General features: G+C 38.6%; 1 protein-coding gene across 3 annotated transcripts; it reads left to right on the top strand.

Annotated features, from left to right (window-relative positions):
• The first annotated feature begins 31,882 nt into the window (after positions 1–31,882).
• On the top strand, positions 31,883–123,308 carry ARMC3 (armadillo repeat containing 3). Of its 3 annotated transcripts, none has more exons than XM_036843616.1 (18): positions 35,007–35,054; positions 43,698–43,815; positions 50,580–50,705; positions 62,156–62,224; positions 62,470–62,645; positions 65,018–65,212; positions 67,429–67,612; positions 73,610–73,762; positions 73,864–73,969; positions 94,790–95,039; positions 99,073–99,209; positions 100,036–100,204; positions 102,614–102,714; positions 103,410–103,511; positions 103,936–104,031; positions 117,243–117,443; positions 119,266–119,428; positions 123,099–123,308. In XM_036843616.1, exons 1-18 carry the CDS (start codon positions 35,007–35,009, stop codon positions 123,306–123,308), a joined length of 2,604 nt encoding a protein of 867 aa, XP_036699511.1. The 3 variants fall into 3 exon arrangements, with proteins under 3 accessions (XP_036699512.1, XP_036699511.1, XP_036699510.1); XM_036843615.1 differs by having other exon boundaries at positions 103,915–104,031; XM_036843617.1 differs by lacking the exons at positions 102,614–102,714; positions 103,410–103,511; positions 103,936–104,031; ... (1 more) ...; positions 119,266–119,428; positions 123,099–123,308 and adding exons at positions 31,883–31,950; positions 100,316–100,471 and having other exon boundaries at positions 35,006–35,054.
• Positions 123,309–144,179: the final 20,871 nt, after the last annotated feature.

Genomic DNA, 144,179 nt, shown 5'->3' with positions numbered 1-144,179 from the left:
ATGTCCACCATGAGTCATTTACCAGCATAAACTGTTAGGTGTGGTTTGAGGGGTCACCATGAATAACAACACATTCCTATTACTTGGGACATTCCAAAGGTATAAACGTTAACTCCCAGGAGCAGGGACAAAGCCCAGACCTCTCTCTGAGTAAAGTTAATTCATCACTGTACCGCATCTTAGAACTGGCAGGTTGGTGCTCAGGATAGACAGGCTGCATTCTTTTCCTAACTGTATATAAGAGACCAAAGGCCAAGAATAAGCAAATTGGGGCTTAGGGAGATTTTAGTCTACAAATGCCATCAGCACACTTTATTTTGTCTTCAGCTGCTAAAACTTCATGGTATAGACAAGGAAGAATTAATATTACCAGATATACCCCCAAACAATGACTGCTATACTAAGGCTTAGTTAAACCAAAGGTTACAATAATTTTGGCTTACCTCTTTCTGGTTATTTATAGTTTACAAAGTGCTTTATATATCTTATCCTTGGATTGTTAGTCATACTGTAAAAAGAATATAAAAATTAATTCAAAAATTGAGTGACAGGACTGCCCTGGTGGCACAGTGGTTAAGAATCTGCCTGCCGATGCAGGGGACACGGGTTCGAGCCCGGGTCCGGAAAGATCCCGCATGCCACGGAGCAACCAAGCCCATGCATCACAACTACTGAGCCTGTGCTCTAGAGCCCACAAGCCACAACTACTGAGCCCATGTGCCACAACTACTGAAGCCCGGGTGCCTAGAGCCCGTGCTCTGCAACAAGAGAAGCCACTGCAATGAGAAGCCAACGCACCGCAGCGAAGAGTAGCCCCAGCACACCATAGCTCGAGAAAGCCCATGCACAGCAACGAAGACCCAACGCAGCCAAAAATAAATAAATTAATTAATTAATTTTTTAAAAAATTGAGTGACAATTAGCAGAGCAAAAAGATTATTCAACTTAATTAATTTAAGAATTAAGTTGTGCTAGAATTCATTTTTCTAACTCATTTTTCTAACAGTTGATGTGCTAATTTAGATTCCTCTAGGAAGTCTGTTATGTGGCAAACCTTTGTTAATATAGTTCAAGATATTTTGTTAATTTGAAAGTTCAGAATTTCATATGTGATAGTTTTTTGAGTTTTTTTCCCTCTAAAACCAAACTTGTGTTAGTGTGACATGAAAAAATTAAGATAAAGCAGATGATGAGGGGCTTTCCTGGTGGCACAGTGGTTAAGAATCCACCTGCCAAGGCAGGGGACACAGGTTCGATCCCTGGTCTGGGACTATCCCACATGCCGCGGAGCAAGTAAGCCCATGTGCCCCAACTACTGAGCCCGCATGCCACAACTACTGGAGTCCTCGTGCCTAAAGCCCACGAGAGAAAGCCCACGCACAGCAATGAGGACCCAATGCAGCCAAAAATAAATAAATAAATGAATTTATTAAAAAAGAAGCAGGTGATGAAATTTTTTTTGGAAGGAAGATGTTTGTCATTTAAGCAGAATATTTTCCCCCTTTCCCCTAAATAGGGAGAAATTCATGTCTCTTTTTGAGAATGTGTGAAAGTTCTTTACTTCTGATATAATATCAACCTACCTACCAGTAATTTTCAGATGCAGAAAGTTATGCCCTCACCCTTTTCTTTCAAATTTTCTATATTTAAACTTTTCACAAATTCATACTGACCAAACTAAGGAGGCTTAGCTATAATGATGATATTTTTCTAAATCTTTTGAAAAGTGGTTCCAGATACTTTATTTAGAAAAAAGCAACTAACTAAAGGATCTGGTCATGATAACAGACTGAGCTCACACCAAAGCCTTATTCTATGCCTCCCAAACCCTAGAAATAAGATAAAATAAATATAATAAACTAGTAAATCTATAACTATTCTAGAAGATAAGAATAGCAGTTGAAGACCAAAAACTATAAGGTTCTTCTAAAGTATGGAAAGCAGATAGGTCCAAAATTTTAAAACCACAGCTGGAAATTCAAGAAGAACTGCTATAAAAGACCATTTATGAATCGATAGATGTATTCCAGTGTATCCGTTAGGGAAGGAGAGAAACAGGACCAGTAGTGGAGATATCTACATCCCTATGTACAAAGAGATTTGTTACAGGGTTACCACTTGCTCAATTGTGGGAGCTAGTTAAGTGGTCTCTATGAAGCTATTGTCTCTGCATTTGATGCTGGAGCTTGAAGTCCACAGGGCAGGCAGTCACGTGGAAAGATTGTGAGCAGAACGGAACCCACAAACGCAAACTGGAGCTCCATAAGGACAGACTGAAACTTGTGCTCATTCTTGCTACTCCTGACATTGGTGTCATTGGTGCCATTGTGTCATAGAGCTAAACATGCAAACCTGAGTCAGGGGTCAGAGAAGTGGAAGGGTGATCCAGGGGAAGGGAGAAAAATTGCAGGCCTAGCTGCAATTGCTTTGTGCCTGTAAGATACATCCTCAGATGGGTAACAACATGTGAGCATCCTAACCAGAAACATACAAGAAAGGGAATTCTAGGAAATGTAGTCCAGCCTACTAGCCAAGGTTAGCACATGACAAAGCTGGAATGCAAGAAAAAAAAGAAAGAAAAGAAATCAGTGAAACAACTTATTAAAGCTAAATGTGCTAGAGACAGACAAATACTGTATGATTTCACTTATATGTGGAATCTAAAAACCAAAACAAATGAATAAACATAACAAAATGGAAACAGAGTTACAGATACAGAGAACAAACAGGCGGTTGCCAGAGAGGAGTCGGGGTGAGGGGGTGGCAGAATGAGAGAAATAGGTGAGGGAGATTCAGAGATACAAACTTCCAGTTATTGGTATGAAATGTACAGTGTGGGCAATATGGTCAATAATTATGTAATATTTTTGTACAGTGAGGGGTGGTAACTAGACTTATTGTGGTGATCATTTTAAAACATATAGAAATATCCAGTCACTATGTTGTGTAACAGGAACTAACACAGTGTTGTAGGTCAATTACACCTCAAAAACAAACAAAGAAGGTCATAGAAAAACAGATCAGGTTTGTGGTTACCAGAGGCCAGAAGTGGGGGGAGAGGAAATTGTATGAAGGTGGTCAAAATGTACAAACTTCCAGTTAAAAGATAAATAAGTACTAGGGCTGTAATGTACAACATGATAAATATAATTAACAATGTTGTATGCTATATATAAAAATTGTTGAGAGTAAGTCCTAAGAATTCTCATCACAAGGAAAATAATTTTTTTTCTATTTCTTTAATTTTGTATCTAAATGAGATGATGGATGTTTGCTAAACTTATTATGGTAATCATTTCATGATGTATGTAAGTCAAATCATTACACCATACACCTTAAACTTATATAGTGCTGTATGTCAATTATATCTCAATAAAACTGGAAGAGAAAACAAACAAACAAAAACTAAAATTCAACACTATTTTAGTTTCCTAAAATGTATTAGGAAAAATTGGGTAATGAAGGGAGATACAGAAAAAAAATACTAGGAAAAAAAAAAAAAAGGAAAAAAATACACTTAAATGTGTTGATTTTTTTTAAAAAAATGTAAAGCAAAATCAATAAAAATTACAAATAATATTTTAGAAGAACTCAATATATGAAACAGTAGGAGTGAGGCAGGAAGGAGTAGAGGGAAAGGAAAAAACAAAATGTTTCTGAGATTCTGCTGATTCAGCAAAAGATATAGCTATTGGCTAATTCTAACAACAATAAAAAAGTGACTTTAAGAATGCATTTTAAAATTATGGAAGCAAAAACAAAAAGGTGAAATAAAGACTTTCTCAGACAATCAAAAGCTTAGGAAATTTTTTTGCTTATAGAAACGCACTTTAAGAAATGCTAAAAACTGTTTTACTGATGGAAAGTGATACTAGATGGAAACTTAAATCTATGCAACTGAATAAAGAGTGCTGGAAAAGGTAAATATGTGGGTAAATATAAAATACTTATTTTTCATTTTAAAATATCATAAAAAGACAATTGACTGCTTAAGGCAAAAATAATAATACTTTATGGGTTTATAACATATATAGAAGTAAAATGCATAATAATAGCACAAAGCAAGGGAGACAGGGAATTAGTGTATATTGTTGTAAGGTTATTGTATTGTGCAGTGATACAATATTATTTGATGGTAGAATGTGATAAGTAAAGATGAATATTGCAAACTCTAGAACAACCCCTGGTACCCTCAAAAAACAAACAAATAACAAGCAATTCAAAGAGATATAGCTCCAATGAAAAGCCAGTAGAGAAGATACAATGGAATACTAAAAAAAAGTCAAAAGAATTAAGAAAAAAAGGGGGGAAAAAAAGAACATATGGGACAAATAAACAGCAAAGAGCAAGATGGCAGACTTAAATCCAACTATATCAGAAATTAAATTTAATGTAAGTGGCCTAAATATTCCAATTAAAAGACAAAGCCTTAGTGAAATAAGTCAAACAGAGAAAGGCAAATACTATATGATATCACTTATATATAGAATCTGAAAAATAATACAAATGAATGTATATACAAAACAGAAACAGATTCACAGACATGAAAAACAAACTTGTGGTTACCAAAGGGGAGAGGGAAGGGGGAGGGACAAATTAAGAGTATGGGATTAACAGGTACAAACTACTATACATAAAATAAACAACAAGGATTTACTGTATAGCACAGGGAATTATACCCATTATCTGTAATAACCTATAATGGAATATAACCTGCAAAAATACTGAGTCACTATGCTGTACACCTGAAACTAATACAATATTGTAAATCAACTATACTTCAATAAAAAAAGAAAAAGCCTGCCAGACAGGATAAAATGACGAAAGCCAACTACATGCATGTTAAAAGAGATGCATATTAAATAGAAAGACACTGAAATGTTGAATGTTAATGGATAGAAAAAGATAAATATAAACCATAACGAAAGAAAACTGACATGGCTACATTAATACTGTCTTCTGGCTTGGATAATTTCAGACAAAAAGTCTTTCTCTTTTTTATATTTGTCCCTCTGTATATAATGTGCCTTTTTTTTTACCTGTCTGCTTTTAGAATTTGCTCTTAATCATAGGCAATTTAATTATGCTAAGTCTTGAGGCATTTTTCTTTGTTTTTATCTTGATTAGGATTTGTTAAGATTCTTAGATCTGTGGATTTATACTTGACCTCAAATTCACAAAAATGGTTTGCCATTTTTCTGCTTTCCCTGTTCTTCTAGGACTCCAATTACACATATGTAAATGTGTCTCATAGATAATAAAGGATCTTTACTTATTTTTCCAACTACTTTTCTCTTCATGTTTCATATCAGAGTTTCTATTTGCTATGTCTTCAAGTTCACTGATCTTTTCTTCGGCAGAATCCAATCAGCTGTTAAGTCCACCTGGTGAATTTTTATTTCAGATTTTGTATTTTTCAGCACTAGAAGTTACATTTATATAGTTTCATTTCTCTCCTCATTATGTTTATGTATTCCTTTCATTCCTTGGCATATTTTTAATAGCAATTTTATAGTCCATTTCTACTAACATTATCATCATTCTGGTTCTGTTTTTATTAACTAATTTTTTCCTGCTGAATATGTCACATATTCTGCTTTTTTGCACAGCTGGTAATTTTTTTATTGGATGCTGGATGTTGTGAATATTATGTTGTTGAGTGTCTGAATTTTTAAAAAATTTTTCTTTAAAGAGTGTTGAATTTTGCTATGGCTGGTAGGCAAATTATTTGCAGATCAGCAGTTTGATCCTTTTGATGTTTATTTATAAGCTTTGTTAGGGTCGGCAGACAGTGGCCTTTACTCTAGGCTATTTTAGCACTATTACTAAGTTGCAACCTTTCTATGGTCTCTGCTGAATACTCCAGCTTTTCAATATGGTTTCTCCATTGTAGCTAATTAGAAAATAAAACATCTCTCAGCCCAGTGTGAGCTCTGGGAATTTTCCAGTTTACAGCTCATTTGCAAAGCCTTATGGAGTTCTGCCCTACACATGTGTAGCTTAGTATTCAGCCGAAACCTCAACAGACCCTTATGCAGATTTGTACATTTTTGGAGCTCTAACTCTGCACAGTTCCCTCTTCCCCAATATTTTGCCTTGTAAATTCCATTCACCTTGGCATTCCCAAACTCCAATCCCTGTCTCTTTAGCTCAGTGAGACCACTGTCATCTGCCTGCTGCCCCCTTACTGTACTACAATATGAAAGTACTTCTGGGCAGAAACCAATGGTGATCATCAGTTTCACTTTGTTTCATTTTTTCAAGTGTTACAGTCCTGACTGGTTTCCAATTTCCAAACACTGTTGTTTCAGATATTTTGTTCAGTTTTCTAGTTGTTTATGGCTAGTTCAGTACCAGGTATTCTGTCATGGCTGAAAGAAGAAAACCTCTACACTTTCTCTTGTTTGTATCATTGAACCAATGAATCACATGAAAAATTACCTACCTCTGTACTTTTTAGATACATGAGCCAATAAACTTCCTTTTTATTTTAAGACAGTATGAGTTGGATTTTTCTGTTGCCTACAACCAAAATTTGTATCCTAAGTGATACACTATATAAAGACTTGGATTCATAGCTAAAAAGTGAAATATTTATTTAGTATTTTATTATTTCTCCTACATTTTTTCCCAAATTGATCTTCAGCAATGCAAGCATTGTTCTAATTCAGTTCAGTTGCCTTCTGTTAACTACAAATTGGCACTTGACATTGGCATTTGCTATCTACCTCTACAAGGATTAAACCATGTCCTGCTGTAGCTGCTGACTTTCAACACCCGCTGAAAGGAATTCAGTGTGGAGAGCAGAGATGAGGCACTCTGTGCTCTGGGAAAAACTAGCAGAACAGGTCTTCAGATAGTTAGATAGTTTCAGAAGCCGATTTTATGAGCCCAATTCTTGTATCTCCTCATATCTAGAAAAGTACTAAAATCCTTCATGGTGACGTCTGTTCCGCATGACTAACAGTAACCTTCACAAGACTAGCAGAAACCTTCTGCAAAAAATATGTGCTTGATTGCATGTACTCTCCCTTCACCAAATTCACATATATACTGACCTTACCCCCTACCTCTGTGGAGCAGTTTCTCAGAGCTAGCTGAAATGCTGTCTCCCGGTCTATAGTCCTCATTTTACCCCAAATAAAACTTAACTCACAACTCTCATGGTGTGCTTTTTTTTTTTAAGTCCACACTTCTATACACATTCACTGAAATGTGTCTACATACATTGACCTAAATATAATTTGATGATATGCTAGATACCAAGAGTGTAAAGATAAAGTTACTGCTCTCAAGAAGCTGACAGTCTACTAAGGGGAGTTTACATATAAGCAAATAAGGACAATACAGTTTATTGTGGATTGAATTGTATCCCCTAAAATATGTAGAAGTCCTAACCTCTGATATCTGTGAATGTGAATTTAAGAATTTGGATAAAGGGTCTTTGCAGAGGTAATCAAATTAAAATGAGGTCATACTGAAATAGAGTAAGCCTTAATCCAAAGACTGCTTATCCTTATGAAAAGGAGGACATTTGGACACAGACACAAAGAGGAAAGCACCATGTGAAGACAGAAATGCAGAGACACGAGGGAAGAAGGCCACATGAAGACAGAGGTGGAGACTGGAGTGATTCATCTACAAGCCAAAGAATGCTAAGGATTGCCAGCAACCACCAGAAGCTAGGAAGAGACAAAGAAAGGATTGTCCTACAGAGCATTCAGGAAGAGCATGTTCCTGCCTACATCTTGATTTTGGACTTCTAGCTTCCAGAACTGTGAAAGAATAAATCTGTCTTGTTTTAAGCCACCCAGTTTGTGGTACTTTGTTATGGAAGCTCAAGGAGACTAATACAGTTTTATACACATAATGGTGGAAGCACATGGCAAAAATGTAGCACAGAGGAAGGAATAAAGCTTCTCCAGGACTCATAAGTGTTATGATGCATCTACTAAGTAGTGAGTAGAAGGACCAATTACTAGGCACCAATCCAAGCACTTTCCATCAGTCAGGAGAAGCCAGAAGGGAAGGGGAGGCAGAAAAATATTTCAAGAAATAATGGCCAAAATTTTTCCAAAATTGAGGAAAACCTTAAACTCACATATTCAAGATCATCAAATCTCAGGGGCTAAAAGCAAAAAGATTTCTCATGCACACAAAACTCACTGTGTTTCTGGGAGACCGTGCCAGGTACCTGTCATGAAGGTGATGGCTCTGCAGGATCTACCTCAGCTTTCCAGCCAATCACACCATCCTCAGGATGGCCCCTAGTTGGTGATAAGCACGGCAATGTATCAAGGGCCTAGTCATTTCCGCCAAATGCAGAACTCCTCTGAAGGGCAATCTTTGCTCCAGAGTTCTGTCCTGCGGTGGCAGAGACTCTGTCCCGTCTGCCCTGTGGTCTGACAGCTCCCCCTGCCCCCTCCTACTCCCTCCCCCTTTCCTTTGTAACTTCTATTTCACAATAAAACATTTACACTTCTGACTTCATTACCACAACTGCTTCCTGGAGAATCCAACCAGTGATCCTCCTCTTAACCCTCCACCCCACCATCAAGGGAGGAATTTGGAAATCAAAGTAAGACAAATGGAGAAAGGTAATTTTTCTGGTTTGACTCACAAAGAGATACTTCCTGCTAAACTGAGAGCACTTTTTAATGAAAACAGACCCAGGTAGAAGGCAAAAATTTTTTAGCATAATAAGAAGTATTATTGTGTAAGATACATGGCCTAAGTCATAGGAGGAATAGGCTGTCTGTGGTCTCAGAAGAATACTAATTCCTGATAGAGTCAGCGGAAGCCAGCTGCCATCTCTCACTGGGAAGAGAGGCCAAACTGTTTCTCCCAGCATCCAGGAGCCAGAGCCCCTTTTCCATTCTTTCAGAGCCAGGCCACAGCTGCACAGAGGAAAACCCATCCACACCCAAGCAAGGTCTGGGTTGGCCGATTTCTGCAAGCCACCCAAAAGCAGCTGGAGATGACACTCCTTATCTAGCAGGATTACCAACCTTCCCCCCAAACAGGCGATGTAAAGGGATCGTAGGCAGTAAAATCCCGACCAGCAGTGTAGTGGTACTGTGCTGCTCAAGGATGCTTACAGGAACATTCAGTGATGACATTTTTATTTTAAATTTTTACACAGGCTGCTTTTACCTCCATCCCAGTTTAGTGTGGTTTAATCTGGGAAGGGAGGCATGGCAATGTTAGGAAGGGGCCGTTTCTGTTCCTGATCACCTGGTAGGTCACTGTCTGAGACAACCTTGGTTTCTCTTAATGATCCCTCCCTCCTGAGGGTCGCAAGGGACACCCCGGTGGAATGAGAAAGTATTCCATCATACTGGTGATATGATGATCGGTCTGGGTGTAGAATTTCCTGGGTGCAAACTGATCTATTTTAATTTTATGAACCTCCGTAGTTGTCTTTTTTTATAAAGTGGTTTCCCAAAATGTACAGGATAAAACTCAAAATGCTTTGCATAAACTCTTTGGGCATAAGGTCTCTTCCTATATCCCAGCATCGTCTCCTGTCCCTTCTCATGGGCTGTCAGCTCATGTCATGATAACTTTCTTGCAGTGGGCAAAAGATATTTTGTTCATGTTATTTCCTCTCTCTGAAATAATATCCACCCCATTGTCTATCTGGCTAAAATGTAACCAATTCTAGAAATTCAGCTCCTTGGAGCCTGCCTGCACCTTCTTCCTTCTCTCCTGGACCTGGCGGTGTCCTGCCCTATTGCTTTTCTCTGATCCTTTTTATATCTAATCACTGAGACTGAGAACTATGAGTTATTGACGGAGTTTATATAAAAGACTAAGATTTTGTGGCCACTAATGAACTCTTCTTGTAAATACGGTACACCTATTTCTAAACCTGTTCATATCATTCAGACGAATTGAAGTAGAAAACATCTGTGAAATAACAATACTTTTAAAATATAATAACTTACTAAAATAAATCACTAGTACAAATATCCCAATTGCTGTATTCTTTAGTACATATTCCTGAAAAAGGGGGCCTTATAGTTAGTTCATGAAATATATGATGGGCCAAAATCTCAACAGAGGAGTGAGGTAGAAATTTAAGTAATCAAATACAGTTTTTCAATAGATTCTTCTTAGCAATCTCAAAATTTTGCTTCTGAAACTATTAGTCTAATTAAGAACTAACATTCTAGGGAATTCCCTGGCAGTCCAGTGGTTAGGACTTGGCGCTTTCACTGCCATGGCCCGGGTTCAATCCCTGGTTGGGGAACTAAGATCCCACAAGCCTCAAGGTGTGGCCAAAAAACCAAAAAAACAAAGAAAAAAAGAACAAAAATCCTAACATTCTAGTTCCACAGATGGAGTATGGGTAAAACACCAATAAGTTTCCCATCTCCTGAGACACAGCGGGGAAAAACAAGAATGGTCTTTGATAAGGTAGGGCGTTCATTCAGCATTAGAGTTTCTTACCACTTCTGATGGTAAGAGGGTAAGTGTCCACTGTCACTTAAGAGGGGGGATAGATTTGTTTCTGAAATGCCTAAGTTTCTAAGCAGCTAGATTCTTCTCCACTGGTTAGAGCAGGAGAACACTGGCATTGGTAGTCTCAACAGTAGTGGAATGGGCTGGCTGTGCATCCTGTCACCTCAGATTGTTCCTATAGGTAGGGACCATGAACTCTGGATACACCCATGGTTCTGTCAAGCCTAACAGGTCATCCTGGATGTGGGTTGCTCAGACATGTCACCTGTTATTCTTTTCTTTCTTTCTTTTTGCTTTAATTTTCCACTTAAAAATTATCATTAAATGGGTAATATAATCACGTTACACAAAAGGTATCAAATGTTATACCATGAAGAATAAGTCTCCTTCCCACCCTTGCTTTCTAGCCATCCAGTTCTCCCCCCAGATTCGAAAACTGTTCTCCCCTGCTTGTGTGTCTTCTAGAGTATTTTCGCCACAAATGGTAGCATAATATTCACACTGGAATGCACCCTGCTTTTTTACTTGATATCTTTTTGAGATTATTTCAAATCAATACATATATTTCATTCTTTTTAAAAACTGTATATTATTCCATCAGTAAATGAATTTCATTCCCTAGCAATTGCAAATGCTAGGATGAATATTCTCTCTTTCAGCTTTTATGAGGTATAATTGACAAATAAAATTATAATATAACATTAAAAGTGTACAATGTGATGATTTGATATATATATATATATTACAAAAGGATTCCCACCGAGTTAACTAACACATCCATCACTTCTCATATTTACCTTTTTCTTTTTCTTTTGGTGAGAATGCTCAAGTTCTACTCTCTTAGCAGATTTCAATTGTACAATACAGTATTATCAACTATAGTTGCCATGTTATACATTAGATCCTCAGACTTATTCATCTTATAGCTGTAAGTCTGTACTTTTTATCAACCTATCCCTATTTCCCCCACCTCCCAGCCCCTGGCAACCACTTTTCTACTGTCTATGAGTTTGACTTTTCAAAAATTATTCCACATATAAGTGACCATACAGTGTTTGTCTTTCTCTGTGTAGCTTATTTCACTTAGCATAATGCCCTCCAGGTTCATTCATGATGTGGCAAATGGAAGGATTTCCTTCTTTTTTTTTTTGGCCATGCCACGGGGCTTGTGGGAATCTTAGTTCCCCGACCAGGGATTGAACCTGGGCCCCAGCAGTGAAAGTGCTGACTCCTAACCACTGGACCGCCAGGGAATTCCCTCCTTTTTTTAAGGTTGAATAATTTTCCATTGTATAGATACCAAATCTTCTTTACCCATTTATCCATCGATGGATGCTTAGGTTGTTTCCATATATTGGCTATTATGAATAATGCTGCAATGAACATGGGAGTGCAGATAGCTCTTTGAGATAATGATTGCATTTCCTTTGCATATATACCCAGGAGTGGGATTGCTAGGTTATACGTTAGTTCTATTTTAAATTTCTTGAGGAACCTCCATACTGTTTTCCACAGTAGCTGTACTGGTTTACATTCCCATCAAGTGTCCAAAGGCTCCCATTTCTCCACATCCTCACCGGCATTTGTTAGCTCTTACTTTATTGATAATAGACATCCAAACAGGTGTGAGGTGATATCTCATTGTGGTTTAGATTTGCATTTCCCTGATTTTTAATGATTTTGAGCACCTTTTCATGTACGTACTAACAATTTGTATGTCTTCTTTGGAAAAATGTCTATTCAGGTATTTTGCTCATTTTTAAATTGAGGTGTTTTTTTTGCTATTGGGTTGTATGAACTCCTTAAATATTTTGATTATTAACCCCTTAATGTATATGTGGTTTACCAATATTTTCTCCCATTCCATAGGTTGTCTTTTCATTCGTTGATGGTTTCCTTTGTTGTACAGAAGCTTTCTGGTTTGATATAGTCTCACTTGTTTATTTTTGCTTTCGTTGCCTTTGCTTTTGGTGCCAAATCCAAAGAATTATTGCCAAGACCAACGTCAAGGAGCTTATCACCTAGGTTTTCTTCTGGGAGTTTCAGGTCATACATTCAAGTCTTTAGTCCATTTTGACTCAATTTTTGTGTATGGTGTATGGTATATCCAGTTTTCCTAACACCATTTATTGAAGAGACTATTCTTTCCTCATTGTATATTTTGCCACCTTTGTCAGAAATTAATTGACCATATATGCATGTGTTTATTTTTGGACTCTCCATTCTGTTTCATTGCCCTATTTCTCTGTTTTTATGCCAATACCATACTGGTTTGATTACTCTAACTTTGTAATATAGCTTGAAATCAGGAAGTGTGATGCCTTTAGCTTTGTTCTTTTTTCTCAAGGTTGCTTTGGCTATTTGGGGCCTTTTGTGGTTCCATAAGAATTTTAGAATTATTTTTTTCTATTTATGTAGAAAACACCACTGGAATTTTGATTGGGTTTGCACTGAATCTGTAGATTGCTTTGAGCAGTGTGGACATTTTAACAATACTATTTTTTCCAGTTCATGAAATGTCTTTCCATTTATTTGTGTCTTCTTCAATTTCTTTCATTTGTGGTTTATAGTTTTCAGTGTACAGAGCTTTCACCTCCTTGGTTAAATTTATTCCTAAGTATTTAATTCTTTTTGATGCTATAGTAAATGGAATTTTTCTTAATTTCTCTTTCTAATTGTTCATTGTTAGTGTGTAGAAACACAACTGATTTTTGTATATTGATTTTGTATCCTGCAACTTTACTGAATTTATTGTTCTAACAGTTTTTTTAGTGGAATCTTTAGAGTTTTCTACATATAATATCACATCATCTGCAAATAGAGACAGTTTTACTTTTTCCTTTCTGATTTGGATATCTTTTATTTCTTTTTTCTTCTTTTTCTTTTCTTTCTTTTTTTAAAAATTCCTAATTGCTCTGTCTACTAATGCACAACAATGCTCTATAAAGTAGCTTTGGCCATCAAATAGTTTTCTCAATAGTCATAATACTGGCAAATCCACATTCATAATTAAATATATACCTAAATATTTGCATCAGTTACATACCTTCCCCAAACACTAGAAGCTTTACTTGAGTCATAGGGCAAAATTGTCATCAAGTGTTTTTAAGACTGAAGAAATATATGGCAGCTGATTATTTTAGCAGATATGCATCATTTCCTTGACTTTGGCCCTTAATATGAGTTTTATCTTGATTGACACCAACTGGAGAACCATCTTAGAACCTTCAAATCATAAACTGCAGTACTCAGAACTAGTGGATAATAGAACTTCCCGTCTGAGCTGCCATTGTCCACTCTGGTGAATCAACTGAAAAAATTTTTTCTGTAGTTAGACGATAGAAATTGCAAATATTTCTAATAACCAAAACTGTAATATTCTTTAACAAAATTCTTTTGAATAAATATTTAACATACTACCTTTCTATTTGAATTAGTTTTCAGGTGCTGTAATTAGTATTGCCAAGCTTAGAATGATAGTTTTTGACTTGGATTATGTTCATTAAGATGCTCAAAAATGTGATGAACATAATCCAAAATTGCAAGGTTCACGTGAAATATAATGTGTATGGTGAACATTAATAGGTTCAAAGAAAAAAGACACTAGTGTTTAATTACTGTTAGAATTTAATGCTAAATAGTAAGACCAGTAGAGTAACAATGGTTTATGCTTACTTTCTCAAGTAGTATCCTGCGACTGCAATGAAAACAAACTGCTTAGTAAGTGGAATATACATAGAACTACATTTTCTGCAGAGGTAGTAATGTGTTTATAAGAGATAGAGACTAAATTTGAAGTGAAGAACTCATCTTATTTTGAATAGAGGAAAACAAAATCTCTCTATTTTGGTATTGTTTTCTTTTTGGATTTTATTTGAATATATTGTCTAATTTAATATGAAAAATTAAATTAGATTAATATGATAGAGAAAATTATTTGTATTTAAGAGTTTGTTTTGTTATTTAGTTTTTGTGTGAACTTGGTCTGTCTTCCATTAAATAAAGATTTCAGAATATTTTATCTCTCTTTAATTTTTCGATTCTTACGAAGGGGTCATATTTAAAATAAGCCCTACACCCTGAAATCAACTGCTCAGAGGATTATTATTATTATTGTTTTTAACATCTTTATTGGAATATAATTGCTTTACAATGGTGTGTTAGTTTCTGCTGTATCACAAAGCGAATCAGCTATATGAATACATATATCCCCATATCTCCTCCCTCTTGCATCTCCCTCCCACCCTCTCTATCCCACACCTCTAAGTGGTCACAAAGCACCGAGCTGATCTCCCTGTGCTGTGAGGCTGCTTCTCACTAGCTATCTATTTTACATTTGGTAGTGTATATATGCCCACGCCAGTCTCTCACTTCGTCCCAGCTTACCCTTCCCCCTCCCCATGTCCTCAAGTCCATTCTCTATGTTTGCATCTTTATTCCTGTCCTGCCCCTAGGTTCTCCAGAACCTTTTTTTAAAATTTAGATTCCATATATATGTGTTAGCATACAGTATTTGTTTTTCTCTTTGACTTACTTCATTCTGTATGACTGACTCTAGGTCCAACCACCTAAATACAAATAACTCAGTTTCATTTCTTTTTATGGCTGAGTAATGTTCCATTGTATATATGTGCCACATCTTCTCTATCCATTCATCTGTTGATGGACACTTAGGTTGTTTCCATGTTCCAGCTATTGTAAACAGAGCTGCAATGAACATTGTGGTACATGACTCTTTTTGAATTATGGTTTTCTCAGGGTATATGCCCAGTAGTGGGATTGCTGGGTCGTATGGTAGTTCTATCTGTAGTTTTTTAAGGAACCTCCATACTGTTCTCCATAGTGGCTGTATCAATTTACATTCCCACCCACAGTGCAAGAGGGTTCCCTTTTCTCCACACCCTCTCCGGCATTTATTGTTTGTACATTTTTTGATGATGGCCATTCTGACCAGTGTGAGGTGATACCTCATTGTAGTTTTGATTTGCATTTCTCTAATGATTAATGATGTTGAGCATTCTTTCATGTGTTTGCTGGCAATCTGTATATCTTCTTTGGAGAAAAGTCTATTTAGGTCTTCTGTCCATTTTTGGATTGGATTGTGTTTTTTTTTGATATTGAGCTGCATGAGCTGCTTGTAAATTTTGGAGATTAATCCTTTGTCAGTTGCTTCATTTGCAAATATTTTCTCCCATTCTGAGGGTTGTCTTTTCGTCTTGTTTATGGTTTCCTTTGCTGTGCAAAAGCTTTGAAGTTTCATTAGGTCCCATTTGTTTATTTTTGTTTTTATTTCCATTTCTCTAGGAGGTGGATCAAAAAGGATCTTGCTGTGATTTATGTCATAGAGTGTTCTGCCTATGCTTTCCTCTAAGAGTTTTATAGTGTCTGGCCTTACATTTAGGTCTTTAATCCATTTTGAGTTTATTTTTCTGTATGGTATTAGGGAGTATTCTAATTTCATTCTTTTACATGTAGCTGTCCAGTTTTCCCAGGGCCACTTTTTGAAGAGGCTGTCTTTTCTCTATTGTATATTCTTGCCTCTTTTATCAAAAAGAAGGTGACCATATGTGCCTGGGTTTATCTCTGGGCTTTCTATCCTGTTCCATTGATCTATATTTCAATTTTTGGGCCAGTACCATACTGTCTTGATTAATGTAGCTTTGTAGTATAGTTTGAAGTAAAGGAGCGTGATTCCTCCAGCTCTGTTTTTCTTTCTCAAGATTACTTTGGTTATTCGGGGTCTTTTCTGTTTCCATACAAATTGTGAAATTTTTTGTTCTAGTTCTGTGAAAAATGTCATTGGTAGTTTGATAGGGATTGCATTGAATCTGTAGATTGCTTTGGGTAGTACAGTCATTTTCACAGTGTTGATTCTTCCAATCCAGGAACATGGTATATCTCTCCATCTGTTTGTATCATCTTTAATTTCTTTCAGCAGTGTCTTATAGTTTTCTGCATACAGGTCTTTTGTCTCCTTAGGTGGGTTTATTCCTAGGTATTTTATTCTTTTTGTTGCAATGGTAAATGGGAGTGTTTTCTTAATTTCTCTTTCAGATTTTTCATCATTAGTGTATAGGAATGCAAGAGATTTCTATGCCTTAATTTTGTATCCTGCTACTTTACCAAATTCATTGATTAGCTCTAGTAGTTTTCTGGTAGCATCTTTAGGATTCTCTATGTATAGTATCATGTTTTCTGCAAACAGTGACAGTTTTACTTCTTCTTTTCCGATTTGGATTCCTTTTATTTCTTTTTCTTCTCTGATTGCTGTGGCTGAAACTTCCAAAACTATGTTGAATAATAGTGGTGAGAGTGGGCAGCCTTGTCTTGTTCCTGATCTTAGTGGAAATGGTTTCAGTTTTTCACCATTGAGAACGATGTTGATTGTGGGTTTGTAATATATTATGTTGAGGTAAGTTCCCTCTATGCCTACCTTCTGGAGGGTTTTTACCATAAATGGGTGTTGAATTTCGCCAAAAGCTTTTTCTGCATCTATTGAGATGATCATATGGTTTTTCTCCTTCAGTTTGTTAATATGGTGTATCACATTGATTGATTTGCATATATTGAAGAATACTTGCATTCCTGGGATAAACCCCACTTGATCATGGTGTATGATCCTTTTAATGTGCTGTTGGATTCTGTTTGCTAGTATTTTGTTGAGGATTTTTGCATCTATGTTCATCAGTGATATTGGCCTGTAGTTTTCTTTCTTTGTGACATCTTTGTCTCGTCTTGGTATCAGGGTGATGGTGGCCTCGTAGAATGAGTTTGGGAGTGTTCCTCCCTTTGCTATATTTTGGAAGAGTTTGAGAAGGATAGGTGTTAGCTCTTCTCTAAATGTTTGATAGAATTTGCCTGTGAAGCCATCTGGTCCTGGGCTTTTGTTGGAAGATTTTTAATCACAGTTTCAATTTCAGTGCTTGTGATTGGTCTGTTTATATTTTCTATTTCTTCCTGGTTCAGTCTCAGAAGGTTGTGCTTTTCTAAGAATTTGTCCATTTCTTCCAGGTTGTCCATTTTATTGGCATATAATTGCTTGTAGTAATCTCTCCTGATCCTTTGTATTTCTGCAGTGTCAGTTGTTACTTCTTTTTCATTCTAATTTTATTGATATTAGTCCTCTCTCTGTTTTTCTTGATGAGTCTGGCTAATGGTTTATCAATTTTGTTTATCTTCTCAAAGAACCTGCTTTTAGTTTTATTGATCTTTGTTATTGTTTTCTTTGTTTCTATTTCGTTTACTTCTGCTCTGATCTTTATGATTTCTTTCCTTCTGCTAACTTTGGGTTTTGTTTGTTCGTCTTTCTCAGTTCCTTTAGGGGTAAGGTTAGATTGTTTATTTGAGATGTTTCTTGTTTCTTGAGGTAGGATTGTATTGCTATAAACTTCCCTCTTAGAACTGCTTTTGCTGCATCCCATAGGTTTTGGGTCATCATGTTTTCATTGTCATTTGTTTCTAGGTATTTTTTGATTTCCTCTTTGATTTCTTCAGTGATCTCTTGGTTATTTAGTAGTGTATTGTTTAGCTTCCATGTGTTTGTATTTTTTACAAATTTTTTCCCATAATTGATGTCTAGTCTCAGAGTGTTGTGGATGGAAAAGATACTTGATATGATTTCAATATTCTTAAACTTACCAAGGCTTGATTTGTGACCCAAGATATGATCTATCCTGGAGAACGTTCCATGAGCACTTGAGAAGAAAGTGTATTCTGTTGTTTCTGGATGGAATGTCCTATAAATATCAGTTAAGTCCATCTTGCTTAATGTGTCATTTAAAGCTTCTGTTTTCTTATTTATTTTCATTTTGGATGATCTGTCCATTGGTGAAAGTGGGGTGTTAAAGTCCCCTACTACTATTTTGTTACTGTTGATTTCCCCTTTTATGGCTGTTAGCATTTGCCTTATGTATTGAGGTGCTCCTATGTTGGGTGCATAAATATTTACAATTATTATATCTTCTTCTTGGATTGATCCCTTTATCATTATGTAATATCCTTCTTTGTCTCTTGTGATAGTCTTTATTTTAAAGTCTATTCTGTCTGATATGAGAATTGCTACTACAGCTTTCTTTTGATTTCCATTTGCATGGAATATCTTATTCCATCCCCTCACTTTGTCTGTATGTGTCCCTAGGTCTGAAGTGGGTCTCTTGTAGGCAGCATATATACGGGTCTTGTTTTTGTATCCATTCAGCCAGTCTATATCTTTTGGTTGAAGCATTTAATGCATTTACATTTAAGGTAATTATCGATATGTACATTCCTATTACCATTTTCTTAATTGTTTTGGGTTTGTTATTGTATGTCTTTTCCTTCTCTTGTGTTTTCTGCCTAGAGAAGTTCCTTTAGCATGTGTTGTAAAGCTGGTTTGGTGGTGCTGAATTCTCTTAGCTTTTGCTTGTCTGTAAAGGTTTTAATTTATCTGTCAAATCTGAATGAGATCCTTGCTGAGTAGAGTAAACTTGGTTGTAGGTTTTCCCCTTTCATCACTTTAAATATGTCCTGCCACACTCTTCTGGTTTGCAGAGTTTCTGCTGAAAGATCAGCTGTTAACCTTATGGGGATACCCTTGTATATTATTTGTTGCTTTTCTCTTGCTGCTTTTAATATTTTTTCTTTGTATTTAATTTTTGATAGTTTGATTAATATGTGTCTTGGCATGTTTCTCCTTGGATTTATCCTTTATGGGACTCTCCGCACTTCCTGGACTTGATTGACTATTTCCTTTCCCATATTAGGGAAGTTTTCAACTATAATCTCTTCAAATATTTTCTCAGTCCCTTTCTTTTTCACTTCTTCTTCTGGGACCCCTATAATTTGAATGTTCATGCGTTTAATGTTATCCCAGAGGTCTCTGAGACTGTCTTCAATTCTTTTCATTCTTTTTTCTTTATTCTGCTCTGCGGTAGTTATTTCCACTATTTTATCTTCCAGGTCACTTATCTTTTCTTCTGCCTCAGTTATTCTGCTACTGATTCCTTCTAGAGAATTTTTAATTTCATTTATTGTGTTGTTCATCATTTTTTGTTTGCTCTTTAGTTCTTCTAGGTCCTTGTTAAACGTTTCTTGTATTTTCTCCATTCTATTTCCAAGATTTTGGATCATCTTTACTATCATTACTCTGAATTCTTTTTCAGGTAGACTGCCTATTTCCTCTTCATTTGTTTGGTCTGGTGGGTTTTTACCTAGCTCCTTCATCTGCTATGTATTTCTCTGTCTTCTCATTTTGCTTAACTTACTGTGTGTGGGGTCTCCTTTTCACAGGCTGTGGGTTTGTAGTTCCCATTGTTTTTGGTGTCTGCCCCCAGTGGCTAAGGTTGGTTCAGTGGGTTGTGTAGGCTTCCTGCTGGAGGGGACTGGTGTCTGTGTTCTGATGGATGAGGCTGGATCTTGTCTTTCTGGTGGGCAGGACCACATCCGGTGGTGTGTTTTGGGTTGTCTGTGAACTTATTATGATTTTAGGCAGGCTCTCTGCTAATGGGTGGGGTTGTGTTCCTTTCTTGCTAGTTGTTTGGCAAGGGGTGTCTAGCACTGGAGGTTGCTGGTCGTTGAGTGGAGCTGGGTCTTAGTGTTGAGATGGGGATCTCTGGGAGAGCTCTCACCGATTGTTATTACAAGGGGCTGGGAGGTCTCTGGTGGACCAATATCCTGAACTCAGCTCTCCCACCTCAGATGCTCAGGCCTGACACGTGGCCAGAGCACCAAGACTCTGTCGGCCACACGGCTCAGAAGAAAAGGGAGAAAGGAACAAAAAAAGAAAGAAAGAAAAGATAAATAAAAAAATTAAAGTTATTAAAATAAAATTTTTTTTTAATTATTAAAAAAACAAAAGTAGAGAGCAACGAAACCAATAAAAAATCCACCAATGATAACAGCTAAAAACTATACTAAAGAAAACAGACAGACGGAACCCTAGGACAAATGGTAAAAGCAAACGTATACAGACAAAGAAGCATACACATACACACTCACAAAAAGAGAAAAAGGAAAAATGAAATATATGTATATATATATTTAAAAAAAAGAAGAGAGAAACCAAATCAATAAAGAAATCTACCAATGATAATCAGCTCTAAATACTAAACTAAGGTAAACATATAAATCAGAATCTAGTCAGTCACATATAGCAAACCCCAAGTAAGTCTACAGTTGCTCCCAAAGTCCACTGCCTCAATTTTGGGATGATTCGTTGTCTATTCAGGTATTCCACAGGTGCAGGGTACATCAAGTTGATTGTGGAGATTTAATCTGCTGCTCCTGAGGCTGGTTGGAGAGATTTCCCTTTCTCTTCTTTGTTCGCACACCTCCTGGGGTTCAGCTTTGGATTTGGCCCCGCCTCTGCGTGTAGGTCACCCTCTGGCATCTGTCCTTCACCCAGACGGGAGGGGGTTAAAGGAGCGGCTGAATAGGGAGCTCTGGCTCACTCAGGCCAGGGGGAGGGAGGGGTACGGAGTGCAGGGCGAGCCTGCAGCAGCAGAGGCCAGCGTGACATTGCAACAGCCTGAGGCGCACCATGTGTTCTCCCGGGGAAGTTGTCCCTGGATCACGCGGGCTGCACAGGCTCCTAGGAGGGGAGGTGTGGATAGTGACCTGTGCTTGCACACAGGCTTCTTGGTGGCTGCAGCGGCAGCCTTATTGTTTCACGTCTGTCTCTGGTGTCCGCACTGATAGCCGCAGCTCGCGACCATCTCTGGAGCTGGTTTAGGCGTTGCTCTGAATCCCCTCTCCTCACGCACCCTGAAACAATGGTCTCTTGCCTGTTAGGCAGTTCCAGACTTTTTCCCGGATTCCCTCCCGGCTAGCTGTGGCACACTAGCCCCTTCAGGCTGTGTTCACGCAGCCAACCCCAGTCCTCTCCCTGGGATCCGACCTCCAAAGCCAGAGCCTCAGCTCCCAGCCCCCGCCTGCCCCGGCGGGTGAGCAGACAAGCCTCTCGGGCTGGTGAGTGCTGGTCGGCACCGATCCTCTGTGCGGGAATCTCTCCGCTTTGCCCTCTGCACCCGTTGCTGTGCTCTCCTCCGTTGCTCCAAAGCTTCCCCCCAACCGCCCACCCCCCGTCCCCTCCAATGAAGGGGCTTCCTAGTGTGTGAAAACTTTTCCTCCTTCACAGCTCCCTCCCCAAGGTGCAGGTCCTGTCCCTATTCTTTTGTCTCTGTTTTTCCTTTTTTCTTTTGCCCTACCCAGGTACGTGGGGAGTTTCTTGCCTTTTGGGAAGTCTGAGGTCTTCTGCCAGCGTTCAGTAGGTGTTCTGTAGGAGTTGTTCCACATGCAGAGGTATTTTTGATGTATTTGTGGGGAGGAAGGTGATCTCCATGTCTTACTCCTCTGCCATCTTGAAGGTCCTCCTCCAGAGGATTATTAACTCCTTCAAGGTGCCCTGAAGTTTGAGGTCTAGTCAAAATTAAAGATACACTTTAGGTGACTGACCTCTTGTGATTTAAAATTTTCATCAATTTACATAATTTCACGTATTAATATCATAGATTATACTCTACTTGAAGCTAAAAATTGTTTCTTTAAATATTTAATAATTAAGATTTTTTACTGGTAGATATATCTATCCATTATAAGTTTAAAAATACAAACAGTGGGGATCTTTCCCCTCTACTTATTCAAATAATAACTACAGTGGATTATTATGCACCTTCTTTTGCTTATTTTTTTCTGTTGTACAAGCACTTGGATCAAACTTTAATAATTTTAAGTATTTCCATTTATTTATTTATTTATTTATTTATTATGCACCTTCTTTTGCTTATTTTTTTCTGTTGTACAAGCACTTGGATCAAACTTTAATAATTTTAAGTATTTACATTTATTTATTTATTTATTTATTTTATAAATTTATTTATTTTATTTTTGGCTGTGTTGGGTCTTCGTTCCTGCATGCGGGCCTTTTCTAGTTGCAGCGAGCGGGGCTACTCTTTGTTGTGGTGCACAGGCTTCTCATTGCGGTGGCTTCTCTTGTTGCGGAGCAAGGGCTCTAGAGCACAGGCTCAGTAGTTGTGGTGCATGGGCTTAGTTGCTCTGCAACCTGTGGGACCTTCCCGGAACAGGGATCAAACCCGTGTCCCCTGCATTGGCAGGTGGATTCTTAACCACCACGCCACCAGGGAAGTCCTCCATTTATTTTTTAAACTTGTTTTATTTGGCATTTCTTAAAATAAGTGATGGAAAATATAACAACTTTGAAATGAAAGTCTGATGATTCTGCCCAAAATTAAACACAAAACTCCAATAGTCTGTGGAAATTAAACTTATTATACCTGAAATGATGCTGCTTTGGAACCAGATCCATGCAGGGTGGCCCACCCTTTTGAATAAGGAGGGCCTTCCAAATTCAGGCTCAAGAACCCTCCTTGGGTCAAGGTTATAGTCACCAACTGTCATTGGAAAAGCATGAGCTCAGACCTCCTTTTCTAGCAGTAATCATGTATCAGTCGTGATCCAGCTAAAATCTCTGGCCCAATTTGGTTAAGAAAGCCAAGGAGGGATCAGACCCAGCAGCCTGGCCTCAACAGTACCAGGTGCTATTGTATTACCTTACAACTCACCACAACAGGCCAAGACAAGAGCTCAGAGAACCCTCTCCTACTAATGCACTGGTTTTCTTGGGAAGTCCTCAAACCACATTATATTCAATATAGTTTATTCTGGTGAGTCTGACCTGGGTTGTATTTTAGATCAACCCACTTATTCTCAGTTCAAGGGATCCTTCCTTAAACAGACACAATTGTTCAACTTCTTTTTAAAAACAAGCTAAATGCCAGAAGCCAACTCGGGGAATGTCTTCATGTGCAGGGGTTACTCTGACAGCAGTTCCTACTCTGTATCCACAAGCATAGGTTACACATTCTGTGTAGAGGGCTGATCAGTGGTGGGGAAGTCATTCTGGGGCATCCTTCACAAAATGAGATGTTTATCTCAAATGGATAAGTTGTCTCAGACTTTCTGTAAGTGGGATGCATCCTATTTTTTCTCTTAAACCTCTAACCTGTAACAAACAGGAAGATTATCTCCATAGTGCAAATTATAGAAACTTGAGTTCAGAGTCCAAGAATGTAAAACCTAGACTAAGAACTAAATGACTACTACATATGGAACCAGTCCACTAAGTTAAGCTGATTTTAAAGGCCTGGAGTCAAGTACATGATGAGTAATGTTTACTTTGTAACTCTATCTTTCAGGCTTTTCAATGATCTTTTTTATGGTGTGGTTGTCTTTAGTGTGAGGGGATCTTATTTTTAGCAGTGGGAGCTTAGTCGTATTACCCTTTTGAATGGCCAGCAGGGCTCCCCACTGTTTCATGACCATTTGCAGAACAGTGTCAGTCTCTGGGGCCCTTCATTTTTTTCTCCCCTGGTACAACAAGACAAATGCACTGAAATTGTGCCAAGATTTCGCTTCAACCCTAGCAATGAGATAAAGAGGATTTACAGGCAAAGAAATCCCTTGAACAGCAGCCAAAAAAGCAGATAACTTTTAAATAACACAATGTGGTGGAAGAAACTGCCTTGTGGCAGTCTACAGTGGAGGAAAATAGCAACTATTTACAGTACATGTTGGCAAACTATCTGTTTAAGCTCTAGAAAAGGTGAAGGGTTACCATACTGTTTATGGGTTTCCTTACATCGCTAACACTGAATTGAATGTTACAAACAGAAGTCTTACATTTTTATTGTTTATCTTTAACCAAGTTCAATTGATTTACAACAATCAACCATCTGACTAATTCAATTTGAATGGAAATGAATTCAAATAATACATTAAAAGGAACATATTATGATAAATTACCTAATCTTATACAGAGGTACCCCCTTCACTTTAAGCGAATTTAGATTTATAAAGTAGATAAATAACATATAATTGCTTTCTTTTACTGAAGGGCTCTTTTCTTTTTTTATATAAAATGATTCACCCTCAGATTTCTCTAAATAGTGAACTCTCAATGTTCTTAAAGTATAATTAGATTGCAAAAATTCTTTTCAAAAACATATTTTCTGGAACATATCTATTGAATCAAATGAAGTTTGTTATGCTAAGACTCTCAAGTCGTTAACATGGGAGAGTTGATGGTGTTGTGAGGTTTAATTGTTTCCAAAACCACAGTACTTGTGGGTGGAGCATGACAGTGATAATACCTAAAGGCACTAATTTTTGTTGTTGTTGTTGTTTTTGTTTTTTCGTTTTGGCCATGCAGCTTAGTTTCCCCGACCAGGGATCAAACCTACCCTGGCAGTGAAAGCCCAAGTCCTAATTCTCAAGGCAGTATACATTATTATATTTCCTGTGATCTTTCCAATCTTGGACCATGTTCATTAACACACTCAAAATATTAGTTCATACTTTTTTTTTAATTAATTTATTTTATTTTTTATTTTTGGCTGTGTTGGGCTTCGTTGCTCCACGCGGGCTTTCTCTAGTTGCGGTGAGTGGGGGCTTCTCTTGTTGTGGAGCACGGTCTCTAAGCACACAAACTTCAGTAGTTGTGGCACTCGGGCTCAGTAGTTGTGGCTCACAGGCTCTAGAGTGCAGGCTCAGTAGTTGTGGCACAAGGGCTTAGTTGCTCCGCGGCACGTGGGATCTTCCCAGACCAGGGCTCGAACCCGTGTCCCCTGCATTGGCAGGCGGATTCTTAACCACTGTGCCACCAGGGAAGTCCTAGTTCATACATTTTTTTTTAAATTTTTATTTATTTATTTATTTATTTATGGCTGTGTTGGATCTTCGTTTCTGTGCGAGGGCTTTCTCTAGTTGTGACAAGCGGGGGCCACTCTTCATTGCTTCATCACGGTGCGCGGGCCTCTCACCATCGCGGCCTCTCCCGTTGTGGAGCACAGGCTCCAGACGCGCAGGCTCAGCAATTGTGGCTCCCGGGCCCATTTGCTCTGCGGCACGTGGGATCTTCCCAGACCAGGGCTCGAACCCATGTCCCCTGCATTGGCAGGCGGATTCTTAACCACTGCGCCACCAGTGAAGTCCTAGTTCATACATTTTTTAAGCCAACAAACCAACCTTCCAATTTTCAAAGTAAGAATTATCTATACCCACGCTTACAGCCAAAATTTCAATTCTTCTTTTGGCTCAGAAACTCTTGAGAAAATTTTTCATTGGTCATCCTCTTTGGTATGAACTGGCAGAGTGTTTTTTTAATCTTAACTTTTGCATAGAGCTGTAAACAGGTATGACTACAGTGGCTTGGATTCACCATTTTGAGACTATCATTTAATGTAGAATATGGATCTGTGGAAAATCTTTACACTAACATTTCTCTGTAATTAAAACATTGAGTTCTTTCACTGATAGGATTTTGGGAACAAACTATAGATGTAAACCCTTTAACCTACAATTAAACCATCAATACATACATTTAAGCAGTATTCCTAATACATCTTATTTGTTTCAAAATATTCTTTAAATATCTTACCTTAAGGTCTTTGCTTTGGTGCCTCTTTGCAGAATAAATAATGTCTTTTTTGAAGCATTACTCTTCAGGTTATGTAACTAGATCTATTAACTTGTCACACTTCATAATGTCTGTGGATTCATCAATCATTTGATTTAATTATCTTCTAGATTGGTGTTATCTTTATGGCACCTCACATGCCATAAATGCATCTACTTATGGTGCTATTCAAAAATGACATGTTTTCCTTGCCTGTGCCTTGCTGGTCCCAAACATAGACAATTTTCACAGAGGCTGTTAAACTGAACGATTCTGCAATTGTGCGTGTGTGACTTGGCTTTAGCTATGAAATTGAGCTTAATTTCGTAGAGGTATAACTATTTTCATAAAAGAATTTCATTTTTTATTTTGAGCTTGCAGATGCTTTAAGAAGTTTAAATCTTTCTCTCTTCAAGGTCTAAGCTGTGTGGAGTGGAGCTGGCCTGATTAGTTAGGCACTATTGCTTCACTTGATAACTTTTCCATGACAGCAACAACCAAAAAACAGGCTGAGGAGGAAAAGAATTAATGAAGAATGTAAATGCTAACTGGAGAAAATCCTCATTATTCTGCATGAAAGAGACTTAAACTTCCTGATTCCTTGGCTTTCTTGTTTGGCCGCTTCTGCAGTATTTTTCCCAAATTTTATTGAGATATAATTGACATAAGACATTGTATAAGTTTAAAGTGTACACTATGATGATTTGATACATGTAGGTATTATAAAATGATTACCACAATAAGGTTAGTTGATATATCCTTCACCTCATATAATTAACATTTTGTTGTTGTTGTTGTTATGATGAGACTATTAAAACTCCATTCTTATAGCAACTTTCAAGTATACAATACAGTATTGTTAACTATAATCACCATGCTATACTTTACATCCCTGGAACTTATTCATCTTATAATTGAAAGTTTATACCTTTTGATCAACATCTTCCCATTTTCCCAGACCCCTCAGCCCCTGGCAACATCATTCTATTCTGTTTCTATGAGTTCGATGCTTTTAGGTTCCTCATATAAAATGAGATTATATTGTATTTGTCTTTCTCTGTCTGACTTATTTCACTGAGCATAATGCCCTCAAAGTCCATCCATGTTGGCATAAATGGCAGGAGTCCCTACTTTTTTATGGCTGAATAATCTTCTATTGTACATAGATACACATTTTCTTTATCCATTCATCTGTCAGTGGACACAAGTTGTTTTCACTTCATAGTTATTGTGAATTATGCTCTGCAGTATTGTTTTGAAAGTCATCTCTGATATATCAGCCTAGAACCTGTTTCTCCAGCCTTTGCAACAATGCTATAAATCTCTAATTCCCTGCTAACTAGAATAGATTTTGTTGTCTGCAATGGGACTTCAAATGACACAGTAATTGAAATGAGAAGTGATTATTGATCTTAGAAGCTCAAAGATGTAAATCTGGGACTGGCTATTTGACCTGATTGAATTTGAAAACTGAAGATTTGCTTACTTTGAGAGGATGGCTTATTGGGAGTCACTTGTGGTCTCCTAAAAAGAAGTACCTATTGAAGAGTTCTGACAGAATAAGTGACTACTGCCATAGCACAGTGTGGTGGACAGAAGGGCTACAAGGGATGTGGGGAGGGTGAATTACTTCTAATTATATTTAGTCGTTCTGAGACAGGAAATGACAGTTTTAAGATCCCAGTAGAAGCCATGGCTAGAGAACCAGAGAGTGCCTATGACTGCCACACAATGATATTTTATCTGTTATAACCATAGTCTGGATCTGTAGATATCTGGTTTATAATGTGTGCTGAATTCAGAGCTTCACCAGGCTTCTGAGAAGGCCTAGAAGGAATGACCAACCCAGTAGCAATGAGCAACGCTAGTGTTTAGATTATGGTCTCTAAATTTCATTTTCCACTGTAATGAACCAGGTCCAAAAATATTTCCAAATTATATATATGATAAATGACCTGTATCCAGAATGTATAGCAAATTCTTGCAACTCAGTAATAAGACAAACAGCCCAATTAAAAGTAGGAAAAATATTTGAACAGATGCTTCACAAAAGAAGATGCAGAAATGGTTAACAAGCACAGAGAATCAGCTCATCATGATTAGTCATGAAGGAAATGTAAATTAAAACCAGAAGGAGATAGCACTACATACCCAATAGGAAGACTAAAATTAAAAGGCCTGACAATATCAAGTGTTGTAGGGCATATAAAGCAAATGGATGTCTGACTCATTGCTGATGGGAATGCAAATATAGTATAGTTCCTTTGGAAAACAGTTTGGCAAGTTCTCATAACATCAAACATACACATGGCATAAGATCCAGAAATTACACTCTTGGGTATTTTCCCAAGGAAGGAGAAACATATGTTCACACAAAAACCTGTGTATAACTGTTTAGAGCAGATTTATTTATAACAGTCCAAAACTGCAAAGAACCCAAATGTCCATCAACCAGTGAATGGATGTTGTACATCCATGGAGTGCAACACTACTCAGCAATAGAGAGAAACAAGCTATTGACACATGCAGCACCATGGACAAATCTCGAAAGTATTTGCAAAGTTTAAGAAGTCAGACTGAAAAGGTAGTGTATTGTGTGGTTCCATATATAAGATGTTCATAAAAATGCAAAATTAAAGGGAGAAAAAACGGATCAGTTGTTCTCATGGAAGTGGGATGGAGAGAGAGATCTGACTTCAAAGGGGCATGAAGGAAATTGAGATGATGGAAATGTTCTATATCTTAATTGTGGTAGTGGTCACACAACTGTAAACATTTGCCAAAACTCATCCAACTGTATAAATAGGCTCTCAAAAAAACAGACACGTGCAGTAAAGACTAAGTCTGTGGGGAAAAACAGAATCAAAACAGCAGTTTTAATTATTTCATGAAAACCCTTTACAATTTGTTATAACACTGTATTTTCAGGATGGGCTGGTATGATGTATTGGCTCAGAACATGACTGACAGTCAAGCTGACCTCAGCTCAACTCCTGGCTCTGCCATTTATCGATAGAGTGACCTTATGTCAATTACTTCATTTGTATCTTACAGGGTTATGGTTGGGGTTTAATGCTGCATTCTAACCACTTCATAATTGCCTGGCTCATAATAAGTATTCAATAAATATGAGTTATTTGAAGAATATTTAGAATCAGCCAAGGTGGGGAGACACACACATTAACAAATGAATTACAATATCATGTGAAAATAGCAGAAATAGAGCAGGTATAAGGTACAAAATGAGAAATGTTTATTATGTTTGGAGAATTAAGACTTTCTGGAGGAAATCATGACTAAAATAAATTTTGAAAGACAGACAGGTTTCAGGTTGATTAGGAGAGTTAAGGGCATAAAATGTCATGGTGTCCTTGAAGAATTATGAGCAGTTTGCTATTTTTTTTTTTTTGAGTGATTAGAGAAGTTATTGCAGTAGGGAGGAGTCAGCCAGAACAAGGTCTTGAATGCAAATTTAGGAATCTTATTGCATCTCATCATGTATGTGGTGGAGTGACTTGGGACCAGCGAGGAGAGAGACAAATTACAAAGATTACCTGGGTCATCCTGGAGAAGATGGACTGAAGCCAGGAGAAAGTCAGAGGATGGGAGACGTGTCAGAAGGCTTGTTTGATGAAATCAAGCAAAGGATGGTGACACTCTGTACCCAGGCTATGGGAATGGAAAAGTGAGAATAAATTCAAGAGAATCCAAATAACTGCATACGAGGGAGAATAAGTCTAGAATGACTGTCAGACTTCATGCTTGGGTATCTAGGTGGGTGGTGGTACCCCTTGATAAATAGAAAAATGTTTATATTGGGAAAATAATGAGTTTAGGTGGTAAACACCTGTGGACATCCAGGTGGAGCTTTCCGTAAAAAGAAGGATACATGATATAAAATACAGGTAACCAACAAGGACCTACTGCACAGGGAATTATACTCAATATTTTGTAATAACCTATAAGGGAAAAGAATCTGAAAAAGAATACATATATGTATGCATATATATATATATATATATATATATATATATATATATATATATATATATATATGACCCTCTTTGCTGTACACCTGAAAGTAACACAACATTGTAAATCAACTATACTTCAATTAAAAAAAAAAAAGGCTATATGAGCCTATAGCACAGTACTGGAGTCTGGTGGGGAGCTATGTATATGGCATTTGAAGTCACAAAAATAAGTAAAATCACCCTGAAAAAGCTATAATATAACAAGAGAACCAGGGACAGATCCTTGGGAAATATCAACATTTAAGGCTGTACAGAAAGGACCTTAAATAATGCTTATGAAACTAGGAGGATCAAGGAAACCCAGGAAGGTGTTTCAAGTATGAGGTATCATCAAGAGTGTTATTTGCAGCAGCGATGTCAAAAAAGATGAAGTCTAAGTAACAGACAATGGATTTGGGTAGTTGTAGTGGTAGGACCAAACCAGATCACTATGGTTTGAAGAGTGAATGTAGGTTAAAAATGTGGAAGTATCAAATGCAAGCTACTTTGGGGGAAATTCATGGTCAAGAAGAGAAAGAAAAACAGAATGATAGCTAGAAGGAGAGCTACAGGTTCAAAGGAGGCTTTTTGTTTTTTGTTTTTTGTATGAGGCAAATGAGAGACTTCACAGTATTCATATACTGAAGGGAAGAGAGAGAGAGGCTGAAGATACAGGAGTGTATTATTCAAGGTCCAATCAGGAGACGGAAATCACATGTTATTTGACCATACAAAATCTAATATAAAGAACTGTTAAATATGTATAAAGTTGTTTATCAGGTAATTGAAAAGGTAAGAAGAGGACATAAAGGGATAGGAAAGAAGCAATGGTAAGAAGCATCTAACACTCTTAGGACTGGGAGGCTAACGGAGACAGGTAGCAGATGGAGTTCAAAAAGCCTGAGGGGAATTCAGGAGAGGGAGAGATTTTTTGCTAAGATCAATCAAAGAGTATTTTATGAAGATGGCATTTGAGCTGGGCTTCATTATGCAGAAATGAAAGAATATTCCAGGAGTTGTGCAAGTTGCCCATGACCTCGCAAATGGTAGATGCTTAATAAATATTTGTTGAATAGATGAAATGATGAAGGAACAGAGTGAGCACAAATCTAAAGGAGAAAAGCATGGAAAAATTTGGGGGAACAGTAAGTTTGGCTGGGGCTTGTGTTTGGGACAGGGGTGGGCTGCACAGATAGAACGGGGGTGGGGGGCAGATGGCTTTGAAGAACAGGCTAACGAGCTTAGACTTTATTTTAGGAAGCCGCTCAAGTCTGAGTAGGGGAGTGACATGACTAGAGCAATAATTTCCGGAAGGTTGATCTGTGGTACCAAGAAAGCACTGGAAAGAGAAACCGAAACCATCACTTAGAAGGCAAAAAATGATGACCTGGATTGGGGTGACAGTAAAGATTTAAGAGAGGGAATAGACAGGGGACAAAAAGTGGAGGGCGGATTGATTTAAGCGCTGATTGGAGTTGGGGGTGGAGGGCGAAGAAGGGAAACTGAAGTTCCAGGCTATTGGGAGGAATGGCAGAAAGAGGAAACAGCTGTAAGAGGAGGAGGTTCTGAAGGGACATGATACGTTCTGTGGGGACAGACTGGACACCCTCGTGCCTGGAAAGTCAGCAATGCACGCACCTCAGAGTATGTGAAACCATAGCCAGTCCTCTGGCCAGCTGCTGAGGCGGCCCTGTCTCCCGATTTACACTTGTCACTAGGGCTGGCCCTCAACAACTGGAAGGAGAGGATTCCCAGTGTCTATCCTGCCCCGAAGCCCGGGACTCAGGAACAGAGGGCGCACACAGCTCCTCAGGTACCTACCTCTACTCACGAAGGGGAAAGGGGCGCCTCGGGAAGCCGAGCGCGCGCTTCCACGGCCGAGGCGCACGCGGGCGCGGATTGCGCAGGCGCGGCCCGCTGTCGCCTAGCAACCAGGCACAACAGTGGACTAGAGACGCGAGCTGGCTGCAGCCGGTGCAGCTGGCCAGGTCTGAGAAGCCGCTGCCCGGCGGGATCTCCCTGCAGGTAAAGGCGGGAGGGCGGCTGCACCGCTACCCCTGCGGTTTGAAGAGAGGCCCAGGGTAGAGGCCCCAGCAAACTTTGGGGAAGGAGATAGTGCCCCGCGTGTGGGGGGCATCTGGGGCAACTGAGGGAACACCTTCTAAGGACCTCTGGGTCCCTGCCTTACGCCCGCAGTGTTAGACTGTGGTTCCCGTGGATTTCATAAGCGTGCCGGCCGCCTCCTATCTAACAAATAGGGGACAAAACTGAGGCCCAGAGTGAGGATCTGAGGGTCTAAGATTCCGTTACTTGACTCTGAGCAACTCAAAAAGTGGGTCCCCAATTGCTCTAGCCCTTCTCCTCAACATAAATCTCGTTAGAAAATGTTTAAGATCGCATAGGCTGAAAATTCACAAAAAAGATCAATAAATTCGTGAAAAAATGTGACTCCTTTCCAGTAACCAAGAAGATGCATATTCAAAGCAGATTTGTTTTCATGTCCAATGCCGTGAAGTTCATACCTTTTCACCCAGTTATTTTACTACTAGGGATTTCTCCTAAAGAAACAGTTGCAGATGTAGATGAAAATTCTATTGTCTAAGGATGTTCATTTGCAACCTTGTCCATAATTCCAGAAAATTGGAAACAAATGCTCAACAACAGGGGACTGGCTAGATGGTGGATTTTAAAATATTATTTTAAATGACATGCTGATCCACTAATGATGATTGAAGCAATAAATGGAGAATGAGATTTCATGAACTTGTCCATTAGTTTAAGAATTTAGTAAGAAAATGGTCCCAGGAAGGGAAGTTGAGAATAGCAGATAGAAATCCAGGTAAGATGGTAAAATCACTATAGAAAATACACAAAACATGAGCTATATCCAAATAGTGCTGATCTCCCTGAACTTATTTCTGAGTGATTTTTTAAAAATTCCATATTCCCTTCCTTGTTTTCCAAATTCTCTGTAATGAAATGTTATACCTTTATAAGTGAACAGTAGACACAGAATTATACACTTAAAAATGGTTAAAATGGTAAATTTTATGTGATGTATATTTTAGCACAATAAAAAAAAATCAATGGGCAGGTGGTAAGACAGTCAAGGAAAACAAATTTAGTTTGCTTCAAAAAGTCAAAGAGATTTATTTTCTTAATTTGACGTCTCTGTAGCTTTAAAGGGAAATGAGTCTTTAAAGAATAAAATAAGGTAATTTAGTTGTATCACGTTGATTTTAAGTGAAATGTTTAACTTACAAATTAAAAAAAAACCTTAGGGTCATCTCTGGGGTTCACTGCCCCTGGACTATGTCAGCTGTGTATTTTCTCCCTTATTAAACTGTTATATCCAATATGGTAATAAAAAAAACAAACGAAATGCTTCCTACTTCACCATATTGCCGAGGACCAGTTCATCTCTGTAATCCTGTATGTTTAGGCTATTCCAGCCTCTGTATTTTTCAGTATGCAATTACTCAAAACCACTATCCTGAAATGGGAAAAATAAGTTCCTGAGTGAAAATCAGATGACTTCAAGTAACTTTCTACGGGTGTAATTTACTTGCTTCTTGAATGTTATTCATAAGGAATTCTTTTGTAAAGCAAAGGCTGCTATATCTTGGAATTGGTTATAAAGAGCTGTGAAATCTCTTTTTCCTAGAGAAATCATAGGTCAGATTTTCATCTGTCCAGAATAGTCTGTGTGTCTGCCTGAAACATTATAGGCACAAAGTCTAGGATCTCTGTGCTTTTCAAGTATCTGTGAAAGAAAGATATTTGGGATCTGAAAAAAAGCATTTGGTCTAAAATATGAAAAGAAAATTCAAAAATTAATATTAAGTGTTTTATTAATATTAAAATTACATTTGAAAACAATTTTCTTATTTTGCAAGAATTTCAGGTGTACAAACTGATGAGTCATTTCAAATGCAAAATTTCAAATCTTTTTTATGATGAAAATTATATTTAACAGGGGATGTGGGTGTATTTTAATGTTTTAACATATTAGGTATAGCATGAGGTAGTGCACAGCATAAGCTTGCCCAGGCCCTCAAGGGTCTTGAAATTTATGTGACTTGAAGTTAGGGACCTGGAATAGATGTCTTTCAGAAGTCACTATGAGTTTCTATGAACATGTGGCTTTTTAACTTATGTGATCAATTCTTGGAGTTGCTTTTGTCCCTTGGCAAACCATCTGAACTAACCCTGACATTGTAGATTCTCTCCAAAGATTTCCTACTTCCCAAAATTTTCTTGAGACTATAGTAATTCCCTTGAGACTAGAATATACCATCTGAGATTGCCCTAATACCAAACATAACCCCACAAACTCTCATTGGAGAAAACATGAAAGATTTCTAGGGTTATTTTAACAGTCACCAGCATCTTGGAAAGTTCTCTGTACCCAGGTGGAGTTAGTAACCCCAATTTCCCTAGAATACATCTTTTGAGATTCTCAATTACTTTTTTATTGAGCTATGGAATACATTAGAGAAAACATTTTTTTATCTGGGAAAATGACACATATGTTCACTTGGTCTTGGTAGATCTTGGATATCATTCAGAAAATAATTACCCCCAGGAACAACAGAGTTAATGATTTTTATAAATGTCAAATGCCCAGTATGTACCAGACACTGTTCTAGGTGCTTGGGATAGATCAGTGCAAGAAAGCAGACAAAAATCCCTCCCTTTGTGGCAGAACATTCCTGCAGATCTCAAAAGTAATTTAGATTTGGTCTCCCAAGCCCTACACAAGTGAGCTATAAGCATGGTAAACCATTACCTGTTATGTAAGTAAAATTGATGTCATTAATGTATTCTCCTTCTTTCCAAACTGGAAGCCAGGACTAATGCCCAACAATCTTATCAATAAGTTCCTTTAAAATTGTGACGTTTGGGATGTAGGTAACATATTTGTATATGTGCAATAATTTCTACATGTATTGCCCAGTTTCTTTTTAGGTAAAATTTAGAGGACGAAGTACATCTCCTCCTAGGAATGCAGGTAACTGAGAGATTTGTACATATACAATGTACAAATGACATTTTAACCATTTGTGGCATCTTTTTCCAGAATGGGTAAAAAGATAAAGAAGGAACCAGAGCCCCCTCCCAAGGATGTGGTAAGTTTCTGATTTGAATACTAGCAGCATGTTAACAACCAGTTTTAAAAATAAACTGTTGAAACAGTTTGGCATGTACCACTATATACATGAGTGCATGGTGGCAGAAGTCCAAAGTCTGACTAATGATAAGATTAGTCAGAGAAATCTAACATTATGTAAACAAACATTTACAACATTGTCATTACCTGATTAGCACAATTAGAGAGTAATTATTAGCTTTTCCAGTATGTGGATGGCATGTTTATAAGCCTAGTTAATGAACAAATAGTTTTGGTTTGTTCTTTCAAATACTTTAAATTTACATTTGCCAGTCTCTCATTAATGTTAATTATCCAAATGAATTTTAAAAAATGACTGGAAGTTATGCTATAGCTATTAAGTATGTATGTGAGGTTGTCTTAAGATGACTATTTGGATATTGGAAGTCCTGTATTTTCCAATTCTATGGAGAGAAAAATCTGTGTTCATCACCTTTTTCTCTTTCCAGTGCTTGAATAATGCATTCCCCACAACACAAAACCTTGTCTCTCCCTTTTAAAAGCAGGGTTCAACAATGTCCAATAGGTTGGTCATTTGGGACAAGGTGATCTTAGAAGTTGTAAAATAATTTAAAGTGATCATGGTAAATAAGCATGGATCATACAAAAATTTATTTCCATAGTGGTAGTGATTATAGAAGTAAACAATTAGAAGTAACAAAAATGTTTTATAATAAAAACTTAGTTAAATAAATTATTCCATTTTGATAAAATGATGTCACTGAATATTTGATAGCATGGGAATATGATCACAACATATGAATTAAAAAGCTATGACATAAAGAGAAAATAAATTGAGTTATTTGTAGTGAGGTGGATGGACCTAGAGTCTGTCATACAGAGTGAGGTAAGTCAGAAAGAGAATAACAAATACCGTATGCTAATGCACATATATGGAATCTAAAAAAATGGCACTGATGAACCTGGTGGCAGGGCAGGAATAAAGACGCAGACGTAGAGAACAGACTTGAGGACGTGGGGGGGAAGGGGAAGCTGGGACGAAGTGAGAGAGTAGCAGTGACATATATACACTACCAGATGTAAAATAGATAGCTAGTGGGAAGCTGCTGCATAGCACAGGGAGATCAGCTCGGTGCTTTGTGACCACCTAGAGGGGTGGGATAGGGAGGGAGGGAGGGCGACGCAAGAGGGAGGAGATATGGGAATATATGTATACATATAGCTGATTCACCTTTTTGTACAGCAGAAACTAACGCAACATTGTAAAGCAATTATCCTCCAATAAAGATGTAAAAAAAGAAAAAGAACCCATCTGAAAAAAATGGAAACTCACCAATTTTTGGTTTCTGCTATGCTTACTGGGATACTGAGTTAATCAGTTTATAAGAAACTACTATTCTTGAATTGTAGTTGTTCTACAGAAAGTGGAGATACAGAACCTATTCTAATTACAAAAAAAAAAAGCTATGATAAAAAATTAAAGCAGGGTTTTATTGTCTCTCTTTAAAGTTTATGAACTACTGATTATGTTAAAAATAGAAAATGTCCTCAATTTTCAATTTAAAAACTTATTTTGAAACAGACATTTGGTGTGGTTGTCTTCAAATAAAATGTGAATGAGAAAAAATTGTGTATAGTCAAAAGACTCGCAGGATTTTACTGTTTGAAAGAATCTGAGGTTAGTGCAGGAATCTTCCCGACAACACTGGAACACTGTGGTTACAAATATGACCTCTGTCCCAGCTCTGCCTCTCATAAACTGTTATTTTGGTGAAGTTGCCAAATTTGGCCAAGTTATTTCAGCTTTTTTTTTTAATCTCTTAAATGAGAATTGTCATGTCCAAGTCATTTTGGTGGTTCTATCGATTACAATGAGAGTACATGAAGTTCACAGTGCCTAGCACATAGAAAACACTCAGTAAATAAGACCTGTTGTCTTGTGAATCCTTTAGATTCTGCTACACACACACATCCCTATATAACTCCTGTATGATCCTTCAATGCAGCTGGAAACAGAGGCTACAGAAGACCTGTCTGTCCAGGTCTAGGAAAGCTTTGCAGAGAAGGTCACTGTGGTCTCCTGATACAGTTCATCAGTCCGGCTGCTCTCCTTTGGATATACTCCTAAAATGTTCTAAATTCTCTTAATTTTTCATTGCATCTTATTTGCATTACCCTTCTTTTTGCTGCAGAATAGCATTATTGACATCCTATTACTACCAGAAAGTGGAGTCACGCACACAGTACTTGACGACAAACACTTTCTGATTAAAATTAGAATTAAGGAACTATTAAACAATAGATACATTTGTCTAATACACGCTCCATAATTTTATAATGTCTTGCTGGTGTTGTCCTCTGTACTCCAGTCCTTGAGGAGCACAATCAAGGACTGAGAAACAATTCCAGTCCTCAAGTTAACAAAAATCTAGCTTTTGATTCCTTGGGTCACAGCAGTCTTGAGGGCAGCCAAAGGCATGTGTAACAGTGACCGTTGCTCTCTGACAATCCCGAGGATCCTTCCAACCTTCCCCTACTCTGATTTTATGTTAATAAAGCTGATAGAGTAGTATTAAAGTATCTAACTGCTGTTCTGTCTTATAAATTCTAATACTTCAAAACACTATAGCACAGTTTAAACTATCTGAACTTGGAATTTGTTCCGAGGTATACCTCTTCAAAGTCTGTGAAAGGTTTGTTGTACACGTTAGAAATAAAAACCAGATTTAAAAGAGGGATATATAACTGCTTGAGAAAATAACCTTTTCTGTGTCAAGTCATGGCAATTTGCCATATATATCTCCTAAAACATTGTTTCCAAAGATTTTTATTTTTTTAATTTTTTTTTAAATTGAGAGGTTTTTTATTTATTTATTTATTTATTTATTTATGGCTGTGTTGGGTCTTCGTTTCTGTGTGAGGGCTTTCTCTAGTTGCGGCGAGCGGGGGCCACTCTTCATCGCGGTGCGCGGGCCTCTCACTATCGCGGCCTCTCCTGTTGCGGAGCACAGGCTCCAGATGCGCAGGCTCAGTAATTGTGGCTCACGGGCCCAGTTGCTCCGTGGCATGTGGGATCTTCCCAGACCAGGGCTCGAACCCGTGTCCCCTGCATTGGCAGGCAGATTCTCAACCACTGCGCCACCAGGGAAGCCCAGATTTTTATTTTTATTAGTCTTTCATCTACTGGTTAAAATGCGTAACGGGGACAGAAAAAAAGAGTTAACGGGGACAAAAAAAAAGAGTGTTTGGTGATAAGGTTAAAACAAAATGCTCCCTTTGCTTTTGTTAGTATTCTCATTGTCAAAGCATACACTGATATGTGCATTTATGGTTTATTGCTCTCCATTTCTTCTCATAAAGGAGAACACTAGCTAAGAAGATGCCTGAATGGGGGGAAGATATGGCTTGAATAACCAACACAACTATATTATGCTTTCCCAAATCATTTCCAAGTCTGGCTGAAAGGTTGTTTGTGATGCTTTAACAAAAGGCAGACTTTTTCTGTGGACTGATTGCACGAAAGAATTATTAACAGAAACAACGTTAGTAGGCAATGTTTGGTATAAGGCATGATATTCGGTTACTGAGTATGGGCTCCAGGGTTATACTGTCAGAGTCTGAATCCTCACCTCATCACCCACCATCTGTGATCTGGGGCAAATCTCCTAACCTCGGTATTCCCCAATGAGGATGTAATCATGTCCACTGCATACCCACTCACAGCAGTGGGGCAAGGTTAGAGAAGTAAAAGATGCTTAGAACAGTGCCAGGCATTAGATAAGAACTTAGTAAATGTAATTATTAATGATGTAGTTGAGGGTGCTGTCCATCATTGTACAAAACTGTTGAAGTTTGCGTGAACTGTCCAAGGAGGCAGGGGTATCAGCTGTGAGAGCCCATCCGGCCACTGAAGTTCCCAGAGGCCTAGAGCACAGCCATCACGATTCATGGTCAGGTCTTCGAGTTTAAGAGCACAGAAATTTTATTCTCTTATGTTTCAGAGGCAGTTGAACTTTAGTGGGTAAATCCACAGTATTTAAACTCACAAGAGACTATGATTTGGCCTTGGAATCTTAGTGGTTAAGTATCAAGTCAACTGAACATTTATGTTAATGGGTCAACGCCTTCCTGTTAGGTGCATACAGGGAACCAAGCATGGTGGGTGTTGAACCAGAGGAACGGGCAATAGTGGAAACTGCTCCCTCACCTGGACAACCAAACCCAGTTCCCTGGATGAGTGGGATGTCCCCAGGGTCTTGTTTTTCTGGACCCTTTTCATCAGCCTCAGAACTCAACCTCTAACTCTGTCATAGACTGCCAAAACTGCCATAGACTTTTTTTCTAGGAATGAAGCCTCTTAGGGACTTTATTTTCCTATCTTTCTCCCTCATCACAGATGTATGTATAAATAACATACATATACAAAACTGTATAAATAAATATCGGCTTGCTCACCTTGCTCTAAAGATTTGCTATTTTGATTCAGGTTGTAAAGCAAATGAAAGGCCATTTTAGCGGTTTTCATTTTAACCTTTACCCTTTTGCAGATTTTAAGTGATGTCTAGAGAGTCTGTACTAAAAGTTCATGCTCGAGTGGTGCAGTCTACTTCCTTCTGTTTATCTGTCTCCCTTTTCCTGTGCAATTGGCTCCTCGTGATCGGAGACCACTGACTTGGTAAACACATTCCAACAGAAATCAAAAAAGCCTTTTATTTGCACTTACCGGCAGCATAAAAATCACTCAACTCTCATGATTTATCTCTTTTCACTGAGTTCAGCTTTATAATTGTATGTTCTTTTAGACTTGTGCTGTCTAATACAGTAGCCACTGGCCACATGTGGTTATTTACATTTAAAATAACTAAAATTGTATTAATTAAAATCAACAATAAAAAATAAAATGAAAAATTCAGTTCCTCAGTCTCATCAGTCACACTTCAAGTGCTCAGGAGCCACGTGGGGCTTCTGCCTGCCAGATTGGACAATGCAGGATCAGAACATTTCATCGTTGCAGTTCTGTTGGGCAGCCTTATCCTAAATAGTCTTATTTCCTTAACAGAGGTAGAAAAGCATCTCTACACGTATATGGCTTCTCTAATTGACTGGGTTTAAAACTCAAAGCTTAGCCAAAATGCTTCCCCTTTCCTTCATTCTCTTTGTAAATAATTTTGGTTCATCATTTATTCAGTACAGAGCACGAAATTATAATTTCACAACCAGCTTGTTGGTGACTGACTATGAGTTCTTCATGGGAAAGCAAATGGAATCTGTAATTACAGCACAGGATTATATATTTAGTCATGTGGCATTCTTTTATAGCTATCATTTTATTCTCGGCGCCCTTTTTAATGAAAAATTACTATAATGCCGCAGGCTCTGTAGGAGAAACACATGTCATTCCAAGTTTCTCCACTGTCTGCCAAACACTGGTATTTCTCCTCCTTTGACAGCTCTTACAGTGGTAACTCTCACGGTCTCAAACTTCCTCTTAAGCTTCTTGTACCCCCATCACCTTTTTCTTAAGGATGACCAGAAGATATGGCAAAATACCGAAGCATTTTCTGAACCACTGAAGGAGCATTAAAAGATATTTAAATGTATTTCCACCTACCCTGCTCCTTTGAGAATTGTAGCCATTCTGTGGAGATCACGACAAATCTATGCTTCAACATAGTTTACTCATTCACGTGCTCGTAAAATCAGCTTTAAAAATACTGAAATATCAGAGGTCTCTGAAGTGGAAGTTCTAAAATGGAAGGAAAGGTAACCAGCCAGGATGCTAGGGAAACTGACTTAAGTGGAAAAGGTGATCTAAGGCTTTGATTCTCAAGGGTTTGGTGGTGGGTCGGGGGCCTTACGAGGGTAGGATGGTGACTGTGGACTCTCTCCCTGTAGAATGCACACCAAAAGTTCTGCACACAATTTCAGAGAGACAAGCTGTCCCTGGAGGCCACTGATGGCTCCGTGAACCTCAGATTTGGAATCTTCTTTTCTGGCATCAACAGACAGTACAACAGTTAAGGCACTTCAAGGCCACATGTATAAAAAAAGAAGTTTCCAGAGGCACTTTAATATATTCCTTTATAGACATTATAAGGATTCCTTTATAGACATTATTGAGGATTTCCATATACTGGGTGTTGTTCTAGGTAGTGAAGATAGAGAAATAACATAATCTTTTGTCTGAAGAAAGTCATTCATTTACTGGACAAATATTGAGTACATACCATATGCAAGTATTCCTTTACATCCTGGGCATATAGATCAGGCCTCAAGGCAATTTACATTCTAGTGGGGCAAACAGTCAATTAACAAATAATGTAATTCAGGTAATGATAAGATCAATGAAATTTTACCTGAGTTTTGTTGAAAAAATCTAGAATTTTAATTCCAAATCATTATTAACTTTTTTTTCTTATTATGTCATTACTTCAGAAATCCCTTCTTAAGAATTACACTGTGATTCAGACCATCATTATCATCCAGTTTAAATATCAATTTATCAATTTATTGATCCACCACTACTGTGTTTATATTTTGTCCTCCCCAATCTTGGCTGAAGTATTTGCCAAGTAATTTGTTTACGTGTACAGTTGGTATACTTGTTGAGTTTGTGAATGCCTGAACATGTCTTTTTCACGTATGAATGATAACTTAGCAAGGTATAAATTTCTAGAGTCACAATCCTTTCCTCTGAACTTTGTTGATTATCCTCAATAGAGGGCTGGTGAAGGGAAGGTCTAGGTCACTTGCTGAGGCCTCATCTTTCCTTATTTTTCAGTAATATTTCTGCTTCCTATTTCATATTTTCTATTCAGTCAAACTCCTATTTTACGCACCATAAATGCAGCATTCATTCCCATTTTAAACCTTCCTGGTGTCATTTTCCCCATTTGAATATCCTTCCTCCTTATCTCAGCCTACCCCATTGTATCCATTCTTCAAATCGCATCTAAAATTCTACCACCACCGCGGACTTTTCTCCATTTATCCCAGTTCAAATTAACTCCCCCTTCCGCATCACAACATTTATCGTCTCTGTCATATGTTTTTGTACTTCATAGAATCCTAGAATTTTATATCTGGAAGAGATCTGAGAGATATAATCCAACTCCCTAATTTTTCAGATTAAAAAAGACGTGGTTAGTGAGCTAGTGATGACTCCAAGTGCTCTGGCATTCTGGGGCTACCCCTTAATGCCTATCTAAGATGTTTCTCAAGCCTCAATCACCGGGCACTTTTAGAAGTTCTTCCTTAAAATTTCCCTGGATTTCCAGGCCCTTATGCTCTCCTGGTCAGTGTTGCAGACAGCATCCTAGCCATTGCTCTAGGCTCTGCTAGAGGCCATTTTTTCCCACTGGTTCATGTCACTGGAACCCGTAAGTGCCGCAAGCCTGGTGCATATGGCAGACTTTTACTGAAGATTTGTCTCCCAAAAAGAATCTAAGAGGCTTGAGGCTTTGATAACTCTTTCAGCTTCTACTACAGAGCTAGACATGCACAAACAACAGCTTCAATTTGGATGTTAGATAATGCTGTCCTAAAATCCAACAGCCATTTTCCCTCCAAGAGGTATTTTTATCCCAGCCACGTCCTTTCGGGTCATTGCTTACTGCCATCTTCTCTGTTTTCACTCTTTTAACCTCACACAATTATATCTCCTTATTCAGAATAATCTATCTCTCCATCCTCTACCCAAAACTGGACATCAATTTTTGCTATATCTCAAAACACATTAAGATGTGCATTTAGAAAGGGCCAACACAAAGAACCAGGTAAAGCTTTGAAATTCAAATTTTTTTCCTTTAACATAAGCAGAACCTCCTCCTCCATGGTCTCTGGAAATGGAAGAAAAATAGTGTAATAATTTGTTTTCTCCTTGACCAAACAAAACCCAGGGGGGTCATGCATTTGTTATTGTTCATTTCAACTCCACATGAATTCTCAAGATCTCACAGCAAGATACAGGACTTCTTAGAGTCCTATACTTTTTCTTTATACTATATTACCTTTTCCCCTGTTCCAGATTTTATCCAGTTTTATATTTTGTGATATGCTGTTATCTTTTGCTTTTTAGTTGTTTCACATATGTAATTCCTGCTTTTCAAGAAAGGGTGTAGTGGTTAGAAAGCAAGTACTGATCACTGAGACTGTCAGGGCATCTAATACATACAGGTTCTCAAGGATTCTTGTGTATTGACTAAGAATTATACTAATATATGTTATTTAATGAGCATCTATTATGTGCCGGACAATGTGCTAAATAAGTGCTTTACATACATGATCTCTAATCCGCTCCTTAATCCTTTGCAATAGGTATTATTATACCCATTATTCAGAGAAGGAAACTGAAATTCTAACAGCGTAAGTAACTAGTTTGATTCCCCATGGCTAAAATGAGAGACTACACCTGCCGGATTCCAAAATACTTTGCTCTTCCCTCCATACTCCAGGAATTCCAAAGCCACCAATGTTGACAACCGTGATGGTTTTTAAATAAAAAATTTACAATGCACTTTGTGGGCAGTGACCACATCCTTTTTGTAAGATTATGTTCTCTTTAAGTTTCAAGACACCACTCATGTTTTATGTGCTTTTAAAGCTCGCATGTGGCTCTGATATTTTTCTCTTTGAATTTCAGTTTGATCCATTAACAATTGAAAGCAAAAAAGCAGCAACCGTGGTGTTAATGCTTAATTCTCCAGAAGAAGAAATTTTGGCTAAAGCATGTGAGGCCATTTATAGATTTGCTTTAAAAGGTTTGGATTTTTTTCAGTTTATCTTTCTAGTTCATTAGTTTCTTAAAAATATTTGCTACATAATGGGCACTTTTCTCCCCAGTCTTTGACTTACTTCCTGTCTGATGAATTCTTTCAGACAATCAGAATATCATTTAATGCATCACCTGAAAGTAATATATCTCCCTATGTGCCTAACCTAGTCTCAAGGAGCAATTTAGTCAATCGGTAGAATAGTCATTTTGAAGGCTTTATTGCAGTTTAAAAAACTGTAAATGTCACAGGAGCTGAAAGAGCTCCTAAGGATCAAAGCTGGAATAATTTGAGCAACAAAATAAACAAAGTATTAGATTTATAGCCCTATAATTTATATTAAAGAAGAAAATAAATATCCGTAAGTCTATACAAACAAATAAACGATTGAATAAGTAAATAAATGGGAGAGAAAAGACCAATCTCCAATGCAGAAGAATCCCAATTTATGCAGATACTCTGCCCTTGAGGAGGTGGGATGCAACTTCCTATTCTTTAGGGGCTGTGCATAGTGACATCTTTCCAAAGAGTGCAAGATGGACACAGGGGGAAAAGAGTAAGTTTGTAGCAGAGAAACCTGACAAACACTACCTCTGCCAGGTGATCAAAATCAACATCAACAGAGATAAGTCATTTGATAATAAGTGCCCTTGACATGACATAATGAAAATGGCACTTCTATGTTATTTTCCCCCAAACCTATAGCCCCAGTCTAAATATGATTTTTTTAAAAAATAAAACAAATTCCAATTCAGGGACATCCTCCAATTACCTAACCAGTACTCTCAAAACTGTCATAGCTATCAAAAACAAGGAAAGTCTGAGAAACTCTCATAGCCAACAGAAGCTAAGGACACACAATGACTAAATGTCATGGGGGACCTGGATAGGATGCTGGAACAGAAAAAGAAAAACTAACAGTAAGGAAATCCGAATAAACTGTGGAATTTCATTAGTAATAACATATCATTACTGGTTCATTAATTGCATCAAATGTCCCTACTAATGTAAAATGTAAAATGACAGGGAAACTGGGTGTGGGACACATGGGAAATATCTGTATTATCTTTGAAATTTTTCTGTAAAACTAAAACTGTTGTAAAATATAAAGTTTACTAAAATGTTGTAAATGTTACAAATTATATTCTATTGAAAGACTTGTTCATAGAGGATTTACAAACATAAGAGACAGTTACATTTTAGTTCATTCCAAGTGGTGATAAAATTAGACTTTTATTATACTATGTAACATTGAAATTGGAAATATTTGAAGAGTTCAGTGTAGCTTGGTATTTTTAACAAAACCTTCTTAAACTAAAATGGGAGCAATTTGATTTTAAAGAAATGGTACTTTAAAACATTGTTTGGGGGACTTATATGAGAGAACAACAAATCATTCAATTAGCAAATGGTAAAATACTGACCTAGCTAGTCATCACCATCACCTCACTCTAGTCTTCACTGGGAATTCTGATAAAAATCAGAGTGGTTCTGGAAGGTATGGTTCATGAGTAGATTGTGTAGAATACTGGGTCAAATTTCAGGGAGACATTGGATCATGCTTCTATAGCACAGAGTCATCGCATGTCATCTCTTTTTATATTGTAAGTTCGATGTTCAGTACTAGCAGTATTTTCTGAAATATTTTCTTAAGTTAAATGATGGGACTTTGCCTTCTTGCCAAGATGAAGTAAGGGGCCAGATTTACCCTCCTTACCAGAACAAGTAAGAAAACAGAAAAATATACGAAGTAAGAGTTGGCAACACACTGAATATCAGGCCATGAAGGACAGCAACCATTGAGAAACAGGAAACAAAGGAAATTAGCCCTCTGATTGCCCCAGCCTATTGATTTCAGAGAGTTTCCAGGCCATAGCCCAGGAAGGGGTAACCTGTGCAGAGCCTGGTGGACTCTCTGAGTTGAGACGATAGACCTGAAAATCCAGGAAGATGAAGGCAGCAAGTTTTCAGGAAAGAGTAACAGAGAGGAAAGAGTTGCACAGAGAGAGAACTCAGGAGTTCTGTAAAGGGTCCCACTCAAGTGTTCAGCTTGATCCACATGTATATGTGTGGGGACTACTTGAAGTCAGACAAAGCACCCAACAGGCTTAGAGGTAACAGTGCCTAGCGCTCACACAGGGTCAGAAGTAGTGCCTGTTCGCATCAGCCAGACTGCAAAACCTCAAGATTCATGGAGAACTGTGCAAGTACACAGAAGGGTCTTGCCTCAATAGTTAGAAATAATTAGGCCTAGACTGAGCCCTGTTCTAGTACTATCAAATAAATATTTTAAAAGCAAACCCGAAAGGATCAAACTTTCTCCAGATAACTGTGTCCCAGAACAAATTTCAAGGTAACAACAATATCCATTGCCCAACTAGGTAAAATTCACTATGTCTGGCACCCAGTTAAAAAATTACCAAGTGTGACAAAAAGCAGGAAAATACAATGCATAATGAGGATATAAATCAATTTGTAAATCAAAACTGACCCAATGTATGTGTAACTTGAGTCTCTGAATAAAGGAGTGAGGAACAGAATAAGTATTTGAAAAAATAATTGTTAAAATTTCCCCCAATTTGATGAAAACTCTAAGCCCCCAGATACAGGAAGCTTAAAGAAACTGAAGCACAATGAATATGAAGAAAACTACACCAAGGCACATTGTAATCAAATTTCTTGAAAAGACTGATAAAGAGAAAATCTTAAAAGCATCCAGAGGAAAAAAATGTTACATTCAGAGGAACAAAAATAAGGATGACAACAGATTTATTATCACAAATGATGCAAGCAAGAAGTCAGTGGAGCAATATCTTTAAACTGAATCAGTCTTCTGTGCACCTGAAACTAACACAACATTGTAAATCAACTATATTACAGTAAAAGTTAAAAAAATAAAAAAAGTACCGGAAAAAAAAAATAAAACTTTCAACCTAGATTTCTACACCCTTCAAAAATATCTTTCGAAAACATAAGTGAAATAAAGTCTTTTTCAAACATTCAAAAACTGAAATAGTTCATTGCAAGCAAAACCACACTACTAATTATATTAACTAGGTCCTTCAGGCAGAAAGAAAATGGCACCAGATGGAAATATGGATCTACACAAAAGAATAAATATAGAACACTAGAAATGGTAACATATAAGGTTTTTTTTGCTTAATATTTAAATCACTTAAAAGGCAAATTGGTTATTTTAAACAAAACTAATAATCATATATTGTGCAGTCTGAAACATATGTAAAAGTAAGTTATATGACAACAGAACCAAGGTAGAAAGGTGAAAAATGGAAGTATACTATTATAAGTGTACTGTATGTGAAGTAGTATACTACCACTTGAAAGAAGACTGTGCTAGGACATATACTACAGACCCTAATGCAACCACAAAAATAACAAAGCAATGATATCAAATAAGCCAACAAAGGAACAAAATGGAATCATAAAAAATTCAATTCATACAAAGAAGGCAGAAATGAAGAAAAGAAAAACAACAATGAAACACATAAGAAATAAGTAACAAGATGGTATATTTAAACCTAACCATATCAATAATCAAATTAAATGTAAATGGTCTGAATACATCAATTAACAGGGAGAGAGTGTTTTATTAGAAAAAAAGCAAGACCAAACTGCATGATGCCTTCAAGAAATGCACGCAGAATATAATGACACAAATAACTTGAAAGTAAAAGGATGAAAAAGGATATCCTATGCTAGCACTAATCAAAAGAAAGCTGAAGTAGCTATATTAATATCACAAAAATAGACTAAAAAAAGAGTGGTACCAGAGATAAAGATGGCCATTTTATAATAATAATAAAGGGGTCAATTAATGAAGATGCTACGAAAAATCCTAAACAATTAATGTACTTAATATCAGACTTTCAGATTACATGAAGCTAGAAATGCAAGGAGAAATAGACATCTACAATTATAGCTGAGGATTTTGATACTCTTCTCTCAATAAATGAAAGAACCAGTAGACAGTAAATCTGTAAGGATATAGAAGATTGGAACAGCAATATAAATTAATTTAACCTAATTTATATTTATAGAACACTCCAAGAACAGCAGAGTATACATTCTTTTCAAGTGCATACAGTACATTTATCAAAATGGATTATATTCTGGGCCATAAAACAAGCCTTAATAAATTTAAAAGAATTCCAGTCATACAAAATATATGCTATTCCATATTAGAATTAAATTAAAAATCAATAACACAAAGAACTCTGGACAATCACTAAATAGTCAGAAAGCAAATAACACACTTCTAAATAACCTGTGAGTAGGAGCTTCCCTGGTGGCGCAGTGGTTGAGAATCAGCCTGCCAATGCAGGGGACATGGGTTCGATCCCTGGTCCAGGAAGATCCCACATGCTGTGGAGCAACTAAGCCTGTGCGCCACAACTACTGAGCCTGCATGCCGCAACTACTGAAGCCCGCATGCCTAGAGCCCATGCTCCACAACAAGAGAAGCCACCGCAATGAGAAGCCCGCGCACTGCAATGAAGAGTAAACTCCGCTCACCCCAGCTAGAGAAAGCCCGCGTGCAGCAACGAAGACCCAACACAGCCAAAAATAAATAAATTACATAAATAAATTTTAAAAAATAATAATAAATAAATAACCTGTGAGTGAAAGTAGAAATCAGAAGGAAAATCCAAATTAAAATGAGAACACAGCATATAAAAATTTGCAGGGGGACTTCCCTGGTGGTCCAGTGGTTGAGACAATGCTCTTCCAATGCAGGGGGTGCAGGTTCGATCCCTGCTCAGGGAACTAAGATCCCACATGCCACATGGTGTGGCAAAAACAAAAACAGAACAAAAAAAAATTTGTAGGATGCTACTAAAAGAGTATTTAGAGAGAAATTTATTGCACCTGTTAGAAAACAAGAACGTCTCTCAAATCAATGACCTGAGCTTCCACTTTAAGAAAATAGAAAAACAAGAGCTAATTAAACCCAGGCATTAGCAATAAGGATATAATATATACCTGAGCAAAAATCAATGAAACAGAAAACAGAAAAACAGTGGACAAAAGCAGTGAAATGAAAATGTCTAGCCAGGTTGATAAATAAAAAGAGAGAACACAAATTATTGATATGAGGAATGAGAGCATCACTACAGCTCCTATAGATATTAAAAGGATAATCTAAATATTATGAACAATTTAATGCCAATAAATTCTACAACTTAGATAAATTGGGCAAATTCATTTTAAGACACAAACTCTCAAAGCTCATTAAAGAAAAATAGCCTGAATAGCCCCTTATCTATTACAGAAATGGAAATCTGCAATTTAAAAATCTCACGAAGAAAACTTTAGGTCCAGATGTTTTCACTGCTGAACTCTGCCATACACTTATGGAAGAAATAATACCAGTTATACACAAACTCTTTTAGAAAATTGAAAAAGATGGAATATTTCTCTATTGATTCTATGAAGCCACCATTTATTTAAGTATCCTAAAATTTATCCTTAAATTAAAATTTATTTGGGACTTCCCTGGCGGTCCAGTGGTTAAGACTCCGTTCTTCCAACGTAGGGGGCGAGGGTTCCATCCCTGATCAGGGAACTAAGATCCCACATGCTGCGTGGCACAGCAAAAAAAAAAAAAAAAAAATTTATTTGACAAAATATTTTCATCTAAGAAATTCACTTTTAGAACCCCAATAAAATGCAAATATTATGGAAGGTTTGAGAAGGACGTTTGTAATAGTCAACAATGCATATTTCAACAGATTCTTATCAAGTGACAGATTTAACCATTTAGATACAGGGCAGTTCCACAGGCTATAGGAAGGTACAGTCTGTGTTTAGAGAACTGAGTTATCAGAATGAACCTATAACTTCAAGTATAAAATATTTTAATTTTATGAGAAAACTGAGGCAAGATAGTTTAAAAGACTTTATTTTACTCAAATTAATTTTGAAAATGAAATATGCATTTTCATAGCTGGTGAAATTGAGAAGCTGAAATTAATCAGGACCTAAATATTATTCCAGACTTTGAAGAATGATATCCCACTTATTGGGGTAGGGATAAACTGCTTTTACAGTTAGGCCAGGTGCTGGCCTTCACTGACCTTCTGGTTCTGGGGCTTCTTGCCACAGTTAAGGAATCCCAGTAACCCCGGTGGCTCCGCTTTGTGTGTGTGCCTCCATGCTGGCTGCAGGCAAACCCACTGGGTGAAAAACGAGCACCCTAAACTCCAACTCACTTGAATTTGAAGTGGGGACTCTGTGTGTTAATTTTTATAATTAATTATGCAAGTAAGTATTATTGAGTGCCCATTACATGCCTGGCACTGTGTTAGGCACGAGGTTATGAGAGAATAGAACAGAAAGGGTATCTGTCTTCATGGAAAGTTAAGTAACAGGGATGTAAGCGAACAATGCACGGAGATCGTTAAGTGGTATGAAGGAAATAAAGCAGGATAAAGAGATCAGAAAGACTGAGATGTAGTGATGACATTAGGTAGGGTGGAGGGTGGTCAGAAGAGACCCCTCAGGAGGTTCGGTGTGAGCTAAGAACCAAATGAAGAAGCCAGCTTTGTAAACATCCAGGGAAGGGAGAGTAGCAAGTCCAGGATACCTGAGCTCTAAGGTTTATTCTGAAAGAAATACGTGTGGAAACCCAGGAATGTGAAAGACAAATGGCAAATAAGAACTTGGAATGACACAAAGAAGAATTTTGATGAGATTGCTATCCATGTCTGATTTTATTTTACCTGTGATGTCAGGTGAAGAAAATAAAGCAACCCTCCTTGAACTTGGAGCTGTGGAACCGTTAACTAAGCTGCTCAACCACGAAGACAAAATTGTGAGAAGAAACGCTACTATGATATTTGGAATTCTGGCTTCTAATAGTAAGTATCCGCTTTTAAAACTAATTAAATAATCTCACATGATGCATTATACTTTTAAATTTAACCTTAAGGGACTCACTTTAATTTTATTTAAGCTGACTTTAATGTTAACAAAAAAGTTAAATAAGTGTAATGTGCAACAAATGTATGATTTCATATTTTAAGTGATATTTTAAAATATAAAAATATGTGCCCATATATCCATGGAAAAACTCTCAGAGTTGGTGATGTAGTATGTTCCAGTCTTACAAGTTAGGAGAACAATCATTGTCTTTTAAAATTAAAATAGTTTTCTTGAGTTAGGATAATGTAATTTGAATGTCTGCCTGTACAAGTTACACTTCATGTGTATTTCATTGTAACTGAAGCCCAGAGTAAAAAGTTTTGATACACTTATTTTTTGAAGCTGCAAGCTATATTTTGCCAAAAAGAAATTTAGATACGTATTTACTCCTTAAATCAGACCTATTACTTGCTTTAATATTTTCACATATTTAATATGGTGGAATAACAGTATCACTTAAAATATGCTGTCACTTCTATTAGAATATCACTTTGACTAAAACCATGTAATACAGGCAGTCCCTGACTAGTGAACAGGACGTGTTTTCTGTTTGTAAGTCATTTTCATGTTATGGTGGTAGATTTTCGAGTTGGCCAACAAAAGCCTTGTTATTTATAATAAAAAATGACTTTCTTGGTGGAGACTGAATTCTGTCATGAAACTCGGGCTGATAGGAATAAACATGTCTCTATCATGGCACGTGGCTAAAATCATCCTACCTTCTCCTTTTTACCATTGTCTCAGCAAGCACACAAGCACAGATTCCTCCTCCAGCTTCCTGCACTGTCCCAGCTCACATACCCTGGACCCTCTGTGATGCAGTGGGGGCCCCTCATTCCATGGTGTCCAGCAGGGACTGTGGCCTTGGTGTCTTCAGAGACAGTTATGAGTGGAGGAAGGGGGAAGGGAGGGGAAGGAGAGCCTTCTCTGGCATCTGTGCCATCACAACCTCAGCTGCGGAGACCACGTGAACAGCACCTGCAGTGTTATGGGGTTGGTGGGGGCACTCTGTAGTTAGTGGAAGGGTTTCTGGTGGAAACTCCAGGACTAGCGGTGGCTGTGCTGCAAGGCGGGGGCTCTGGGAGTATCTCCGGGAATGACAGCAGGATGAGGACAGTCAGCGGGCAGTGGATATTCCACCAACGTAGATTACAATAACACTAGTCAACACTTACAAAGTATTTACAATGTGCCAGGCACTGTCGTACATAGTATTTATATATTAAATCGCTTAATGAGGTTGGTGCTATTATTTCCTTTACATATGAGGTGACTGAGGCACAGAGAAGTTAAAGTAGTAATCATTTGTATTGTGGGGCCTTCATAAATCTGTCTCTGGGGTTGTCTGCAGACTAATTCTGCCATATTGAATGTGCCATATAGAATTATGTATAACCAAAACAGGGAAAATATTTAAATTTCTTCCGTTTTATTCTGCGTACATACCACAGAGTTTGAAAACCAAAGGTGCTTGGTAACACCCCACGTGCAACTCCTTATTTTATTTATTTTAAATTATTTATTTATTTATGTATTTATGTATTTATTTATTTTTGGCTGCGTTGGGTCTTGGTTGCTGCACGCAGGCTTTCTCTAGTTGTGGTGAGCGGGGACTACTCTTTGTTGTGGTGCGCGTGCTTCTCGTTGTGGTGGCTTCTCTTCTTGCAGAGCATGGGCTCTAGGCGCACAGGCTTCAGTAGTTGTGGCATGCAGGCTCAGTAGTTGTGGCTCGCAGGCTCTAGAGCGCAGGCTCAGTACTTGTGGCGCACGGGCTTATTTGCTCCACAGCATGTGGGATCTTCCCAGACCAGGGCTCGAACCGGGTCCCCAGCATGGGCAGGTGGATTCTTAACCACTGCACCACCAGGGAAGTCCAACTCCTTATTTTAAACACAAGAAAGATCCCTTGAAGGATTGGGTTCCTTGCCCAAAGTCATGCAGGTGGCTAGTAGCAGAACTGAGATGAGAGCTAAATTACAACTTTACTCTCTGACTCATAGTTCAGTAGACCTTCTATTCACTAAATCTTTTACGATCCTTAACATTAGCGTCCATGATAAGTCAGATTCTCCTTCTAAATGATTTAGAAAGGAGAGTTATAATTTCCTGTTTACATTTATATTTTCAATGTAATATCCAGGTCTCTATGATTTTTTCCCTTTTTTATGTTCTTAATTTCTATTATTCATTTTATTTTGTATTTTCATCTTCTAATATATACGAGTTTATCATCTGTGAAACCCTACAATTAGTTTGCAAATTTTTCTGAGTAGGTTTTTAAGTTGAATTTCATGAGTTTCTAAAGGAATCTGTGGCCCCCAAATGTTAAGAATACTGTTACATTTGGGTGCTAAATGAGATGGCTCCCTTAGACCTGTCAAGCCACAATCTGTAAGCTGGCTGGCTGGGCTGTAACCAGCGCTAGAACCAGTGCAGTCTGCAACTGCAAAGCTTAACCATGGAAAGAGCTTTGCTGTCTTCAAGGTCTCCACTGAGTGCTTGGGTCTCAAGTATACTGCATGAACTTATCAAACTTCTTTTGATTCTGTGAAGTGGGCGAAAAAAAATCAAACCATTATTGGGATTAACTTACCTGATTTTCTATTTGAACTATCTGATGACATGGATAAAACACATGGCATCCTCAACTGCTTGTGGAGCTCCTTTTTTGGTAAGAGAGCCAACACAATAGCTGGTGCTTCACTTTTCATACATGTCCAAGGAAACTTGGAATAAAAAATGAGCAACAAGTCATTTGACCTAAATGCAAAGTCATGTTTCCAGACTAATATGTAAATAAATGCACCTCTGAAGCTGCATGGTTAAATCATCATCTTTGGGCAGTCTTAAAATAACTGATGCTTCTTCAGAAATTTGTATTTTCATATCGTTTTCCACCACTATGCTCATAGTGGATGAACCAACAGGATGTTCCAACATTCCAGGTGCTAAAGGATTGCTATGAGAACCATCTTTCCCTTTTGCAGTTGCAAATAAATTATTTTTTTCTTTTTTTGCTAGAGTGATTGAGCTATGTGCTTGTGCTATGCCTGGGTCATTCAAGATAGGAATTTAAATTACTTTGTTAAACCTTTTTATCAAACGGGAGCTGCTATCTTCTTTCACCTTCCAGTTTGTATTTAGTTCAATGAGGCCATATCACAGAGACTCATTTAATGAAGAGAGAGAGTTCCGCTAAAGAGAGAGTTCATTAGGATCCTCGTGAGGAGAAGTAGCCTTGGAAGCCCAGACGTTACATTACTTAAGGCAGCGGTCCCCAACCTTTTTGGCACCAGGGACCAGTTTCGTGGAAGACAATTTTTCCACGACTGGGGTCGGGGGGAGGGCAGGGGATGGTTTTGGGATGATTCAAGAGCATTACGTTTATTGTGTACTTTATTTCTATTATTATTACGTTGTAATATATAATGAAATAATTATACAACTCACCATAATGCTGTCAGGAGGCAGAGCTCAGGTGGTAATGCGAATGATGGGGAGCGGCTGTAAATACAGATGAAGTTTTGCTCGCCCCCACTCACCTCCTGCTGTGCAGCCCGGTTCCTAACAGGCCACGGATCGGTACCATTCTGTGGCCCGGGGGTTGGAGATGCCTGACTTAAGGCAATATGAAGAGCTTGCCATCTTAGGAAAAGGTTGATGTAAAAAGAGTATACAAGATCAAGAGTAAATTAGGTGGTCAATATTATGCAACAAAAAAATTGTGAATAAGAATTAATCCAAGAGCATGGGATATCTTTCCATTTTTTTTTAAAAATTTATTTACTTTATTTTATTTATTTTTGGGGGTCATCGTTGCTGCACGCAGGCTTTCTCTCTAGTTGCAGCGAGCAGGGGCTACTCTTTGTTGTGGTGCGCAGACTTTTCTCGTTGCAGTGGCTTCTCTTGTTGTGGAGCACGGGCTCTAGGAGCATGGGCTTCAGTAGTTGTGGCATGCAGGCTCAATAGTTGTGGCACACGGGCTTAGCTGCTCCATGGCATGTGGGATCTTTCCGGAGCAAGGATCGAACCCGAGTCCCCTGCATTGGCAGGAGGATTCTTAACCACTGAGCCACCAGGGAAGTCCCTCCATTTCTTTGAATCATCTTCGGTTTCTTTTATTAATGTTTTATAGTTCTCAGCATATAAGTCTTTCACCTCCTTGGTCAAGTTTATTCCTAAGTACTTTATTTTTTGGATTTGATTTTAAAATGGATTTTTTTTTTTTTACATTCTCTTTCTGATATTTCATTGTTCATGTAAACAAATGCAACCAATTTCTGTATGTTAATCTTGTATCCTGCTACCTTGTTGAATTCACTTATCGCTTAGTTCTAGTAGTTTTTTGTGTGGAGTCTTAGAGATTATCATACTAAGGGAAGTAATTCAGAAAGAGAAAGACAAATATCATATGACTCCACTTACATGTGGAATCTAAAATATGACACAAATGAACTTATCTACGAAAGAGAAACAGACTCCCAGACATAGAGAACAGACTTGTGGTTGCCAAGGGGGAAGGGGGTGGGAGAGGGATGGATTGAGAGTTTCGGATTAGCAGACGCAGACTATTACGTATAGAATGGCTAAACAACAAGGTCCTACTGTATAGCACAGGGAACTGTATTCAATATCTTGTAATAAACCATAATGGAAAAAAATAAGTATATATATGTGTAACTGAATCACTTTGCTGTGCAGCAGAAATTAACATAACATTGTAAGTCAACTATACTTCAATAAAATAATGTTTTTTTTTTTTTTAATTATTTATTTATTTATTTTTGGCTGTGTTGGGTCTTCGTTTCTGTGCGAGGGCTTTCTCTAGTTGCGGCAAGCGGGGGCCACTCTTCATCGCGGTGCGCGGGCCTCTCACTATCGTGGCCTCTCTTGTTGCGGAGCACAGGCTCTAGACGCGCAGGCTCAGTAGTTGTGGCTCACGGGCTTAGTTGCTCCACGGCATGTGGGATCTTCCCAGACCAGGGCTCGAACCTGTGTCCCCTGCATTGGCAGGCAGATTCTCAACCACTGTGCCACCAGGGAAGCCCAAAATAATGTTTTTAAGAAAAGGATGCAGTTAAAACAGATGGCATGGGAACTACAATCCTGCAGGCTGTGGAACAAAAACCACATTCTCAGAAAGATAGACAAGATGAAAAGGCAGAGGGCTATGTACCAGATGAAGGAACAAGATAAAACCCCAGAAAAACAACTAAATGAAGTGGAGATAGGCAACCTTCCAGAAAAAGAATTCAGAATAATGATAGTGAAGATGATCCAGGACCTCGGAAAAAGAATGGAGGCAAAGATCGAGAAGATGCAAGAAATGTTTAACAAAGACCTAGAAGAATTAAAGAACAAACAAACAGAGATGAACAATACAATAACTGAAATGAAAACTACACTAGAAGGAATCAATAGCAGAATAACTGAGGCAGAAGAACGGATAAGTGACCTGGAAGACAGAATTGTGGAATTCACTGCTGCGGAACAGAATAAAGAAAAAAGAATGAAAAGAAATGAAGACAGCCTAAGAGACCTCTGGGACAACATTAAATGCAACAACATTTGCATTGTAGGGGTCCCAGAAGTAGAAGAGAAAGAGAAAGGACCAGAGAAAATATTTGAAGACATTATAGTCGAAAATTTCCCTAACATGGGAAAGGAAATAGCCACCCAAGTCCAGGAAGCGCAGCGAGTCCCATACAGGATAAACCCAAGGAGAAACATGCCGAGACACATAGTAATCAAATTGGCAAAAATTAAAGACAAAGAAAGATTATTGAAAGCAGCAAGGGAAAAATGACAAATAACATACAAGGGAACTCCCATAAGGTTAACAGCTGATTTCTCAGCAGAAACTCTACAAGCCAGAAGGGAGTGGCATGATATACTTAAAGTGATGAAAGGGAAGAACCTGCAACCAAGATTACTCTACCCGGCAAGGATCTCATTCAGATTCGATGGAGAAATCAAAAGCTTTACAGACAAGCAAAAGCTAAGAGAATTCAGCAACACCAAACCAGCTCTACAACAAATGCTAAAGGAACTTCTCTAAGTGGGAAACACAAGAGAAGAAAAGGACCTACAAAAACAAACCCAAAACGATTTGGAAAATGGTAATAGGAACATACATATTGATAATTACCTTAAACGTAAATGGATTAAATGCTCCAACCGAAAGACACAGGCTTGCTGAATGGATACAAAAACAAGACCCATATATATGCTGTCTACAAGAGACCCACTTCAGACCTAGGGACACATACAGATTGAAAGTGGGGGGATGGAAAAAGATATTCCATGCAAACGGAAATAAAAAGAAAGCTGGAGTAGCCATACTCATATCAGATAAAATAGACTTTAAAATAATGTTACAAGAGACAAGGAAGGACACTACATAATGATCAAGGGATCAATCCAAGGAGAAGATATAACAATTATAAATATATATGCACCCAACATAGGAGCACCTCAATACATAAGGCAACTGCTAACAGCTATAAAAGAGGAAATCGACAGTAACACAGTAATACTGGAGGACTTCAACACCTCACTTACACCAATGGACAGATCATCCAAAATGAAAATAAATAAGAAAACAGAAGCTTTAAATGACACAATAGACCAGATAGATTTAATTGATATTTATAGGACATTTCATCCAAAAACAGCAGATTACACTTTCTTCTCAAGTGCTCATGGAACGTTCTCCAGGATAGATCACATCTTGGGTCACAAATCAAGCCTCAGTAAATTTAAGAAAATTGAAATCATATCAAACACCTTTTCTGACCACAATGCTATGAGGTTAGAAATGAATTACAGGGAAAAAAACGTAAAAAACACAAACACATAGAGGCTAAACAATACGTTACTAAATAACCAAGAGATCACTGAAGAAATCAAAGAGGAAATCAAAAAATACCTAGAGACAAATGACAATGAAAACACGATGATCCAAAACCTATGGGATGCAGCAAAAGCAGTTCTAAGAGGGAAGTTTATAGCTATACAAGCCTACCTCAAGAAACAAAAAAAAATCTCTAATAAACAATCTAACCTTACACCTGAAGGAACTAGAGAAAGAAGAACAAACAAAACCCAAAGTTGGCAGAAGGAAAGAAATCATAAAGATCAGAGCAGAAATAAATGAAATAGAAACAAAGAAAACAATAGCAAATATCAATAAAACTAAAAGCTGGTTCTTTGAGAAGATAAACAAAATTGATAAACCTTTAGCCAGACTCATCAAGAAAAAGAGAGAGAGGACTCAAATCAATAAAATTAGAAATGAAAAAGGAGAAGTTACAACAGACACCACAGAAATACAAAGCATTTTAAGAGACTACTACAAGCAACTCTATGCCAATAAAATGGACACCCTGGAAGAAATGGACAAATTCTTAGAAAGGTATAACCTTCCAAGAGTGAACCAGGAAGAAACAGAAAATATGAACAGACCAATCACAAGTAATGAAAATGAAACTGTGATTAAAAATCTTCCAACAAACAAAAGTCCAGGACCAGATGGCTTCACAGGTGAATTCTATCAAACATTTAGAGAAGAGCTAGCATCCATCCTTCTCAAACTCTTCCAAAAAATTGCAGAGGAAGGAACACTCCCAAACTCATTCTATGAGGCCACCAGCACCCTGATACCAAAACCAGACAAAGATACTACAAAAAAAGAAAATCACAGATAAAAAATCTTAAAAAGACCCCGAATAGCCAAAGAAGTCTTGAGGGAAAAAAATGGAGCTGGAGGAATCAGACTCCCTGACTTCAGACTATACTACAGAGCTACAGTAATCAAGACATTATGGTACTGGCACAAAAACAGAAATATAGATCAATGGAACAAGATAGAAAGCCCAGAGATAAACCCACGCACCTATGGTCAACTAATCTACAACAAAGGAGGCAAGGATATACAATGGAGAAAAGACAGTCTCTTCAGTAAGTGGTGCTGGGAAAACTGGACAGCTACATGTAAAAGAATGAAATTAGAACACTCCCTAACACCATACACAAAAATAAACTCAAAATGGATTCGAGACCTAAATGTAAGACTGGACACTATAAAACTCTTAGAGGAAAACATAGGAAGAACACTCTTTGACATAAATCACAGCAAGATCTTTTTTGATCCACCTCCTACAGTAATGGAAATAAAAACAAAAATAAACAAATGGGACCTAATGAAACTTCAAAGCTTTTGCACAGCAAAGGAAACCATAAACAAGACGAAAAGACAACCCTCAGAATGGGAGAAAATATTTGCAAACGAATCAATGGACAAAGGATTAATCTCCAAAATATATAAGCAGCTCATGCAGCTCAATATTAAAGAAACAAACAACCCAATCCAAAAATGGGCAGAAGACCTAAATAGACATTTCTCCAAAGAAGACATACACATGGCCAAGAAGCACATGAAAAGCTGCTCAACATCACTAATTATTAGAGAAATGCAAATCAAAACTACAATGAGGTATCACCTCACACCAGTTAGAATGGGCATCATCAGAAAATCTACAAACAACAAATGCTGGAGAGGGTGTGGAGAAAAGGGAACCCTCTTGCACTGTTGGCAGGAATGTAAATTGATGCAGCCACTATGGAGAACAGTATGGAGGTTCCTTAAAAAACTAAAAATAGAATTACCATATGATCCAGCAATCCCGCTACTGGGCATATACCCAGAGAAAATCATAATTCAAAACGACACATGCACCCCAATGTTCATTGCAGCACTATTTACAATAGCCAGGTCATGGAAGCAACCTATGCCCATCAACAGACGAATGGATAAAGAAGATGTGGTACATATACACAATGGAATATTACTCAGCCATAAAAAGGAATGAAATTGGGTCATTTGTTGAAATGTGGATGGATCTAGACACTGTCATACAGATTGAAGTTAAGTCAGAAAGAGATAAACAAATATCATATATTAATGCATATATGTGGAACCTAGAAAAATGATACAGAGGAACCTGTTTGCAGGGCAGAATTTGAGACACAGATGTAGAGAACAAACATATGGACACCAAGCGGGGAAAGTGGCGGGTGGGTGGGGGTGGTGGTGTGATGAATTGGGCGATTGGGATTGAGATGTATACACTGATGTGTATAAAATTGATGACTTAAAAAAAAAAAACAACAGATGTCATGAAGATACTCTGGGAAGGAAGGTGCTGGCAGTTCTGAAACAAGCTAGAATTGTAGATGTCACACTGCTTGCCTAGAATGTGTTCATGTGGCCCAACCACAGGTCCAAGTTGCCGTATCTGAGAGGGTTCTCTGCTGAGGAAGAAGGGGACAGAGACCAATATTATATTTAAAGTGACAGAAGTAGCAGCTTATCCATTATTTCTGCTGATTTAACCTCAAGAACAGAAGGATTATTTGAACAATCTGGTGTCAAATAGTTGAATAACAAATTAATCAGCTATGCCACCAATTTACAAGAACTGCCATTGAATCCGAATGATCCATTGAGCCTTAAGAAAGTGGTGTAGTGGACAAACCTACTAGATATGTTGTTGAACAGACCTGGGCTAAATTCATATGTAGAAGTGAATTTCGTGGCCCAGAGAATCCTCTGATGAAAACTTTTAACTTGTTTGGGCACACCAAGGGGTGGTGGCACATATAGATGCAGCAAGGGGGCCTCTCCCTGTGGGAGCAGATGCTTCCTGCAAAGAAACACAAGGAGCAGAGAGTACACAGGGCCTGAATCTTCCTGACCTCATGGTCAGCGTTGTAGCAGAAACTTTGAAGTAGGTGGAACATTATTTTGTATACTAAACGGAGAATGTACTTGGAGATCTAAAAGCCCAGAAATGCTTTTCTTCAAGCATGTAAAAATAGGGGACTTTGGTACAGCCTTCCAAAAAATCATTGCAGACAACACAGACTGGACTCATAAGAGTGAGAAGAGAATGACAGCATGCTTTTCCAGAGGGGGCACCTCTGCCTAGTTTACCAGGACACTTGGAAGGATCTGACTGTTATGCCATGGCTATTATTTCTTGACCTGTGGAGGTAATGTGTTTTTCAGAGGAGTTTCGACTGTAAAATGAAGTCCTGCACTTCCCCAAAACTCAATTATTCTTTTGTGCTGAAAGCCTATCCATGTGCATATATAGCTAGCTGTAAGTTCGCTAGCCCTCTTTGAGCCATTCTGAACAGAACAGAAAGAAAGAAGTTTTGACAGGTTGAGGAACAGCCATATCCCTGAATCCCACAGGAAATGGTGTCCAAGAAAAGGCAAACGTATCCAGCGGTTAATTCCTGAGACCATCTGCTTCAGCTGCTGCAAAGTGAATTTTTCCAAACTTCTGGTAGGACTAATTTTGGCTTACAGAAGAGATAATCGACCAAGAAGAGAAACTGCAAAACTGAAGTAGCAGCTATGCCTTATTTCTCAGAAAAAGGGGGTTAAGGATGGCAAGAAAGAAGTAGGGGCATAGGGCTTCCCTGGTGGGGCAGTGGTTGAGAATCTGCCTGCCAATGCAGGGGACGCGGGTTCGGGCCCTGGTCTGGGAGGATCCCACATGCCGCGGAGCAACTACGCCCGTGAGCCACAACTACTGAGCCTGCGCGTCTGGAGCCTGTGCTCCGCAACAAGAGAGGCCGCGATAGTGAGAGGCCCGCGCACTGCGATGAAGAGTGGCCCCCGCTTGCCGCAACTGGAGAAAGCCCTCGCACAGAAGCGAAGACCCAACACAGCCAAAAAATAAAAATAAATAAATAAATAAAATTAAAAAAAAAAAAAATCCTACTTAAAAAAAAAAAAAAAGAAGTAGGGGCATAATTGTCTAGCTTTAATTAGGCTCCTATAAATAATACAAAAGTGAACTTTAAAAAATTAATATACTTATCTTTAAGCATTTTTGGCATTTCTGATAAGCAAATGGAGCATATACAAGATGTATTTATGGGAAAAGGCTGAGGATAATTCTTATTTGCATTTTATACTAGTTTTATTAAAATCTAAATTTAAAAATATCCTCCCAACAAAACAAAACAAAAAAAAAGAATTACTGTTATATCATAAGCAAGTGTAGGGCACAGTAACTCAACTTTACTGATGGTGTTCTAGGCACTTTCATGCATTTATGGTTATCTTTTCTAGTGTTTTGGAAGGTCGTACAGCTGAGCAATCAAGGAACATGGGCTAGAGTCTGTCTGGGGTCAGACAGACCTGGGTGTGAAACCCGTCCCCACCTCTTACTTGCTGTGTGATTGTGAACCTCAATTTCCTTATCTGTAAAATTAGGTAATCATAGAACCTATCTCATAAGGAACTATTCCACAGACATTGCCATTATTATTATAATTAATAAACATTAATATTCTGTTTCTTCTTTTGTAGATGATGTCAAAAAATTGTTAAGGGAGTTAGATGTCATGAATTCTGTGATTGCTCAGCTGGCCGCAGAAGGTAACTCTGCATCCTCCATCTATCAATATTTCAAAAATGGGGAATGGTTTATCTTTCACATCTGATTAAAGTACCGATTGAAAATAGTTTTTGAAACACCAATTTTGTATTGTCATTAAACTCTCCCAAACCAAGATGGGCTCCAACCAAGGTAAGATCTGTGGAGCTTTGGTTTTCACAGCGTGCTTTAACGTAATGGTTGAATAAGCCTTTACATACTTGTGTTATTTGTTTTTGATACACAGAGGAAGTAGTTATCCATGAGTTTGCTAGTCTTTGCCTAGCAAACATGTCTGCAGAGTATACCAGCAAAGTGCAAATATTTGAACAAGGTGGATTAGAGCCTCTCATCAGACTGCTAAGCAGCCCAGACCCAGACGTGAAGAAGAATTCTATCGAGTGCATTTACAACTTGGTCCAGGTGAGATTAATTTCTAACAATGAGTTTTGACAAAAGCTGGTTACAGAATTTATTTTCCCATTAAAAAAAGGACAAGGCTTCAAAAAAAGGTCCAGTTTTAATTAATCACTCCTTCTCAGTACTATTTAGTAGTTATCATTCAGAGGAAAAAAAAAATGGAAGTTTAGAGTCGATACCTTTCAGTTTTCACGTTTTGTAAGTAATTGTTCCCCATAAAAGGGCATTTAAAAAAATAGAATGGCTTGCAAATTAAGGCAGGATTATACTAGGTAAGTACTATTTCTTCCAAAACAGGAAATCTAATATTAGTGTTGAACTAGTTTTGACCTAGGCAGTTACCTGTTGATCTAATCTTGGTGATCCAATTGGTTGTATCATCTGCCTTATGCAATGTACCAAGATTTTGGATTCGGCTTCTTTGTTGGTGAAAAGTTGAGTTTTGCTGAACAGAACTCATCATTCACAGTTGCAAGATGCTACCTCACTGTGCTGCTTTCCTTCATAATGGAAGAAACACCCTACCCGCCCTTGCCCACAACCTGTCCTGTCCTCTGGCCCCTCCCCTCCAATCCCCAACCCAGCACACACACCCTCACACCCCCAGCAGGTCAGCTTGCTACCACTTTGGACAGCCTTCTCTGCTTCTTTTCCTGCTCAGGTTCCTGAACAATTCCCACACACGTTTGGTAAGCTTTAGATCAACTGGAAGTACAAGACACCATTTTAAGTAGCCGTCAAGAGAATGTGAAAGAAGAGATATGGAAGCAAAGGTGAAGGAGGGTTCATTGAGAAGCAAAGTATCTAGACAAAATATATAGAAAAAGAGGACAAAGGCACTCATGCCAAAAGGCACCCAAAGCATGCAACCCTGGCCCTGGCATGTCCTTGCCGCGTAGCTGGGCCCCCACTGGTGTTACCTTTACTCTTCCTGAAGAGCAAGTGCAGCCATATCCCTTCTCTGGTGACTTTACTTCATCCTATAGGCCTAAATAATCCTGCAAACGTGTTTGTGTGTTTCATGCCAAGACTCCTCATTAAGTCTATTTCTCTATATTTTTTATCAAGTGGAAATGAAAAGACTTACCTCCCCTATTCTTCATAACAGAAGGACTAGTTAATAACAGTGTATTCATTTCCTAAGGCTGCTGTAACAAAGTACCACAAACTGGCTAAAACAACAGGAACCTATACCCTCACGGTTCTGGAGGCTGGACTTCTGACATCAAGGTGTCATCAGGGCCGTGCTCCATCTGGGACTCTGGGTAGAATCCTCCCTTACCTCTTCCCAGCTTCTGGTGGTGGCTGTGAATCCTTGGCGGTCCCTGGTTTGCAGCCTCATCACTGCAATCTCTCCCTCTGTCGGCTCTCTCGCCTCCTGTTATAAAGACACCAATCTTATACGGACATCACTAATTACCCACCCTACTCCCCCATGACCTTAGCTTAACTAATTACATCTGCAACGATCCCATTTCCAAATAAGGTCACATTTTGAGGTACTGAGGACTAGGACTTCAACATATTTTGGGGGTGGGGGGTTACAATTCAACCCATAGCAAGCAGCAACCTACAGTTTTTATGTCTGAAGGAAGCTGACTACGAGAGGCCAGTTGAAGGACAGAGGGAAGATAAGCTGGAAGTGGGGCCTTTTCTGTATTTAATTCTATTTTAAGTTTACCCTGTTTTGATTTAAAATGTCATGATTTAGTAGTCAGAGTTTGGGGGCTTTTCATGACTTTTTTGCTTTGTTTTCTCTGTCGCTCACCCCAACGACCCTCCCTCCACCACTCACCCAGGATTACAAGCACACCATGCAGAGCGACTTGTCTGGACTCTAATGACCCCTTGATCTTGTAAATGTCTTAAATTAAGGTCATGTGTCAGAACTAAACCTGATGTAAATTTGCATGCACAGGTCCTGCCAACAGCACTGCATGCAGATTAGCATTTTATAAACCATCCATTTGAATGACGATAATAAGGAATTGATACCATCATTTCATTTTATCGACTACTATTTGAAACAGGGTATAGCGTGTGAAAAGAATTTCATTATGCATAGATTTTATTGTGATGCTGTTTCTAGTAAGAGGAATTTGCTGTATAATAAAGAAACAGTAGCTGCTGAGAAGTCATAGATCATGCCTATTTCCTACTATTGACAAGGTCTGTATAGTTAAAATGAGTATTTTGGTGTTGTCAATCCAGGGTTTGCTTATATTTGTTTGTGAGTATTTTGGAAGCAAATCCAGAATAAAAGATGGGAACATTATAACTTATAATGTTCTTTGTTAGAAAATAGAATCTCTCCATTCTTGAGACTGTATTTTGCTTTAAAAATCACTTATTTGAACATTTATATTTCCTGGCAGGATTTTCAGTGCCGAGCGACACTTCAAGAACTAAATGCAATCCCTCCTATATTAGATCTCTTGAAGTCAGAATATCCAATTATTCAGTTGTTGGCGCTCAAAACCTTAGGTGTTATTACAAATGATAAGGAGTGCCGGGCAATGCTAAGAGACAGTCAAGGAGTGGACCACCTTATTAAGATCCTAGAAACTAAGGTACCTGTAACATTCATTCAACTCTCTATGAGGAGATGTATCTCTCCTAAGTGTTGTTATAAAATACAAATTATAGAATATTTTTTTAATGAAATTTTATTATATTTAAGCATGATGCTAAGTAGAATGGACTAATTTGCTTATTGCTACATAGTTTACCAGCACAGTTAAATCAGACTAATGGTAGAGGGCATTCTAAAATAATTTAATTTTTTAAAATCTTCTAATTTAGAAGATTTAAGATTTTTAAGTTTTTGTTTGTGATCTTATGTTTTCTTGAAACACCTAGAATTAGTCTTTTAACCTTTGTCTGCCCCAGTTTTCTCTAGGGTAAAGCAAGAAGAGTCATTTACCACACATGATGGAGGGTAACCTGCTTTACTCAGTCTACTGATTTAAATATTAATTTCACCTAAAAAATGCCTTCACAGAAACATCTAGAATAATGTTTGACTAAATATCTGGATACTGTGGCCTAGCCAAGTTAAAACATAAATATTAACCATGACAAGTCCATCGCTAGTCAATCTGGCATCCGTACACAGCTCCTAAATCATTAATCTCCAAATAAAGACAAAAACAAGATCATACTTCCACTTAACATGGTCCAGCTGTCCTGTGTACAACCAAAAACACACTGTCCCCTTCCCCATAGGAGGATGCAAAGTCCTTGGATGATGTTTACTCTTCTCCTTGACATCCCATAAAGATGTAAAATTAACCGTACTTAAATACCATATTGTAAAGGCAGTACATCCCATGTTGCCTGAGGGGATAAGAGAGAGAAGAAAAGGATATTTCATACGCGCACACACACACACACACACACACATTTATAACAAAATAAGGAAGCAATACTCATGACAATTATAGTCCTCTTTTCTGTAACTGATCACATGGTTGTAGTTGGTATTTATAACTACCTTCTTCCGATACCCATTCCATATTCCCCTTGCCCTCAGCAAGCACCTCAGCTCATCTTGATTCTTTACTTGATGTGGTGACCCAAACCTTCATTCCTCAAGAGCCTGGACCATTAGTAGTGGTACCCAGATTGGGTCATTATAGTCTTCCATCAACCTTAATCACAGGGTATGGTATTACTAAGAGATGCCATAAGGGACCCCCTGTATTCCAGGCATAGTCTTCCTCACCTCTGTTGTGGAGTAGCAGTCCAATTTCCCTTGGATAGGTGGGATCAATCACCCCAATCAGCACAGTAACTCTTCTTTGCCTGTTGATTCGGAGCCATGAGGCTCCCAAAGAGGCCAGGTGGCAGTCTTAGCTTCCAGTTCTGTGGACTCATTGTTGTGTCTCCAGGTGGAAGTATCCCTCCCTTTGGATCTAAGATTTCTAGATCAGCGGAGCATGAGGTTACAGGTACAGGAAACAAAATTTTTGCTACTGAATTGTCATGGGTAATAGTGAGTGGTGCCACTCCCATATCCACTCCTTGGTTCCTGGGAGTAACAGCAACATATACTGGATGCTGTTCCAGAGAATATATAGCCCTGCAAGTTACTGCCACTTAGCTAGCGCTGTCACTGTGTCTTCCGTAGGCCACTCTGTCAAGCCAGCTGCTTCAGCTTGGCAGGGAACGTGGGAAGGCCAGTGATTTCTGTGACCATCTGCCCACTGCTGCGCTTCTTTCGCTGTGAAGTGAGTTCCTTGATCAGAACCACTGCTGTGTAGAATGCCATGGCAGTGGAGCATCCTTGCTGTGATTTCTACCTTAAGTTTCTAACTGTTCAGAAAAGGCTTCAGTTTTCCACTGCTATGGGGATTCTGGAGATTCCTCAGGCAGGAAAGCTACACACTCCCTCACAATACCTCCCTCTACCAATTGGAGATTTTAAGGAATATACTTTCCTTCAGCTTCTGTCTGCTTTTTCAAAAAATATTTTCTTTAGATTTTAAACTTGTTGTCGGTGGAAGGCTGCTTGAGCAACAACACTTGGATACCATTACTGGAAGTTTCCAGCAACTATTTTTTATCTGTAAAATATTTTGGAATAGGGGAAATGAGAAGAGACGGGACTAATGGTCAGGGAGAGAGATGTCACGTTAATAGACAGAACTGTTTCCTTGGGCCTCTGTCACAACAAAATTAATTACATTATGTTCTGACTGACCTGAGTCCCTCTTGTAATAAAATTTGGAAAGTATGGATTGCTTTTATTACACTTTTCTAAAGTTGTGTTTGCTTTTATTATTAGGAATTGAGTGACCTTCATATAGAAGCGCTTTCCGTGTTGGCCAATTGCCTTGAAGATATGGATACCATGGTGATGATTCAGCAGACAGGGGATCTTAAGAAGCTCCTATCATTTGCAGAAAACTCTACAATTCCTGATATTCAAAAGAATGCAGCAAGAGCAATTACTAAAGCCGCTTATGATCGTATGTCTCATTTTGTATAAACTAAGCATACCTATTTCCTCCTGTAGTCTTGATTTCAATTAGTACTAAAAAACGCTAGAGCATTTGTCTGCTTTTAGATGGTCATTTGAGGATAGTGCTATACTTACTATTTAAGATCAAAATTCATCTCAATGCTAATAAGTAAAAGTAGAGATTGCTTTGTCAAGGATTTAATAAACTCAATATGATTTAATTATAAACTTTTTTTAAACAGTTCATTCCTAAATTAAGTTTTGTTTTTTTTTTTTTTTAAAGATTTATTTATTGATTGATTCATTACTATGTTGGGTTTTCGTTTCTGTGCTAGGGCTTCCTGTAGTTGCGGCAAGCGGGGGCTACTCTTCATCGCGGTGCGCGGGCCTCTCACTATTGTGGCCTCTTTTGTTGCGGAGCACAGGCTCCAGACGCGCAGGCTCAGCAGTTGTGGCTCACGGGCCCAGTTGCTCCGTGGCATGTGGGATCTTCCCAGACCAGGGCGCGAACCCGTGTCCCCTGCATTAGCAGGCAGATTCTCAACCGCTGCGCCACCAGGGAAGCCCCTAAATTAAGTTTTAAGCTTTTATTTCTCCTGATTTTGAAATTTTACAGAATGTATGCATTCTTTGTGATACCGAAAACATCATTTCAATAAATCCACATTTGGAATGATATCTGTACAGTAATTTCGAGTTGCAGCTGGAGTCTAGCTGTTCCATGTTGTATAGCTGTGAAAAATAATATGCTCATACTATACACAAAATACAATTTTCATTTCACTGGCAAGCTATGTTGACATAAATCTGTAAAATATGAGAGATTAATTACATCATGAACACTGAAGATAAAATTATAGTTTCAATTTATGTATATTTGGAGTATTTTATTTAATAAAAGATGTGATTTTATTTTCCCCCTTCCACATCACCCCTCTTATAAATGATGACAGCTTTGACTAGTTTAAGTGATTTATATTCTAAACATATATACTCACATCTGTATATATGTCTATGTGTATATTATGGGAAACATTTCCTTTTCAACCCATACTGGCTTTCTTCAAAGTTTTAATGCAGTATGCCAAATTTCACCTCCTAGTACAAAGTCAGTAGAGAGGGGCCTCGTGACTTACATCATACAGGCCAAATCTAAAGACAGCCTGTAAAATTAATTTTGGCAAAATTGCTTAATTCAGAATTCTCCCAAAAGGAACTTAGGCCTTGTCATTACCTGGTCAGTTCTGTTCTCCACCTATCTCAGGCCTTCTTAGTTATTTGAGACCAGATGAGAGGGCAATGGAAAGACATGAGCAATGTCAAAACTAAAATTTTTACGTATCTCAACTTCTCTTTGGGTTTCGGCCCCTCTTGTGATACAAGTTTCGTGAGTTTATTACCCATCACGCGATACAGTAGTGAAAAGAGCACGGGGTGGAGAGCTCTTGCACTCTAGTTCTACTACTAATTACGCTACTGGCACTGCAGTGACCTACGGGTGTGTCTGTGAGTGAGCTACAGCCTATCTGGATCTGTTTATGAATTCATTTATTAATGTTTATTAAGCCCCCAGTTTGTATCAACAAACCCAGGACAGGAAAGTAAGCAGGCAGTCGCGATGCCGTGTTAAACGTGCCTGATGATGGGGGAACAGGATCCCCCAGGAGGGTCCACCTAACACAGACTCGGGTCAGACAAGCCTTCCTGGAACAGGTGATTTACAGGCTCGGACCTAGAGGAGATGAGGGAAACTGGCTGGGCAAAGAAGGTCCTGGTGGGTTGGGGAGGCTCAGCAGTGCTCTGAGGAGAAGGGACAGTGTGTAATGGCCAGAGAGGGACAGAGTGTGGTGAGTTCCAGAGCTGAAAGTTTTCAGAATGGCCAGTGAATAGAGTGCAGCAGAAAACTGAGAGTCAAGGCTGGAGAAGTAATGAGGCGCCACGTGCTAATGGGCATCACGAGCCAAGTTTAAGAGCTTTGGACTTTATTTTCATGGCAACAAAGCACCCCTCAAGTGACTTAGAGAGGGGAGGGAACCCTACAGATTTTCACTTTTTAGAGAAAGAGCACTCTTGCTGCAAAGCGGAGAAGAGATTAGACATGCGCAGGACCAGATGCAGGAAGACCGGGAAGGAGACTGCTGCGGTGCTCTAGGTGAGAGGAGGAGGGGTCCTGAAACAGAGCCGAGGTGGTCGGGATGGACTCGGAGGCGTTTGCAAGGAGATCCAGCAGCACAGTGCTTGAGGGTCCATATGGGTTTGTTGAATGACTTTGTGGGTTGAGGGAAGAAGAAGGTGATGCCAAGGACAAGGCCTTCTGGCTTGGACAGCTGGACGTAGAATGGTGCCACTCACAGAAATGGGGAACTCAAGAAAAGCGGGTTTTGATTGAAGGAAAGGATATGAGTTCTGTTCTTTTTTGAAAAATTGTAAAATACACATAGTATAAAATTCACCGACTTCACCATTTCTAAGCGTACAGTTCAGTGGTATTAAATACATTCATGTTGTTGTGCTACCATCCAGCTGCAGGCCTCTTTGTCTCACAAGCCTAACCCTCTGTACCCATGAATAAATAACTCCCCCGTTCTCCCTCCCTGCAGTCCTTGGAAACCACCATTCTTTCTGTCTCTGTGAGTTTGATTACAAGTACTTATATAAGTGGAATCATACAATATTTGTCCTTTTGTGATTGGCTTATTTCACTCAGCATAATGTCCTCAAGGTTCATTCATGTTGTAGCATGTGTCAGGATGTCCTTCCTTTTTAAACTCTGAAAAATATGCCATTGTATGATTATATCACATTTGTTGATCCTTTCATCCGCTAATAGACACCTGGATTGCTTCCACCTTTTGGGTACAGTGAATAATGCTGCTATGAACATAGATGTACAAATATCTCTTTAAGCCCCCACTTCCAATTCTTTAGGGTATATACCCAGAACTGGAATTGCTGAGTCATACAGTAATTCTACGTTTACTATTTTGAGGAACTGCCATACTGTTTTCCATAGCAGCTACACCATTTTACATTCCCATCAACAGGGCACAGGGTTCCAATTTCTCCACATTCTTGCCAACACTTGGTATATTCTGTCTTTTTTTCTTTTTTTAATAGTAGCCATCCTAATGGGTGTGAAGTGGTATCTCTTTGTGTTTTGATTTGCATTTCCTTCATGTTTAGTGATGTTGAGCATCTTTTTCATGTGCTAAATGGCCATTTAAAAAATCTTCTTTGGAGAAATGCCTATTCAAATCCTTTGCCCATTTTTAAACTGGGTTTAAAATTTTTTTGTTATTGAATTGTAGGAGTTTTTATATTTTCTAGATATTAACTCCTTATCTGATATCTGACTTGCAAATATTTTCTCCCATTCTGTGGGTTGGCCTTTTAACTCTATTGATTGTGTCTTTTGATGCATAGACATTTTAAACTTTGATGTAGTCCAGTTTATATTTTCTTAACTCCATTCATAAGTAGGTTTTTACAAATGTTGCTCCTTATACTGTTCCGTATTCATTTATAACATTCTTTTTTACTTTCCATCATCATAAAAAATTTTTTTGTAGGCTAGGGTTAGGGTTAGCATTGTCATTGCATGTCAAAAACACAGTTGAAACAAAAACACGTAATATACACTCTTTAAGTTTTGTTTGCTGAGTAAAGTTTTAATATGCACCCCTAAATCTGTATGCCTTTGACCTGGCACCAGGAGGAGGAAGGTGTTAACTACCATGTTGCCATGAGGTTTATGAACTGGCATTAACATCTCAGCAGGAGCACAGGTGGCCCACTAGCAACTTCTGAGAATGGGTAAAGAAAAGCATCATTACATACAGATTTATTTTCAGATACAAAACCTCATGCTTTTAAATTTAGTGATACTGAACAAATGTTATTTTTAAAGGACATTATTCTATTAGTAGCATAATTACCTTGCCATCTTTATTTTCTGTGTAATTAACACGTAAATACTTCTCAGTGTAGCAATTCAATGAGGGTACTTGGTTAATATGTTAATTCATCTTTTAAATCCATTATAGCCACGCTGCAGTCAGCACTTTTGAGGTTTGGTGAACACAGCTGGATTTTGAGAACACTCCCAGCAGGGTTAAGAAACTAATTGCCCACAGTATTTAAATTATTTTTTAAAAATTGTTCCAATAATTGTGTATACACTGTTTTTTTATTGTAACCATCACATACTCCAAAGTTAGTCTTTTCAAATTAATTCTTTTGGTCGATTTTCTTGATAGAATCCACTCAGAGTGTTCTGTTTAGGAAAGCTGATTGAGCATCATCTCGGAAGTCTTAATTATAAATCTGAGCATTTTAAGTCAGAGATTCTGGAAAAGTTTGAGATCTTGTTTATTCAGGGAAAACTAATAAGGACTACATATATTTTAAAACATTTTAGGGGCCATATACTTGAGATTTAAGTATTAATCGCAGCTTTTTAATGAAACAGTTATGGCCTGACTGAATTCCAGTTTTAAATGAAAGGAGCAGGGATTAAAATGATAGGATTACAGGACATGGTTCATGATTGGTTTAAGATGAATGAACAGAAGTGTTAGTGACTTAGCTTGTGCCAGTGATGGCCAGATTGCTCAGGCATACATCTGTGTATCAGAGGAACAAAGGCCAAAACAGTATTTGCAAAGGTGGTGACATCTGACCATGATACCGCTTCTGTGAAAAAGGTAATTTTTAAAAATCATTGTTGAAAGAAGACAAAAATCAATTAAAGTGGAAACCTAGTTGCTATAATTTCTGAAGATATCTCTGGGAAAAAAGTTAATTAAAATATGTACAAGTAGTGAATTATTTCCACGTGTCGATGTAATCTAAGGTAGTATCAGCAGTTTTTGCAGAGATCTTTATCCTAACAAAATATTCTTCTCTTGTATATCAACATCCTAAGAGCACATATCACACATTCTTCCATTTTAATCATTTACATTGACTTTATAAAGGTTAATTAACAAGAACCAAACCTATGACAAAATTTTCTTAAGAACTGTAAATAAATTAGTAAGGAATTATTTGTAAGCTGTTTCTTTTCCAACTTGTCTCTGGTTCTATTATACCATTAAAACTGAGTTTGGTTTAATATATATTTTTTCTAGTACATGCTTTTAATAAATAGTAATTTATTTAGAATTAACTGTAGAACACAAAACAAAAATTGTTTAATGTTCTAATTTAATTCAATGCAGTATTTGCTTTTGTATAGTGATGAGATTGTCATTTATTAAAAAATCAAACTAAATAGAGGAACATCGGGAACAAAAAGAACATTAAAAATACTTTGGTTTTGGTTTTAATTTCGTGTTTTATAGTGGGGTTAATATCATGGTATGTACTTAGAGTCATAACTTTGTTTTCAAACAGAGCTGTGCTATGTTTATGTTATTTTATGTTTATGGCAACTTAGCAATTAAGTAATTATTATAATTTTTGCTATGTCAGCATGTATTGTAACAAGATAAAAGATGATCATAAATTCCTTAAGACTTGGGATCATATCAATACTTTATTACTCATTTTGACTTTCTCCTCCTCTCCGCTCTGCTCTTGAGCATCCAGCTTACAGGTTTGTGCATCTTAGGCATTCTTCAAATATAGGGCTTTGTATTTAAAATAAACATGTTTTTGTATTCAGTGAGAAGACAGCGCGTGTGAACACAGCATCATGACAGGCACATGATTGATGTTAAATAAGTTCTTGCTAAGTCTGAAGCTTGCCTCTTTCTTATTATAGAATTTTCTTTGCCATAGTATTGATATCATATGAGGGAATATGAAAAAAATGCAATGCCCATAATTCATTTTGCATAATCACTGTGTTCTAAAGGATAAATAGGTATATATTTTAGACTGTGACTAAAGCTAACAAATAGTTTGAATTCCTATCATATTTTGGATGGGGAAGTCTTTATACTTGCACAGTTTTTGCAGCAAAATTCTGATTTTTTTTTTTTCCCCTTTTGGTTTATGAAAGCTGAAAATAGAAAACTTTTTCACGAACAAGAAGTTGAAAAATGCCTTGTAACCCTTTTGGGTTCTGAAAACGATGGAACTAAAATTGCCGCTTCCCAAGCTATTTCGGCAATGTGTGAGAATTCGGGCAGCAAAGAATTTTTCAATAATCAGGGTAAGCAAATTGGAAAAGGCCACTTTGAACATTTTTAGGTTGCCATATTCTAGTTCACATGGATGTCTGTAAAGTCACATTTTATCTTTCTTTTTCTGTAGGGATCCCACAGTTAATTCAGTTACTAAAAAGTGACAATGAAGAGGTAAGGGAAGCTTCGGCCCTTGCCCTGGCGAATCTGACCACTTGTAATCCCGCTAATGCAAAGTAAGTACAAAAAGACTCATTCAACGGGGACTTGTTTATGGGATATTTAACAGTCCAAGATGTGCTCATTGTAATCTCCTGGCTTTCAAGGCAGTTTACATATTCTTTCAGATGCTTCTATGTTGAGTTATTTATTCCTCAGGAACCCTTATGAAAATAAGAGTCAGCAGATAAGCCTGTTTTCCAAAGACATTACAAAATCTCGAGGGTTTCTGGGCTTGCATGGGAAAATGTGCAGGCCATTTGATGCAGGTAACAGGCTAACTCTTGTAGAAGGTTCCAGAACAAAGAAAACTGGCTAATGCTGGAAATATTAAAGACATTCTACAAATATTGGTAAATCAAGAAAAAAATTTTAAAGAACCAATTTTAAAAGGACATAAACATTAGATAAATCGAGAAACATTTTAAAAGTTCATTGAAAACAACATATATGGGTAAATACTTATGGAGAAGGGTTGAAAAGGAATGTCCTCCGTATTCCAAACACTGTGGCATGTGATTTATATTCATTTAAAATTTTAATTGTCTAGATACTCCATCTACTAATGAGGAAACTGAAGCTCTGCAAGTTTCCCTAATTTTCCTGGGTACACATATTCATTCAACTAGATGAGCTGGAAATTAAAGCCAGATCTGTTAGACCCCAAAGCCTTGCTATTTCCTCTACAGGAGATACGGTTGCCTTATGAAACAGTAAGAATTTTTAGAAGGCAACTTTCATAAATAAAATGATTATTGCCATTTGCGATAACATGGATGGGCCCCGAAGATATTATACTGAGTGAAGTAAGTCAGATGGAGAAAGACAAATATTCTATGATTTCACTCTTATGTGGAATATAAAAAACAAACGAACAAAATAAATGAACAAGCCCAACCAAACAAAAACAAATGCATAGATACAAAGAACAGAGTAGTGATTACCAGAGGGGAAGGGGCGGGGCAGGGGGGGAGTGGGAAATGGGTAAAGGGGATCAACTGTATGGTAATGGATGGAAACTAAATTTTTGGTGGTGAGCACACCATAGTGTATACAGAAGTAGAAATATAATGTACATATGAACTTATATAATGTTACAGGCCAATGTAACCTCAATAAAAAATAAATCTAAATAAATAAAGAAGAGTAAAAAAATTTTATTTACCTTCCCTAAATATGGTATGAGTATTAGTCAGGGTTCTCTAGAGAAACAAAACCAATAGGAGATATATATGTGAGATTTATTACAGGGATTGGCTCATGAGCTTATGAAGGCTGAGAAGTCCCACGATCTGCTGTCTGTGACGTGGAGAACAAGGTTGTAAAGGTCAGTCCCAGTGTGAGACCAGGAGCATTGATGTCCAAGGAAAGGAGAAGAGCAAATTCATCTCAAGCAGAGAGCAAATTCACCCTTCCTCCTCTGTTCTGTACAGTTCCTCAATGGATTGGATGATGCCCACCCACGTTGATAAGAGGGATCTTTATTCAGTCTATGGATTCAAACGCTGACCTCTTCCAGAAACACCCTCACAGACACACTCGGAAATAATGTTTCACCATTACTGACTGGGCATCCCTTAGCCCAGTCAAGGTGACACATAAAATTAACCATCTCAGTACGTTAGTTTTTAACACTCATTTATTATTGTTTTGTGGCATTGTGGCTAAAATTACCCCTTTCTTACTTGAAATAAATCCTCCTCCATCCCCATCGTATAGTTCATCTGTCTCTTACCCTTTCTTTCTTTTTCTATACTCCCACACAAATATTTTATAAGACCTTAATGGAATGACTAAAAATCTAACAATGTCCAATAGAAACGTAGCTGAAATGCATAAGCATCAAAACAAAATTATGTTCCTTTAATAGCTACAATCTTTGACATGATAATTTCCTAAATTCAGGTCCATCATCATCTGTATGAAAGCACACACATTTCTAGAATATTGGGTCATAGTAAGTAGCAATTTGAAAACAACATATTCAGTGATTTTTCCAGTGTAGTCATGCCAGTGCGAAAATCTTATGACACAAAAACACTTCTATCTCCAGTGCATTTAGATTTATATATTATCTAACATACTCTAAAAGGCCTCCAGTGTATATAGCTCTCTTGATTTGATGTGAGTTTGCCTGGCTTACATCGTTTTATATAAAATCATAGAAAATTAGGATGGTAAGTAGTTCTAAAAGAAGCTGCCTTCAGATCTCTCTCAATTATCTATTTATGAGATTTTTGTCTTCTGCCAATATAGTTCCATTTTGTCAACACAGGGAGGTCAATTAGGACTAAATGCTGCCTGACTTTTCCTCTATGACAATCAACCTTATTTTTGTAATTTAATTTTATTTTTATAAATTTTAATTGCTGTTATTTCTTTAGCCTATTACGTGCCGTACATTGTGATTTCTTTTTTCCAACTTATGCTTGGTGAGGGAAATGGGACATGAATGAAAGTGTTTCATGGATTTTTTTTGAGGTCTGTATAGCTTTTACTCTGGACTTTTTGAGCTAAAAGATACTGAAAATTAATGGTTTTGAGGAGGAAATAGAGTCAGATTTGACCTGTTTGTCCCAAATGCTGAAAACTGGGGTTGAAAAAGATTTTATAGTCAATCAAAAGGAATGAACACAAACAAGCCCCATTGTCGATCCTTCTAGGGTGGTACTTACTGAAGCTAACCACAGCAGAAGAGACAACAAAGATGACTGGTTATTTGTAGTAAAAAAATGTTTCCTACTCAGATCATTTTTAAAAAATTATGTTAAACTCAGCATTGGTGAGTGTTTCCAGCATCGATTTTTAGAAGCAGTCCATTTCATCAGCTTTCCTAGCAAAGTGCTAGCTATAGGAGCAAGGCTGAGTCCCTGCCTCTGCTGCTGGGTGGCTGGAGCTGGGGGTTAGAAATAGTTAGGAAGTTGCTTTTCCACCACACCTAAGTAGTAAGAGAAGAAGGCAAAAAGCCAGAGCTATTGTCTTCCAGGTGCATTTGGTAGCTGTTTGGATACCTGATAATTGCTAGCCTTTTTTTTTTTTTTTAATGCAGTTAAGCCCTGAGAATTCTGATTTTCTTTGTTAAAATGTAACCCCTTCCCCTATACTTATATCTCAAGTGCCTAAAATGGATTTCTAATTCTTACACTCAGGGTACGTACCTTCTGGAGCTGGAGACTCATTTCATGAACTGAGTAATAACTGGCATGTTATGACAACATATAATGCTGGTATAATTTCCTTTATGTAACTGAGTTTTGCTTGGAAAGTTGTGGGTAAATCAGAATTTTCTGAAGTAAAGAAGAAAATCAACCAGAGGAAAGAGGAACATACTTTGCCATGACTCTTTTTGCAAAACTGGCAAATGCTTTTTTAAGTCAAAGTATTTTTATAATCTAAAAACATAATTTTATAATATACATAAAATAATTTATAATCTAAAATACCTGGATTCAGATCTGTGCTCTTGCAAGAGAAAACACACCCAAATGTAATAAAATAGTACAATGATGAGAAATTTGGTAGCTATGATAAATAAATAACCAGGCCATCCATACCCCTTTGTGGAAGATTTTCAACTTGAATTGTAAGTATCTCTTTAATTGGTACCAAAAGATCTTGCCTAATTGTTATCTTCTGTGAATGAGGCTTCCTAGATAAAGTCTTCTAGATACTTGAAAATTTACTTCTATAATCAACAAAGCTTTTAAAAATTTGTAATGAGTTTGAATCAAAACTTTGCGGGGGTGGGGTATGGTTATCATTTTGAGTAAGTGGCTATCAGTACGCTCCGCTCCACGGTGGTGTCAGGGGCCCTTAGGGAAAGTGGGTGCTTGCCTCCTCTCTGAGTATAGCCTCCAGGTGAGGTGGCTTTGGGGTTGGTGCATTTTATTGACTCCTACTGGCAGGCTGGCAGTGTTAATATTCACTGCTGTCTGTAGATCTGATTGGCAGGCACAACCCTGCCAAGGTTCTCTTCAGATCCCTTCCTTTCAGTCAGTGAAAAGATTGGATACCAGGTAACCAAGCTTTATCAAAGTTTACATAAAAGCAATAAGGGAAGACCTGAGGCCACTGCTCTAAGGGGTGTTTTGGTCTTCACAGGCCATTTCTTTCTTCCTTTCTTTTTTTTCTGATAGTTTTCATGTGTGTTCTGGATATGTGAAGTCTCCAGGTATTGAGTTATGGATAAGTGAAATTGTAGTTTAAAAAAATAATTTAACAAACACAAATCCCTTTACTTACAAACAAGCCAATGTCAGAGAGTAAAATGATGAAGCGTAAAATAGATAATAAAGTATATTCTGAAAGTACATTCACCTCCCAGAAGTGTTTTGCTTTAGGCCTTTTGTATGACCATCCTCTCTGCGTGGAATGTTCTTCTACTCCAGGATGCCCACCGCTCAGTCCCTCACCCCCTCAGGTCTGCCCATATGTCCCCTCAAGGAGGCCTATGGTGACCACAGTGGTTACAACTGTACCACCCACAAACATACTCCATCCTCCTTTCCTACTGCCCTTTTCTCATAACTCTTATCATTTTCTTACATACCATACAGCTCGCTCATTATGTTCTCTGACCAGCACCCAACACCTTTGTCTGTTTAATTCACTGACACACACCAAGCATCTAGAATAGTGACCATCCCATAGCAGGCTTTCGGGGGGAAATACAACCAAAAGGAAAAGGACAGTGGAAAATAGAAGGTCTATCTGACAATGCCCATAACTTAAAACAGAAAGTGATCATCTGTATTGTGTTGTTTGTTTTCACATAATTTGGATCACAAAGTGGAGAGCAACTTAGCTGTAAGAGTCTTCTAGCAATACTTTTCGTTCTATATTATCTGCAGAAAAAGGTCACTCAAAGTGGACAAAAGACAATGAATAAGAATAAAAATAACTATTTGAGGGTATAGGAAAAGAGGACAAGAATAGCCAGATTCACTTATTTAAAGTGACAGGGGGAAAACAAGTAATATCATTTTTAAGTGAATAAGCAAAAAGTGAGGTTAAAACAACCCCCATAGAAAGAAATAGATAAAAAAGGAAACCAAGAAGCAATAATGAATTTTATATAAAAATGTAATCCACTTAGTTAATTTGGACACCATTATGTTTTTTGGTTCACTGTTAATCTTTCTGACAATTCTCAATTTATAATATTTTTTGGAAAGGAGAAAGTTGTTCGCTTTTGAAAGAAGAAGTACTATTTCAGCTAAATTTCATGTTATATTTATCTTGTACTCTTTTATCCAAGTAGTCATATCAAAGTTTTATTTTATTTATGCAAGTACTGAGAGAATTTATTCTTGGTTCACATTTTCTGAGGGGCAGGGTCTACATATTATAAGAATATTTTAAACTATTAATTTATAACATCACTGCCATCTGTTGGATCTGATCAGAATTAGAGTTTTTAAGTTATTCCAAGAATGAAGAGTTCAATGCTTTCCATTTTCCAATGCCAACATTAAATAAATTTTGGCTATTGGTAAACAATGAAAAGATTAGAAAATAATACGATTGTTGACTAGATATTTTTCAAAACATACAATTATTTTAAGAAATAAAACACAATGAATAAAATTAAATTATAAAAAGTAATAACTACAATTGACATGTATACACTACTACATATAAAATAGATAACTAATGAGAACCTACTGTATAGCACAGGGAACTCTACTCAATGCTTTGTGGTGACCTAAATGGGAAGGAAATCCAAAAAAGAGTGTATATATGTATATGTATAACTGATTCACTTTGCTGAACAGCAGAAACTAACACAGCATTGTAAAGCAACTATACGCCAATAAAAATTAATTTAAAAAAAAAGAAGTGGTATATATACATAATGGAACACTAGTCAGCCATAAAAAAGAATGAAATTTTGCCATTTGCAGCAACATGGATGGACTTGGAGGGCGTTATGCTAAGTGAAATAAGTCAGACAGAGAAAGACAAATACTGTATGATATCACTCATATGTGGAATCTAAAAAATACAACAGGCTAGTGAATAAAACAAAAAAGCAGCAGAGTCAAGCAGACTGAGGAGGAACCAAGATGGCGGAGTAGAAGGACGTGCTCTCACTCCCTCTTGTGAGAACACCAGAATCACAACTAGCTACTGGACAAGCATCGACAGGAAGACACTGGAACTCACCACAAAATATATCCCACATCCAAAGACAAAGGAGAAGCCACAATGAGACAGTAGGAGGGGCGCAATCACAGTAAAATCAACTCCCATAACTGCTGGATGGGTAACTCACAGACTGGAGAACACTTATACCACAAAAGTCCACCCACTGGAGTGAAGGTTCTGAGTCCCACGTCAGGCTTCCCAACCTGGGGGTCTGGCAACAGGAGGAGGAATTCCTAGAGAATCAGACTTTGAAGCCTAGTGGGATTTGATTGCAGGACTTCAAAAGGACTGGGGGAAACAGAGACTCCACTCTTGGAGGGCACACACAAAGTAGTGTGCGCATCAGGACCCAGGGGAAGGAGCAGTGACCCCATAGGAGACTGAACCAGACCTACCTGCTAGAGTTGGAGGGTCTCCTGCAGAGGCGGGGGGTGGCTGTGGCTCACTGTGGGGACAAGGACACTGGCAGCAGAAGTTCTGGGAAATACTCCTTGGCGTGAGCCCTCCCAGAGTCTGTCATTAGCCCCACCACTGGAGCCCAGGTAGGCTCCAGTGTTGGGTTGCCTCAGGCCAAACAACCAACAGGGAGGGAACCCAGCCCCATCCATCAGCAGACAAGCGGATTATAGTTCTACTAAGCTCTTCCCACCAGAGCAACAGTCAGCTCTACCCACCACCAGTCCCTCCCATCAGGAAACTTACACAAGCCTCTTAGGTAGCCTCATCTACCACAGGGCAGACGGCAGAAGCAAGAAAAACTACAGTCCTGCAGCCTGTGGAACAAAAACCACATTCACAGAAAGACAGACAAGATGAAAAGGCACAGAGCTGTGTACCAGATGAAGGAACAAGATAAAACCCCAGAAAAACAACTAAATGAAGTGGAGATAGGCAACCTTCCAGAAAAAGAATTCAGAATAATGATAGTGAAGATGATCCAGGACCTCGGAAAAAGAATGGAGGCAAAGATCGAAAAGATGCAAGAAATGTTTAACAAAGACCTAGAAGAATTAAAGAACAAACAAACAGAGATGAACAATACAATAACTGAAATGAAAACTACACTAGAAGGAATCAATAGCAGAATAACTGAGGCAGAAGAACAGATAAGTGAACTGGAAGACAGAATGCTGGAATTCACTACTGTGGAAGAGAATAAAGAAAAAAGAATGATAAGAAATGAAGACAGCCTAAGAGACCTCTGGGACAACATTAAATGCAACAACATTCGCATTGTAGGGGTCCCAGAAGGAGAAGAGAGAGAGAAAGGGCCAGAGAAAATATCTCAAGAGATTATAGTTGAAAATTTCCCTAACATGGGAAAGGAAATAGCCACCCAAGTCCAGGAAGCGCAGCAAGTCCCATACAGGATAAACCCAGGGAGAAAACACGCCGAGACACACAGTATCAAATTGCAAAAATTAAGACAAAGAAAAATTATTGAAAGCAGCAAGGGAAAAATGACAACAACATACAGGGAACTCCCATAAGGTTAACAGCTGATTTCTCAGCAGAAACTCTACAAGCCAGAAGGGAGTGGCATGATATACTTAAAGTGATGAAAGGGGAGAACCTACACCAAGAGTACTCTTACACCCGGCAAGGATCTCATTCAGATTCGATGGAGAAATCAAAAGCTTTACAGACAAGCAAGAGCTAAGAGAATTCAGCACCACCAAACCACGCTCTACAAACAAATGCTAAAGGAAGGAACTTCTCTAATGGGAAACACAAGAGAAGAAAAGACCTACAAAAACAAACCCAAAACGATAAGAAAAATGGTATAGGAACATACATATCGATAATTACCTTAAAAGTGAATGGATTAAATGCTCCAACCAAAAGACACAGGCTCGCTGAATGGATACAAAAACAAGACCCATATATATGCTGTCTACAAGAGACCCACTTCAGAACTAGGGACACATACAGACTGAAAGTGAGGGGATGGAAAAAGATATTCCAGGCAAATGGAAATCAAAAGAAAGCTGGAGTAGCAATACTCATATCAGATAAAATAGACTTTAAAATAAAGAATGTTACAAGAGACAAGGAAAGACACTACATAATGATCAAGGGATCAATCCAAGGAGAAGATATAACAATTATAAATATATATGCACCCAACATAGGAGCACCTCAATACATAAGGCAACTGCTAACAGCTGTAAAAGAGGAAATCGACAGTAACACAATAATAGTGGGGGACTTCAATACCTCACTTACACCAATGGACAGATCATCCAAAATGAAAATAAATAAGAAAACAGAAGCTTTAAATGACACAATAGACCAGATAGATTTAATGATATTTATGGGACATTCCATCCAAAAACAGCAGATTACACTTTCTTCTCAAGTGAGCATGGAACATTCTCCAGGATAGATCACATCTTGGGTCAAAAATCAAGCCTCAGTAAATTTAAGAAAATTGAAATCATATCAAGCATCTTTTCTGACCACAGCGCTATGAGATTAGAAATGAATAACAGGGAAAAAAACGTAAAAAACACAAACACATGGAGGCTAAACAATACGTTACTATACAACCAAGAGATCACTGAAGAAATCAAAGACAAAATCCAAAAGTACCTAGAGACAAATGACAATAAAAACACGACGATCCAAAACCTATGGGATGCAGCAAAAGCAGTTCTAAGAGGGAAGTTTATACCTATAAAAGCCTACCTCAAGAAACAAAAAAAATTTCAAATAAACAATCTAACCTTACACCTGAAGGAACTAGAGAAAGAAGAACAAACAAAACCCAAAGTTACCAGAAAGAAAGAAATCATAAAGATCAGAGCAGAAATAAATGAAATAGAAACAAAGAAAACAATAGCAAAGATCAATAAAACTAAAAGCTGGTTCTTTGAGAAGATAAACAAAATTGATAAACCATTAGCCAGACTCATCAAGAAAAAGAGGGAGAGGACTCAAATCAATAAAATTAGAAATGAAAAAGGAGAAGTTACAACAGACACCGCAGAAATACAAAGCATTTTAAGAGACTACTACAAGCAACTCTATGCCAATAAAATGGACACCCTGGAAGAAATGGACAAATTCTTAGAATGGTATAACACATGGCCAAGAAGCACATGAAATGCTGCTCAACATCACTAATTACTAGAGAAATGCAAATCAAAACTACAATGAGGTATCACCTCACACCAGCTAGAATGGGCATCATCAGAAAATCTACAAACAACAAATGCTGGAGAGGGTGTGGAGAAAAGGGAACCCTCTTGCACTGTTGGCGGGAATGTAAACTGATACAGCCACTATGGAGAACAGTATGGAGGTTCCTTAAAAAACTAAAAATAGAATTACCATATGATCCAGCAATCCCACTACTGGGCATATACCCAGAGAAAACCATAATTCAAAAAGACACATGCACCCCTATGTTCATTGCAGCACTATTTACAATAGCCAGGTCATGGAAGCAACCTAAATGCCCATCAACAGATGAATGGATAAAGAAGATGTGGTACCTATATACAATGGAATATTACTCAGCCATAAAAAGGAACGAAATTGAGTCATTCATTGAGACGTGGATGGATCTAGAGACTGTCATACAGAGTGAAGTAAGTCAGAAAGAGAAAAACAAATATCATATATTAACGCATGTATGTGGAACCTAGAAAAATGGTACAGATGAACCGGTTTGCAGGGCAGAAGTTGAGACACAGATGTAGAGAATAAACATACGGACACCAAGGGGGGAAAGCCGCGGGGGGGTGGGGATGGTGGTGTGCTGAATTGGGCGATTGGGATTGACATGTATACACTGATGTGCATGAAATTGATGACTAATAAGAACCTGCTGTATAAAAAAAAAATTAAATAAGATTTTAAAATTTTTAAAAATACCAAAAAAATTAAAAAAAAAAAAAGCACACTCACAGATAAAAAGAACAAACTAGTGGTTACCACTTGTGGGCGTGGGCAATATAGGGGTGGGGAAAAAAGGGTTATCATGGGTTTATATGAAGTCACGTGTGTGAAACTTTTGGAAATTGTAAAGCACTGTAAAATTTTTAAAATCTTTCATTCAATAAAAAATTATTTACAGTACAATTATTTCAAGACCTATAGAGAAGTAAGTCAAAACTGTGATTTTGATATAGAAAGTAATCAGGTCTCTGTTGTCTACACATAGATCATACTAACTAACTCTGATTCTTCATACTTACTTCATGTTCTGTCCATAAAGAACTGGGCGATTTCCTTAAATCTGAGAGACCTTGTTATCTCCTCTTTCTTATTTTTTTACTTTTTGTTTTTAATACCCCTTCTTGACTTCCCACAACAGCAGTGACTCAAGGAAGTTTTAAATGGCAGCACATAGTGGTTACTTAAAAAAAATTATTTTTTGATTGATTGCTGGGCCACCGCTTGCTTCCACAATACCAGAGACAAAGAACTCTTCCCTAGGGACCATCCTGCCATCATGTAACCTACAGTCAGGACCACAATAAAGGAAATGAGGGAGATGAGTAAGGAGTACGCCCCAAGGGGACTCCAGAAAGAGACAGAATGCCCCCAAATTATATGGATGTGCATTTTGAGTGCTTTAGGAACTTTTCAGCGTCCTCATTCTACATGGATGACGTGTCATTTTGTATTATCAGTATTAATATTTCTCTTCACTAACATAGAAATAAAGCATTGACTGAATAATTTTAATACCTAGTAGAATTATTCATGGGGTACTATGCCTAAGAAAGCCATGTAATGTGTAGAGAAAATTTTTGAAAGATATTCCACATACAGAACTTCAAGAAAAGACAGCACTCCATTTATTCACAGTGACCCAACTCCCTATCCATTCAGTATTGTTAGGGAAGGGCCTGACCTTGAGTGATTTCTTGGAATGTGAAATCTCTCTAGTGTGCATACAAAGCACTTTTCAAAGCTTTTTAAAATTCCCACCCCATTAAATAGAGTTAGTGGAAGTTAGTATACATGTATATTTATTTTTACAAATATTTTAATTTCTTTTATTCTGTAGACTTAAGTATAGACTAGTGCTATTCCTTAAAATTGCCTATATTTTCTTGTGTACTTGAGGCTGTAGTGCAGTGAATGATGATGGTAATTTTGAAGGAGGGAAAAAACCACCTCTCAAAGCTGGCAAAACATCACAAGATTCACTTCCGCATCTCCATTCCTCTATAGGAAGAGATGGGATACGTACCTCCCAGATGGCTAGAGATGTGTACCATCACCCTTTGAGAATAAACTTTAACATCCGTTCTAGATCATACTTCTTGGCCACTATGCACAGATTCACTTAGAGTAAGTGATCTTGTCGCTTACAGTACTTTTTTTTATCAAAGAAACATTGACCATAGAAATAATCCACTGTGATTTACAACATTAAAATGCAGTCTCGGGAAAAATGCAAACTCATGTTACAGACGTGATGTATGGGTTGGACTTGATAATGCTAAAGTTTCGCGGTTATTGTCTTTGTTAGGGTTTTTCACAGGGAAAATGTTTTCAGAGTTGCATATTCCTTCTAACAGTGGAGGACCTGTGTCTTCATACTGACCCCTAGTGGCAGTTTAGGAAGAAGTTGGGGGAGGGGCAAAAAAAGGTGACGGTTTTCTCTGTTTTTTAGTGAAAACGCACACTAATTTAATTTGAAATACTCTTCAATATGTCTAAAATAATATTTTAAAACTGAAAGACTTACTGAAAGACTGTGATCTGGAAAGCATTCCATTGTGGTGCTTTTAAAGAGATAGTATTCTACTGCTAACTGTGTGTTAATAGATGCTTGTCTTCGTCTCTTTTTAAGGTGAAGTCATTTCAGAATATTTTGACACATTAATTGTCCTGGTGACTGAATATCGGCTGTGCTATATAACCATATAGGATAAATATAATACACTTAACCGACATAAATTAATCTTGTTGTTAGGTACTTTAGAGTTGAATTTTTGCTCTTGACTTTATATAATAGAAAAGATTATTTTGTTTTAAAATTCTTAACATCTTACTTTGTTGTCAGATGCTACCTCCTTTGAATTAGAATGCTCACAATATGAGAATCCTGCAAGAAAACTTGAGTTAGTTTCCTTTTAGAAAGTTCAGTTTTGTAGTAAGGATGTTTCAAACCTTTGTATTCAGGATGATACCTCAAAGAACTTTATTTAAAGTGTTCTTCACTATTTTAAAAGCCTTCTGAGTTAATAGATAAAATAGATGGGAAGCATCTTCGTGGTAAACAAGTATTATTCTTGCCTTATTTCCATCCAAGTTTACTGAGTGGATACTTTCCGTTTCTACCCCCCTTAGTGCCTAGATTCCTCCTCTGCTGTGTGTTGATAGATGCCTCTGATTTGAAGGAATATATAGAATGAAAAGCTGGATTTTGCAATAAAAACAAGTTGATTCCATACCCCCATTTTGTGTCAGTTGATGCCTAGTCGACCTTCACAAACAGTTTGAATTTTGTTAGCTACAAGTTTTGTGAGGCTAGGTGAATCCCATGAAATGTTCATTTAGAAACTTATCTATGCTGCTTTTATTACCTAGAGAGCAGAGACTAACATTTGCATAACCTTATTTTAAATTTGCTGCTACATCCTTCAGGTTTAATTTCCACTGTTACTGATTTTAAGAGGAAATTATCAAACAGTTTGGATACCTTTATATTGTGTGATTTTTTCTCCTAAAATTTGAAGCAGTGCTTAAAACCTACATAAATTCCATTTTTACTCATCTTTGACTTTTCAATATTAATCCTTTTCCTTGATTTTTCTTCCCTCTGAAAATGGCCTTTATTACTCATCTGTTGCCTAAACAAAGAGACTTGGGTGGGATGCTTGAGGAAACTGCTTCTGCTTTAGCCCTACAGGGGTTGGAGATTTGACTGTCTAGCTGAAAAGTTGTCTGAAAATGAAAATTTCATACACACATGCAAATTTGGATATAGGATCCTATTTTCCCATGATCCAAGAAATGGAGACAGGATATAGGAAAATCTCTGCCCCTGTGGCTCACTGAGTATGCATGGATGATGATGATGATGATGATGTTGATAGTGATGGTGAAGATGATGATGATAGTGATGATGATGATGATGATACCTGGCCTGTGTGGCCAGGCATTGGGCTAAGTACTCCAAATGGAATTTATCACTAAATCCTTGAAGCAGTCCTGTGAGGTAGGGAATATTATCATCACATCCATTCTGCAGATGAGGAAATATAGGCACCGTCTTTGCTCAAGTTCACAGAGGTGGGATGGACACTTCACACCGAGGCAGTCAGCTATGTATATCCAGGGGGAGCTCGTGACTTTTCTCTCTCTCTGCCTCCTGCTCACTATCTCTGCAACTTTGAACTTCTCTATATCTTCCAACCAAATGTTTCCCTTTGCCTTCCTGGTCTTTTTGGATTCTTCCAGACTGCAGGCACCTTTGGAGAATTGAATTTCCATCCCCTCCTTTCCTTCCTTCCTCCTTTCTTCCAGGTTCCTTTCCCTGTTTTCCCTTCTCTTCCTCCTCTTCCTCCTCCTCCTTATATTCTCTTTATAAGAGAATGAGGAAGAGGAAAAAATGTATCCAATGGTTAGTAAGAATTTCCCACTATGCTATACATCAAAATGGTCTCCCTTATTTCTCATTCCCTGAGGAATGATGAAGTGAACCAAATAGATTCTGGTTCTTTTTTTTCTAGAAAATACAGTACTTTTTAAAGCTTAAGAGACTGATAATTGTAAAAAAGATAGTGAACTAAAAGTCAGATCATCATGGTTTTAATTCTGTGTCTGTTGACTGACTTGCTTCCTGAGCAAGTCTTACTCTCACTAAATATTATCTTTCTTAACTCTAAAAAAAGTGAATCTGGATTATCTATTATATTTTGTGTGTCTAAGCGATTACCCTTGATCCAGGATCACAGGGAGCCTGGAACATACCTTCCACTAGGAACTAGATGGGATCACTCCTTACCACTTTTGTCATTTTATCCCAGAGGCTAAGGAAGTTATTATCTGTGAATTTCGGTTTCTTTTGTAACTGTTTCACAGTTACTCGGGTGTTCTTTATGTGCCAGGTACTGCTCTAGGCTGTAGGGATCATGACAATGCTTCCATGAAACTGCTTTCATGAAGTCTACAGTTTGGACAGGGAGACAGACAACACACGAGTAATTTTAAGGTAATTTCAGAAGTGATAACAGTATAGATGAAATAAAACAGCACGAAGTCATAGAGAGGGGCATGCATGACACCAGTGTTGTGAAAGGGGTCACAGGAATGACACAGCTGGTCAATGACCGTCTCTCTGATGCTCTCTCTGACATTAGAGCTGATGAGACGAGGGTAGTCCTGGCAAGGGGCAGGGGGTTTTATGTGCCGTCACACTAGAGATTTCAGCGTCCTTATTTTTTTTAGTTAAGAAAATCAACAACGTGGTATTTCTAATTACTTTGGGATTGTGGCCCTTGTCATATCCAGTTATGTAAATAGACTGCTTTCCAGGCTAAACAGAAACATTTGGTAACTGCAGAAGCCATTTATTATGAATGTTCTAACACCTTGACCATTATTCCTATTTTATCAGAAGACAAGTCAGCCATGTAAAATGAAGACAGTTGTTCTTTCCTGATGGCAGCTAGTTAATTATTGGCAGGCATTCCAGCTTTTTGAAACAGAAGGTGGCATGTATGGAAGTGAAGTATCGTGACTGAACAGATAGGTCAGTAAGGATTCCATGTCACTTGTAAGAAAATTACATTTGATTTCCCTGCACCTTGATTGACTGCCTCGTAATTGGTAACAAAAACCCGCATGCTCTCTGTGGAGGTGCTGGGTTGGCGTGTACTCATCTCTTTGCAACTAGCAGTTTTCTCTTGAAAAATCATGATGCCACAGCAACTGTAGCATAAAAGCATGTTCTGGAAGTTCCCAAATCACACCTGCTAGGACACATCGATATGATGGAAACAATTTGGTTCCACATACTTTTAAATATTTTTTTTTGCATTTTTTTCTTATTTTGCTATAGGATGCAAAACTTCCCACATCTGTTTCTATGTCTGGGTTTCACTTTAATAAAAGAGTTACTTTACACTCTTCATTTTAAGCTTTTTGCCTGCAGTTAATTGTGATTCTCTCCCTTACTATGGATAAGCATCTTTAAATAATACTTTTTTCAAAGGAGACAATACTCTTGGATACTTTTGTCAATCCTGGGGTTCAGCCAGAGTTGGGGGGCACATATATTAGTCTTCTGCAACTGTGGGGCTGCTGCGCGGTGATGGTTCTTTGGGACTCAGAAACTGATCAATTTAACAAACACCCTCGACTTCTCGGGTCATTACCTTTGAAAAACTGTCTGGGATGAGAGTCAGGAATCCTGTTCACAGCATTCCAGATCCGGCTGTGATAACCAGGAGATCTGTTTATCATAACGGCCAGCACCCCACCCCCCTCGCACCTGTATAGACTCGCCAGGAGCCCGCAATTAAACTCGCCAACACTGAGTCACTGCTGCATATGCACCTCTCTTCACCACTTGCAGCGTGTCTGCCACCAATACGTCTTCCTTGGTGTGACAAACCTCATGGAGACATATGAAAAGCCGTGCTGGTAGGAATGGTTGTAATCACTGTTAACAAACAAGGTTCTGATTGCCAATATTACCATCTGTTCCAGCGGGTTCCACATATCCCCCTGTATATATAGGCTCTGTTAAACAGATTTTCTGTGCGGCCCAAGGTCACCCTTGATTCATGTAACCAGCCTTTGCAGATGAGTTAAATGTGAGTCTCCAAACAGCAGCAAGGATCAAAATCTGAGAGGTACCAAATCGTGTCCTCTGATGACACAACCCAAACAAACTGTGTTTGCAGAGAAAGAATATCCACATCCCTTGATACATGAGAGGAACAGATCCCAAAGGCATTGTCTAAAGTGCAAGATTTCATCTATTAAACTTCATATAAAAATGACTTCATGGGGGGACTTCCTTGGTGGCACAGTGGTTAAGAATCCACCTGCCAATGCAGGGGACACGGGTTCGAGCCCTGGTCCGGGAAGATCCCACATGCCACAGAGCAACTAAGCCCGTGCACCACAACTACTGAAGCCTGCGCTCTAGAGCCCGCGAGCCACAACTACTGAAGCCCGCGCACCTAGAGCCCGTGCTCCGCAACAAGAGTAGCCACCGCAATGAGAAGCCCACGCACCGCAATGAAGAGTAACCCCTGTTCACTGCAACTAGAGAAAGCCCGCGTGCAGCAACGAAGACCCAACACAGCCAAATACATAAATAAATAAATAAATAAAATAGTAATAAAAAAAAAATGACTTCACTATATAATCAGAGAAGCCTAGGCGTGAGGAGGAAATAAACTGCTTTTAAGAACAACTATAAGTGATACAAGCGGAGATCCCCATATTGTTGGATCCCACCCCTTCTTGCAAACTTCACACTGAGCTAAGTACTTTTTCCCTCTCCGCTTCTGGATGCCAGCAGAGGTTTTCATCACTCCCCTTGAGTTGATTCAAGTCAATTAAAATATATCGATCTTCTCGGCACTGGGGATATAAAAAGACTCACATGCTGCCTAAGAAGTAGGCACCAGGTGTAGACGTGGCAGAGGAGGGGGTGATTAATAAGGAGGGGCAGTGATGGACGTGGATAACTTCACCGAGGAAGCGGTGAGTGAGCTGGTTTTGCAGGGCGAGCTAGGGGTCCTCAGGTAGAGGTTCGGGAGGGATTTGGGGACAAAGGGAGAATGAAATAGCATTGTATTTTCAGGGAAGCATAAATAGACGCTATTTGTGCAATTGAGTTTTTCCTTAGAGCTCTTAGTGCCCATGCTGTAACTGTGGGGCTTGGGGACTTAATACGAAAAACTATGTGCTGAATTCCTTTCCGTAACAGGTGCCTTAAAATAATATTTCGAGATTGTGACTCTTCTCTGACTGTGAACACTTGTGCCAAAACCTCATTTTTTAAAACAAAAGGAAATGTATACGTTTAGCAAACGAATGCTCTGAGGACATGTGAAAAAGAGACCTAACCTAGTTTTGGGGGTCAAGAAATGCTTCCTTGAGGAAGAGACATTTGTGCCAAACTTGGCAAGATGAATGGGAATTATCCGGGGGAAGGGACGTCCGGGAGTGAGACCAGAGTGTGGGCACACCCCGAGGTGAGACGGAGTCTGGCGTATGGCAGGTTGCCAGAAAGGCCTAGGATACGACAACAGGATGAGGTGGCGGGGTGCATGGGCTGGTGAGGGAGGTGGGGTCAGCTCATGCTTGGCCTCAGAGGCCACGTGAGAAATTTGGGGCTTTATCCTGAGCAATGGCAAACCGTGGAAGTTTTAAGTAGGGGAGAAATAAGATTATTCTTAAAAAATCACTTAAGCTATAAGATGGAGAAAGGATTGGAGGGCATGAGGGGAGACCTGTTAAGAGAGTACTTATATCAATCCACAAGATATAGGATGTTGAATTGGATTCAGCGGGAGAGATGGAGATGGAGAAAAGGAAGCAATCTGAGAAATATGGAGGAGAGAAATAGTCAGGACTTGGTAATAGACTGGATACACATGACATGTCGAACTTCACTTCTATTTACATATGTCAAATGACATAAACAGATGTTTTTATACATTCCCATATTTGGTTTGTAGTTTGGTTAATTTCTGTTTCAATTTACATTTTAAACTCTTAATTGATTAAACTCCAAATTGATTAAACTCCAGCCGGATGGAGACTAATGATAGTAAATATCAGAAAATAGTTTCAGATTGCTGTGATGATATATGGCCCTGTAATTCTGGATTTTGTAACAAAGCAGTTTGACTTCTGTCCTATTCATTTGGATAATGCTCTACCATCTAGGAGACTAAAATGTGTCTTAAAAATAGGACAGGCTTCAGCTTGTGTATATGTTAGACTTGGGGAAAAATAAGACAGAATGTCTTGTGTTTGAAAGCACAAAATTAATGTAATTCTTTTTTTTAAAAAAAGTACAAATTCTGCACTCTATTTCTATGACTGAAATTACTTTTTTTTAAAGTAAGACTAATAGCTTGATTTTCATATCATAAGTTAATCTCAATTATGCTTTTCGCACTTAGAGCTGCACGTAGCAAATTATGGGCAGATACGTACATATAATATACGTTGCTCTCCCAGCTGTGCCTGTATGATTTGTCTTTCGGTGCTGGCAGTTATGTTCAATTTAGTAAAAGCTATATTCCACTGTGTACTAGAATCTTTGGTTTTTTTAAACAGCTAGGTTTTTATGTACTTCCCTTTACTGCCTCCATAAAGAGCAAAGAAAAAGCAGAAGGTAGAGTATAAATGAACCAGGGCCAGACATGCCTTCGTACAGGAGAAAGGGAGAAGCAAAATCCAAGCAGAAAGGCTGAGAGCAGAGACATACCTGATGAAAATCCCTGAGTCTCTGTGACCCAGGTTTGTTTGTTTGTTTGTTTTTACATAAACTAGAGAAACTAAAACGATGGAGTACGATCCTACATACTTACTTAAATTTTCCCTAAACTCCCTGATACACACACAAAAGATAAAACCTTTCAGAATTTACTAGTATGCATTTACCTAAAGCATTTCTGGCTTCTATCATGGATGCTGTTGAAGTGCCTCCATTGTGTGCTCTTTCTTTACTCTCCAAGATGTGTTAAAAAATGAACATTGTCAAAGATAAAAACCACTAAGTGACAAAGGAATCGTGCATTTTAGCCAAGGTGTGTTTATAATGATTAAAAAAACACAGAGTATTTGGTTTAAGGAACTGATTGCATCAAGTGCATGAAAAATAATTCAAAGGAAATAATTTTTTTTGAGAAGGTTTAAGCTTATGTTAATTAATTAGAATATATGCATAATTTAAAATTCTTCCTGGCATTTTTTTTTAATTCAGTGTTGAGTATGAGAAGTTCCTGGTGAACTAATATATTAGAGCCTCCAAATTTTCCCTTATTCATAAAATCAAATGACCACCGTGTCAGTTAATAATAGGAGAGAGACGTAAATGTGAGATTATCTTAAGAGTGTTTATTTTATCCTCTAGGAAAGGAAATTAAATGCTGTTCCTCAGGCTGCCATAGTGAGATGCAGGGCCTTCCTCTCAATATTTTTCTTGGGCTTCCTCCCAAATTTTGGTCACATGTCATCTAACCAAATTTTAGTTTTAAGGGAGGCCATCCCAGAGAAAGACTAGGCGATGCCACAGAGGGTTAAATAGACACCAGGAACTGGAGGAGGGGAAACACGGAACTGAGTGCTGACTTTAACTTGGTATCAATCAGTAGGGTGTGTTTTCTGGATGGATGTATATAAACCGGGGGTAGGAGGTGCGTTCATGGTCAACACCAAGGAGCCCTTCGTTCTCCAGAGATGTAGCCTCTAGTCATTCCGTTCCTGCCCGGTGGCTGCGGTTAAGTCTCCTTCAGAGCTGGTTTGTGCCTGATTCACAGCTTCCTTTCACCTAAAGCTAGCAGTCTCCTTATTGAGGTTGTGTTTGTATTCTGCTCTCTGATGAATAATTGGGCTACCTTCTGTTCTTGACACTGTCAGTTCTCCTTCACAACCAGCAAATTCAAGTGACAGAACCAAACTGAACTCATCAGAGTACAGTGATGGGCTAAACTACATAGCCTCACTTCTTTTTTTCAGTGTTGGTTATTACTGTGATCCTAAATTTTTTTTAAAGTGGCAAATATAAACTGGAAAAAGATGTTCGTATTATTGAAGTCTCAAGTGTATTTTTATTGTCTTGATTAACTCTATTTCTATGATGATTTAAATGGATTTTTAACATAATTTGGGGTTTTCCTTTAAAACCAGGATGCTCTATGTATCTTACTGCTTGAAACATCTCTTATTTGAAGCAATTCCAAACATTAAAGAACATAATTAAATCAACTTCCACTCTTTAAAATGATCTCTTTTTTTTATTTTTACTATTTTATGAGCTTTTTGAGTGATTACAAAGCAAGGACTATAGAAAGTATAGTGTTTTTTTTTTTTTTTGAAAGTATAGTGTTTTTAAAAGGAGGTTTAGGATTTCTAATTGTGGGAAAACGTTTTTATACTAGAAATAGGAAATTTAACAACTGGATATGCCTACATTACTAAAATTATTCTTGTCAATATCATGACTTTGATCTTGATGTTTAATTTGTAAAAGCAACATCCACCCCCAAAATGATTTGCTGCCTTCAAACGTGTTAACATCTGCCTACAGTTAACAGCCTCACTTACAAAAAGGGAAGATGAGCTGAAGAATTTTAAATTCCCATGCTCACTCATTCCTCCCATTTAAACCTTTGTTTTCTTACTGGTTAGGAATATTTTAATAGACTTTCTTTGAATAGAATTTCCTGGTCTTATAAGTATCACTGAGTTAAAAAATGAATAGCTGTAGTAGGGTTTCTAAGAAGCAGTCATGCATTTTCCTATAACCCAAAGCTGCAGACGTAGGGAAAGGATTATTTAAATTCATTCATAACCCCCCAGACTCCATTTAAATCCCCAGAGCCTCAATTCCAGGTTCATTGCCCAGGTAAATTAATTTCTTTCTGAAATTGTCTTTAGGCACTCGTTTGTTTTATAAGCTTAGTTGTATGTTCCAAAGATCATTTCCTGAACAGGGGTGAACGGCATTCATTTCTCCTTCATTGACCCAGCGCTGCTGCCGAAGGTGATGGTATCGACGCGTTAATCAATGCCCTGTCCAGCAAACGAGATGGAGCCATAGCCAACGCCGCCACGGTGCTGACGAACATGGCCATGCAGGAGCCCCTGCGTCTGAACATCCAGAGCCACGACGTCATGCACGCCCTGCTCAGCCCACTGCACTCTGCCAACACTGTCGTGCAGAGCAAAGCCGCTCTCACCGTTGCTGCAACCGCGTGTGATGTCGAGGCCCGGACAGAGGTGAGCATTTGCATCACTTTCCTTTTCTCTTTTTCTGGTCCGTACCTACTGGTGCATTAATTTGAAACATTTTCAAGTATTTGAACCTACCCATTATTTAAGTCCCTCAAAATTGGTGCAACACGTTGGAAAACAAATTAGCATCGCCCAGCAAAGAAGGTGAGCGTACCCTATAATGTGGTAATTCTAGGTATATACCTAAGACACTCTCTTGTCTCTGTGCACCAGGAAGCATTGTTTATAACATCTCAACAGCTGGAAACAAACCAACTGTCCAGTTGTTAAGAGAATGGATACATAAATTTGTGGTATATTCATAAAATAGAATCTTGCATCAGTGAAAATGGATGAACTGTAGCTACAGACATCAACAGAGAAGAATCTCAACCAGCATAATGCTGAGCAAAGTCAAGTTCAGAAGAAAACAGATGTGTGAATTCTATTTATATAACGTTCAAAAATATGCAAAGCAAAGCAATATGTTGTTTAAGCACATACATATAAAACTATAAAGAAAAGTGAGAGAATGATTGACCCCAAATTTAAGAAATTGGTTGCCTCTTGGGGGATCAAGGGGGTCGATGTGTTTGAAGAGGAGCACACAGGGGTTCAAGGTCATTGAAATGCACCATTTCTTAAGCTGAGTGGGGGACACTCAGGTGTGCCTTTTACTATGATGCTTGAAATTATAAATATGGGTTACTCACACTCTTCCGTTTCTCTTGTATTTCAAAAATTTAAAACATGGAATTGTATTTTTTACAAGTCCACCATATAAAACTGTGTTTGGCCCATTTCATAAAGACTTGATATAAACCTACAAACGTACCTTTTTCTATTGCTTTTTTCCTGTTTGCTTGTCGCGTGGCACTCATTCAAACAGCCTAGGACTGTTCCTCTCTCCCCAGTAAAAATAACAATATGGAGCACTTATTATGCACAGCCAGTGTGCTAAGCACTTAACATGCATTTAAGCCTCACATGAAATAGGTATGTTTGTCACTACTTCCAAAAGATACGTGCACCTCAATGTACATAGCAGCATTAGTCACAATAGCCAAGATATGGAAGCAACCTAAATGCCCATTGATGGATGAATGGATAAAGCAGATGTGGTATTTATACACAATGGAATATTACTCAGCCAGAAACAGAATGAAATTCTGCCATTTGCAACAATGTGGTTGAACCTAGAGGTTATTATGCTCAGTGAAATAAGTCAGACACAGAAAGACAAATACTGTTATCATTTACATGTGGAATTTTAAAAATAAAACAAACGAATGAATATAACAAAGCAAACAGACTCACAGATATAGAGAACAAACCAGTGGTTACCAGGGAGAGGGAAGAAGGGAGGGGCAAGATAGGGACAGGGGAGTAAGAGGTGCAAACTACTAGGCATAAAATAAATAAGCAACAAAGACATATTGCACAGCACAGGGAAATATAGCCATTATTTTGTAATAACTTTAAAGGGAGTATAATCTATAAAAATATTGAATCACTATGTTGTACACCTGAAACTAATATAATAAACCAACTATATGTAATCTATGTAGCATGTAAACCAACTATACTTCAATTTTAAAAAAAGAAATAGGTACATTTGCAATCCCCATTTTATAGAGGAGGAAAATGAGGCTTAAAGAAATAATGTGCTGAAAGCAGAGTTGATGGGTCGGGAAATCAGGGACGGCGAACACACCTTTCTGAGTCCAGAGCCCCTGTCCTCACACTGTGCTGTCTGCTCAGACAACTAACAAATCTCTTCTGTCTCTTAGATATTTTTTCTACCCCCTTCTTTGTTCCTGTTGACTCAGTTCATTTGTATTCATCCATTAAGGCAGTAAGATAGTCACCAAATATTTTTTTTACCAGCTACCACGTGCCAGGTGCTGCAGTAGGCGGCGGCAACACAGTGATAGGCAACACTGTGTTAGTTGGTCATTCCTCCATGCGGCTCACTGAGCAGTCCATCCGTTTCCTGGAATACTGCAACTGACTCTACGGCCCTCCCTACCCCTGTCACCTCCTATTCCCCAAACTGCCTCCAGACTGATCTTTCAAACGTATGACCCTCATCACATCATTGCAAGTCCCCAGGCGTGTGCCACTGCCCCATGGGAACAGCTAAGCTGCTTAGTGTGCTACGCAGGGGCTCGCAATGATCCACCCCTACCTGCCTAAGCCTGAACTCGCTTCCCAGGTGTAACTCTACACTCCAGAAATACCATACGATTTGAATTCTAAAATTCTCTTATTTACACCTCCTTGATTTCTCTGCTTGGAAAGCTGGTCTCACCTTTGTTCACCTGATAAATGCCTGTCTCTCCTTCAACACCCAGCTCAGCCATCCTGTCCTCCATGACGGCTTTCTTTAGTCTTCAAATGTGGACTCAAACGTCCTGCTCTGGGCTCACACCACCCCCTATGCATGCTTCCCTTGAGCTCTGTTTTGCATTAGTTTTTGTATGAAAGACCATAAGCTCCCTGAGGCTTTAGGGAAGGGAACTGAGGTTTTCCTTCCCTGAGTCCATGTCATTGATCTATACCTGGCACACAGTATATGCTTAATAAACAGTTGTTGAATGAATGAGTGAGTGAATGAATGGAGGAATGAGTGGAGAAATTAATAAATGAATTAGATATTTGCCGAAAGAACACGTGGAGTCAGATTGCTATCTTATACTCAGATATAAAGATGTTCAGAAATTTGGCCTGCTAAGCATCAGATGCTTCAAGTAACCTTTTCCAAGCTTGCCCAGGTCACGTGTGCTAATGTGTAATCCCCGTTAGAGTCCCTGTGTTTGAGCAGAACATGATTGGAAGTGGATCGTATCTCACAAGGGCTCCTGTCTTCAGATACTACACAGAGAGACCTGTAGAATATTCTTTTTTGTCCTCCGGGCTCAGATAATACAGCATTACATTTCAAACAGTGAGACAAGAGCTCTGTCGAATCTTCTTTTTTTTTTTTTCCCTGATTGGAACAATTTTATACGTGTGATTTCTTTTAATAGTGTAATTAATGCAGTTCTCCCCGATTCTCTTCTTGTTCTTTTTCTTCTCTTTTTCACTCCTTGAAGCAGTATGAGTGATAACAAAATGGATCTCCTTCTGGTGAATTGCTTCAGCGTTGCTTCGTCCACACTGCTGACGTCATGGCACTGTCCAGTGACACGGGTGGCACTAGCCTGCATTGGTTACTCCTGCCTAGCTTTGGAGACTGTGTCCATTTCCTATTGCTGCTGAAACAAATGACCACAACTTAGTGCCTTAAAGCAATACAAATCTATTACCTCACGGTTTGGGAGGTCAGAAGTCTGAAAATGGGTCTTATGGGTTAAAGTCAGGCTATCAACAGAGCTGTGATCCCTCTGGAGACTTGAGGGGGAAATCTGTTTCCGGGCCCTTTCTAGCTTTTACCGTCCACCTGCATTCCTTGGCTGTGGCCCCTTCCTCTGTCTTCAAAGCAGATTACTGCAACCTCTGTTTCTACAAGTCTCCTTTCTCTGCTCCTCACACTCTTATCTCCCTCTTGTAAGGACCCCTGTAATGAAGTAGGGCCAACCTGATACCAGGACCATCTCCCTATCCCCAGATCCTTAACCACATCTACCAAATCCCTCCCAGGGACAAGGGCATCTCTGGGGGCCCGTGGTTCTGTCCTCCACAGGTCAGATGGACACGCAGTGGTGAGCAGCAGAGTGAATGAACGTGGGGCATCCCGCTTGTGGAGGGGAGAGGACAGGCTCTTTGTCCTGCACCCACCCCATGTAAACTCACAGTGACCTCCCTCAGTTACTTTACTGCAGCCTCTTCTTGACTTTGAACAGAACATCGCGCTCCTGTCTGTAAGGTTTCTGCAATTGATTCCCCCTGAATTTAATAAATCTAAACATGGACACATCCTAAAATGTTTTTACATAATCAAAACCCTTTCAACAATCAAAAAACGAGATTTTTTTTTAAAGCATGAATGTTTATGTTCTGTACTCCTAATGTGTAAAATTTTGGCTTCCATTTCTAGCTGAGACATTCAGGTGGGCTGGAGCCGCTGGTAGAGCTCCTGCGTTCCAAGGACGACGAGGTCCGACGGCACGCCAGCTGGGCCGTAATGGTCTGTGCCAGTGATGAGCCCACGGCCGCTGAGTTGTGCAGGCTCGGGTGAGTGGAGCGGTCTGGAGAGTCTGGCTCAGATGAAGGACACACAGTCTTCAGGCCGAGGAAGGTCGAGCAGAGTCTCCACACCCACTCTCAGGCCGCGGGGCGTTCAGACGCTCTGCGGGTCGCAGTCCCTCCGAAGGGACCGCCTGCAGAAGCGTGATCCTCCCCGCTCCTCCCCCGAGAGATCTCCCCCGCCACCACCACAAAATCATCTTCCATGTTTCCTTTTCCACTTTTTCATCCTGATAAACGCTTCTCTTTCACTCTCCTCTGCTTTGCTAAACACAATCCTATTTGTCGCTCAGCTATCAAGGTTAAATTAAAACGGGCAAGCCATGACTGCCATCTCTGTTTTCTCCCCCACAAACCGTTCCACCACAATGACGCCTTTAACCAACCTCACCACATCGGTTCCCTTACCAACAGCCTATGAGTCAGCTGCCTTGAGCAACTCAGCCAAGAGGGTTTCAAGATTCCACAGACAGATTTTCCCTGTTTCTAACCATTTTTGTTCTTTGTATATGTCACCTGGTTAGCTGAAAAAATTGGAGTCCGATACTAATTTTGCTTTAAATGAAGAACTTTTTCTTCCTAAAGTGTCCTGTTCAACTGTTTGATCATGAGTTTCTACATGGCATGTATGTTCTCAAAAAGGGCTGATTTGTCTTCATAATTCTGTCAGGATTAGTTTACCTAAAAGGGTGGGATGGTTTTAACCTTTCCATCTCAATTCTTCATTCAGGATCTTAGTGAGGTGTATGAATGGGAACTTACTGTTGGATTGCTTATATAAGGCAAATAATGTCTTTTTTGCTTTTATTGACAGGGCTTTAGATATCCTTGAAGAAATTAATCTATCAGTAAGTCGAAAAAACAAATTCAGTGAGGCAGCTCATAACAAATTGCTCAACCACCACCTGTCTCTGAAATACAGCCAGACTGGCTATTTGTCATCAAGTAACATAATTACTGATGGAGTCTATGATTATGGTCGGGTAAGTGGCAGCACTAATTTGTATTTTAGTATGTGTGATCAGTTCTTCTTGCATCGTGATGCCATTACGTTGCAATTTTATAACTGCCTAACATAATTTATATTTTTATAGGCAGAAACTTGGGAATCAGAACTTCATCCTTAAACTTTGTCTGGCTATAAGATTTTGCATCTGTGTACAGTTTTAACTAGAATCTGATGACCTGAACTTAAATTAGTTTGCTGTTGCTAGTCTCAAGTTTCAGAGAAGATATAAAGCAATTGGCTTTTATATTACTTCTAGGGCTCAGTGTTAATGATAATGATAATGTCAATAATAGAAGTATAAGTTTTTATTCTATTAATTATAATCTAATTGAAATTAACCAAATTGTAATACTGAATTTTAAAATGTAATGTAGAAGAATATTATTTTACTTAGCTGCGTTTGTGATTACGATTTTAAAACAACTTACAGTGTAATTCAGTGTTAATGTTAAGAGAAATGGGAAGCTAAACATTAGAGTCTTGAGGGCTTTTTGACATTACTGTCTAAGTCAGCATGTTCTACTTCTTCTGGAAACCAAAAGCAATAAGGAGAATGGGGAAATTTTTTTAAAAACCTACAAATCCCATTTTAGGCAGAAGTAGGAAATTGGTATGATCTGCAGACTTCAAAAATATTTAAAAGTCCCTGGGATCAGGCAGAAGTTACACAGGAGGAAGAATGAAAAGGGGAAAAAAGCACAGAGAGGGACAAGAGTGGTAGCAGATCTCAGAAAGCACCATCAAAAGTCTATACTTCCCGAGGGGGTGGAGAACTCAGACATACAAAAGCTATATGCTTGGTTCGCAAGGGGGTAGGTGGGCAGGACCCCAGGAACTGGGGTGAGCAGGGCTGGCAGCAGAAACCCTCTTGGACGAATCTGGTTCAAAGAAGCAGAGGCGACAGGGCCATAAAAGAATCTCAGCTAAGCCGTATTTGCAGGAAACACTGTATCGTGGTAACAGAATTAGAGACATGTTGAATAACCAAAACCGCCAGCCTAAAACTTTTTCTCTTCCTTCTGCTTCTGCCAGCCACTGCCACCACCATACCCTCCATAACAGATACACACAAACCACCGAGAAATTACTGCTCTCGTTCAATGATGAGTAATTTTAAAAGAACAGGTGCCACATTATTAGCACAAAGACGCTTTAAGAAAAATGAGGAAAAGAGCAGAAAAACCACCAAAGAGCACTTACCAGAGCACTTATCTGTTGCCATGGAACAGATAAAACTGTGACAAAATGTATTTGTTCATGAGTTTTTTTAAAAAAAACTTAATGAGACAATTTCCTTATGAAGGAGAACTCTCTGATTCACTCTAAATATTTTCTAATATTTCAGGCTTTAAATGTGTCAGTGAACAAAAGAGACAAAGATCTCTAATCCCATGGTACCAGTGAGAGGAAACAGACAATAAACAATAAATCTCACCAATACATTCTATCACGTGATCGAAATGATAAGCGCTGCAGTGGGTGGGGAGGAGAGCAGAGAAGGATAAAGGGGCTGAGGACACTGGAGTTGATGTGGTCAGGTAGCCCCACTGAAAGGGTAATATCTGAGCAAAAAATCTGAAGGAGGTGAAGGACTTCTTAGCCTTGGGGATAGTGGAGAAGGAGCTTTCTAGATGGAGGAAAGAGCTAGTGCAGAAACCGTGAGTAAATGTGGTTGGCACACTCAAGGAACAGCAAAGTCGGTTTAGCTAGCACTGAGTCAACCAGGGGCGGAATAACAGACCAAATCAGAGCAGGTAAGAGCAAGCAGCTCATGGAAGTCTTCTAGACCACTGGAAGGATTTGGGCCTTTACTCTAAATGAAGTGGGAAAACACGTCAGGGTTCTGGGCAGAAGAATGACACGCTCTGTCTTACTTTAAAAGAACCATGAAAAGTATCTTGGATGAGAGAAGGATCTATTACTTGATTGGAAAAAGAGCTCACAGGGTGATCTGGTCTAACCCTCTTCACCAGGCTGATAAAATTGCTAGTATAGGGCTTTGTCTAGCTTGTTGGTAGTTATCCTCACAACATTTTTAGTGATCTGTTTAGTAATTAGTTACTCCTACAAACGATAAGCTCTTCCTTATGTATATGGATAGATTTTCAAACTCAAATACTTCCAGGGGCCAAGCTGATAATTATGGTATGAAACAGTTGAGTATCAAGTTACAGAGACTGGGGGGGTGGGGGGAGGGGGAATTGGAGGGTGTATCTTGCCCAAAGGCAAGACATCCACAAGCTTCAGTTTCCTATTTTTAAGTGTGTGTGTGTGTGTGTGAAATTAGATACCTCAAACAGTTAAGAACCTATTCTATCAGTATTCATTAAAAAAATATATAATGCATGCAGATATTACTTTTCAATTCTTAAATTATCTACAGATAAATCCTGGCACCAAACTTTTGCCTTTGAAGGATCTCTGCTTACAAGAACCAAGTGACCAACGTGCTATACTCTTAGTTAACAGTAAATCTTCTGATGCGTGAGTCTTTGCGGGGAGGAGGAATGAAGGGAAGCAAATAATTTTTTTGTTTGTCCATCATCATGTGAATACATAAAGGTTCCCAGTATGGTATCTTTTCATACTTCCTGTATCTAGCACCACCATGAAAGTAAACACTGGTCCATAAACTCATAGCCTGACATAGTAAAGAACACAGAATAGTCACCACTGTGGTTTTTCCTTCGACTCTATGTTACCAGTCAATTCCATGGGTATTTCTGCAATCAGGGCTTATTACCCTTCCGGTAACATGAAGTAACTGAAGAAAGTATAAACAGATAGGAGCAAACCAAGATGAATTATGTTTACAAATCTCCAGAACTAAATCCAGGAATACCACTGCTGTCCAATATTTTTAATAAAATAAGGAGAAAATAGTAGAGCTAAAAATGAAAGCTTCAACAGCCATTAAAATGGTCTTGTATTCCTATATATCTATATAATACATTTTATGTGACACATTTTATAAAACTATTTCCAGTTCTAGCTCATGAAAAGCTTTATAATATTCATTTTATCTTATCTTAACCTCTTTTTGCTTTTAAAATAATGTGTCACTGTTAAAAGTCAGCTCTAAATATGATTTTTCAGAAAAAAAATCTATTTTGTAGGACAAAGTCAATATTGACAAATTATTTTAATTTGTACATAATTTCAAATATGTAAACTTTTAGTTCTCCACCTCCATCTACGGAAGATAAGTCATCAGACGTTGGTTATGGACGAAGTATTTCTTCTTCATCTTCTTTAAGAAGAGCAAGTAAAGAAAAGACCAAGTAAGAAAATGATGTTTTGTCTACACTCAAATAATTCTCTCCCTTAATTTGGGAGTAAAAAAGAAATTTAGATTTTAGGTTTTGGCAACTTAAATTTTATTCTTCTCACAGTCACACAATTTCAGGATGAAAGCCAGGAAACCTGGTTTGACATTCTGTCTTCTGTGAACCCAGAGTGAGATCTTGAGCCCCTGCCCCTGACTAGTGCACTGTCCATGATCAGGCTTCGTGTCCTTATCTGTAGATGGAATAATGCCTGGTGCCCTGCTTCTTCTCGGTGGCTGGAATCAAAACATATAATGGAAGTGAAAATGCCTTATAAATTATAAAATGCCTTGCAAATGTAGTGCATTGTTATTTTCTGTATGATTGAAATTGGTTGTGGTTTTTTTCAAATGACAAGAGAAAACAGTTATCATTTTAGTGCTGGATTTGCATCTCCCACCGAAGAGAAATCAGAATCTACTTCGGGACGCAATACTGCTCTTAGCAAAAGCGCCACTAAAGAGAAAGGATCCAGGTAGAAACTTCCTTACTGTATTCTTCTCCTAACTGTAATCCCGTCAAGTTTTAATTACCCACAGAGTTGGTGAAAGGGAGGGGTGGCTTTTAACTAGGAAGCTCTTCTTATGGAATCAGAAGTAGGACTAAATAGGACTCATGAAGTATAATTAAAATTACCTTTATTTGTGTCTCTTGTTGTCTCTTTAAAACTTACCCAGAGGGAATTTCTTCTCCTGCCTCTGGGTGAGAACTCAGGGTACTTTGCTCACTGTAAAGTCCTACAGTCACTTTAATTCAGAGACAACAATGGAAACAGCAGTCTCCAGTCAGCCCTTTAAAAGTCCAGCCATGTGCAGGAATCAACTTGAAATGAACTGTTCTGCCCTCCCCTGGTGGCTGCCTCTGCAGCTGAAGAGCAGCACCGGCCGGAGTGTGAGCCTTCCCTCTTCGCTGCCTCTGGCTTCCACGTCCCCTCCCCATCTTGCTCACGGAAACCCCTGGCCCTTCAGGAAGCAATGAGAAGAGGAAAGGGAAACAGGACCACATTCTGATTTGGCTGGAACCATTATAATGTCGTTCCACGCTTTTTAGCCTGGCATATTTTAAAACACTGTCTACATGTTTACATATTTTTAAACATATTCTTTCTCTTGTGAGCACTTTCCTGGATTCTTCAAAAAACCACTCAGACCTCCTGCCCCGCTCCATGACCTGTCAATTATTGTTGACTTAAGCCCTTGAAAAACACTGGGGTGCTGGAGGCTATTTGGCACACATGTATACAATTGAGCATCTACCTTCTAAACCGAGACTGTCTCCTAAGGTCTCCTAAGGAGTGGTCTGCCCTCCTCCGCAGACCTCAGAGCTGTGTATTTTCTATTTCTGACTTTATTTTCTCCTGTCAGTCTCTGTGGCTCACTGTTCTGATCTCTGCTTCTGATCAGCCCTCATCCTTTCTGCCCTCCTGCCCCCCCTCACCTCTTCCCTTCCCTTTCTCTCCTCACTGGGCTTCTCTCGTTTCTCCTCCTCTGGACTGAGAGTGCCTTGAGGACAAGAACACGTCCTGACTCGAATAGTTTCTCTTTTCATCCCCAGCATTTAGCACAGTGCTTGGCTGGCATACATAAGGCATTTGTGTTTATTCAAGAGAATAGAAATCTCAACTTTTTGCAGGAAAAGGTTATTTTCAACAAGATCCACACTTATAAACTGTGTCTCTTGAGCAAATAGGTTACCTTCTCTTTGGCTGAGTTCACTTATCAGTAAAATGCAAAACAAAACAAAACTGTAGTCTGTTCCTCACAGTGTCTTGAGAAGATTAAATAAGTTAATGAATGAAAAGGGCTTAGAGCAGGGCCTGGCCCAGAGTAAACATTCAACAAATGTTAGTACTACTGGACGAAACAGTTGCAGGGAGCCCAAACCCACTCCAGCCTTGCAGGGATGCAGAAGAATCCCCAGAATCCAGCGCACGACAGGAGCTGGGAGTAAAGTAGATAAACCATTCGTCTGCTTGCCTCTCTCCCTCTCTCTTTTTCTCTCTCCACCTGCACAGTGTCTGTTTACAATTGCTTTGTTACCTTCCTTGACTTTCTTTTGGTTATCCCCTCACCCATAACTGTAGCTTGTATGTGACTTTGACTTGCCATGGGACCAAATCTGGCCCCAATTCCAAGGCAGTCTTTCAGTTCTAAAGCCCAACAATAATCAAGTACAATCTGCGTCTCTTGTGCATATTTGTGGAGACCATCTTATCTTCACATGCTTGACAGGACAATTGGCTGGCTCGGAGGCAGGTGTCTCCCTGTGGTCTCCTCAACTCCTCAGCTTCCTGGGGAAGAATCCACCTGGCTTATTTAAGTGATCAGTGTGGCCAGGTTCTTTCCCCTTCTTAGCCCGTGGTCCACTGGGGGATAGATTGGTCATAATCTCGTTTTCCTGTTGTTTATCTTTTGGTCAACCTTTCTTGTGACTGTTAAAACTTTGGACCCCTGAACATAGAGTAAAATATTTTAACTCTACTCATCTGAAAATGTCACGGAGAATGTTTAATGTTGACAAAAAAAAGTACTGAGCAATACTGACAAAGAATAATGAGACATCTAGAACCACAAAGTGGCTGAATTTTTGAAAGGGAGAGGAGAGATGGGAGACAAGTCAGTCAACTGTGTGTGAGGTACCAGGCAAGGAAAGTGAAAGTACGGACTTCTGTCTTTTTCCTGATGAATATTATTACCATATACCATGTAAATTAAAATCATTGAGCAAGAGGCTCTCATTAGGTGACCAGCCACCATCTTATCTCTGTTTTTGAAGGTTTTAATTGCACTTTCTTTTATGGCACAGCACTCAAAGGAGAGGTGATTAATTTATATTTTGTTTATCCAGACACCTTCTTGATACTTCCCTAGGCTTCACAGAAACCAACATGTCTAATGCTCTCTAAAGCTTTTCCTTGTAAAGACCATTCTCCTTACAATAAACATTTACTATACCCATTCGTGAAAGGAATTACAAGTTCTATCTATACCATCTTTTTTATTCAGACTAGTTTTCATAAATATTTAAGTTGATTGCACATGAGTTTATTACACACACTTAAAAGTGTGTTTTTCTGTCCCCAAATAGGAGGATATGAAATACATATCCTTCCAGTCTGTTCATCTTTGGAGACTTTTAGATCTTTACAACATATACTTTAATATTTCTGCTACTTAAGGTCATCTTGATAGCATCACAACGACTTCCTAAAACATTTTTGTTTTTAAAATGATTTTCCTCAGAAAACTGGACAGCCACATGCATAAGAATGAAACTAGACCACTATCTTATACCATAAACAAAAATTAACTCAAAATGTGAGACCTGAAGCCATAAAACTCCTAGAAGAAAACTTAGATGATAAGCTGTTTACTTCAGTCTTGGCAATCAATTTTTGGATCTGACTCCAAAAGCAAAGACAACAAAAGCAAAAAAAAATAACTGGGACTACATCAAACTAAAAAGCTTCTGCACAGCAAAGGAAACCACCAACAAAATGAAAAGACAACCTACTGAATGGGAGAAAATATTTGCAAATCATATATCCAATAAAAGGTTAATATCCAAAATATAAGAATTCATAAAACTCAGTAACAAAACAAAGCAATCTGATTTTTAAAGGGCAGAGGATCTGAATAAACATTTTTTCAAAAAAAGACATGCAGATGGCTAACAGGCACATAAAAAGATGCTCAACATCACTAATCATCAGGGAAATGCAAATCAATACCACAGTGAGATATCACCTCACACCTGGTAGATTGGCTATCAGGAAGACAAGAGATAGCAAGTGTTGGCCAGCATGTGGAGAAAAGAGAACCCTCGTGCACTGTTGATGGGAATGTAAATTGGTGCAGGCTTTATGGAAAACAGTATGGAGGGTCCTCAAAAAATTAAAAATTAAAATGATCCAGCAATTCCCCCTCTGGGTATTTATCTGATGAAAATGAAAACACTAATTTGAAAATTTTCTACACCCCCACGTTCACTGCAGCATTATTTAACACAGCCAAGATATGGAAACAACCTAAGTGTCCATCAGTGGATGAATGGATAAAGAAGAAGTGGTATATGTATACAATAGAATACCACCAGCCATAAAAAAGAATGAAATCTTGCCATCTGAGATAACATGGATGAACCTTGAAGGAATTATGCTAAGCGAAGTATCAGACAGAGAAAGACAAATACTGTACAATTTCACTTATATGTGGGATCTAAAAAACAAAACAAATGAACAAACAAAACAAAAATCATAGATAAAGAGAAGAGAATGGTGGTTGCCAGAGGGAAGGGGGGTTGAGTGGGAGAAATGGGTGAAGGGGGTCAAGAGGTCAAACTTCCAGTTATAAAATAAAGTCATGGGAATGTAATGTACAGCATGGTGACTATAGTCAATAATATAGAACATATTTAAATGTTGCCAAGAGAGTGAATCCTAAAAGTTCACTTTGTATGGTGACGGATGGTAACTAGACTTACTCTGGTGATCATTTCACAATGTATAGAAATATCGAATCATTGTGTTATACACCTGAAACCAATATAATGTTACATGTTAATTATACCTCAATTTAAAAATTTAATTAAAATTTAAAAAATAAAAGAATTTCTCTCAAACCCTCTTTTTACCCATACCTTACCTTTTTTTTTTTTCCCCTTCCCTTAAATCTTGACTTCAAAACTCTTCCAAAAACACATATTGTCTCTTGGTCACATTTAAATACCTTCTGACCTTCTTTTCTTGAATTTATTCATTCATTCAACAAATATTTACTGAGCACTTAGATGCCAGGAATTATTCTAGTATTGGAAGTATAGCAGTGAACAAATACCTCTGTCCTAATAGAACGTACATCCTAGTGGAACAAACAAAATAAACTACAGACACACACACACATCACACACACACACACACACGATGTACCTTCCTAAGACCAGAATAAATCATATCTCCACTTTGTACAATACTCCCTTCTCATCCTTTTGGAATAGATTGGGTAGAACAGGACACCTAACTGGAATAGATTTTGTTCAATGTTGAACTGCTTGAGTTTCTAATTTTTATTCCTTGTGGAATTTATTGAATGCTACATGGTATTGTGATTATTTTTCACATACCAAAATCTTCTCACCTAAATTGAAACCACAAGGGAGCCAGATTCATGACTTACATCTCTCCCACCAGCTCTGCTCTATAATTTATATATTCAAATAGTTGGCACTTCCCTGGTGGTGCAGTGGTTAAGAATCCGCCTGCCAATGCAGGGGACATGGGTTTGAGCCCTGGTCCGGGAAGATCCCACATGCCATGAAGCAACTAAGCCCGTGCGCCACAACTACTGAGCCTGCACTCCAGAGCCTGCAAGCCACAACTACTGAAGCCCGCGGGCCTAGAGCCCATGCTCCACAACAAAGAGAAGCCACCACAATGAGAAGCCTGTGCACCGCAACGAAGAGTAGCCCCTGCTCACCACAACTAGAGAAAGCCCGTGCACGGCAACAAAGAACCAATGTAGCCATAAATAAATAAATAAATAAATAAATTTATTTTAAAAAATAGTTGAAGGGATCAGAAGGAGCAAGGGATTAAACTTTGATGATGTCAATACACAGTTTTGAGCCAATTATCTCTCTCTACTTGCCTATCTACCTACTCATCCACCTGTGAACACAGAAAATATCCTTATTGTTTTGGGTTCTCACAGTAAATCTCTGTTGTCTGAGGTAGTTTTGCTAAAGTTTCTGCAAGAAACCTAGAATTTCTTATATCTTTACTCATAAATTGATGTTCTTTCTGGAGATTAATTTTACAGGAGTTAATTTTGTAATTTCCAAGCTCTTGTTTCCATGTTTATCTAGAAATGAAATTCATTTAAGTACTGAAGCCCTTATTTACACCACTTGGCAGCCTTCATGGGAAAGAAGTCCAAGTGAAATACTTCTATTTATAGCAGCAGGAAATTACAATTCAGGGGTTCCCATAAATTATCTCTTTTTAATCACTCAGTCAGATTTCCCTCTCTGATGCGCTTAGCCCAAGATACCGGACGTCATCTTCTCACACCAAATGATTCTTCTCACTTCAGGCAGCATGCTCAGGGAGAACTACACCTGCTTTGTTTCATAGGTGGCTCTGAGTAATCACAGGGTCGAGATCTCCAATCTTACAAAGCTACCCTGTAATTTTAGAAAACAGGTAAACCTATTTATGCTTTCTTGCCATTCTAATTGACCTTCCCAGCATTAGTTCCTAATTTACTAACATCTGACTATGCATGTTAAGATGTTCAGTTTATTTATCTTACAAAAAAGGAAAAGGGTTAAGATGATATAGCTGGAAAATAGTAATTTTTGCTTGGAGATTTTATCACAATATATGGTTAGTGCATTTAATGCATGATTAGACTCTTTCCTTGGCTGTAGTAAATAGAATGTTGGATTAGAAAATATAAAACTTTTTTTTTTTAGTATTTGTTATGATTATAGAGTTTTATGTAATTCTCCAATAGCAGCTGATTGGAGTATTTTTGTATTTTTTTCTCTAAATTAAAGGGAAAACTCAAATGGACTTTAGTTGATCCTCCTCCCACACCATGCTTCAAATAATACTTAAAGATAATTCCCACCCCTAATTTACTGCTAGTGGAACAGAATGCTCCATACTTGTAAATACATAATTTGGGAGATTTACCTGCCTACACTAGCCTAGTCCCATTTTGGGGCTTTCAAATATATAATCACGGCTAAGATTTATTATAGCAAAAGATACAATGCAAGATCAGCAGGCAAAAGATACACATAAGCAAAGGTGAAAGAAGTCACACACAGGCTTCCTAGTCCTCCCTCTCTCTCTGCTAGCATAGCATAGAATGCTTCTCATAAGAGATTGCTCCACCCAAGAAAGCCCACCTGAGTCATGGGATCCAGACTTCATAAAGGTGTAAATTCCAATTACCTATAGGGAAACACCAATTTGAATGACAGTAGATTTCTCTCAGACCAGAAGGAAATGGCACACCATTTTTCAAGTGCTAAAAGAATCAACCATGTGTTCTCTATCTGATGAATCTATCCTTCAGCAATAAAGAGGGAGAAATAGACATTCCCAGATGAGGGAAAACAATTTATTGCTAGCTAGCCTACCCTTACAGATTGGCTAGCTAAAGGAAGTTCTTCCAACGAAAAGAAAATAATGAAAGAATCTGGAAGGATCGGGAAGAAAGAAGGAAGAGCTGAAATATGGGTATATACAATAGACTATTTCCTCGTGAGCTTTATACATCATATCTGATGATTGAAACAAAAATTATAAAAACATCTGATACTCAAGACGATGGTATTTAAAAGTGGAGACGGTAAAGAGACCTCCATGGGTGTGAGGTTTCCATATTTCTCTCAAAGTGGTAAAACGTGGATACCAGCAGACTGTGATAAGCAATATATGTATATTATAATACCTACAGTATTACACTCAAAAGCAATGTAAATAAATCAAGATGGATAAATAAGAAATGTTCAAGTAACCCACAGGAAGGCAAGAAAAGAAAAATGAAGGAAAAGAACCAATCAAAAGGCAGAGATTGGCAGAGTGGATTAAAAAGTTATGATTCAACTATATGCTGTTTAAAGAAACTCAAATGTATCGATATAGGTGGGTTGAAAATGAAAGGATGGAAGAAGATACCATGTAAACATTAATTTTTTAAAAAGCAGGAATGGCTTTTTAAATATGTACTAAGGTAGACTTCAGAGCAAAGAAAAATTCTAGAGACAAAGAGGGACATTACATATGATAAAATGAATCAATCCATGAAGAAGACATAATGATCCAATGTATATGCACCAAGCAACAGAGCCTCAAAATACATGAGGCAAAAACTGATACAGCAGAAAGGAGAAATAGAAAAATCCAAAATTATAGTTGAGGACTTCAACATGCCCCTCTGAGCAACTGATAGAACTACTTGACCTAAAATCAGCAAGGATATAAAAGAGTTGAACGACACCAGAAATAAATAGGATTTAATTGACATATTATGGAACATTCCATCACCAGCAACAGAATACACATTTTTTCAGCTGCATTTGGAACATTTACAATACCCTGGGTCATAAAACAAGGCTCAGCAAATTTAAAATAATTGAAATCATACAGATTATGTTCTCTGACCATAATAGAATCAAACTAGAAATTAATGACAGAAAGACAAGAAGAAAATCTTTAAGCATATGGAAATTAAATGATACACTTCTAAATAATCTCTGGGACAAAAGGAAGCCTCAAAGGACTTAAAATATACAAAGAACTGAATGAAAATGAAAATACAACTTTCAAAATTTGTGGGATGCAGCCAAAGCAATGCTGAGAGGGAGATTTATTTTACTAAAATGTATTAGATAGAGAGGTCATAAATCAATAATCTAACCTCAAGAATCTAGAAAAAGAAACCTAATGCAATTAGAAGGAAGAAAATAATAAAAACAGAAATCAATGAAATTTAAAACAGAAGAACAGCAGAGAAAGTCAATGAAATCAAAAGCTGGTTCTTTAAAAATGTCAATAACTATGTCAATAGTACTATGAGAACTTTAATTCAGCACCTTAGATGAAATGGACCAATTCATCAAAAACTGCAAACTATCAAAACTCACCAAAGATGAAACAGATGCCCAAATCATCATTTAACTATTAAAGAAGTTGATTTCATAAAACCCTTCAAAAGAGAAATCTCCTGACCCAGATGATTTCATTAGTGAATTCTGCCAAACATTTCAAGAATTAACACCAACTCTAAACAATCTTTTTCCAGAAAACAGAAAAGAGAATGTTTCCCAACTCATGTTATGATACCAGCATTATCCTAATGTCAATACCAGACAAGGACATTATAAGAAAAGAAAATTACAGCTCAAAATCCATCATGAACATAGATGAAAAAAAACCTTTCTGAAATATTAGCACATCAAAGCAATAATATAAAGAGAATAATTCATCTCAGAGGAGTTTATCCCAGGAATGCAAGGCTGGTTCAATATTTGAAAATCAATCAATGTAATCCATATTAACAGTATAAAGAAGAAAAAGCATATAATCATATTAATTGATGCAGAAAATCAGTTGACAAAATTCAACATCTATTCATGATAAAAAATAAAACTGTCAGCAAAATAGAAATATAAGGGAACTTCCTCAACCTGATAAAAGGCATCCACAAAAATGACACCATACTTAATGGTGAAAGACTGGATGCTTTCCTGCAAAGATCATGAACAAGAAAAGTGAGGAGAGAAAAACTGTTCCTATTTGCAGACAACATGATTGTCTAAATAGAAAATCCTTAAGGAATCCACTTAAAAAAAAAACAAAACTCCTAGAACTAATAGGTGAGTTTAGCAACATGTCAGGATATAAGTTCAACACAGAAAAATCAATTATATTTTTATATACCAGCAATGAAAAACTGAAAACCAAAAACTTTTAATACCATTTTAATATTAATAGGGCTGAAAAATGAAATATGAAATTAAAGTGAAAGAGAAAATGAAACAAAACATGTATAGAACTTATATATTGAGAACTGTAAAACACAAAGGAAATCAAAGAATCACTAAATATGTGAAGAGATATACCATGTTCATGTGTTGGAAAACTCAACATAGTGAAAATGTCAGTTTCCCCTGAGTTGATCTAAATTTGATACAATTCTATCGAAATTCCAGCAGCATTTTTGGTAGATAGAGATATGCTAATTCTAAAACTTTTATGGAAAGGTAAATAAATTATAATAGTGAAAAATCATTTTGAAAAAGAATAAAATTGAATCATTCTACCTGATTTTATGACTTACTGTAAAGCTACAGTAACCAAAATAGTTTGGTATTGATGAAGGGATAGACCGGGACATGAATGAACAGAATAGAGTCCAATAATAGATGACAGAAGCCTGGTCAAGGGATTTTTTAATTGAAAATATTATGATATAATTGTAAATTTACATGCTATTGTAAGAAATAACATAGAGTGAGCCCATATACCCTTAACCCAGTTTCCCCCAATGATAACATTTTCAAAACTATAGTACAATATCACAACCAGGATAATGATGAACACAATCCAATGATTTTATTCAGGTTCCCCCGGTTTTACTCCTACGTGTGTGTGTTTGTGTGTGTATTAACTTCTATACAATTTTCTCACATGGGTAGGTTCATGTTAAGATAATCAATAGTTCTATCACAAGGATCATTCATGTCTAACTGCTCAGCACCATTTGTTGAAAAGTCTATACTTCTTCCATTGAATTGCTTTTGCACCTTTGTCAAAAATAGTTGAGCATATTTGTGTGGGTCTGGGTCTTCTGTTCTGTTACATTAATCTGTATGTCTGTCCCTCCACCAGTATCATTCCATCTGGATTACTGTAGCTACACAGTAAGATTTGATATCAAGCAAAGTGATTCTTCCCACTTTATTCTTCTTTGTCAAGTTTGATTTCGCTATTCTAGCACCTGTGCCTTTCCATATAAATCTTAGAATAAGATATTCTATTCTACAAAAAAACTTTGCTTGGATTTTGATAGGAATTACATTAAACCTAGAGATCATTTGGGGAGAATTACATCTTTAATATGTTGCATCTTTAAATCTATGGACACAGGATGTCTCATCATGTATTTACGCCTTCTTTGATTGCTTTTGACAGCACTTTTTAATATTCAGCACACAAATCCTGCACATGTTTTTTAGAAGTTTATACCTAAGGATTTAATTTTCTTGGCATAATTGTAAGTGCTCCAAATTTTTTTTGGTTTTTAATTTTGGTTTCCACCTGTTCATTGTAACTATATGGAAACATAATTGATTTTGTATGTTGTTCTTATATCTTCAGATCTTGATGAACTCAATGCTTAGTTCTGGGAGTTTTTTCAGTAGATTCCTTGGGATTTTCTACATAGGCAATCACATCATCTGCTTTGTCTTTAGTTTTCAATAGTTTGATTTCAACGTGTCTGGAGTGCATTTCTTTGGGTGTACCTTATTGACATTCACTGAAATTCTTTTTTAGTTTTTAAATATTTATTTATTTATTTATTTATTTATTTATGGCTGTGTTGGGTCTTCGTTGCTGCGCATTGGCTTTCTCTAGTTGCAGTGAGCGGGGGCTAGTCTTCGTTGCAGTGCATGGGCTTCTCATTGCGGTGGCTTCTGTTGTTGCGTAGCATGGGCTCTAGGCGTGCGGGCTTCAGTAGTTGTGGCACACAGGCTCAGTAGTTGTGGTACATGGGCTTAGTTGCTCCGCGGCATGTGGGATCTTCCCGGACCAGGGCTCGAATCTGTGTCCCCTGCATTAGCAGGCAGATTCTTAACCACTGTGCCACCAGGGAAGTCCCTGAAATTCTTGACTATGTAGATTTATATCTTTAACCAAATTGAGGAAACCATTTCAGCCCTAATTTACTCAATTTTTTTTTCTGTGCTTCATTCTTTCTCCTCTTCTTCTGAGTCTACGATGACATCAATATTAGCTCTTTTTTATTGCACCACAAGTCCCTGAGACTCTGTCAGTTGCTTTTTCAATCTTTTGTTGTCCAGATTGGATCATTTTTATTGATTTATCTTCAAGTTCACAGATTGTTTCTTCTGTTATCTCCATTCTGCTATTAAACCTATTCAGGGAATTGTGTTTTTTAAGTTTTGGTTATTGTATTTTTCAGCTGCAAATTCTATTTTTTTATCTTCTATTTCTTTCTAAGACTTTGTAACTCCCTAGTCATTTCAAGAGTGTTTGACCTACTTGTTGGAACAGTTAACAGCTGAGTCATCTCAGCATTGATGTGTTTTGATTGTCTTTTCCCATAAGAGGTGAGATTTTCCTGGTTCTTCATATGTTGAGTAATTATATAGATTGTGATATTATGTTATGAGTCCTTCAGTTCTTATTTATGGGTCTTACACATATTCTAAGAAGAATGTTTCTTTTGTGTGTGTGTTTTAGCAGTCAATTGGCCCAGTTGCTTTCAGTCTTCAAATTTCAACCAGTGTTTTGTGGGTTGTCATTCCACCATTAGTCCCATTTTCAAAGGCTTTGCGGTGCTATTTGGATCAGCCCTGCATGTGTGCCAAATAGTGTCCAGTATGAGACTTGGGCGGTAGTTTATACCATAGTTCCATCTTCAAAATCTACGTATGTGCCGTTCAGGATCAGAACTATGCACACACAGCTTGGAAGTAAGCCTAGGAATATATAAACAATTTTATAGGGTTGCTTTCCTGAGCTCCTCCCTCTCCATGATCTCCCTTGTCTTTTTTGGTTCCTTGGAGCTTCCCTTTTGGTCCTCAAGCCAAAAAAACCTTTATTTACCCTGCGCTGCTACACTCTTGCCATGACTGTATCCATGTCCACAGCCAAACAGCAGGAGGACTGAGCAAGTATAAGGCAGTTTTAGACTCTTAGGGACCTTAATGTCACCGCTGCCACCACCGTCACAAGCTTCCTTAGAAGATGGGGCACAAGATAATGGATAAAAATAAGAAAAAAAATCAAACAAAGGGCTTTCCTCCCCTGTCTCTCTTTCCTGTTTCTCAATCGGGCTTCTCCTTGGGCTCTCTCTGTGCGGATGCCCGCTTCCAGACTTGGGGCTATGTTTAGTTCAGCTTGGAGAATAGTGGAGGAAAATTAAAATATAAGCTCACCGTCAGTTCCGTAGTCATTCAAATGTCAGTCTTCTCTGATCTTCCTGCTATGAATTATTTTTCCGAGTTTTCAAATAGCTATTGCATGCACCCTGTCCAGGTTTTATGACTGTATTCAGTAGGAGACACAGGGTGAAGTGTGCTTACTCCCTGTTACCTGGAATGAGAACCCCTGTCACTGTTTTGTTCCACTCATGAGAGAATTAGTAAGATATTAATACTGGTTCAAAGATCATTTGAGAATATATGCATTTATATCCAATTTAATTAAGGAATGTTAGAAAAAGATTTTAACCTTTGGGAGTATCTTTTTCCATTGAAAAGAAATAATTTGCATCTCTACTAAACAAAAATCTACATGTTAACTAGTAACTTCTCTAAGTCTGGAAATTTTCATTAAGAGTATCTTTTAGTTAAACAGTATCTTTACTGTTTACTAAGTACATTCTATTTTCCCTAAGTACAGAACTAAATATGTTTCCCTAGATAAACTTTGCATGAGTCTTTGCCCCTGTATGACATGGAAATTCCATGCCATCCTTATTTTGTTTTTGTCTTTTTCCATGTTTTGGATAATTGTTCTTAAAAGTGGGATCCAAATTCTTCTTGCAGAAGGTCTCAACTGAAGCAAGAGATGATATGAGACTGGCATAGACTCTCTGAGGAGGCAACCTATTTTTTCCCAATTCCATAAATATTTATTACATATCTACAATGTACCAAATATCTTGATAAGCAATGGTACAGAAAAGCAATGATTTTCATAATATGTATCAGTCATGTAGTAATCTCTTGAAAAATAATTTCTCCAGCAAAATATACAGACTATAAAACTCTATCACTGTCATGGAAAATTTGAAAACTCTATATGGTATGGTTGCTGAGGTATATATAAAATACTGTATTTCTGCGATGTTCTTCAGATCAACTCAGAGCACAGTTAGTGCTTATTCACTCTGTGATTTTGATTGCTATTGTTTACTCTCTAAGGAAAGGCAGAGGAAAAAAAGAAGAGGAAAAAGTGAAGGAGGAGGAAGAGGTTGCAGTAGCACCAAAACTGCCTGGAGAAGGAAGCCCTGATAAAGAATGGCTCCCTCCCTCTGATCCTGACTTCTGTGTTTATGTGTATGAAGTGACCAGATCCATACTTCCCATCACCAGTATAAAGGAACAGATTGAGGTTCTTGCAAAGTAAGCGTCTATATATACATACACATTTTCAATTTCTGAAAAATGTTTTTGATGTTACTGATTTGCACTTTTTAGCCAATTTTCAAACAACTACACCATAATAAAACCGAACTTGTATAGCACCCTGCCTCTGACTCTGAAGCAGAAACACAATGAATTGGAAATAAATCCTCCATTTCTATTTTAGATCATATTTTTGCCAAGAATCAGAGCTAGGAGCTGGAAATTACTTAAAGAAAAATGCCTAGGTCATTTTCTCCAGCTAAACCAGGAAAAGCATCTTTCAGGGTGATCCTAAAGAAGTTATGAATGAAGGAATCCTATTTTGAATTATTTGTAAACTCACAAGTTGTTTTCTAATACAAATAGCCATCCCTTATTTTTATGTTATATGTCTGATATTTTGTGTTTCACGGTGCTCCAAAGTGGGATTGTGGGTATTCTAAGAGATGGTTCGGCACTCTGTATAAGCCAGTGAGGTAGCCTCCTAAATGAGAGCATTTAATCTGATTCCGCTAAGAGAAGGCTGAGAACCTGACTTTATGACTGACAGGAAATCACTAGAAATGGAGGCTCGCCTTCATGACTGACACCAGCCAGTTGTGAGCTCCTGGCTTGTGCAACAGCTGCAATCTCCGTGGGAGCTTGTATCTTCTCCAAATAGAAGTGAATTGCAGGCACCAAACCTGGATGTGACAACTGCAAGAAACACAGCCGCCAGATCACTGACTTCTTGTCAGGCGACTCTGGAAGAGAGCGTTTTTGGCTACCGAAGTTTTCCTTGGTGTCCTTGAGAAATGATGACTCAAGCAGAACTCTGACTTAGCTCATTTCAACACTTGTCAAATTTCCTCACGCTTCGTTCCTATCAGAAATAGTTTTCATCATTCCCAAATAATTGTTTTTTTAACCTGAACCCACACCAAGAGAGCGATACAGAGATGTGTCCCCATGCCTTTGGCTCCTAGCGGCTGTTACAGGACACCTGGCTGGCACTGAGGGTCAGTTTTCTGCCTAATCCTTTCTCTTGGTTTTCACCATTGTTCTTCTTCACTTGGTTCCACGTACAGCAAGAGGAAATTCTTTCTTTACAATGGGCAATCCTGCCTTTACTCCATGATGTAGCAGCCTCAGTTGACAGAGGATTTTTGCAGGTGTGCTTACTGACATCTTCAGTGACAGCCTAATCTTAGGAGAAACTCACAGGCAAAGTACACCCCTGTACCTCACCTCCTTGCCTGTTAGTAATTTTTCCCTTTTTGCCTCTTCCTCTCTCCTCTAACTTCAGTGTTACGTAAATGCCATGTCTTTCTCTAAATTTAAAAAAAAAGATAAAATTTAAAAGAAAAAGATGATAAAACTTGAAAAGATTTGTGAACCTCAGGGTTCACAATGGTCCTATATGTTTGTCTTCGTCTCTGAGTTTAAATTCCTTAAAAGAAGGACCACATGTCAGGACAATGCCTTGGATTTCAGATTCAAACATTTGAAAATACTTTCCAAGAGTAAGATAACATTTAAAAACTGTGTTGATACAAATGTAGTGTGATATTGATTTGTATCTTGCTATAAATATTGGGAAAATTAGCATTCATTTCTTTCTTCCTGCTGAATGAAATTGTTGGAATTTCAGTTTATGTAAGATAGTTTAAATATAGTAAGCATAATGTTAACTTATAGTAAATACATTTTTTAAAGTAAAGCAAACAAAAATCAGAGGGAAAGTATCTTTTACAAGTATAATTACACAGATATTTATACTCAAAGCATCCAAAGTGAGATATTAAACTTGATTGATTCAATCTCACTGTAATTGACACAGGTACGTGGCAGAAAAAATGGGCGGTAAAATTCCAAAAGAAAAACTACATGATTTCAGCTGGGAACTTCATATAAGTGAACTAAAGTTTCAACTTAAGTCCAATGTTGTACCAATTGGACTGATCAAAAAAGGAATCTTCTACCATCGAGCTTTGCTTTTCAAGGTATTTAAGATGTTTTGCTCATTTCCCACTAGGTAAAAATGTTTTGTCTTTATCATTGTGGAGTGAGCCAGTTGCTAACAATTAACTGGATGATATTAATCCTATCATTTAGATGTACTTATATTTGGCATGTATATGTATGTGTATATACATACACACACGTATATTCACCAGACTATTGGAAACATATTCATTCAACATTTATCACACACCTACTCTAGGCCAGGGCCTCTTCCAAGGTCTGGGAATATACGGTTACTAAAGTGAGAGTCCCTGCATTCAAGGGGGACCTAAGCCAGACTTGCGGGTTCTCAGGTGACGTCAGGGAAAGTTTCAAGGGGGGAAGTGATATGTGGCCTCAGAATTAGAGGCTACATAGGATTTCAGCAGGTAAAGAAGGAAGACAAGGGTGTTCTAAACAATACAAATATTTTATTTAAAATAACAGGTATGAGAGAGTCAGTGGTCCATTTGAGGGATGTAGAGTAGTTGGTCTGGATCCAGAAAAGCGGGGAGGGGTTGGATAAGGCTAAAGCACCAGACAGTAAAGCACCATGTGAGTTTGTACTTGATCTTAAAATCTGTGAGTAACCACTGAAAGTTAAGGGGAAAGTGATTTTGAAAGACCACTCAGGCAACAGAATGGGGAATGAACTAGAACGGGGGAAAGACTGGAGACGGGAAGGCAAACTGGAAGGTCACCGGAGCAAGAAGTACAGGTGCCTGATACTAAAGCCATGGTGGAGGCTGTGAATGAGAGGTGAGTTTGGCGGGAGATGTAGGAGATAAAACTGAAAGGAGCTGTTGACTGCCTAGCGGTGGTGTGAGAGACTGCATGAGAAGAAGAAAATGATTTCCAGGATTTGGGCAGGGTAACTGGAAATGATGGCATCATTCACAGAGATGTGGACACTGGAGCAGGATCAGGTTTAAGGGAGGGGGTGATCTTTTTTTTTTCCTCCATTGTATCCAGTGTCTGGAGTATAACAGGAGCTGAGAAAATTGTTTCAGAGCCATAGACTTAAATGTATAAACTTCCTACCCTCTCCTGAATACCTATAAACCTCATTGCATCTTACCTCCAGTTCCAAGCCAATTCTATTTATAATCCAAATGCCAGTCTTTCCTTTTTCCTTGGATTTCTTGCTCTATCAATTCTTCTCTCCCATCTTAAATCTCTTTCTCTCTACTAGCTGTTTTACCTTTAAAATCTAAACTTAAGTCCAAAACATTTAAAGAGAAAATGTAAATCTTTTCTCATTATATCTACAACTACTCCTATAAGCGCCTATCACCATGACCACCATCATTTTGAGCTTATGTGCCAGGCACTTAATAAATATAATTGTGAAGAGTCTCAAATATGCCAAACGTTGAAGTTACTACCTTTGTTTTAAAGATAAGAAAATTGATACTTAGAGAAGGAATTTACCCAAGGACAACCAGAGATACAGCTGGAATTTGAACCCATGCCTATCTGAGCCAAAACCTACCATACTGCTTCTATCTGAAGATAATTCTCATTCCCGGTCAAAATTCTGAGTCATCTCAACTCCTAGTCACTCCTTGACCTCAGTTTCATCCTCAACTCCCTGCAGTCTGGCCCTTGTTCCCTCCCAAGAAGGATCACAGTGATCTGTTTTCTGTCTTGCTTGATATGTCAAAGAATTTGTCACTGATCCTTCTCTTTCTTTAACACCACTTTTAGTAATTTCTGTCCTCTCTTGCCATTTCATCTCAGTCTCCTTTGGAGACCTCTTTTCCTCCAACCTTGTCTTAAGTGTTGGGGTCCTGACCCAGAACTCAAGTTCTGTCCCAGGCTCTTCTCTTTTCTCCCTTTACATACTTCGTTTGGTGAGGTCATCCTCCTACATCACCTTAAATACGACTTACATGCCTCAGGTTTCCAGATCATTTCCTCTGTCCCACAAGCCGCTCCTGATTCCAGGTCTATCTGTCTGTTTACCCTGTAGCTAGCTGCCCTTGTGTGTCTTGTAGGCACTGCATTAGTCTTCTCAGGCCACTATAACCAAGTACCACAGATGGGGTGGCTTAAACAATAAACAGTTATTTCTCACAGTTCTGGAGGCTGAGAAGTCCAAGATCAAGGTGCCAGGAGATTCAGTGTCTGGTGAGGGCCCACTTCTTGGTCAGCAGTTGCCGCTTTCGTACCATATCCTTATATTTCAGAGTGTGGGGAGGGCCCTTCCTCCTCTTATAAGGGCACAATTCCCATCATGGGGGCTTCACCCTCATGACCGCCTCTTAAGGGACCCACCTTCAGAAAGAAAACAGGAATCTCAAGGGGAAACATTTCAGTTCATAACGTTACAGCAGACTGAATTCATTACCCTCACACCTCACCTGAGTCATGCAGTTAATCACCCAGGTCTTGCCTACCACTGAATCCTGAACACCAACACTCACTGGGAAAACGTGTTAGCCTTCCATTCCTCCCAAAGCGTTCACTCCCCCTACATATACTCTTCATCTCCCCGTTTTCTTTCAGCTCCTTTCCTCCACGGCAGCCTAGATAAATCGTCCACAGACCGTATAACCTGCTCACTGATTTCCCTCGTCTTCGTGCCCCCATCCTTCCGCCCCTCCGCCTTGCCTGCCCACACTGGACCAATCCTACTGCCTGCCCTTCCCACAATGACACTCGGGCTGCAGAATGCGACAGTGGGATGTGCCACAGCCAATTCAGGGTCCAAGGTGGTGAGTGTACGTGCTGCCTGGCCATCTTTTCCAGCTCCTGGCCACAGGCTTCTCCTATTTTCCTCAGCATCTGTGCCCCACATCTGCCTTCTTTCCTAAGCCTTTTCATCTTCACCTCTTCCTATACGCAGATGACCTTGTTTCCCACTTCACAAAGAAAATAGACACTTCCCGATTCAACTCAGCTGAGGTTAAGAACTCAGACTCTGGGAATTCCCTGGCGGTCCAGTGGTTAGGACTTGGCGTGGTCACTGCTGGAGCCCTGGGTTCAATCCCTGGTTGGGGATAACTAAGGTCCCACAAGCCAGCTCTCTTATCCACTATGATGTGGCTAGGAAGTTTCCAGATTATTTAAAAAGTGCTTTTAAAATCAGGACAAATTGAAGAGACAGCTTCTGAGGAACATAAGCAACCCCTGAGGACAGGGCATCAGGCAGCCCAAGAAGGACCAACCGCTCACAATTCTGCCCCTCCGGCTCCATAACACCTGTCTACACCACACAGAACAAATGGGCTAGAAACAGGTCCCCACCATTCCAATCCTGCCATTCAATCCCACTGCATATCACACCCAAGGAGCAGCCCAGGAGCGTGGAAAGATTGATAGATGCAGTAGAGCTGAAAGCCCAGGGAACAGCTTTTCTCCAATTATGTTATCAATCTTGTGCTGATACAATGCAGCGCAACTGCCTGAAAAATGTCCCTTCCCAGCAGGACCTACACAGAGATTTTGAGTCCACAGAATCTTGAGCAACAGGGGAACTTATCACATTTTACCAACTCCTATCACAACACTCCACATTTTTTCCAGCCTCCTTTTTAAGCACTTTGTTGTTGTTCTTCTGCAAGAGTGTATATTTCACCTTCGACCAAGGTGGGTCTTTCAACCAAGGCTTTTTCTCCGCCCCTCCCCCTCCTCACTCTTGGTTGATCTCACGTTTTCTCCCCCCAGGCTCTGGCTGACAGAATTGGCATCGGCTGCTCTCTGGTTCGAGGGGAGTACGGCAGAGCCTGGAATGAAGTCAAGCTGATGAATGAATCCCGAAAGGGGGTGACTAGGGCTCTCCCTCCCCCGGAAACTTACATAGTTGACCTCATGTTCCATCCAGGGGCACTGATAAAGTTAAGAAGCCGAGAGGCAGATCTTTACAGATTTCTCTAAACTTCCAAATGAACACAAAAGGTGTTCAAACAAGAAATTCATTATATACCCTTTCTATGAAGTTCACCGGTAGATTTTATCAATATTTCTTTAAATAAAAATATTAGAAATGCTCTCCCTGTGTAGAAATGAGGTCACTAGGATTGGACTTGGTCGTGCTTCTGAGTTCAGGCTTTTGGCAAGCATTCAGTCTGATGAGATCAGATTACACTTGTGTAAAGCTTACTATTCTCAAAATTAATCCACCCCGCTGTTTCCTAAGGAGCATCTCCGCCCTTTGGGAATCATGTGTAAAAGCACCCAGCTACTGTTCCCAGGACAGTGCCCTCTGACTGTCATTCTTCATGTTCAGGATGCTCCAGGAAGACTTGGTTAAATCAAGTCCATGGTTTTTTGTGTCTTCAGTCGCCTTGTCTCACTCCCATAAAGTAAGAATATTGATATTTTGAATATTTGTAGATCTATTTTAGTATCACAAATTCCTTTCTAAAATTTTTTGTTCATATTTTCCCAAATTTATCATTAAGAACACTGTTTAGTATACTTCACTGAACTAAAAATATTTCTAAAAACTATTTCCATACACTGCACTTGTCTATATTGACTTGGAAACATACCTTCAGTTAAAAACAATTCTGATTTGCTTTTTGCACGTTTCAATGCTGGGTCACAAAAATGTGACTTCAAATTTACATGACTTAAAAGTTCTTTTCTGGAAAAATTTGAAATGTAAGTATAAAGTAAATCTTTGCTGAGGAATTGTGTTTTCAGTATTGAGCACAAAATGGGGAGCAAGCACCCATTTCAAATGGCAAGAGAAAATGAATCTCATGAAGTATACATTTTCCTAGCCAGGCTTTAAGTCTAAAGTTGACCCGTCTAATCATTTTGCTAGAAGGTTTCCAAAAGTGAGTTTGATTTTAGAAATTAAGGTGTAGATTATTCTGTATGAACCAATGTGTAATTTCAAAGAATGTGTAATTCTTTATTTCAAAATAAAGTCCCTTACATCAAATGGTGTGGTAATTATATTTATCACCCAGTTTCATGAAGAGAGCACAGATTATAGGATACATATCCATCTAAGCATTTCCAAGTCTCTCTTGATCCAGAAAGCACTCAAAATGGATTACAAAGATATATAAGATGTAACAAGATAAAAATAAATAAAAAACAGGCATAAGTGTAGGAAAGAAAGTTTGACAAGGCCAGGAATAAGCTTAGAATTCAAAACGCAGTCCATGAAAATCCTGCGTATTTGTTAGAGGTAAGTGAAAATCTGACTCAAACTTTCTAGCAGCCAGTGCAGAGGGGAATGCTATCAGTTACATGATTGGTAACAGGGTCCACTAGATAAAAGCACAAAGCAGCTTCCCAAGAGGAACAAAGACCAGGGGAATTCTTCTTTGGGAGCTTCATACAGATGACAAATGTAATATAGAAAATAACATCTTTGAAAAACAACCTCCTGGCAAGTTCTGGAAATAGTTTTCATAGGCCAATGGCCAAAACGTCAAAATGGAATGAGGGAAAAGTTCCATGCAGCGCCACTAAGATGTTGTTCAGGTAGACACCACATTTTTTAGTCTGGTGCAGACCAAAGAGACATTTTTTTTTCATCTTAGAGATGATTTTTTGTATAGTGTCTCTCTTGCTTAGGTTCTAGGTAATAATTGCCCTCCACTTTTAGTAAGTACACATCAGATTGCACATGTATTATTTCCTTGTCAAAGAAGCAGCATTGTCAGTCATGGAAAATATTTTCTAGAAGCTCAAAATAATATGTCAAATCCAATGGATATTGACTTTTCATTTTTATTGACATGAAGTTCTTTAAATAGTCACGTTTCTCAGCAAGATTTCCCCATACTATCCCTCTGCCAAAGGCAGTAATCTGGAGATAAGAGAGAGGGGATTTCTGGGCTTCCCTGGTGGCGCAGTGGTTGAGAGTCTGCCTGCCAATGCAGGGGACACGGGTTCGAGCCCTGGTCTGGGAAGATCCCACATGCCGCGGAGCAACTGGGCCCGTGAGCCACAACTACTGAGCCTGCGTGTCTGGAGCCTGTGCTCCGCAACAAGAGAGGCCGCGATAGTGAGAGGCCCGCGCACCGCGATGAAGAGTGGCTCCCGCTTGCCACAACTAGAGAAAGCCCTCGCACAGAAACGAAGACCCAACACAGCCAAAAATAAATAAATAAATAATTAAAAAAAAAAAAAAAAGTAGACTTGACTTTAAAGGACAACTATCGAGTGTCAGGCATGAATATATTAATATAGTGAATTCAAGTAAGACCCTGTGGAACTCACACAGTACAAAAGACCTGTAGGATATGCCAATAAGCCACAAATCACAATTTGAAAAATAGAAAGCATTGTTGGAAAAGGTAAAGAAATTTTATTGTGGTGATTTTACTTATACATTTAATAAGCCTTTATTATTGACAAGCAATACAATAATAGTGGCAAAAAGCCCAGATTTGTGAGTCAGAGCTGAGATTAAGTTCTGCATCTACCTTTTTCTACTTACGTGATTTTGAGAAAATTACTCAACCTCTCTGTCCCTCAATTTACTCATCTGGAAAATGGAGATAAATGATAACAAATAGTTACATGTTGTTTACTATGTGTCAGAGGCTATATTCTACACCTTCATTTAATCCTTCCAGTAACCCTATGATGTATAGGTGATATTACCCATGTTTAGCAAGTGAGGCACAGAGAAGTTAAGTAACTTACCCCAAAGTCACTCAGCTAGTAACTGGCAAATCTTTAAATTTAAACCTAGTTTTTCTGTAGAGGTGATGCTCCTAATCTATATGCCTAATAAAGTTGCTACAAGGATGAAGTAAGACCGTGCATGTAAATGACAGGTGTGGGTGTACACGGAGGAGCGGGGTTGTACATGCCTATATGTGAGTACGTGTATGTGTTTATAGCTTACTTTTCTATTCTCACATAATGTTCTGTTCATACCTTGGCCTCTAGCATGTTTTGAGGGAATTCTTTATTCTTCATGTATCTGTCTCTTCTTTTAGATCAGAGGTTAGCAAATATTTTCCTTAAAGAGTCAGAGAGTAGGGACTTCCTTGGTGGTCCAGACTCCATGCTCCTAATGCAGGGGGCCCGGGTTCGATCCCTGGTCAGGGAACTAGATCTTGCATGCCGCAACTAAGAGCCCACATGCCACAACTAAGAGCCCACATGCCGCAACTAAGACCTGGCGCAGCCAAATAAATAAATAAATAAATAAATATTTTTAAAAAAATACTCTAAAAAAAGAGTCAGATAGTAAATATTTTAGGCTTTGCAAGCCATACAGTCTCTACTGCGACCACTCAACTCCGCTATTGCATCACAGAAGCAGCAGTAGATGCTGCTAGACAATAAACTTTATTTAATAAAACAGGTGTGGGCCAGATTTGGCTCACGGGCCAGCTTGCCAACCCTTGCTTTAGATGATGAGCACTTTGAGGGTATGGGCATGGAGAGGGCTGTACTTAGCCTAGTCCCTGGGCACCTTGACTAAGCATCGAAGGGAGACTCTCACAAGGGCATTTTGTCTTCCTTGGTTTCTCTGGGTTCTAAGATCAATCTACTTGATATTAATCCAATGGATGCCAAAGCAGATGCATTATTTTTCACTAAGGATGAGGACAAATTTGACCTCTCTAAAAAAGAAAATTTTCCTATCTTCTGAAGCATGAATGGTCTGAGATTTCACCCCAGTTGTAAGCTAACTGCCTCTGTTTCATGGTTGCTGGCGTAAGACACAAGATACCTGGGTCAGAGACAAAGGACTTTACTCCTCACTGCACAGCGAGCAGCATGAGACAGCATATTGTGTCAGGTCCCCTTGCTGCCAAGTCTCACGCGGGCAACATGGACAGACCCAGATGGATGCCTGCAAGCATGATGGGTTGTGCTCCAGCAGAGGGACACTGAGCTCAGAGAACCTAGCTTTCACAACACACAGGCAGGAAGCATTTGCCCTTTTCACCATATCTTCCTGGGCTGTTCACTAACATCCTTGAAGAGATAGTCTAGAGCAAAGGGCAGTCAGGAAGCCTTTGTTTATAAGACATGCAGAAAAGAGGGAGATCCATGGAGAATTATCTCCCAATAGCTTCATCAATTCTTACAGTATATGAGGCTTTATGGAATTTCTCATCTATAAAATAGAGATGATTGATATATTTTGACACAAAATTTATAAAATGTTAAAAGTATATATACAATTAATTATAATTATATAAGAAAGGTGACAGTAGATCAACTCAGTGATTCATGAGGCCAACTTTCGTTCTCTGGCAGCACCAAAGGAGCATTAGTGAGAAAGTATGGTAGTTATCCTCAATATCATCCTACTAATATTTGGTCTACAAGTTCAAATCCAAATTCAGATTAAGCCTCACCTTCTTCCCTGAGCTTCCTCAAGATGCTTTTTGCTCTTCTGGTGACCTTCCATGACACTGCCTTTGGCACTCATCTCAACATTTTCCCACATGCTTACTGCCTGGCACTGCCCCTTTCCTCATGAACATGGATACCATGTAGTAGTGCAGACCATGCATGGTCTTTGGGGTCAGAGAGACCTGGGTGTGAGAATCCTGCTTCTGCTATTCTTAACGGTGAGATGTTGAGCAAATAGCTTGGTGTCCTTGTCTCTAAAATGGGCATGTAGCTATAATAATGACCTCATAAGGCTGCTCTGAGGAACAAATAAGATAGTGGTTGTACACGCTCAGCACAGCGCTAAAATAGTAAGCATCTGACAACTGTTAGCAATTATGCTTTGATCTCTCCCAGTGAGATGGAAAGCTATTTCAGGTCTGGCATCCACCTTACAGGCAGAGTGACCAGCACAGGGAAAGCCTGAACAATATTTGTTGACTGTCTTTGTGCCATAAACGAACTGACCTTAAAGACTACAATGGGATTCTTATTTTCATGTGGATCCTTTTGAAAGTAGTTGTGTGGTAAAGAAAATCATTCCCATCTCTGACTTCCTTTTGCCTTTCAGTGTAGAGGGTACAATGATGGCACAGCTACTTTTGAACTTGCTCTACAGGAAGTGAAAACACAGAAATGCTCAATGTCTTTGAAGCTCATAGTTGAAATCATTCCCCATTTTGCCTCTCTTTCTTTTGATTCCATAGTCTTTACTTTGAGAAGAACTTTGAAAAACCCAGATGAATCCATTTATATCTGTACTATCAAGTCATTTATCTGCTAAATCATGATCCTGCATACACAGTTTTCTAATTGTGAAGTCAGGCCCCCATCACCAACACCTTGCCTACGCCCAGGGTGTGACCTGTGTGTGGCCGCTTCATTGGAAAAGGACATAGTATTACTTCCATGGTTTGATGATTTCTTATTGCGGCTTTGTCCAGCTTGTCTGTGATTTTGAAAGACTCATCTTGTACATTTACCTTTGAAGGTACTATCAGTTTGTATGGTTAAGACTACTTAGGTTCTTTTTAACTTGCTAACCACGCATAAGGCTCCCGACTGGCTCAGACCTTTCCACCAAGCAGAACCTGCACGTGGGGCAGGCCCTTGATTTACAAGCCCCCAGTAACAAGCATCTGCTTTAGGAATATATTTCAGTCACAGAAGTCTGGGTCTGATCTCATCAGGATCAGCTAAGAGCCATCCATTTCCTTTTCTAACTCACAGGTATCAGCTCTCAAACCCTGCAGACAGTCCCACTCTGATTATCTTGAGAAAGTCCCAGTTTGTTTTACACAAGAACAGCTGGCACACAAATGGAATCAAGCACTTTAAAGTAGTCATTAATCATATTGATGAGAACAGCTGAAACAAACATTGTTCTCTGAGTACTTACATATCTGACATACAAATCGAGTGATAGCCCAATTAGTTTATTTATAGGTTCCTTTCTTTGAAAAGTCTGAGTTAGTGCCTTTCTTTTCTTGCCATAGTCTTTACTTTTAGAAAAACTTTGAAAACCCAGATGAATGTATTTGTACCTGTATTATCAAGTCATGTATCTGCCAAATCACTGATAGTCATTATCCTGCATACAGAATTGTCTAGCTGTGTGATTTCATTTATTTGGCTTTCTAGAAAAAAAATTTTAGTATCTTTTTATTAATACAAATCAAAGAGGTACAGACAGAAAGAAAGATAAATATGCTGGTCCCTTAGACTCACAGAATAGAAAGCTTGGCTTGTATCCTTTGTATGCAATTATTTACTTCTTTGAGAATTAGGATGAAAGGGATAAAATGAACTGCTGCATGAGATGGGGAGATTTTCCTTGTGCAGTTTTTATTTTCCCTAGCTAATAGGAGAATAAAAAAATAAATAAAAAGGAAGATAAGAATTGCTAGAAATGGACTTTAGTCCCCCACTCAGAAGTAATATTATTACTTTAAGGAATGGCACAAAATTTCACAACAGGAAAACCATCTCCATGCCCAGCATCCATGATTGCTGCATAAACGTTATTGGTGAGTTAAAAACATTTACAGGATAACTCAAATGCTCCCTTCTGATGCATGTTCTTTATGAAATGAGTGCCCTGAGACTCAGGATTGCTGAGTCTAACACTGCTACACCATCAAATTCAGAGGATATGCTCACAAATATGAAATCCCACAGAAAGGAAATGAAGAAATGAGGAAGGTCATGGAAAATCTCTTAATACAGACCATCTGCTTCCTTTTAGGCTTAGTTTCAGGCTCACCATTGAGTCATTGGCACAGTCCCGAAGGCCTGGGCTGGGCAGGGGGATGGCGTCTGTCTGGGAACCTAGTCCAGAGCCTTAATGTAAGTCACTCCAGGAGAGAAGCCAAATCTCGCTTCAGCCTGTCACGGGTTGAACTTCAGAGCCCTTGGAGTCAGAGGTCTTGAAAAGTGGCTCCTCCAAGGACATGTCCTGTTATCATTTTCATGTACAGTTGGCATCACCGTCAAAGACACGGTGTAGGAAGGATGCAAAAGCACACAGAGTTCAACTATGAACTAGAAACTTCCACAGAGAAGGTCGGAGTCAATCTTTGGTGAGTACTCCAAAGTGTTCCTTCAGCTCACTTTTCACATTCATGGTTAAGTGTGGTTATTAAGACCTTAATCCAAGCAGAGATTTGCAAATAACTGTTCTTCAAAATTAAAAAAAAAAAAAATTGGAACCAAACTTTTGTTTTAATGTGTGTTCATGTCTATAAAAAGCCAATTAAAAAATACATGAAATAAACTGTCTAGGAAATTTGAGACCCACGTTGTATTGAACATCTTGGTTGCGAATGCCTTCAGCTTTAGAAAGTTTTCTTATTTCACCTTCATTGTTTGCTGATGGCAGGGCTGAGAACACACTACTCCAAAATATGGCAACTTGGAAAACTGAATATTTTTTGCTGAATGAATTTGAGAAACGGCAGGTGCAGGCGGGTCTCCCTGAACTGGGTCGAGAGACCCCCATGTGAGAGGCAACCTCCTTATACCAGGAGGAAAGGAACATCCTTATCTCCGAAGAGCAAGGGGCTCTGAGGGGCATCTGAACAAACAGGCCTTGCTAACTTTTCCTCAATTTACTACAATTAACACATATCCCTTTGCCCCATCACGTTTTTTTCCACAACTTTCCACTCTTCATCAAACCTAGTATAAAAACCCTCAGGTTTTACCTGCCTTGGGATATTCATTTCCTTATGAAGGCTCCTGTGTCATGTAAATCTTAAATAAATGTGTAGGAAAGATTAAAAACTAACTATGCCACAAGTTCCATACTTTAGGCCAGGGCTTGACAACATTTATCGCAAATTTGAGAAAACAGGTACCCAAATATTAATTGGGGAGCGTCTCTTAGATTTCCCAAGGCATTAAAAGCTGAAAAAAATTCCTTGCAGTTTTTCAATTTTGTATTAACGGATCTTTCATGTTGTTAGAAAGGTCTTGTAGACTATGGACGATTGTTTGCTGGCTTAATTGAAAATCTACCACTTTTTGTAAAATATCACTTATAGTAGTCCTCATAAGTTTATTTAAAACATTCATAAGTAAAATAATAATTCATTTTATTATCTATCAAAAAATGGTTCTGTATATGTGTGTGTAAGAATCTAAGTCATTTCATAGCTGGCCAAAATTACAAGCTCAGATTCTGTTAAAAATCTTTAAAATTTTTATTGATCGATGTTTAATTCCGATATCAGGTGACTAATTTAGTCGATTATTTTTTTTTGAATTTTTGAATTTTATTTTATTTCTACTTTTATACAGCAGGTTCTTATCAGTTATCCATTTTATACATATTAGTGTATATACATCAATCCCAATCTCCCAATTCATCCCACCACCACCTCCCCCACCACTTTCCCCCCTTGGTGTCCATACATTTGTTCTCTACATCTGTGTCTCTATTTCTGCCCTGCAAACCGGTTCATCTGTACCATTTTTCTAGGTTCCACATACATGCATTAATATACGATATTTGTTTTTCTCTTTCTGACTTACTTCACTCTGTAGGACAGTCTCTAGGTCCATCCACGTCTCCACAAATGACCCAATTTCATTTGTTTTTATGGCTGAGTAATATTCCATTGTATATATGTACCACTTCTTCTTTATCCATTCGTCTGTCAATGGGTATTTAGGTTGCTTCCATGTTCTGGCTACTGTAAATAGTGCTGCAATGAACATTGGGGTGCATGTGTCTTCTTGAATTATGGATTTCTCTGGGTATATGCCCAGTAGTAGGATTGCTGGGTCATATGGTAATTCTATTATTAGTTTTTTAAGGAACCTCCATACTGTTCTCCATAGTGGCTGTATCAATTTACATTCCCACCAACAGTGCAAGAGGGTTCCCTTTTCTCCACACCCTCTCCAGCATTTGTTGTTTGTAGATTTTCTGATGATGCCCCTTCTAATTGGTGTGAGGTGATACCTCATTGTAGTTTTGATTTGCATTTCTCTAATAATAATTTCTCTAATAATGCTGAGCAGCTTTTCATGTGCTTCTTGGCCATCTGTATGTCTTCTTGGAGAAATGTCTATTTAGGTCTTCTGCCCATTGTTTTTTAAAATTATTTATTTATTTATTTATGGCTGTATTGGGTCTTCATTTCTGTGCGAGGGCTTTCTCTAGTTGTGGCAAGTGGGGGCCACTCTTCATCGCGGTGTGCGGGCTTCTCACTATCGTGGCCTCTCTTGTTGCGTAGCACAGGCTCCAGATGCGCATGCTCAGTAATTGTGGCTCACGGGCCTAGTTGCTCCGCGGCATGTGGGATCTTCCCAGACCAGGGCTCGAACCCGTGTCCCCTGCATTGGCAGGCAGATTCTCAACCACTGCGCCACCAGGGAAGCCCCTTCTGCCCATTTTTGGGTTGTTTGTTTTTTTAATATTGAGCTGCATGAGCTGTTCATATATTTTGGAGATCAATCCTTTGTACGTTGATTCAACTGCAAATATTTTCTCCCATTCTGAGGCTTGTCTTTTCGTCTTGTTTGTAGTTTCCTTTGCTGTGCAAAAGCTTTTAAGTTTCATTCGGTCCTTTTTTGTTTGTTTGTTTTTATTTCCATTACTCTAGGAGGCGGATCAAAAAAGATCTTGCTGTGATTTATGTCAAAGAGTGTTCTGCCTATGTTTTCCTCTAAGAATTTTATAATGTCCGGTCTTAAATTTAGGTCTGGGGCTTCCCTGGTGGCGCAGTGGTTGAGAATCTGCCTGCCAGTGCAGGGGAAACGGGTTCGAGCCCTGGTCTGGGAAGATCCCACATGCCACGGAGCAACTGGGCCCATGAGCCACAACTACTGAGCCTGCGCGTCTGGAGCCTGTGCTCCGCAACAAGAGAGGCCGCGACAGTGAGAGGCCCGCGCACCGCGATGAAGAATGGCCCCCACTCGCCGCAACTAGAGAAAGCCCTCGCACAGAAATGAAGACCCAACACAGCCAAAAATAAATAATAAATAAAAATTAAAAAAAAAAAAAAAGTTTAAATTTAGGTCTCTAATCCTTTTTGAATTTATTTTTGTGTATGGTGTTAGGGAGTGTTCTAATTTCATTCTTTTACATGTAGCTGTCCAGTTTTCCCAGCACCACTTTTTTTTTTTTTCATATCACAAAGGGCTAATTTTATTAACATTTAAGAGCTCCTCCAAATTAGCAGAATTGTAATATAAAAGAAAAATGGGCAAACCATATGAACATAGTTCTAAAAAACACAAATGGTTTTTAAACATAGGAAAAGATGCTCAACTGACCAAACAGAAATAGACTTTTATTTTTTTATTTTTTATTTTTTCACACACACACACTGTATTTTATTTTTACAAGAGATAAATAGACTGACACCAAGCATTGTACATGGATGACCGCAACAAAAGCAACGATGATTGCAATTACCAAACATGAAACACACTCATACTATGTCATAATATTGACATTCAGTCCAGTAATCCTCCACTGTAACAGCTCCTTTACTTTGCAGTGAAAATTGATTTGTATATTCTTTGCCTCTGAGTCCTTGTTGGATTTTTTTTTTTTTAATTCAGACAGAAAGTCACAAAAATTATACTCATCCTCATCAGTTCACTCAGTCCCATGTAATTAATTTTTTTTTCCATCTTGATCTTTTGTTAGCACTTTTATGAGTTCATCAGTTTTTCATTAGAGTTCTGAAAATGCTTATTCATTCAGTTCAGCGGTACATTCAGTTACCAGAAACCTGTACTTGTCAGAGTCTTTTCCATGAATTTCCTAAAGATGAAACCCTTTTATAGGAACATATTTGCAAAAGCATCAGAGTACACCCAGAACTGTCTGTAAATGACAAAAGACTTAAAAATGACCACAGTTAAAAATTTGATGAAAGTTCATAATAATGCAGTTGACAAGAAAATTAGTTATTTCTGAGACATACATTTTAAGGTAATAACTAGGATTATGACTTATAACATTATACCAGAACATATAAGATTTTTAGAAATTTCATGTAATGTCTGAAACATTTATATTAACATATTTCCATACAAATAACCCAATGAAAGTTTAGTATTAGTTGTTTTGTTTGTTTGTTTTTTTATACTGCAGGTTCTTATTAGGCATCAATTTTACACACATCAGTGTATACATGTCAATCCCAATCGTCCAATTTGTCCCCCACTACTATTGTGTTACTGTCAATTTCCTCTTTTATGGCTGTTAGCAGTTGCCTTATGTATTGAGGTGCTCCTATGTTGGGTGCATATATATTTATAATTGTTATATCTTCTTCTTGGATTGATCCCTTGATCATTATGTAGTGTCCTTCTTTGTCTCTTGTAACATTCTTTACTTTAAAGTCTATTTTATCTGATATGAGTATAGCTACTCCAGCTTTCTTTTGATTTCCATTTGCATGGAATATCTTTTTCCATCCCCTCACTTTCAGTCTGTATGTGTCCCTAGGTCTAAAGTGGGTCTCTTGTAGACAGCATATATATGGGTCTTGTTTTTGTATCCATTCAGCGAGCCTGTGTCTTTTGGTTGGAGCATTTAATCCATTCACGTTTAAGGTAATTATCGATATGTATGTTCCTATGACCATTTTCTTAATTGTTTTGGGTTTGTTTTTGTAGGTCCTTTTCTTCTCTTGTGTTTCCCACTTAGAGAAGTTCCTTTAGCATTTGTTGTAGAGCTGGTTTGGTGGTGCTGAATTCTCTTAGCTTTTGCTTGTCTGTAAAGCTTTTGATTTCTCCATCAAATCTAAATGAGATCCTTGCCGGGTAGAGTAATCTTGGTTGTAGGTTCTTCCCTTTCATCACTTTAAGTATATCATGCCACTCCCTTCTGGCTTGTAGAGTTTCTGCTGAGAAATCAGCTGTTAACCTTATGGGAGTTCCCTTGTATGTTATTTGTCATTTTTCCCTTGCTGCTTTCAATAATTTTTCTTTGTCTTTAATTTTTGCCATTTTGATTACTATGTGTCTCGGCGTGTTTCTCCTTGGGTTTATCCTGTATGGGACTCTCTGCGCTTCCTGGACTTGGGTGGCTATTTCCTTTCCCATGTTAGGGAAGTTTTCGACTATAATCTCTTCAAATATTTTCTCTGGCCCTTTCTCTCTCTCTTCTCCTTCTGGGACCCCTATAATGCGAATGTTATTGCGTTTAATGTTGTCCCAGAGATCTCTTAGGCTGTCTTCATTTCTTCTCATTCTTTTTTCTTTAGTCTGTTCCGCAGCAGTGAATTCCACCATTCTGTCTTCCAGGTCACTTATCCGTTCTTCTGCCTCAGTTATTCTGCTATTGATTCCTTCTAGTGTAGTTTTCATTTCAGTTATTGTATTGGTCATCTCTGTTTGTTTGTTCTTTAATTCTTCTAGGTCTTTGTTAATCATTTCTTGCATCTTCTCAATCTTTGCCTCCATTCTTATTCCGAGGTCCTGTATCATCTTCACTATCATTATTCTGAATTCTTTTTCTGGAAGGTTGCCTATCTCCACTTCATTTAGTTGTTTTTCTGGGGTTTTTTCTTGTTCCTTCATCTGAACAGGCTGCAGGATTGTAGTTTTTCTTGCTTCTGCTGTCTGTCCTCTGGTGGTTGAGGCTATCTAAGAGGCTTGATGGGAGGCTCTGGTGGTGGGTAGAGCTGACTGTTGCTGTGGTGGACCCCCAGCACCACTTATTGAAGAGACTGTCTTTTCTCCATTGTATATCCTTGCCTCCTTTGTCATAGATTAGTTGACCTTAGGTGCGTGGGTTTATCTCTGGGCTTTCTATCCTGTGCCATTGATCTATATTTCTGTTTTTGTGCCACTACCATATTGTCTGGATTATTGTAGCTTTGTAGTATAGTCTGAAGTCAGGGAGTCTGATTCCTCCAGCTCCGTTTTTTTCCCTCAAGACTGCTTTGGCTATTCAGGGTCTTTTGTATCTCCATACAAATTTTAAGATTTTTTGTTCTAATTCTGTAAAAAATGCCATTAGTAATTTCATAGGGATTGCACTGAATCTGTAGATTGCTTTGGGTAGTATAGTCATTTTCACAATATTGATTCTTCCAATCCAAGAACATGGTATATCTCTCCATCTGTGGTTATCATCTTTAATTTCTTTCATCAGTGTCTTATAGTTTTCTGCATACAGGTCTTTTGTCTCCCTAGGTAGGTTTATTCCTAGATATTTTATTCTTTTTGTTGCAATGGTAAATAGGAGTGTTTCCCTAATTTCTCTTTTGGATTTTTCATCATTAGTGTATAGGAATGCAAGAGATTTCTGTGCATTAATTTTGTATCCTGCAACTTTACCAAATTCATTGATTAGCTCTAGTAGTTTTCTGGTGGCATCTTTAAGATTCTCTATGTATAGTATCATGTCATCTGCAAACAGTGACAGTTTTACTTCTTCTTTTCCAATTTGTATTTCTTTTATTTCTTTTTCTTCTCTGATTGCCGTGGCTAGGACTTCCAAAACGATGTTGAATAACAGTGGTGAGAGTTGACATCCTTGTCTTGCTCCTGATCTTAGAGGAAATGCTTTCAGTTTTCACCACTGAGAATGATGTTTGCTGTGCGTTTGTCACATATGGCCTTTATTATGTTGAGGTAGGTTCCCTCTATGCCCACTTTCTGGAGAGTTTTTATCATAAATGGGTGTTGAATTTTGTCAAAAGCTTTTTCTGCATCTATTGAGATGATCATATGGTTTTTATTCTTCAGTTTGTTAATATGATGTATCACATTGATTGATTTGCATATATTGAAGAATCCTTGCATCCCTCGGATAATTCCCACTTGATCATGGTGCACGATGCTTTTAATGTGTTGTTGGATTCTGTTTGCTAGATTTAGTTGAGGATTTTTGCATCTATATTCATCAGTGAAATTGGTCTGTAATTTTCTTTTTTTGTAGTATCTTTGTTTGGTTTTGGTATCAGGGTGATGGTGGCCTCATAGAATGAGTTTGGGAGTGTTCCTTCCTCTGCAATTTTTTGGAATAGTTTGAGAAGGATGGGTGTAGCTCTTCTCTAAATGTTTGATAGAATTCACCTGTGAAGCCATCTGGTCCTGGACTTTTGTTTGTTTGAAGATTTTTAATCACAGTTTCAATTTCATTACTTGTGATTGGTCTGTTCATATTTTCTATTTCTTCCTGGTTCAGTCTGAAAGTTTATACCTTTCTAAGAATTTGTCCATTTCTTCCAGGTTGTCCATTTTATTGGCATAGAGTTGCTTGTAGTAGTCTCTTAGGATGCTTTGTATATCTGTGGTGTCAGTTGTAACTTCTCTTTTCATTTCTAATTTTATTGATTTGAGTCCTCTCCTTCTTTTTCTTGATGAGTCTGGCTAATGGTTTATCAATTTTATTTATCTTCTCAAAGAACCAGCTTTTAGTTTTATTGATCTTTGCTATTGTTTTCTTTGTTTCTATTTTATTTATTTCTGCTCTGATCTTTATGATTTCTTTCCTTCTGCTAACTTTGGGTTTTGTTTGTTCTTCCTTCTCAAGTTCCTTTAGGTGTAAGGTTAGATTGTTTATTTGAGATATTTCTTGTTTCTTGAGGTAGGCTTGTAGAGCTATAAACTTCCCTCTTAGAACTGCTTTTGGTGCATCCCATAGGTTTTGGATCGTCGTGTTTTCATTGTCATTTGTCTCTAGGTATTTTTGGATTTCCTCTTTGATTTCTTCAGTGATCTCTTAGTTATACAGTAACGTTTTGTTTAGCCTCCATGTGTTTGTGTTTTTTATGTTATTTTCCCTGTAATTGATTTCTAATCTCATAGCGTTGTCAGAAAAGATGCTTGATATGATTTCAATTTTCTTAAATTTACTGAGGCTTGATTTGTGACCCAAGATGTGATCTATCCTGGAGAATGTTCCGTGCACACTTGAGAAGAAAGTGTAATCTGCTGTTTTTGGATGGATGTCCTATAAATATCAATTAAATCTCTCTGGTCTATTGTGTCATTTAAAGCTTCTGTTTCCTTATTAATTTTCTATTTGTATGATCTGTCCATTGGTGTGAGGTGTTAAAGTCCCCCACTATTATTGTGTTACTGTCGATTTCCTCTTTTATAGCTGTTAGCAGTTGCCTTATGTATTGAGGTGCTCCTATGTTGGGTGCATATATATTTATAATTGTTATATCTTCTTCTTAGGTTGATCCCTTGATCATTATGTAGTGTCCTTCCTTGTCTCCTGTAACATTCTTTATTTTAAAGTCTATTTTTTTCTGATATGAGTATTGCTACTCCAGCTTTCTTTTGATTTCCATTTGCATGGAATATCTTTTTCCATCCCCTCACTTTCAGTCTGTATGTGTCCCTAGGTCTGAAGTAGGTCTCTTGCAGACAGCATATATACGGGTCTTGTTTGTGTATTCATTCAGCGAGCCTGTGTCTTTTGGTTGGCGCATTTAATCCATGCACGTTTAAGGTAATTATCGATATGTATGTTCCTATTACCATTTTCTTAATTGTTATGGGTTTGCTTTTGTAGGTCTTTTTCTTCTCTTGTGTTTCCCACTTAGAGAAGTTCCTTTAGCATTTGTTGTAGAGCTGGTTTGGTGGTGCTGAATTCTCTTAGCTTTTGCTTGTCTGTAAAGCTTTTGATTTCTCCATCGAATCTGAATGAGATCCTTGACGGGTAATCTTGGTTGTAGGTTCTTCCCTTTCATCACTTTAAATATACCATGCCACTCCCTTCTGGCTTGTAGAGGTTCTGCTGAGAAATCAGCTGTTAACCTTATGGAAGTTCCCTTGTATGTTATTTGTCGTTTTTCCCTTGCTGCTTTCAATAATTTTTCTTTGTCTTTAATTTTTGCCATTTTGATTACTATGTGTCTCAGCATGTTTCTCCTTGGGTTTATCCTGTATGGGACTCGCTGCGCTTCCTGGACTTGGGTGGCTATTTCCTTTCCCATGTTAGGGAAGTTTTCGACTATAATCTCTTCAAATATTTTCTCGGGTCCTTTCTCTCTCTCTTCTCCTTCTGGGTCCCCTATAATGTGAATGTTGTTGCGTTTAATGTTGTCCCAGAGGTCTCTTAGGCTGTCTTCATTTATTTTCATTCTTTTTTCTTTATTCTGTTTCGCAGCAGTGAATTCCACCATTCTGTCTTCCAGGTCACTTATCCGTTCTTCTGCCTCAGTTATTCTGCTATTGATTCCTTCTAGTGTAGTTTTCATTTCAGTTATTGTATTGTTCATCTCTGTTTGTTTGTTCTTTAATTCTTCTAGGTCTTTGTTAAACATTTCTTGCATCTTCTCAATCTTTGCCTCCATTCTTTTTCCGAGGTCCTGGATCATCTTCCCTATCATTATTCTGAATTCTTTTTCTGGAAGGTTGCCTATCTCCACTTCATTAGTTGTTTTTCTGGGGTTTTATCTTGTTCCTTCTTCTGGTACATAGCCCTCTGCCTTTTCATCTTGTCTATCTTTCTGTGAATGTGGTTTTTTATTCCACAGGCTGCAGGATTGTAGTTCTTCTTGCTTCTGCTGTCTGCCCTCTGGTGGATAAGGCTATCTAAGAGGCTTGTGCAAGTCTCCTGATGGGAGGGACTGGTGGTGGGTAGAGCTGGATGTTGCTCTGGTGGGCAGAGCTCAGTAAAACTTTAACCCACTTGTCGGCTGATGGGTGGGGCTGGGTTCCCTCCCTGTTGGTTGCTTGGCCTGAGGTGACCCAACAGTGGAGCCTACCCGCGCTCTTTGGTGGGGCTAATGGCAGACTCTGGGAAGACTCTCGCCAAGGAGTACTTCCCAGAACTTCTACTGCCAGTGTCCTTGTCCCCACAGTGAGCCACAGCCACCCCCCGCCTCTGCAGGAGACCCTCCAACACTAGCAGGTAGGTCCGGTTCTGTCTCCTATGGGGTCACTGCTCCTTCCCCTGGGTCCCGATGCGCACACTACTTTGTATGTGCCCTCCAGGAGAGGAGTCTCTGTTTCCCCCAGTCCTATCAAAGTCCTGCAATCAAATCCTGCTAGACTTCAAAGTCTGATTCTCTAGGAATTCCTCCGCCTGTTGCCAGACCCCAGGTTGGGAAGCCTGACGTGGGGCTCAGAACCTTCACTCCAGTGGGTGGACTTCTGTGGTATAAGCGTTCTCCAGTTTGTGAGTCACCCACCCAGCAGTTATGAGATTTGATTTTATTGTGATTGCACCCCTCCTATCATCTCATTGTGACTTCTCCTTTGTCTTTGGATGTGGGGTATCTTTTTTGGTGTGTTCCAGTGTCTTCCTTTTGATGATTGTTCAGCAGTTAGTTGTGATTCTGGTGCTGTCACAAGATGGAGTGAGAGCACGTCCTTCTACTCTGCCATCTTGAACCAATCTCCTAGTCGATTATTTTTTGACTGTTGAGAAGAAACTTCTTATCAAATTCATCACATTTGCTATAAATGTCTCTAATGTTTGTTTGTTTGTTTTTTTAACAAAACAGAAATCTTCTCTGTTTTATTCTGGGGTAAATTGCAATTGTCATTCACAGTAAAGTTTAAAATATTTTTCTTCCAGTCTCTGCTTTTCTATTCTGATCATAGTATTAGTTTTGCCATCTCCACTCAATTCTGCATCAGTAGTCTGCTTTTGTTTTAAATTTTAAAAATTTGTCCATACTTATTTTTGTACTAAAATATAATTTCATTGTATTAGAATTAAAATATTAGCAAGTATTTCAATGTAATTATCAATTAAGATTTACATAGTTGTCACAGTAACTGGAGGTGTCAGAATAAAGTATTCCAAGAAACACACACACACAAAAATAAATTTAAAATAAAATAAATAAATAAATAAATAAATGTGCATGTCTTTCCTTTGTTAATCTGAATTTTGTCAGTCCAATTTATAGGGTCCCTGCCAGAAAACCTAGGAAGGTAGTGTAAAAACACTTTTTCCTCCCTTGCACTGAACTGGGCTGACTTAAGTGGGCTTGCCCACCTTCTTGTCTTTATAGATTCATGCCATTGGGATATTTAATCACTAAAATCCTTAGACGTTGAAAATATTTAGATGACGGGCTTCCATTGGGCACCAGTATTCATTGGTATGCTATTTTTATTCTTGCGATTTGGGAATATGGTTTCCACAGGGAGTCATATTTGTACCTTACCTTCTCAAGCAACAGAATCCCTCACTCCCCAGTCTCCTAATTACGGATGTAAATTGTTAGCACATTATAATTAGCATAATGCCTGGAAAGGTATTCCATTATAATTATTTTTTAAGACTTCTACACACAGATGTAAGCAAAATTTGAAATGACCACTTGTAGACACCATGGTGGGAGACATTGTGTGTCATGGTCATAACTGAAGGCCATCACCGAACACCCAGGTTTGTATCCTGGCCCTGCTACTCACTGACTGAGTGGTCTCAGGCAAGTGACTCCCTGGCCCCCAGTTTCTTTGCCTGGAAAATGGCAATGACAATGGCTCCCTTCTCACTGGGTTGCAGAGAGAATTAAGTGGATGAATAAACGTAAAGCAGTTAAAATAGTGCCTGGCACAGAGGAAGCACCCGATAAACGTTTACCCTCCTCGGCTCATTCGTGCCATGCCCTGGGACCCAGATTTTCAGACATAAACAACATAAAGGGGAATGTGTGGATAGAAACAATTCACAGCCTCCTTTCATTCAGTGAGGGCTGCCCTGGATATAACGAGAACAGTCCATCAAACCACCTCCCAGACCAACCGGAAATCCTCCTTTCTCCCCTCAAGGAGGCTTGTAAGGGTGAGTTGGGGTGGGGACAGGTATGCCCTCTTGCTTTTGCATCTAAAAACGAGACTAGCAAAACCTGCTCAAATGGTTTCTGACAGCCCCAGGAGTATGATAAGAGGTGTCTTTTTTCTTAAAAGAAAAATCACTTTTAATCACTCAGGGTCAGGAGCTGGGACTCTCTGCTGTCAAACACCTGGAGACTCTGGCTTCCTTTTTTCCCCCCTGCAGAATAAGGACAGGAGAGGGTGAGAACCTCAACAGAACCCTTGAAGCTCGAGGGCAAGGGGGGTTGGCCAGAAAGTCCAGTGTTTCCTGATCTCTAGGGTTCCAGACAACAGCCGGGCTTCCCAGGAATTCAGCCCTGCAAAAGGCGGCGTGTCCTCACATTTGTACTTAAGATTCCCAGGTGCACCCCTGGCAAACCCTGTGGTGGGCAAAGCTGATTTCCTTCCACTCTTTTCTCCTAGCCCCCCAGCCCTCACCCCTCATCAGAGCCTGCCCATCAATTCCAAGGTCTTCTTTCTAGAAGAATGAACTCCTCAGCCAGGCTGTAAAAGACGTCTTCTAGAGAATCTGCATTTTAAAAGCATAAAAAACTTGAAGCTAAATGAATGACTCTTTAATTGTGGAATTTCAAGTATTGGTGAATACATACAAAATGTATCATTTTGTTTTTAAGAGATATGCTCTCGGGACTTCCTGGTGGCGCAGTGGTTAAGAATCTGCCTGTCAATGCTGGGGACACGGGTTTGAGCCCTGGTCCAGGAAGATCTCACATGCCGCGGGGCAACTAAGCCCGTGCACCACAACCACTGAGCCTGCACCCTAGAGCCAACTAGCCACAACTACTGAGCCTGTGCGCCACAACTACTGAAGCCCACTCACCTAGAGCCCATGCTCCACAACAAGAGAAGCCACCGCAATGAGAAGCCCATGCACCGCAACGAAGAGTAGACCCTGCTCATCGCAACTAGAGAAAGCCCGCGCGCAGCAAGGAAGACCCAACACAGCCAAAAATCAATAAATAAATTTATTTTTTTTAAAGTGATATGCGCTCATTCTAGACAGTATGGAAACTATTGCCAAGAAGAAAGCATTTTTTTTATCAACCAGAGTATTTGTGCTTTGATATATTTCTTTCCAGTCTATGCAGATTTTGTTCCTACCCCCCCAACACAGAACACACTTATTTAGGAAGGATATTGGGGAGCAGGGCGGGGACAAGAGAGATCCTCCCAGCAGCAGGCAGTGTGGCATCCAGAAGTCCCGCTAGGATCCGCAGCTCCCTGACCTGGATGCAGCCGCTGTCCCTCCCCCTACTCAAGGGAGCGCTGAGCAGGAAGAAGCAAAGTGGGGAGAAAAGAACTTGAAAGTGGGGCTTCCCTGGTGGCGCAGTGGTTGAGAATCTGACTGCTAATGCAGGGGACACGGGTTCGAGCCCTGGTCTGGGAAGATCCCACATGCCGCGGAGCAACTGGGCCCGTGAGCCACAACTACTGAGCCTGCGCATCTGGAGCCTGTGCTCCGCAACAAGAGAGGCCGCAATAGTGAGAGGCCCGTGCACCGCGATGAAGAGTGGCCCCCGCTTGCCGCAACTAGAGAAAGCCCTTGCACGAAACGAAGACCCAACACAGCCATAAATAAATAAATAAAGTAGCTATTAATTTAAAAAAAAAAAAAAAAAGAACTTGAAAGTGTTACATTTCCTAAGTCCTCTTCCTGTGCTTTCAGTCACTGGCCCCTTCTCAAAGGCCTTGGCTTTACGGAATAGCAGCCACAACCTGTGACAAGCTGCGTGATAAATAGGATATTGATGGGCAATTACCTGACACCAAATAGCTCTATAAATCAGTGTGCTGGAAGCTGGTACCCCAGTCAAGGGCAGCTCTCAGCGAAGGTGGGCCCCGCAGCCCTGCGAGGTGAGGCTGGGGAGCAGAGGCGGCCTTCTGAGCACCTTGCGGAGGTGGGAGATGTGCTTGGTGGGGAGCAGACGGCCCCACCCCTGGATGCTGCAGTGTCAGTGTGTGGGGAGTCAAGGGCAGGGTCCAGCCCTAATGGGGCTGCACTCCTGCCTTGGTGCCTTCCTGCAATTACCAGCTCCATCATACCTCCTGACCTCCTCCAGGATGGGGAGCTTTAAAAATAATTACTGTTTTAGGATCCTGAGAGTAATACCTTCTCATTGCAGAGAACTTTTAAAATGT

This window comes from Balaenoptera musculus, chromosome 2, assembly GCF_009873245.2.
Source record: "Balaenoptera musculus isolate JJ_BM4_2016_0621 chromosome 2, mBalMus1.pri.v3, whole genome shotgun sequence".
NCBI lineage: Eukaryota > Metazoa > Chordata > Mammalia > Artiodactyla > Balaenopteridae > Balaenoptera > Balaenoptera musculus.
The sequence above is the reverse complement of the archived record's forward strand: the minus strand, read 5'-3'. Positions and strand labels throughout refer to the sequence as shown.

Bases quoted from the DNA above. Each gene is read 5' to 3' on its own strand.
- ARMC3 (XM_036843615.1), top strand. From the start codon at position 35,007: ATGGGTAAAAAGATAAAGAAGGAACCAGAGCCCCCTCCCAAGGATGTG. The intron at 100,205-102,613 runs GTAAGTGGCAGC...AATTATCTACAG, and splicing joins GAGTCTATGATTATGGTCGG to ATAAATCCTGGCACCAAACT. The intron at 117,444-119,265 runs GTAAGCGTCTAT...TAATTGACACAG, and splicing joins CAGATTGAGGTTCTTGCAAA to GTACGTGGCAGAAAAAATGG.